Source organism: Pan paniscus, chromosome 5, assembly GCF_029289425.2.
Source record: "Pan paniscus chromosome 5, NHGRI_mPanPan1-v2.0_pri, whole genome shotgun sequence".
NCBI classification, from domain to species: domain Eukaryota; kingdom Metazoa; phylum Chordata; class Mammalia; order Primates; family Hominidae; genus Pan; species Pan paniscus.
The window spans coordinates 43,348,289-43,484,996 of record NC_073254.2 but is presented as its reverse complement, the minus strand read 5'-3'; the positions used below and the strand labels follow the sequence as shown (position 1 = coordinate 43,484,996).

Here is a 136,708-nt window from a genome sequence, read left to right as displayed (position 1 = left end):
CATAACAAAGCATGTGAGACAAAAGAAAAGAGGAGACAACCAGATGGATTCTAGTGAGTTTGAGCTGCCATCCTCTGACTTGCACGCAAGGGCAAAGATTTACTAATCCAACAAGTGCTTGCTAAAGATTTAGGGGAAATAACATTGCTTTTTTATTTCATTTTCCCCCAACAGTTCATTCCATTAATAGTGCTAGGAAGTTTTGACATGAGAATAGGAACACTTTTCTCGGGTTTTGAAGGGCCTTGTATAGTCATGCAAAGAAGAGCATCGTACAGTCATACAAAGTCTACAGTATGAGGGTGTAGCACAGATATAAGGTACTGGATTATATCTCTTTTTTTTTTTTTTTTTTTTTGAGATGGAGTTTCACTCTTGTCGCCCAGGCTGGAGTGCAAGGTCGCGATCTCGGCTCACTGCAACCTCCGCCTCCCAGGTTCAAGCAATACTCCTGCCTCAGCCTCCCAAGTACCTGGGATTACAGGCATGCGCCACCATGCATGGCTAATTTTGTATTTTTAGTAGAGACGGGGTTTCTCCATGTTGGTCAGGCTTGTCTCAAACTCCCGACCTCAGGTGATCTGCCTGCCTCAGCCTACCAAGTGCTGGGATTACAGGCCTGAGCCACCGTGCCCGGCCATCTCTATTTTTTAAAAATATATTTGTGTGTAAATGTCTCAGTTATTTTAAAAACCTTGGTGCTATTTAATACTGTGGTTAACACTTTGGAAGAAAATGGCTAGGTTTGAGCCTGACCTTGTTGGTATAGGCTCACTCACACCTTCAGAATATGGGCATTGATGAAAGAAAAAATTCAGCTGAATTAAATTTAAAGGAGTTTAATTGAGCAATGAACGGTTTGCGAATCGGGCAGCCCCCAGAATCACAACAGATTCACAGAGACTCAGCGCAGCCACATGGTGGAAGAAGATTTATAGACCAAAAAAAAAAAAAAAAGGGAGGGCTGAGCGCAGTGGCCCACGCCTGTAATCCCAGCACTTTGGGAGGCCGGGGCGTGTGGCTCACGAGGTCAGGAGTTCAAGACAAGCCTGACCAACATGGTGAAACCCCGTCTCTACTAAAAATACAAAAAAATTAGCCGGCTGTGGTGGCATGCTCCTGTAATCCCAGCTACTCAGGAGGCTGAGCCAGGAGAATTGCTTGAACCCAGGAGGCAGAGGTTTCAGTGAGCTGAGATCGAGCCACTGCACTCCAGCCTGGGCAACAGAGCAAAACAGCAAAACTCCTTCTTAAAAAAAAAAAAAGGAATGACATATGGAAATTGGAAGTGAGGTACAGAATGGCTGGATGGGTTACAGCTCAGTTTTTGCCTTATTTGAACACAATTTGAACACTCAGCAGTGTATGAATGGTTGAATTACAGCCACTGGGATTGGCCAAGACTCAGCTATTGTTATAGGCACATATTCCTAAGTTAGGTTTTCAATCTTGTCTACCCATTAAACTAGGTTGCAATTCCTCCACAAGGACCCAAATATAAAAGTATGGAATCTTTCTCAGGCCATATTTAGTTCGCTTTAACAGCATAATCCACAGATTATGGTGCAGTGGATTCCACTGATATTCAGGGGTGCTGACTCTAGTTTTCAATTAAGACAAGTGAAGAGAGACAGAACTCTGTTCCAGATAATGGATGTCTAGGTAATTCAGATAATCCCCCTGGTAAAGACAACAATAAAGCCGGGTGATATATAAAAATAATTCTTTCTTAAAGCATTAAAAATATAATAAACTAGTAATCAATTACCTGCTGAGTGTCAGTAAAAGAAACAAACCCAGAGAAGTGAATCCAGCAGTTGGGACCCCTTTTGCCCTGGCAGCATTTGTAATCTGGATGTAGAAGCCAAGGGACTTATCTATGTTTCTGATAGCCTCATAGGGTTAGAGGAACAAAAAGAGAAACCTAGGGCTGCCCAAAGTGGCGACATTGGTGATCATGCACTCCCCCTGAGGCTGCTTTCTAGGAGTAAAGGGGAACTGTAAGTAAACCTGCTCACCCATAAACTGCAGCTTGGCTTACCATCATCTGGTAGCCCATAAGACCCCAAACCTTGACACTGGTTTAAGGTGGGCTGTATTTCAGCACATCTAGGTTTCTGAAGATGCAAAAGAAAATCCTCTCTGAAGGAATAAAACTTTAACCTAGACTTCACATTATTTCTAGAAATATTTTTTTCAAATACAAAACCCAGCATACAAACGTGCATACACATGAACAAACAAGTCTCTGTGAAAATCAACAGAAACGACAGACTCAAAAAAAGAAAAGAAAGAAAAGAGAGAGAAAGAAAGAGAGAAAGAAAGAAAAAAGAAAAAGAGAAAAGAAAGGAAAGAAAGAAAAAGAAATGACAGATACCAGAAATAGAATCTACTAAACTTCAGATTTGGAAATTATCAGATAAGGGTGTAACAAAACTGCTTACTATATTCAAAGAAACAAAAGCTAATCTAAAAAATTTAAGGAGCAAATTGAAAAATATAAAAACTGACGAAGTAGATTTAAAAATAAAAACCAAAATTTATTTGTAATTGAAATATATAATAACCAAAATTAAGAACTTGAAGGATAAATTAACAACAAACTTGACACAACTGAAAAGAGTATTAGTAAAGTGGAAAATAATTTAGAAGAAATTATTCAGAACACGCTGGGCGTGGTGGCTCACATCTGTAAACCCAGCACTTTGGGAGGCTGAGGCAGGTGGTTCACGAGGTCAGGAGATCGAGACCATCATGATAACTCAGTGAAACCCCATCTCTACTAAAAATACAAAAAGTTAGCCAGGTGTGGTGGCAGGCACCTGTAGTCCCAGCTACTTGGGAGGCTGAGGCAGGAAAATGGCATGAACCCAGAAAGCAGAGCTTGCAGTGAGCCGAGATTGTGCCACTTTACTCCAGCCTGGGCAACAGAGCAATACTCTGTCGCAAAAAAAAAAAAAAAAAATTATTCAGAACAAAGTATGGAGATGCAAAATAATGGTATTAATAGAAGAGAGGATAAGGAGATCTAATATATATTTAATTAGAATTTTTAATGGATGAAAGACAATAGAGCAGAGGCAATATTTGAATAAATAATAACGGAGATATATAAGACATGGAGAAATGCCACCTACATTCCCTCTCAAAGAAAGATTCATTTCCCTTAGTTGTTTGGAGTGCTGCCAATGTTCTAGGGTTTATCTCAGGTGCAGAGAGTTGATTCTCCCAAAAGCACACCCTTCCTGGGATGATGCACCTTCAACAATTGATTGCAGTGGAGTAAAAAGATTTGTCATTTTGGCACCACAGGAGTATAGGCCATATGTAATCCAGTGCTCCCTATGGTGTTGGTTGAGACTTTGGCAGGTCTGCATCTCAGCTTAACTCACTTTTCCAGTTTGACAGCCTCATTCACAGTGCTCAGACCATGGAAGTATTTTGTGTTAGAAAAAGGACAATTGGCTGGGCATGGTGGCTCATGCCTGTAATCCCAGCACTTTGGGAGGCCGAGGTGGGAGGATCACTTGAGGTCAGGAGTTTGAGACCAGCCTGGCCAATATGGCAAAACCCCTTCTCTACTAAAAATACAAAAAAATTAGCCAGGCATAGTGACAGCCGCCTGTAATCCCAGCTACTTGAGAGTCTGAGACAGGATAATCACTGGAACCTGGGAGGTGGAGGTTGCAGTGAGCTGAGATTGCGCTGTTGCAATCCAGCCTGGGTGACAGAGCCAGCCTCAATCTCAAAAAAAAAAAAAAAAAAAAAAAAAGGACAATTGTCAAAAGTAAGAAGCTGTAGTAGGGGGTCAGAAATATAAATAAATACTATCAGGGCTCAGGTCTAAGGGGGGAAGTATTTTATTCTCTTATTTTTTGTACTTTAAGTTCTAGGGTACATGTGCACAACGTGCAGGTTTGTTACATATGTATACACGTGCCATGTTGGTATCCTGCACCCATTAACTTGTCATTTACATTAGGTATTTCTCCTAATGCTATCCCTCCCCGCTAACCCACTCCACGACAGGCCCTGGTGTGTGACATTCCCCTTCCTGTGTCCAAGTGTTCTTATTGTTCAATTCCCCCCATGAGTGAGAACATGCGGTGTTTTGTTTTCTGTCCTTGTTATGGTTTGCTGAGAATGATGGTTTCCAGCTTCATCCATGTCCCTACAAAGGACATGAACTCATCCTTTTTTATGGCTGCATAGTATTCCATGGTGTATATGTGCCACATTTTCCTAATCCAGTCTATCATTGATGAATATTTGGGTTGTTCCAAGTCTTTGCTATTGTGAATAGTGCCGCAATAAACATATGTGTGCATGTGTCTTTATAGTAGCATAATTTATAATCCTTTGGGTATATACCCAGTAATGGGATTGCTGAGTCAAATGGTATTTCTAGTTCTAGATCCTTGAGGAATTATCACACTGTCTTCCACGATGGCTGAACTAGTTTACAGTCCCACCAACAGTGTAAAAGCATTCCTATTTCTGCACATCCTCTCCAGCACCTGTTGTTTCCTGACTTTTTAATGATCGCCATTCTAACTGGTGTGAGATGGTATCTCACTGTGGTTTTGATTTGCATTTCTCTGATGACCAGTGATGATGAGCATTTTTTCATGTGTCTTTTGGCTGCATAAATGTCTTCTTTTGAGAAGTGCCTGTTCATATCCTTTGCCCACTTTTTGATGGGGTTGTTTGATTTTTTCTTGTAAATTTGTTTGAATTCTTTGTAGATTCTGGATATTAGCCCTTTGTCAGATGGGTAGATTGCAAAAATTTACTCCCATTCTGTAGGTTGCCTGTTCACTCTGATGGTAGTTTCTTTTGCTGTGCAGAAGCTCTTTAGTTTAATTAGATCCCATTTGTTTATTTTGGCTTTTGTTGTCATTGCTTTTGGTGTTTTAGTCATGAAGTCCTTGTCCATACCTATGTCCTGAATGGTATTGCCTAGGTTTTGTTCTAGGGTTTTTATGGTTTTAGGTCTAACATTTAAGTCTTTAATCTATCTTGAATTAATTTTTGTATAAGGTTTAAGGGAGGGATCCAGTTTCAGCTTTCTACATATGGCTAGCCAGTTTTCTCAGCACCATTTATTAAATAGGGAATCCTTTCCCCATTTCTTGTTTTTGTCAGGTTTGTCAAAGATCAAATGGTTGTAGACGTGTAGTATTATTTCTGAGGGCTCTATTCTGTTCCATTGGTCTATATATCTATTTTGGTACCAGTACCATCTGTTTTGGTTACTGTAGCCACGTAGTATAGTTTGAAGTCAGGTAGCGTGATGCCTCCAGCTTTGTTCTTTTGGCTTAGGATTGTCTTGGCAATGCAGGCTCTTTTTTGGTTCCATATGAACTTTAAAGTAGTCTTTTCCAATTCTGTGAAGAAAGTCATTGGTAGCTTGAGGGAGATGGCATTGAATCTATAAATTACCTTGGGCAGTAGGGCCATTTTCATGATATTGATTCTTCCTATCCATGAGCATGGAATGTTCTTCCATTTGTTTGTGTCCTCTTTTATTTTGTTGAGCAGTGGTTTGTAGTTCTTCTTGAGGAGGTCCTTCACATCCCTTGTCAGTTGGATTCGTAGGTATTTTATTCTCTTTGTAGCAATTGTGAATGGGAGTTCCCTCATGATTTGGCTCTCTGTTACTGGTGTATAGGAATGCTTGTGATTTTTGCACATTGATTTTGTATCCTGAGACTTTGCTGAAGTTGCTTATCAGCTTAAGGAGATTTTGGACTGAGACGATGGGGTTTTCTAGATATACAATCATGTCATCTGCAAACAGGGACAATTTGACTTCCTCTTTTCCTAATTGAATACCCTTTATTTGTTTCTCTTGCCTGATTGCCCTGGCCTGAACTTCCAACACTATGTTGAATAGAAGTGGTGAGAGAGGGCATCCCTGTCTTGTGCCGGTTTTAAAAGGGAATGCTTCCAGTTTTTGCCCATTCAATATGATATTGGCTGTGGGTTTGGCATAAACAGCTCTTATTATTTTGAGATACGTCCCATCAATACCTAGTTTATTGAGAGTTTTTAGCATGAAGGGCTGTTGAATTTTGTCGAAGGCCTTTTCTGCATCTATTGAGATAATCACATGGTTTTTGGCTTTGGTTCTGTTTATGTGATGGATTACATTTATTGATTTTCGTATGTTGAACAAGCCTTGTATCCCAGGGATGAAGCCAACTTGTTCTTGGTGGATAAGCTTTTTGATGTGCTGCTCGATTTGGTTTGCCTGTATTTTATTGAGGATTTTCGCATCGATGTTCATCAGGGATATTGGTCTAAAATTCTCTTTTTTTGTCATGTCTCTGCCAGGCTTTGGTATCAGGATAATGCTTGCCTCATAAAATGAGTTAGGGATGAGTCCCTCTTTTTCTATTGTTTGGAATAGTTTCAGAAGAAATCGGACTAGCTCCTCTTTGTACCTCTGGTAGAATTCTGCTGTGAATCCGTCTGGTCCTGGACTTTTTTGGTTGGTAGGCTATTAATTATTGCCTCAATTTCAGAGCCTGTTATTGGTCTATTCAGGGATTCAACTTCTTCCCAGTTTAATCTTAGGAGAGTGTATGTGTCCAGGAATTTATCCATTTCTTCTAGATTTTCTAGTTTATTTGCATAGAGGTGTTTATAGTATTCTCTGATGGTAGTTTGCATTTCTGTGGGATCGGTGGTGATATCCCCTTTATCATTTTTCATTGCATCTGTTTGATTAGTCTCTATTTTCTTCTTTATTAGTCTTGCTGGTGATGTATCAATTTTGTTGATCTTTTCAAAAAAGCCAGTGCCTGGATTCATTGATTTTTTTAATGGTTTTTTGTGTTTCTGTCTCCTTCAGTTCTGCTCTGATCTTAGTTATTTCTTGCCTTCTGCTAGCTTTTGAATGTGTTTGCTCTTGCTTCTCTAGTTCTTTTCATTGTGATGTTAGGATGTCGATTTTAGATCTTTCCTGCTTTCTCTTGTGGGCATTTAGTGCTATAAATTTCCCTCTACACACTGCTTTTAAATGCGTCCCAGAGATTCTGGTATGTTGTGTCTTTGTTCTCATTGGTTTCAAAGAACATCTTTATTTCTGCCTTCATTTTGTTATTTACCCAGTAGTCATTCAGGAGCAAGTTGTTCAGTTTCCATGTAGTTGTGCAGTTTTGAATGAGGTTCTTAATCCTGAGTTCTAATTTGATTGCACTGTGGTCTGAGAGACAGTTTGTTGTGATTTCTGTTCTTTTACATTTGCTGAGGAGTGCTTTACTTCCAACTTTGTGGTCAATTTTGGAATAAGTGTGATGTGGTGCTGAGAAGAATGTATATTCTGTTTATTTGGGGTGGAGAGTTCTGTAGATGTCTATTAGGTCTGCTTGGTCCAGAGCTGAGTTCAAGTCCTGGATATCCTTGTTAACCTTCTGTCTCATTGATCTGTCTAATATTGACAGTGGGGTGTTAAAGTCTCCCATTATTATTGTGTGGGAGTCTAAGTCTCTTTGTAGGTCTCTAAGGACTTGCTTTATGAATCTGGGTGCTCCTGTATTGGGTGCATATATATTTAGGATAGTTAGCTCTTCTTGTTGAATTGATCCCTTTACCATTATGTAATGGCCTTCTTTGTCTTTTTTGATCTTTGTTGGTTTAAAGTCTGTTTTATCAGAGACTAGGATTGCAACTGATGCTTTTTTTTTTGCTTTACATTTGCTTGGTAGATCTTCCTCCATCCCTTTATTTTGAGCCTGTGTGCGTCTCTGCATGTGAGATTGGTCTCCTGAATACAGCACACTTGATGGGTCTTGACTCTTTATCCAATTTGCCAGTCTGTGTCTAATTTAATTGGGGCATTTAGCCCATTTACATTTAAGGTTAATATTGTTATGTGTGAATTTGATCCTGTCATGATGTTAGCTGGTTATTTTGCCCATTAGTTGGTGCAGTTTCTTCCTAGCATCGATGGTCTTTACAATTTGGCATGATTTTGCAGTGGCTGGTACCAGTTGTTCCTTTCCATGTTTAGCACTTCCTTCAGGAGCTCTTGTAAGGCAGGCCTGGTGGTGACAAAATCTCTCAGCATTTGCTTGTCTGCAAAGGATTTTATTTCTCCTTCACTTATGAAGCTTAGTTTGGCTGGATATGAAATTCTAGGTTGAAAATTCTTTTCTTTAAGAATGATAAATATTGGCCCCCACTCTCTTCTGGCTTGTAGAGTTTCTGCCAAGAGATCTGCTGTTAGTCTGATGGGATTCCCTTTGCGGGTAACCCAACCTTTCTCTCTGGCTGCCCTTAACATTTTTTCCTTCATTTCAACCTTGGTGAATCTGACAATTATGTGTCTTGGGATTGTTCTTCTCGAGGAGTATCTTTGTGGTGTTCTCTGTATTTCCTGAATTTGAATGTTGGCCTGCCTTACTAGGTTGGGGAAGTTCTCCTGGATAATATCCTGAAGAGTGTTTTCCAACTTGGTTCCATTCTCCCCGTCAGTGTCAGGTACACCAATCAGACATAGATTTGGTCTTTTCACATAGTCCCATATTTCTTGGAGGCTTTGTTTGTTTCTTTTTAGCCTTTTTTCTTTTATTTATTTATTTATTTTTGAGACAGAGTCTCACTGTGTCACTGAGGCTGGAGGGCAGTGGTGCCATCTTGGCTCACTGCAAGCTCCTCCTCCCGGGTTCACGCCATTCTCCTGCCTCAGCCTCCCTAGTGGCTGGGACTACAGGCGCCCGCCACCATGCCCAGCTAATGTTTTGTATTTTTAGTAGAGACGGGGTTTCACCGTGTTAGCCAGGATGGTCTCGACCTCCTGACCTTGTGATCCGCCCGCCTCGGCCTCCCAAAGTGCTGGGATTACAGGCGTGAGCCACCGCGCCCGGCTTCTTTTTACCCTTTTTTCTCTAAATTCTCTTCTTGCTTCGTTTCATTAATTTGATCTTCAATCACTGATACCCTTTCTTCCACTTGATGGAATCGGCTACTGAAGCTTGTACATGTGTCACGTAGTTCTCGTGCCACGGTTTTCAGCTCCATCAGGTCCTTTGAGGTCTTCTCTGCACTGTTTATTCTAGTTAGCCATTTGTCTAATCTTTTTTCAAGGTTTTTAGCTTCCTTATGATGGGTTCAAACCGCCTCCTTTAGCTCGGAGAAGTTTGTTATTACTGACCTTCTGAAGCCTACTTCTGTCCATTCATCAAAGTCATTCTCCATCCAGCTTTGTTCCATTGCTGGTGAGGAGCTGCGATCCTTTGGAGGAGAAGAGGTGCTCTGGTGTTTAGAATTTTCAGCTTTTCTGCTCTGGTTTCTCTCCATCTTTGTGGTTTTATCTGCCTTTGGTCTTTGATGATGGTGACCTACAGATGGGCTTTTGGTGTGGATGTCCTTGTTGTTGATGTTGATGCTATTTCTTTCTGTTTGTTAGTTTTCCTCCTAACAGGTCTCTGAGCTGCAGGTCTGTTGGAGTTTGCTAGAGGTCCACTCCAGACCCTGTTTGCCTGGGTATCACTAGCAGAGGCTGCAGAACAGCAGATATTGCAGAACAGCAAATATTACTGCCTGATCCTTCTTCTGGAAGCTTCGTCTCAGAGGGGCACCTGGCTGTATGAGGTGTCAGTCGGCCCCTACTGGGAGGTGTCTCCCAGTTAGGCTACACAGGGGTCAGGGACCCACTTGAGGAGGCAGTCTGTCCCTTCTTAGGACTCAAACTCCGTGCTGGGAGAACCACTGCTCTCTTCAGAGCTGTCAGACAGGGACGTTTAAGTCTGCAGAAGTTTCTGCTGCCTTTTGTTCAGCTATGCCCTGCCCCCCAGAGGTGGAGTCTACAAAGGCAGGCAGGCCTCCTTGAGCTGTGGTGGGCTCCACCCGGTAAGAGCTTCTGGGCCACTTTGTTTGCCTACTCAAGCCTCAGCAATGGAGGACCCCCTCCCCCAGCCAGGCTGCCACCTCGCTGTTCGATCTCGGACTGCTGCTCTAGCAGTGAGCAAGGCTCCGTGGGCGTAGGACCCTCTGAGCCAGGCTCTGGGTATAATCTCCTGGTGTGCCATTTGCTAAGACCATTGGAAAAGTGCAGTATTAGGGCAGGAGTGTCCCGATTTTCCAGGTACACTCTGTCACAGTTTCCCTTGGCTGGGAAAGGGAAATCCCCTGACCCTTGCACTTCCCAGGTGAGGCGATGCTCCGCCCTGCTTCAGCTCACCCTCCATGGGCTGTACCCACTGTCCAACCAGTCCCAGTGAGACGAACCAGTTACCTCAGTTGGAAATGCAGAAATCACCTATCTTCTGTGGCAATCACGCTGGGAGCTGCAGACCAGAGCTGTTCCTATTCGGCCATCTTGTTTTCACTCTATTTTATTCTCTTCTAACAGGGGATTTCTTTTTTTTTTTTTTTTTTTTTTTTTGAGATGCAGTCTCACTCTGTCCCCCAGGCTGGAGTGCAGTGGAACAATCTCGGCTCCCAGGTTCAAGTGATTCTTCTGCCTCAGCTTCCTGAGTAGTTGGGACTACAGGTGGGTACCACCATGCCTACCTAATTTTTGTATTTTTAGTAGAGATGGGGTTTCACCATGTTGGCCAGGCTGGTCTCAAACTCCTGACCTCGTGATGCACACACCTCGGTCTCCGAAAGTGCTGGGATTTCAGGTGTGAGCCACTGCGCCCCACAGTAATGTTTCCATTTCAATTCTGATTTTAGTGACTTGAATCATCTCTCCCTTATGTTGGTCAATCTAGTTTAGGGTTTGACAATTTTGTTTACCTTTTTAAGAAATAAATATTTTATTTTATTTATTTATTTATTGTTTTTCTATTTCATTAGTTTCCACTCTAATCTTTATTTATTTCCTTCCTCTTGCGTTAGCTTTAGTTTGCTCGTCTTTTTTCAGTGTCTTACAATGTAAGGGCTATTGATTTAAGATCTTTTGTCTTTCCTAACATAAACATTCCCAGCTATAAATTTACTTCTTAGCACTGTTTTAGCTGTATCCAGTACATTTTGATATGTTGTGCTGTTGTGTACTTTTTTTTTTTTTTTTGAGACCTAGTCTCACCCTGTCACCCAGGCTGGAGTGCAGTGGCACATTCTCAGCTCACTGCAACCTCACCTTCCCAGGTTCAAACGATTCTCATGCCTCAGCCTCCCCAGTAGCTGGGATTACAGACATGTGCCACCACACCCAGCTAATTTTTAATATTTTCTTGTAGAGACATGGTTTTGTGACTAGGCTGGCCTCCAACTCCTAGCCTCAAGTGATTCGCCCGCCTTGGCCTCCCGAAGTGCTGGGATTACAGGCATGAGCCACCGCGCCTGACTGAACTCATTTTTATTTATCTGAACGTATTTAAATTGTTTTAAATCAAAGTAAAACACATAACATTAAATTTATCATCCTAACCATTTTTAAGTGTACAGTTTAGTAGTATTAAGTATATTCACATTGTTATGCAACAGATCTCTGGAACACTTTCATCTTTCAACACTGAAACTCTATGCCCAACAAACGCTAATTCTCCTCTCCCTTCCAGCCAGTCCTTGGCAACCACCTTTCTACCTTCTGTTTCTATAATTGTGTCTACTTTAGATACTTCTTACTAGTGGAATCATACAGTGTCTGTTCTTTTGTGACTGGCTTACTTCACTTGCCATAATGTCCTCAAGTTTTATCTATTATTGTAGTATGTGATAGGATTTCCTTCTTTTTTAAGGCTACATAATATTCTGTTGTATGTATATACCACATTTGGTATATCCATTCATCTGTCAATTGACATTTGTTTTGCTTTTACCTCTTGGCTAGTGTGAATAATGCTACAGTTATCTCTTTAGGATCCTACTTTGAATGCTTTTGAATTCTTTTGAAACCCCTGCAGAAGTAGGTTTGCTGGATTATATGGGAATCAAAATTTTAATTTTGTGAAGAAACCCTGTGTTGGGAAAACTCTCACCAACCATTTTCCTCTAGTCTTACACCACAATAATCATCAACATAGAAGACTACTGTGGCCAAATGTGTGAAGGTTTTTCCCCACACATCAAGCAGCAGACACCAGCTAGGTGTCCTCCAATTCAGTTCTGACACTGTCTACCTGAAGGTAATGTCAGTTCCTGCAGGTTGGGGGCTCAGTCCGCAAGACTTCCCCCTATAGCCTCAGATACCAGTTGCAAGTCTGGGTCTCTGGGACTTCTTGACTGACTGGTTTCAATTTGGGGTTCCTACAACCTCCTCTTTGGGTTAAGTTAATTTGCTGGAGTGGCTCACAGAACTCAGGGAAACATTTGCATTCACCAGTTTATTATAAAGGACACAGATGAATAGACTGGCAGGGCAAGGTATGGTGGAAGGGGTATGGAGCTTCCATGCCCTCCCTGGGCATGCCACCCTCCAGCAACCTCCACGGGTTCAGCTATCTGGAGGCGTTTGAACCCAGTCTTCTTGGGTTTGTATGGAAGCATTCCTTCCTCCAGGGTATGAGACTGGACCCTCCCAGGGGAGGGTCTTAAGACCCATAATGAAAAAGATGGGGTAATATTAGAGTTCTGCCTTGGGGCAGGTGAAAGGAAGGCAGGAGGTAGATTCTGTTCCTTGAGGCCTGCCCCTGAGGCCTAACACACACAACATTACAACAAAAGACTGTAACAAGGGAGATGGAAGTTATGAACCAGTAACTGTGGATGAAAACCTATAACTTGTATATATACATGTATATATATATGTATATAGACCACGAACTCCACACTGTTTTTCATAATGGCTGCACCATTTTACATTCCCGCCAACAGTGCACACATTTCCAATTTCTGCATATCCTCTCCAACACTTGTTATTTTCTATTCTTTTCATAGGGCCATCCTAACAGATGTGAGATTATATTTCATTATGATTTTGATTTGTATTTCTCTAATGATTAGTAATGTTGAACATTTTTTCATATGCTTATTGGCTATTTGTATATCTTTTTTCAAGAAATGTTTATTAAAGTCTGTTGCCCATTTTAAAATCAGGTTATTTGTTTTTTGTTGTTGTTGAGTTGTACAAGTTCCTTATATACGCTGGATATTAACCCTTTATCAGTTGCAAACATTTTCCTCCTGTTCCATAGGTTGTGTTTTCACTTTTTTGATTGTTTCCTTTGATGTGCGGAAATTTTTAAGTTTGGTGTGGTCCCATTTGTCTATTTTTGCTTTTGTTGTCTGTGTTCTTGGTGGCTTGTCCAAGAAATCACTGTCAAATCCAATGTCCTGAAGCTTTTCCTCCATGTTTTCTTCGAGGAGTTGTATAGTTTTTGGTCTTATGTTTAGGTCTTTAACCCATTTTGAATTTTTTTTGTATATGTATAAAGATAAGGTCCAATTCATTATTTTGCATGTAGATAACCACTTTTTCCAATACTGTTTACTGAAGGCTCTGTCCTTTCTCCATTGTGTAGTCTTGGCATCATTGTCAAAATTATTCATCCATATATGCAAGGATTTATTTCTGGGCTCTCTGTTCCATTAGTCTGTATACCTGTCTTTATGTCAGTAATACAACCATCTTTTTTGTTTGAGACAGAGTCTTGCTCTGTCACCTGTCACCCAGGCTAGAGTGCATTGGCATGATCTCAGCTCACTGCAACCTCTGCCTGCCGGGTTCAAGCAATTCTCCTGCCTCAGCCTCCCAAGTAGCTGGGACTACAGGCACGTGCCACCATGCCCAGCTAATCTTTTGTATTTTTAGTAGAGATGGGGTTTTACCATGCTGGCCAGGCTGGCCTTGAACTCCTGACCTCGTCATCCACCCACCTTGGTCTCCCAAAGTGCTGGGATTACAGGCATGAGCCACTGCGCCTGGCCCCTACAACCATCTTAATTAGCGTTGCTTTCTAGTATGGTTCAAAATCAGGAAGAATGAGTTCTACAACTTTGTTCTTTTTCAAGATTGTTTTGGCTGTTCACGTTCCCTGGAGATTCCATATGAGTCTTAGGATGATTTTTTTCTATATTTTCCTATTTCTGCAAAATTGCCATTGAGTTTTTGATAAGAATGCCATTGAATCTGTAGATCACGTTGGATAATATGTACTTATTCACAGTATTAAAGTCTTCCACTCCACAAGCACAGGATGCCTTTCCATTTATTTGTATCTTGTCTGATTTTTTTTAGCAATGTTTTGTAGTTTTTCCCGCACAAGTCTTTTACCTCCTTGGTTCAGTTTATGCCTAAATATTTTATTCTTTTTGGTGCTATAGTAAATGGGATTGTTTTCTTAATTTTCTTTTCAGGTTGGTCATTGCTAGTTTGTAGAAATGCAACTGATTTTTGTGTGTTCATTTTATACCCTGCTACTTTTCTAAAGTTGTTTATTAGTTGTAACAGGTTTTTTTTGTGTGTGTGGGAAGGTCTTCAGGGTTTCCACATATAAGATCATATCATCTGTAAACAGATAATTTTAGTTTTCTTTTCCAGTTTGGATGACTTTTGTTTCTTTCTTTCGTTCTTTCCTTCCTTTTCTTTTCTTTCAAGACGGGGTCTGGCTTTGTCCCCATGCTGGAGTACAATGGTGTGATCTCGGCTCATTGCAACCTCCACCTCCCGGGTTCAAGTGAACCCTGCCTCAGCCTCCCAAGTAGCTGGGATTACAGGTGCATGCCATCATGCCCGGCTAGTTTTTGTAGATTTTTATGGTTATGGGGTTTCACCATGTTGCCTAGGCTGGTCTTGAACACCTGGGCTCAAGCAGTGCACCCTCTCGGCCTCCCAAAGTGCTGGGATTACAGGCTGTAGCCAGCGCACTGGGGCTTTTTTTCTTGTCTAATTGCTCTGAGTAGGACTTCTAGTGCTATGTTGAACAGTAGTGGTGAGAGTAAGCATCCTTGCCTTGTTCTAGATCTTAGAGGAAAAGATAATTCCACTGAATATATTACCTGTGGGCTTTTCATGTATGGCTTTTATTAAGTTGAGATAGTTTCATTCTATTCCTAGTTTGCTGAGTACTTTTTTCTTTTTTCTTTTCTTTTTTCTTTTTTTGAGTCGGAGTTTTGCTCCCTTGCCCAGGCTGCAGTGCAGTGGCGCCGTCTCGGCTCACTGCAAAGTCTGCCTCCCGGGTTCACGCCATTCTCCTGCCTCAGTCTCCCGAGTAGCTGGGACTACAGGCGTCTGCCACCATGCCCGGCTAATTTTTTTCATTTTTTTTAGTAGAGACGGGGTTTCACCGTGTTAGCCACGATGGTCTCGATCTCCTGACCTCGTGATCCGCCCGCCTCGGCCTCCCAAAGTGCTGGGATTACAGGCGTGAGCCATCGCGCCTGGCCGCTGAGTGCTTTTTTCATAAAAGTGTGTTGAATTTTGTTGAATCCTTTCTGTATCTCAATTGAGATGATATTTGATTATTGCCATTCATTTTATTAATATGGAGTATTATATAACCCTGGATATTTCACTCCCAAGAGTGCTAATCCTCTGACATTAGTCTTCGTGGTGATGCAGTTTTTGGTATGCCCCCAGTCACCCTGGGATGACAGTGGTGCTGGCAATGTTCTTTTTCACTCTTTTTCTGACCACACCCTACTGTTGTGTTTCAGTTATTGCTGACCAGTTGTTGTATTGTTTTCAACAATGCCTTGAGGTATAAATTCCTCTATGAACAAATCCAATCAAAATGTAGCTCCTTAAATGGAATAGTTTCTGATGTAAGTATTTGATATTTGTCCTGACTCCAAAAGGGTTCCTCCTAACTGTCTTATTTCCTGATTCTCTCCTGCATACTAGCCAGACTACAGTTTAAGATCTATCTTTCTTAGATTCACAAATTTCCTCCCAATTACCTTTCATCAAAATCTCCACCATTCTTGAGAATGCCCTTAGCTTTCCACTTCTCTATTCTGTGTTACCAATTAAATCAGTTATTTTGGGAAAGGATTGGAAGCTATCTACTTTTTGGCTCATTTATTTCTTCTTCTTTTTTTTTTTTTGAGATGGAGTCTTGCTCTGTCGCCCAGGCTGGAGTGCAGTGGTACAATCTCAGCTCACTGCAACCTCCACCTCCTGGGTTCAAGCGATTCTCCTTCCTCAGCCTCCATAGTAGCTGGAATTACAGGCACACACCACCAGGCCCAGCTATTTTTTTTGTATTTTTAGTAGAGATGGGTTTTCGCCATGTTGGCCAGGCTGGTCTCAAACTCCTGACCTCAGGTGATCTGCCCGCCTTGGCCTCCCAAAGTGCTGGGATTACAGACATGAGCCACCATGCTCGGCTGGCTCACTTCTTTCTATAGGAAAAATCTCTGAGCTAGGACTCTGGAGCTAGAGGTGGTAACAATTGCATGTTTCTCTTTGTGGAAGAAAAGTTCTAGATGCTGAACACTCAGTGGATGGAGTGCAGTACTCTGAAATCCTCTTGGCTTGTATTTCCTGTTTTGAAGCCACTGCCTCACAAGCCGCAGTAAGAGCTATTAGCACCTTAGTATTCTCTGTGTGCCATGCTCAAGGTAGAGTATTAACTATGTAGGGGTGGCGGAAAAGCTTCCTCTCTGCCCACTGAAATTTGCTGAAAATGAAGTGACAAAGGCAGATTAATAAAAGAAAAAGACATACAAAATTTATTTAACATACATAAGCATGGGGTAATTGTAGGAGAGTGATTACGCAGTGTCCCAGTGAAGTTCAAATACATATATGCCCTTCTTCATAGGGGAAGGAGAGATTGAAGCTGATCATTTCGTATTCCTTTTTACAGTGACATTATATTGATGTACCATAGTTTTCTCAAATTGACCCTTTTGTCAGACATTTGGATTGTTTCCTTTTTTTTTTTTTTTTTTTGAGATGGAGTCTCGCTCTGTCTCCCAGGCTAGAGTGCAGTGGCATGATCTTGGCCCCAGCCTCCCTAGTAGCTGGGGCTACAGGCACGTGCCGCCACACCCAGCTAATTTTTTGTATTTTAATAGAGACGGGGTTTCATCATGTTAGCCAGGATGGTCTCGATCTCCTGACCTGGTGATCCACCTGCCTCAGCCTCCCAAAGTGCTGGGATTACAGGCATGAGCCACCGCACCCGGCCTGGATTGTTTCCTTCTTTTGCTTTACAAATAGAGTTGTGATGAATAGTCATGCATCTGTTTTCCTTTTTATTTATTTAGTATTTATTATTATTATTATTATTTGAGATGGAGTTTTGCTCTCTCACCCAGGCTGGAGTGCTGTGGTGACATCTTGGCTCACTGCAACCTCTGCCTCCTGGGATTCAAGCAATTCTCCTGCCTCAGCCTCTTGAGGAGCTGCAATTACAAGTGCCCGCCACTACACCTGACTACTTTTTGTATTTTTAGTAGAGGCAGGGTTTCACCGTGTTGACCAGGCTGGTCTCAAACTTTTGGCCTCAAGTGATTTGCCAGCCTTGGCCTTCCAAAGTGTTGAGATTACAGGCGTAAGCCACTGTGCCTGGCCCTTTTTATTTTGATAGTATATATTAGGGATAGCTTTTTAGAAGTGGAATTTGTGGGTTAAAGGGTAAATAATTATACATTTTTTCTAGATACTGCAAATTTTCTGCCCTTGGAATTATACCATTTTCCATTCCCACCAGTACTCTATGAAAAGACTAATTTCTCGGCAACCTTGACAACAAAGTATGCTATCCAATCTAATTTAGTATGTCTTTCACTTATTATGAGTAAAGTCAGGGTATTTGGGGTATCCATCACTTTGAGTATTTATCATTTCTATGTGTTGGTTTCAGGTTATCTCTTCTAGCTACTTTGAAATATACAATACATTGTTGCTAACTATAGTCCCCCTACTCTACTATCAACATTAGAGGCTGGCTGTGGTGGCAGGCACCTGTAATCCCAGCTGCTCAGGAGACTGAGGCAGGAGAATCACTTGAACCTGGGAGGTGGAGGTTGCAGTGAGCTGGGATGGTACCACTGCACTCCAGCCTGGGCAAGACAGCCAGACTCCAACTCAAAAAAAAAAAAAAAGAACCTATACCTTCTATCTAATTATATGTTTGTACACATTGACCAACCTGCCTTTGTACGCAGCTCCAATGCACACACCCTTCCCTGACCCTGGTATCTATGATTCTACTCTCTACCTCCATGAGATCAACTTTTTAAACTCCCACATATGACTGAAAAGATGTGAAATTTGTCTTTCTGTTTCTCGCTTACTTTATTTAACATAATGACCTCCAGTTCCAATTACAATGGATTATATTAATATCTTTCCTAATAATGAGTGATCTTTACACTCCTGGAATAAACCCTACTTGGACATCCTGTATTACTGTTTTAAATGTGCTATTGGATTCTGTTTGCTATAAATTTTATTTAAGATTTAGGCATTACATTTCATATATTTCGTATGTGAAATTGACCTGTAGTTTTCATTTTTAGTGCAAACTGAAATGTTTGTGATCAATGTTATACTAACTTTATAAAGTGCTAGTGTCTATGCTTCGAATAATTTAAGTAGCATCATGATTTTTTGATATTTGACAGTTTGGTAGGATTTCTTTATGAAAGTATTTGAGCTTGGTGCCCTTTTTATTGAGTATGCCTGTTAAACTATTTTTCTTAACTGGTCTGTTTAGACTTTCTGTCTCTACAAGGGTTAGTTTGAGTATGCTACATTTGTCTAAAAAATCCACTAAGTTTGCCAGTTATTTGCTAGTTGTGTTATGTTATCTCTGATGATTTCAAAAAAGGTCTTCTGTGTTGATGATTATTTCCTCCAGTTCTAATTTTGTGTATTTGCACTTATTTTCTCTTTGTTGGCTAGAGGTTTGTCTATTTTGTTGACTTTCAAATATCCAGCTTTTTTGTATCTTTATTAGTTATACTTTGTTTCTAACTCATTCTCTGAATTTGTCCTTACAACCCTTCCTTCCTCATTCTTTTGGTTTATTTTGTTGTTCATTTAGTAGCATCTTGAGCTGTGTTTGATTCATTTGTTATTTTTTGTTGTTATCGATATAGGTATGTGAGGAAATAAATTTCCTTCTGATAAATGCTTTAGCTCTATCTCACAGATTCTATGTCACATTTGCACTTTTGTCCTTTTCAAGAAATTATGTAATTAAAATTTGTATTTCCTTCTTGACTCGAGTTGTATTATAGCATGCTTTAAAATTTTCAGGTGGACGTGACTTTTATTTTTTATTTTATCAATTTCTAGTTTTATTGCATGATGGTCAGAGAATGATGTTTGTGTTATTTCTATACTTTGGAACTTACTGAGGTTTTCTTCTGTGGTCCGTTTTCATGAATGTTTCACAGGTACTACAAAAGAATGTGGTGCGGAGAGAGAGGTATACCGGACCCGAACTCTCTCACCACACTCTTCCTCGTTCCTTGATTATTTCCGGTAATGCTCCTGAATCCACATTTTTATGAAAAAAAAAAAAAACCACTTTATTCTTCTTGTATGCGACCCTCTGCAAACTGTTTTTTTTAAATGAAGTATTCAAGTATGATGGACGTCCCTTTAATCTCAGATTGGCTGATAATAGGATTGGATAATTCTGTTATTCACCACATCCCCTTATCTTGTCTTTCTGCCCATTTAAGCTACTCTCCCAGTGTTGGCTGAGACCCTGTGGGTTCCTTGGGCTGGGAGGCAGAAGCCCAGAGCTCAGAGGATGAGGTTGGTGAGCCAGACCCGGCACACGGAGGGCTTGATGAATCGTTCATGCGCGTGTTGAGTGTATACCGCCCTCGTATCGTTTTCTGCCAATCGGGACCGGACCGGGAGCGGATTCTGCCCGAAAGGGGGCGCGATCTGGCGCGTGCTCCTCTTCCTCGCTCCCCAGTCCGCGCCTCGCTGGGCTCAGCACCCCGGCCGCCGGCGGGACGGAGGCTCGGGTCCAAAGCAGTGGCTGCACCGACACGAACCCGTCTGCGTTTCTCCACCTGTCTTCCCTCGCCACCTGCATCTACTATGGTCTCTAAATGCCTCGCTTTGTACTTTGTGGCTTTCTGGCAGCCCTTTAAAGCAGCGGTGAAAGAAAGGAGAGAGTCAAGACACGGGAGAAAATGTTTCATCCCGGGTTCTTCTAGTGGTGCCCGGTAAGTGACTCCGGACTGACGAGCAGAAAAATCCCAGGGCCGTCAATAGAGGGCCTTCGGTGTAGAATGCGGTTTGCTCAGCTGTCAGCAAAGAGGGACGCAAAACCTAAATTTAAGATATCAGAAATAACTAAATAAAATAGACCTTGGCTGGTTACAACTAATGGTTCTGAAACCTAGCAAAAGGGTCAGGTTCTGATCTTGAATATACTCTCGAGACGACCGTTTCAGCACGGGGGTGTAGCTCAGTGGTAGAGCGCGTGCTTAGCATGCACGAGGCCCCGGGTTCAATCCCCGGCACCTCCATTTCTTTTGCTTTTAATTTTTTTCCCATTGCTTTACTTTATTTTCCTTGCTTAAACAGAAAGTAACCCTATTTCACAACGGTTTTGCCATTAATATTACTGCTGTTCCATTTCTACTCCTCAGCCTTGACACGACTCGGGGGGCTGCCTAAGCAAAAGGTGGAAAAGATGGAGCTGGAAGACAAAGACGGCTCCGGATTCCAAAACTTCAATGGCGTCGCCAAATTGACGAGCTCATTAACCTTTGGAGTATTGTTATTTAAAAAGTAGGAAATAAAAGATAAATGTGGAAATATTTAATAAAAGAAAAACGTAAGCTCTCAGACAATTTTCTTTATTACTTTTTTTTTTTTTTTGAGACGGAGTCTCTCGCTCTGTCGCCCAGTGGCACGATCTTGGCTCACTGCAAGCTCCGCCTCCCGGGTTTACGCCATTCTTCTGCCTCAGCCTCCCGAGTAGCTGGGACTACAGGCGCCCGTCACCACGCCCGGCTATTTTTTTCTATTATTTGGTAGAGACAGGGTTTCACCGTGTTAGCCAGGATGGTCGCGATCTCCTGACCTCGTGATCCTCCCGCCTCGGCCTCCCAAAGTGCTGGGATTACAGGAATGAGCCACCACCGCTCCCGGCCGATTTCCTTTATTTTTTTTCTGGTCCTTGTTTAGCCATGATCCATCGCAGGCTGAGCCCTGAGAAACGCAAAGCCTTCCAAACTGGGAAATTGAGAAAGTTATTTTCATCAATGAATGTAGAGGCGTCACACTTCTGCCGAAATAGCTCCATTGGGAAGCATGCTCTGCTGAAGATCTCAAAGTTCACGGACTGATTTCCAGTTTTATTCTGTCTTCACTCCTGCCGGATAATTTGACTTCCCTTAGATGACGTTACAGAAGTAATTTTACCTAAGACAGGTGCGCCCTCTATCGTAAGGATATTTTTCAGACTCTTGGTCCACACAAGAGTTGGTGGCACCGGAGAGCTTGTTAGAAGAGCGAAATCTCAGCTTCACCTCAGACGTACTGAACCAGAAGTAGCAATTTAACAAGATCCACAAGAGATTCTTTCGCACATTTAAGAAGCAATATGACGTGCTTTGACGTGGATGGAGTAAGGGTGTATAGTATAAATACGCGGCTGTGTTTTTTCCCCCAATTTTCTATTCTAACAGAAAACATAATTGCAAAAAATATATATTTATATTGCTGAATCATTTTTGTGTTCTAATCATTGACTCTGTTCCTTGCCTCTCTGGCAATATTGTACTTATTAATATTTTTTGAATTACTATTCATGATTGAATATGATGTGAAGTTTTCATTTTCTTTTTTTTTTTTTTCTTGAGATGGAGTGTCACTCTGTCGTCCAGGTTGGAGTGCAGTGGCGCGATCTCGGCTCACTGCAACCTCCGCCTCCCGGGTTCAAGCGATTCTCCTGCCTCAGCATCCCGAGTAACTGGGACAACAAGCGCGCGCCACCGCGCCCGGCTAATTTTTTATATTTTTTTTAGGGACGGGGGTTTCACCATATTGGCCAGGCTGGTCTCGAACTCCTGACCTCATGATCCGCCCGCCTCGCAAAGTGCTGGGATTACAGGCATGAGCCACCACTCCCGGCCTTTATTTTCTTTTTCGCAAGTTTTGCAATAAAGGCTGTGCTAACTTCTAATGTAAACTGGGAAGTTTGTATCCTTGCTCTGAAACATTTTAAATAGAATAAAACCTTGTAATCATTCCAGAATACACAGCCCTCTTCTCATCAGCTACCACCAAATCTTCAAGAACTTTTGTATTAACACCACTTTGTATTCTAAGCTCTGTGATAGATTTTAAAGATCCAAAACCCTTTGCTAACCCTAATGAAAGTGTGAGCTGAAGGACATCGCAAGAATTGGAAAATCCTTGGTTTCCGATATAATATCAGGCCACCTCTGTCCCTGTGAAGTGATTAGGAAATTTTCAATGGAGAAAATAAGTTCCAAAAGTCATTCTTTCTCAGATTAAGATGTCTTGGGTTTCAGTTTACTTCTTTAAAGAAAGATTCAGAGCTAGTACTGAGGACCCAGACTTTCTTGATGTGGGAAATAGATAATTTTCTGTTCTGTTGACATTTTTTCTCTCTCTTCTCTCATTTTCAAAGTACAGTTCCACAATGTCTCTTTGCCACTTATACTCACTGTGGCAGAAAAAAATTATTCACAGACTTCAATCATGGGAATCAATTTGCAAAGGAATATAGTAAAAGCATGAGGAAAAAATATCATGAATTATTACCATTGCTTTATGCTAGGGCTCAGGCCCAAATGGAAATATTTTTTTCTGCTCCCCACAATAGACTTCTTTAAGGAAGTCCACCTCTGTAATTTAAGGTAGAAATGGATAGGATGCAAAAACCAAGAGTTTAATATAAGAAAGCTATAGAAAATATAGGATGGAGATTTCAAAAACATCTTGGGACAATGAAAACAAATGACATATGACAGATAGAAGTACTTCTTTGAGAGCAAACAGTGCCTATCTTTGGCCTAGGACAATAGTGAATCATTTTAAGGTACATTGTAGATGAACTTTGGAAATTCAACTATATTTTATTTTGGGGTTGTATACTTCAATGAGATCATATTTTTAAAAAATTTTTCTCCACAGAGAAATTAAGGACCTCTTTCAAAAATCAGCTGGGCATGGTGGCGAGCACCTGTAATCACTGCTACTTGGGAGGCTGAGGCAGGAGAATTGCTTGAACCTCGGAGGCGGAGGTTGCAGTGAGCCAAGATCATGCCACTGCACTCCAGCCTGGGTGACACAATGAGACTCCATCTCAAAAAAAAAAAAAAAATTAAGGACTTCTGAGAGGAATGAGGACGTGGCCATGTGTGAGACCCTGGGTGAATGTGTGGGAAGCGGCAGGTGGGCAGGACCATTGGCTGCACAGTGATATGGAAGCAGACACAATCCATCAGGCCATGTAGTCAATCTGACTCAAAAGGTAGAGTTTTATTCTTTTCAAAGACATATTTAATCGAAGAAAAAAGATTATTTAACCCTTTACTGCCTAGTTCAGGAATTCTTTTTTAATATTCAATCAAGGTGGGAGACTTACAACAGTGTAATCAAACCTCCCTCTCCCTGTCAACAAATCAAGATGTAAATCCCAAAGAATATAGAGTGTGAATTCAATTTCTAGGTTATCATATAAGAGCTCCTTACATGAAAACTATTACTCCACCTTTTTGTCAACTTTAAGAAAACAGTACTCAACCAATTACAATCTTCTCTCTGGTTGTAGATTGTCTAGAGATGTCATTCGCATGTCTGCAGGCTCCCTGAGCAGAGTAATTGAGTATGAATGAGTTCTATCTCCTGAGATAAATGGTTGGTTCATCAGAAAAATCTCATATATTTGGAACTCATCCTATGTCTCCCCATGCATAGATATTTCTGAATGCTTACAGAAATTTAAACAATTCTCACAGTGTTCTCTGTACTTTGGGGCAAACAGAAAAAAAAAAAAAAAAGAAACACCTCCTTGTGGGGAACTTCTGGTAATCTAACTGGTATCTTGGTTTCTTCAGGTGCAAGTTAGAGAATAATTACATGATGACTCTGGAAACAACTTTCACACCATCAAACAGTCTAGATAATTTTCTTTCTTTCTTTCTTTCTTTCTTTCTTTTTTTTTGAGACAGAGTCTTGCTCTGTCGCCCAGGCTGGAGTGCAGTGGCGCGATCTCGGCTCACTGCAAGCACCGCCTCCTGGGTTCACGCCATTCTCCTGCCTCAGCCTCCCGAGTAGCTGGGACTACAGGCGCCCTCCACTACACCTGGCTAATTTTTTGTTTTTTGTTTTTTAAGTAGAGACGGGGTTTCACCGTGTTAGCCAGGATGGTCTCGATCTCCTGACCTCGTGATCCGCCCGCCTCGGCCTCCCAAAGTGTTGGGATTACAGCCATGAGCCACCGCGCCCGGCCAAAACAGCCTAGATAATTTTCCTCACATCCTCCCAGCACTTTCACGCGCGCGCGCGCGCGCACACACACACCAGAGCTTGTAGAGTTTTGCGGGTGACACTTAAATACCCAATTTCAGTGAAACCTGCCATTATGTTTCCTCTTACCTATTCCGCTATCCCTATGAGCCAACAGAGAGAAATTCTGCCAAACCATAAGGTGTTCCCAACCTCGAAAGGGGCTCAGCAATATGCTTACCAATATAGGTAAAGTCATACATAAGGAGAATGAGAATGAAGATGAACGAGAAAAGATAACACCTACTGGGAAACTAGCCAGGAAATGAGACTTTCTGGGTCTTTTGTGAAAGTTTCAAGGCCATGGTGACAACCAGTGTGAATTCCAGGGTTGAAGATCAGCTAGGAAGAAGTTCATTTTTTTGCTTTTCACAACTATCAGTAAGTAAGTTTCTGATCTTCATATCTCAAAGGACACTTTGAGTTCTCATTGTACTCACACTCTATTGGTGCCTTCTACTCACTCCCACCTCCACGTATTCAGATCAGAGCACTGGGCTAAGTTCACTGTGTTTCACCAATGGGCAGGATCCTACGGAAGAATATGGTAAGTTCAACACGTTCCCAAACAAACTCACCTCCTCCTCCTAATATCTTGTCCATTCCTTCAAAGAACAATAAGCCTCTCTATTCTGCTTTTTTTCCTCCTGTTTGTTGAGGCTCTCTTTTATGGATTCCTCACTTTCTGGCTTGCTCTATAAATCCAATAAGTCTTTGAATCCTGTGTCTAGCTACCTATGAATGTGCTTTCAAAATTTCAAAGTTTTTCTCCATCCTTGAATCTGCTATTTATTTCATGTCTTGAACATTATTCTGGACTACTCCATGAACCTCCTCAGTTGCCTTCATGCTGTAGTACAATCAAGAACCCCTTGGCAATGAATAACAGGTTGCATGTGGTTTTTATTCTCACCTGGGGTTTTCTCATCAAAGTTGTGCTCTTACCATTCCTGTGAAGCAAACAGCAATAGCAGAAGTGCTTTATTCAGGAAAAAGCTGGTCAGTTTTCTAACGCAAGTTTCCAGTATTCTGTGTTCCATTTCAAGCTTTATTTGCCAAAACTTCAATATCCCCCACAGCTGGGGGTCTTCCAACTTAAAATGGTCACAAATCCTGCTTCTAAACCCAACACTTAGTGCTAAAACAATGAACACAGGAATGGAGACCCACAGAATATAACGAGATATTCCTTTATTTTTCATTTTATTTAATTTTTTGCATCTTTAGATTGGAGAAATACCTTTTTAGGGTTTTTGGGTTTTTGTTTGTTTTTTGAGACAGAGTCTCACTCTGTCCCCAAGGCTGGAGTGCAGTGGCGCCATCTCCGCTCACTGCAGCCTCCACCTCCCAGGTTCAAGAGATTCTCCTGCCTCAACCTCTGAGCAGCTGGGGTTACAGGCACGTGCCATCACGCCCGGCTAATTTTTGTATTTTTAGTAGAGACAGGGTTTCACCTTGTTGGCTCGGCTGGCCTCGAACTTCTGACCTTAAATGATCTGACCGCCTCCAACTTCCAAACTGCTGCGATTACAAGCGTGAGCTACCGTGCCCGGCCACCTTTTTAATTTTTAAGTTATTTTTTATTTCCATATTTTTATTGTTTTCATATACTGCAATAGTACTTGGAGGACGACACAAATATCTCTTGGCATGAGGAGATGTAGTTCAGTGATAAAACGTGTGCCTTACATATAGGAGGCCTCAGGTTCAGCTCCCGAGCACCTCCAACGGTCAGTTTCCGAGTTCTTAATACCACTCCTTAGTACAAAGCACATTCAGGTGTCCTACTCTCTTTTCGTTGCCTGTCACATGAGAAGTAAACACGTGACCCCAAGACATTAATTTCTGTGTTGTTTTTTTTTTTTTTTTTTTTTTTTTTTAGAGATGGAGTCTCACTCAGTCGCCCAGGCTGGAGTGCAGTGGCGTGATCTCGGCTCACTGCAAGCTCCGCCTCCTGGGTTCACACCATTCTCCGGCCTCAGCCTCCTGAGTAGCTGGGACTACAGGCGCCTGCCACTATGCCTGGCTAATTTTTTTTTTTTTTTTTTTTTTTGTATTTTTAGTAGAGACCGGGTTTCACCGTATTAGCCAGGATGGCCTCGATCTCCTGACCTCGTGATCCGCCTGTCTTGACCTCCCAAAGTGCTGGGATTACAGGCGTGAGCCACCGCGCCCGGCCTCTTTTTTTTTTTAAGATTTTTTTTTAATCATTATACTTTAAGTTCTAGGGTACCTGTGCACAACGTGCAGGTTTGTTACATATGTATACATGTGCCATGTTGGTGTGCTGCACCCATTAACTCCTCATTTACATTAGGTATTTCTCCTAATGCTATCCCTCCCCTATCACCCCACCCCGCGACAGGCCCCGGTGTGTGATGTTCCCCACCCTGTGTTCAAGTGTTCTCATTGTTCAATTCCCACCTATGAGTGAGAACGTGCAGTGTTTGGTTTTCTGTCCTTGTGATAGTTTGTTCAGAATGATGGTTCCCAGCTTCATCTATGTCCCTACAAAGGACATGAACTCATCCTTTTTTATGGCTGCATAGTATTCCATGGTGTATATGTGCCACGTTTGCTAAATTCAGTCTATCATTGATGGACATGTGCCTTACATATAGAAGGCACATTTGGGTTGGTTCCAAGTCTTTGCTATTGTGAATAGTGCCACAATAAACATACATGTGCATGTGTCTTTATAGCAGCATGATTTATAATCCTTTGGGTTTATACCCAGTAATGGGATGGCTGGGTCAAATGGTATTTCTAGTTCTAGATCCTTGAGGAATCGCCACACTGTCTTCCACAATGGTTGAACTAGTTTACAGTCCCACCAACAGTGTAAAAGTGTTCCTATTTCTCCACATCCTCTCCAGCACCTGTTGTTTCCTGACTTTTTAATGATTGCCATCCTAACTGGTGTGAGATGGAATCTCATTGTGGTTTTGATTTGCATTTCTCTGATGGCCAGTGATGATGAGCATTTTTTCATGTGTCCGTTGGCTGCATAAATGTCTTCTTTTGAGAAGTGTCTGTTCATATCCTTTGCCCACTTTTTGATGGGGTTTGATGGGGTTGTTTGATTTTTTCTTGTAAATTTGTTTAAGTTCTTTGTAGATTCTAGATATTAGCCCTTCGTCAGATGGGTAGGTTGCAAAAATTTTCTCCCATTCTGTAGGTTGCCTGTTCGCTCTGATGGTGGTTTCTTTTGCTGTGCAGAAGCTCTTTGGTTTAATTAGATCCCATTTGTCTATTTTGGCTTTTGTTGCCCTTGCTTTTGGTGTTTTAGACATGAAGTCCTTGCCCATGCCTATGTCCTGAATGGTATTGCCTAGGTTTTGTTCTAGGGTTTTTATGGTTTTAGGTCTAACATTTAAGTCTTTAATCCATCTTGAATTAATTTTTGTATAAGGTGTAATGAAGGGATCCAGTTTCAGCTTTCTACATATGGCTAGCCAGTTTTCTCAGCACCATTTATTAAATAGGGAATCCTTTCCCCATTTCTTGTTTTTGTCAGGTTTGTCAAAGATCAAATGGTTGTAGACGTGTGGTATTATTTCTGAGGGCTCTATTCTGTTCCATTGGTCTATATCTCTGTTTTGGTACCAGTACCATGCTGTTTCGGTTACTGTAGCCATATAGTATAGTTTGAAGTCAGGTAGCATGATGTCTCCAGCTTTGTTCTTTTGGCTTAGGATTGTCTTGGCAATGCAGGCTCTTTTTTGGTTCCATATGAACTTTAAAATAGTTTTTCTCCAATTCTGTGAAGAAAGTCATTGGTAGCTTGATGGGGATCGCACTGAATCTATAAATTACCTTGGGCAGTATGGCCATTTTCATGATATTGATTCTTCCTATACATGAGCATGGAATGTTCTTCCATTTGTTTGTGTCCTCATTTATTTTGTTGAGCAGTGGTTTGTAATTCTCCTTGAGGAGGTCCTTCACATCCCTTGTAAGTTGGATTCCCAGGTATTTTATTCTCTTTGTAGCAATTGGGAATGTGAGTTCCCTCATGATTTGGCTCTCTGTCTGTTACTGGTGTATAGGAATGCTTGTGATTTTTGCACATTGATTTTGTATCCTGAGACTTTGCTGAAGTTGCTTATCAGCTTAAGGAGATTTTGGGCTGAGATGATGAGGTTTTCTAAATATACAATCATGTCATCTGCAAACAGGGACAATTTGACTTCCTCTTTTCCTAACTGAATACCCTTTATTTGTTTCTCTTGCCTGATTGCCCTGGCCAGAACTTCCAACACTATGTTGAATAGGAGTGATGAGAGAGGGCATCCCTGTCTTGTGCCAGTTTTCAAAGGGAATGCTTCCAGTTTTTGCCCATTCAATATGATATTGGCTGTGGGTTTTTCATAAATAGCTCTTTTTATTTTGAGATACATCACATCAATACCTAGTTTATTGAGAGTTTTTAGCATGAAGGGCTGTTGAATTTTGCCAAGATGTTAATTTAAATGTTACGTTATTTAGACTTCATGAGCCTCAAAACCACTCAAGGCAGTTGGCAGAGTAGAATAAGCTTGTCATTGATTAGTTTCCTATGGCTGCTGTAACAAATTATCTCAAATTAGATGGCTTATAACAACAGAAATTTATTCTTTCACACTTCTGGAGGCCAAAAATCTGATATGAGTGCAGTAATGTGCTACATGTTGACATTTTAGTAAACCACAGACCACATATCCTACGGTGGTCTTATAAGATTATAAAGGAGTTGGCTGCTCACAGTGGCTCATGCTTGTAATCCCAACACTTTGGGAGGCCGAGGCGGGCAGATCACCTCAGGTTGGGGGTTTGAGACCATCCTGACCAACATGGTGAACCCCCATCTCTACTAAAAATACAAAATTAGTCGGGCGTGGTGGCACACACCTGTAATCCCAGGTACTTGGGAGTCTGAGGCAGGAGAATTGCTTGAACCCAGGTGGCAGAGTTTGCAGTGAGCCAAGATCCTCCCATCGCACTCCAGCCTGGGCAACAAGAGCAAAACTCTGTCTCAAAACAAAACAAAATAAACTACCTGCTAAATTCTAATATAAATTGGGGAATTTGTATCTTTGTCTCAGCCTAGCAACATTTAAAATGGAATGGGAACCATTTGAGAAACACATATCGTCCAAATCTTGACATTATTTCAGAACATGGTCTTGCCTCTTCCTCACCTCAACAACCAATTAGCAACAGTGGAATATATATGTGTGTGTGTGTATGTGTGTGTGTATATATATTTATATGTACATATGACAAAAATTATTTCTCTAAACTATTTGATAATGATTTTCAGACATTATATCTTTTTATTCCTAAATACTTCAATGTGTATTTCCTAAGAACAAGGTCAATTTCTTACCACAGCACAATTATCAAATTTAGAGAACTTAACATTGATAAAATAGTATTCTCTAATATACAGTCTATAAAAATTTTAATTGTATCAATAAAATCTTTTATAGGAATTTCTCTCCCAAACTAGGTGCCATTTCAGAATCACATATGAATCTAGTTGTCTTGACTTTTCAGTCTCCTTCACTTTGGAACAGATTCTTAATCTTCTTGTCTTTCATGAATATGTTTTTGAAGAGCATATGCCAGTGGTTTTGTGGAATGTTTCTTGATTTGTGTAGTCATGGTTACATTCAGGTCATGGAAATGTCACAGAAATCATGTTACCCTCTATCACACCAAGAGGCATGTGATGTCAGTTTTTCTCATTATTTATTATTATTATTATTATTATTTTTTGAGATAGAATTTCGCTCTTCTTGCCCAGGCTGGAGTGCAATGGTGTGATCTCGGCTCACCACAGTTTTGTATTTTTAATAGAGACGGGGTTTCTCCATGTTGGTCAGGCTGGTCTCAAACTCCCAACCTCAGGTGATCCCCCTGCCTCGGCCTCCCAAAGTGCTGGAATTACAGACGTGAGCCACCACGCCCAGCCCAAATGAGGATTTTCTAATTTTATCCTTACTTCCACATTTATCACTTGACACACAACTGTAAGGAAAATCTTCCCATCTTCCATATTTATGTGTTTAAGTTCCCAAGATTGATAATCACTTATTGTCATCATTAATGCTCAAAATGTGTCAGATTTGGCCATTGAGATCCATTTCAAGCTGGCTTCTGTGTCCTTTTAAATCATACCCATCAATTCTGAGCACCTACATTCTGGCACAGCAAGATATCTTAGGTTCATCTTGTAGTTTCCCTGGCACAGTCCTGGAGTCAGTGTAGTTGACACCAGTAGCTACTTTCTATCAGTATCGCTGGTTCCTTTTAGTAGGGAGTGGTATTTGAAAATCAATATATAGAATTATCTTTGCTCATTGCATCTGAGGTATCATTTCTTCTAGGCCCAATTAGCAGAGAGATCTGTGGAGAAATTTTACAATTAAGTGTATAATTTCATACTGATGCCTCTAATTCCCATCATCACCAATAGGACTATTCTTTACCTTCCTCCTTTCCCACAGTGAGAGCCTGGTTCCAACAACATACAGGCGCACACACGCTCATTTTTCCAATCCTAAAATTCACACAAAATATCAGAATTGCTATTGCCTTAGCATTACAGAAAATATTCCTGATACATAGAGTTTAAGATATGCTTGCTGTTCTTTTTCTTTTTACAATGAGAACAATGTATAAACCATTTTCTTAGGTAAATTCTTTCCTGAATTTTCAATGTGGTTATGTTATACTTTTGAAATGCTCTATTTGGAAATAGATTTGCTGATCCCAAATCAGGAACAGTGTTTTTCTTTTTACTGTTAACGTACCTTTTCGTGATGTAACCGTGCCTAAGAGAGGGGGCACTTAGATATAGGGAAATCATAAACAGTGGAATTGGAAACACATGGTAATTGTCTTTATGACATAGAGCACATACTCAGATAATGGTGGTCACCAGTTTTCCAAATACACAGGAGGTATGAGGGGGTATAGCTCAGTGGTAGAGTGTGTACTTATCATGCACGAGGTCTTGGGCTGATTTCCCAGTACCTCCAGAGGTCCATTTTCTTCCCCGTGGCACTGTAAGAAGAGCTCCATGACCTTCCCCAGCTGTCCAGAATGTCCTGCCTTGTCAAGATATTTGGGTTGACCTCTACATCTCTCTCTCATACAGAGAGGTAATTCGTGTTCATTCACTTAAGGTTATTTGCTGCTTAAGATTATCCATCTTTCTAAGCAGTCCCAGCGGTCACTAAGGTGAACCACGCACTATGGAAGCAAGTACTACTCCTGGCCATCCAGCCTATTTCTAGTTGTAAATGAAATAATCAGAAACCATAGAACCACGTGGCGCAAGTCCTTTCCTGTGTGTGGTGTTTGTTTGTTTGTTTGAGACAGAGTTTCACTCTTGTTGCCCAGGCTGGAGTGCAATAGCACAATCTTGGCTCACCACAACCTCTGCCTCCCGGATTCAAGTGATTCTCCTGCCTCAGTCTCCTGAGTAGCTGGGATTACAAGCATGCACCACCATGCCTCGCTAATTTTGTATTTTTAGTAGAGATGGGGGTTTCTCCCTGTTGGTCAGGCTAGTCTAGAACTCCCGACCTCAGGTGATCTGCCCACCTCAGCCTTCCAAAGTGCTGGGATTACAGGCGTGTGCTACCATGCTTGGCCTTGTGTTTCTTCTTCTAACCCAGGTTGCAGAAGCCCTACAAGCTTTCACTAAAAGATTTCACTGCCGGTGGCTGAGGACCTGATGTGCTGGTGGTCACTTTTTCCATTAGAAACCCACAAACTCTAAAACTTAATGTAAACTATTTAACTACAAGAATACAATACATGGCAAATATAATGACAAATGAGAAAAAGATCACAGTCACTTCAGCTGACATTTGGTAGGGGGAACATACTTCTCTGGGTCCTCTAAGGAAGTTTCTGCCCTGAGATGCAAGCACTCGGAACTCCAGGAACCAAGATCAGTATAGGGTAAAGCTCATTTCTTTGTTTTCCATCAATAAAAATAATGAATGAACTTTTATTCTCCCAATCCCAATGGATCCTTTTCTACCTGCTGCACTTATTCTCCAGGAATAACCTCTTTCTAAGCTACTGAACAACCCACACCTCCAGATTAGAGCTCTTTGCACAGTTTCTGATGCTGGTATCACAGAGCTAAGCAGAATCCACGCGGGGATACTCTGCAAGCATCTCAATACTATCTCGTTAAAAGGAAATCGTCTTCTATTTTCAGCTCTATTTCATTTAAACAAAACATAAAAAATTAAGTTACTCAACACCCAGAAGGCAGAAAAGCGACCTCTCTCTGCATCTGCAGAAGCCAAGCAAGCGAGTGGGGCTTCCGTATGCATCCTTTCTTTTACTCATTTTCCAAACGCTGTAATGGTCCACCACCTACCAGGTGGTCACAAGCCATCGCTAAAGTCAATTTTGAGGTCAACCCACTCAACTTGTGAGGGATTCACCTATATTACCTCTGCACCTGTAATAAGACTAAGAAGACGGTGGCTGCACATGTAGTTAACACCGATTGTACCGCGACTTCGCCTTTCCGCAGCCTTTGTACCAACCTGCAGAGCCCTTTTGAGCCAAGAGCTGGACTTGAGGAGTAAAGAAGCTCATTGCAAACGCCAGGAGGAATTTCTTCAGGGTGAAGTTGACTTTCAATCGGCTTCATTCTAAAGGAAACATGTGGAGCAAACAAACGGAAACTTTCTTTCTCATCTTTTGCATTTCAAGCCTAATAAAATTAGACGTTTCCACTGTCCTGCTCAGTCTCGAAGCTGTCGGCAGATTCCGCTTTTAACTCTCAACACAGACACTCAGGAAATCGGGAAATCCCTGCAGCTCCCTCAGAAGCTATCAGTATCAGCGGTTCCCGAACCCGCAAACATAAAACGCAACATCACGTGCTCCTCCAAAGAGCCTAGCCTGTCTGTCGAGCGATGGAAAGAGCGGCGAGGCGCTCTCGCAGCCGTGGCAGTCTGGACGAAACGAACCAGGTCCCTTTCTTGGTCTAGCCTACCTCCCTACCTCTCTTCCCTCATATCCAGAAGAAGCGACGGAGAGGTGAGTGCTTAGACTCACTCTAACATCCCGTCCATCCAAATCCTAATAATCTTGAGGATGCTTTTCCTTGTCCTCTACCCCTCTCCCTTTTTATGTTTCTTTCTCCACTTCACCGCACCCCGCCTCTTCCCTCACTCCGCCAGCTGGCCCTCGGCTCCTCTCCACCTTCCCTCCCGTTTACTTCTGAATGAACTTTTCACAATAGTGCAGTGCACTCCTAGAACCATTTACACACATTTTAAGCACTGTGCTGAGATTTATATGTAGCCACTGTTTTAATTTCCACATCACTTTCCTTTTTTTTTTTTTTCCTTCTCTATATGCTCAACTTCAAACGTTTTCTGCAGCATAGGCTGAGGCTGCGTCCAGATGGGGAGAGACGTCAGGCGGCGGGGATAAACCTGGAGGAATGTTGTTTCCTGTCTGGGGAGGTTCGGGCCTTACAAGAGGGAGAGAAAAAAAGAAAAAAGCCTGTAACAGAATCTAAAATTTTTGAGGAAATTATTCAAAAAATATTTTAATTGACCCTCCCAACAAATTTTGGCTAAAAACAGAAAGCCTGGACTCTCTCGGAATAGGAGACTGAGTCTGAAAACTGTCCAGACATAGGGACGGTTTTATTAAAATTCAATTTGCAAGTCGTTGTTGGCTGTAGCTATTTCCTCATTCCAGAGAGGATTGTTTCTGAAATTTGGTAAACTCTGAAATTGTTTCTAAGTTATTTAACAAGAGGAGTCCAATGTTTTCACACTTTTGAAGTGATATAAGAATTTCTAGGCTGAGGTGGGAGAACGGATTGAGCCGGGAGGCGAAAGTTGCAATGAGAGGAGATTGCCACTGCACTCCAGGCTGGCAGAGTGGGACCCTGTCTCTCTCTCTCTCTCTCTCACTCGCTGGAATCTTCTCTCTCTCTCTCTCTCTATATATATATATAGAGAGAGATACATGTATATTTTATATTATATATAATATCTATATCAACATAATATATTTACATTTTTAATTTATATATATTTCATATTTATATGTGTGTGTATATATATATATATATATATATATATATATATATATATATATTGCGTGGTCACACTAAAATAAACATATGCTTGCCTTTTCCACCCCTGGCTCTCTGTACCACCTAAGGTGGATGTGTTAGCACTAGATCAGTAAAAGGAAGGAAACAGAGAAAAAAAATTGGCTCGCTCAGGATTTCTTCAGTCGGAAGCTATAAACCTACTACCAGGTTAACGTGTTCAATAATCTTCTGTTCCTTTTTGCCATGTCATTGAAGAGCAAGACAGAAAACAAAACAAAAAAGAGCCAAAAGGAGAGAAAAGGAAAAGTCTAGATAATTTCATTTTAGTTTTAGATAGTTTCCTTTAGTTTTCTGAGCGGTGTTTCCAAGGTGACCAAGCATGGGAGCATCTTCCTGATTTGACCTATTCCTCGCCTTTTTTTTTTTTTTTAGAGACAGAGTCTCGCTGTCGCCCAGGCTGGAGTGCAGTGGAGCGATCTCGGCTCACTGCAACCTCGAATTCCCTGGTTCAAGCGATTCTCCTGCCTCAGCCTCCGAAGTAGCTGGAACTACAGGCGTGCGCCACCTCTCCTGGCGAATTTTTATATTTCTTGTAAAGAAGGGGTTTCACCATGTTGGCCAGGCTGGTCTTGAACTCCTGACCTCAAGTGATCCACCCTCCACGGCCTCGCAAAATGCTGAGATTACAGGCGTGAGCCACCGTGCCCGGCCGTCTCGTCTTTTCTTTCCCGTCTTTTGCCGGGGAAAATTGGATCCTATTTTCACACATAAATTACAGCAGAATTTATATTTTTGGATTGGGGGGAGGTAAGTGAATGACGGGTGATATTGAAGACAACCGAATTAGGCGTTGGAAGATACACTGACCTTACAAATTGCAGTTTTTATATTTTGAAGAAATGACCAACAAGACAGCTCCAGAGTAGCCGAAATAGCTCAGTTGGGAGAGCGTTAGACTGAAGATCTAAAGGTCCCTGGTTCAATCCCGGGTTTCGGCAGATACCTTTTGGTTGTTGCATAATTGTCTTTCCTTTATACAACACTTGCACACCAATCCCAGAGGTCTATATATAACTCCCATTTTTTGCTTTTTGAAAATTGCATAAAGGTAATGTATATATATATGTATGTCTATTTGTATCACTCTCTCCACTAAAGTCTTCCATGAAGTGTTAACTGACGGTATATAAATTATTTAAAATCTTAAATCTAGAAAGTTACTAATTTTAAAACCTAAGAAATTCCAATATGCTATAGACTGTGGCAATTACAATTCATTTCTGATTTGATGTTATTTATGTGTGTTGGGCAGGGGTGTTTTAAATCACAAGAACTATGAAGAAACCTGTAGAAGAACTATTATGCTGTATGAGTGTATATATGTGGTAGTGGTATATTCAAGAAACATTTTGCAATTCCAAAAACCTCGTTTTGGCCGGGCGCAGTGGCTCAGGCCTGTAATCCCAGCACTTTGGGAGGCCGAAGCGGGTGGATCACGAGGTCAGGAGATCGAGACCACGGTGAAACCCCCGTCTCTACAAAAAATACAAAAAAATTAGTCGGGCGCGGTGGCGGGCGCCTGTAGTCTCAGCTACTCAGGAGGCTGAGGCAGGAGAATGGCGTGAACCCGGGAGGCGGAGCTTGCAGTGAGCTGAGATCGCACCACTGCAATCCAGCCTGGGTGACAGAGCGAGACTCCGTCTCAAAAAAAAAAAAAAAAAGAAAGAAATACCTCGGTTTGTATCTTGAGTCAACTCCATAGCTCTGCAGTTAAACTGCTGGGAAAATAACTTTCTTTTTTTTGAGACGGAGTCTCGTTCTGTCGCCCAGGCTGTAGTGCAGTGGCACGATCTCGGCTCACTGCAAGGGCCGCCTCCCGGGTCCACGCCATTCTCCTGCCTCAGGCTCCCGAGTAGCTGGGACTACAGGCGCCCGCCACCACGCCCAGCTAATTTTTTGTATTTTTAGTAGAGACGGGGTTTCACCATGTTAACCGGGATGGTCTCGATCCACCCACCTCGGCCTCCCAAAGTGCTGGGATTACAGTGTGAACCACCGCGCCCGGCCCTGTTTTGTTTTTTTGAGGCAGGGTCTCACTCTGTCACCCATGCTGGAGTGCAGTGGTATGATCACAGCTCACTGCAGCCTCAGCCTCCCTGGACTCAAGCGATCCTCCCATGTCAGCCTCCTGGGTAGCTGAGACTACAGAAATGCAACAACAAGCCTGGCTTTCTCTCTCTCTCTTTTGTATTTTTTTTGTAGAAACTGGGTTTCACCATGTTCCCCCAGCTGTTCTTGAAATCCTGGGCTCAAGCAACCTGCCCGCTTCTGCCTCCCAACGTGCTGGGATTTCAGGTGGGAACCACCGCACCAGGCCTAATTACAGGAATATTTTTAAGTTTCTTACTGACAGGACATTTCTTTAGCCTGGAAACCTTGTCTAGAATTTCCAAATCTTAAGTTATTTCCTCATTGGTATCCAGGAAAGAACAAAAACAAGTCTTTCTTTCTTTTTTCTTTTCTTTTCTTTTTCTTTTTTTTTTTTTTTGAGACAGAATCTTGCTATGTTACCCATGCTAGAGTGCAGTGGAACGATCTCAGCTCACTGCAACCTCCGCCTCCCCGGCACAAGCAATTCTCCTGCTGCAGCCTCCCAAGCAGCTGGGATTACAGGTGTCCACCACCATGCCTGACTAATTTTTGTATTTTTAGTAAAGACGGGATTTCACCATGTTGGCCAGCCTGGTCTCCAACTCCTGACCTCATGATCCACCTGCCTCGGCCTCCCAAAGTGCTGGGATTATAGATGTGAGCCACTGCGTCCGGTCAAAAATAAGTATTTCTAAATTAATTATTCTGTCAAGACTCAGGTGGATGTGCCCCATTTTCCTTTTTTTTACTTCAACTCCTCTCTTGAAATTTTGTGTTGGGATAATGGGCCTTTTTTGTCCTGTTTTTTTTTGTCTGATTTTTTTTGGTCATTTTTAATATCTTTTCTTCTTTCAAATTGGTGTTTCATTTTCAGTGTTATTTTCCCCTAACACCTGCATACTGTATGAGGAGACAATAAACTACAGTACTCCAACATCAGAACTGCATCAAATTGTGAAAGGAAAATTGATACCAAATGAGAGACCAACCTCAGGGTGGGGACATTGACTGTACAGGAACTAGGAATCAGATACTTTACCCTTTAAGTCACTGAGGCTTTCTCAACTCAGAAGCCTGTGTTTTATTTCATTAAGAAATATTTGATAGGCTGGGCGTGGTGGCTCACGTCTGTAATCTCAGCACTTTGGGAGGCCGAGGCGGGTAGATCACCTGAGATCAGAAGTTTAAGACCTGCCTGGCCAACATGGTGATACCCTGTCACTACTAAAAATACAAAATAATAATAATAATAATAATAATAATAAATTAGCTGGGTGTGGTGGTGGATGCCTGTAATCCCAGCTACTCGAGAGGCTGAGGCAGGAGAATCCCTTGAACCCGGGAAGCGGAGGTTGCAGTGAGCCGAGATCGCAACATTGCACTCCACCCTAGGCAACAAGAGCAAGACTCTGTCTTAAACAAAGAAAAAAAAAAATAAAAGGAAACATTTGATTAGACAAATGGCAGCATTGAATGTTTTCTTGCCTAGCACAGTAGTGATTCCTTTACATTTTGTTGAAATGAAACGCCTAGGGTAATTCTAAGCATGATTCGTCTCTCATTCAATACCTTAAAAATGAGGCTAATAATGATTATGTAAAATGGGATGTTGCAAACGTCTAAGGAGATCATGCATAGAAATGCATTTAGTCAAGTCCACTCGCGGCATGAAACCTAATTACTGGCAGACCATGCTCCATGTCCTTTGGCTCTGGGATTCTCCCAGAACAGCAACTAAATAGATAACATCGTCTCTAGACAATGCTGTCCAATCAAAAGATACTACAAGTCTTCTGCTTTAGCTTCTGGGATAAAAAGAATTTTTAAAAAAGTTAATACAAATCTTAAATGAGAGCCACTTCTGTAGTTTTAAATTTTCTAGTAGTCACATTTAAAAAATAAACAGGCAATACTTATTTTATATAATTTTTTAACAATTTCAACTTTTAGACAGGCAAGGTGGGTCATACCTGTAACCCCAGCCCTTTGGGAGGCCGAGGTGGGCGGATCACCTGAGGTCAGGGGTTCAAGACCAACCTGACCAATATGGTGAAACCCTGTCTCTAATAAAAATACAAAAATTAGCTGGGTGTGGTGGTGCATGCCTGTAATTTCAGCTACTTGGGAGTCTGAGATAGGAGAATCACTTGAAACCTGGAGGAGGAGTTTGCAGTGAGCCCAGATAGCGCCACTGCACTCTAGCCTGAGAGACAGAGCAAGACTCTGTCTCAAAATAATAATACTACTAATAATAATTTCAACTTTTATTTTAGATTCAGGGGGTACATGTCCAGGTTTGTTACATGGGTATAGTGCATGATGCTGGGGTTGGGGTGAGATTAATCCCATCACCTGGGTGGTGAACATAGTATCCAATAGTTAGCTTTTCAAGCCTTTCCCCTTCTCGCCTCCCCCTCTAGTAGTCCCCAGTGTCTATTGTTTCCATCTTTTATGTCCAGTTTTACTAATATATGTAAATCACCTTGCATGTCCAAAATATTATTTTAACAAGTAATCAATCTTAAAATTATCAGTGAGACATTTTATGTTTAAAAAATGATATTACATCTGGCCAGGTGCGGCGGCCCATGCCTGTAATCCCAGCACTTTGGGAGGCCGAGGAGGGCAGATGACAAGGTCAGGAGTTTGGGACCAGCCTGGCCAGCATGGTGAAACCCTGTCTCTACCAAAAAAAAAAAGAAAGAAAAATTGCCGGGCATGGTGGCGCGCGCCTGTAGTCCCAGTTACTCAGGAGGCTGAGGCAGGAGAATGGATTGAACCCGACAGGTGGAGGTTGCTGTGAGCCAAGATTGCACCACTGCACTCCAGGTTAGGTGACAGAGCGAGACTCCATGAAAAAAAAAATTACATCTTTGAAATCTGGTATATATTTCTCACTTTCAACACATCTTAACTTAGACTAGGCAATTTTCAGTACTCAATACCCAGTGTGGCTAATGGTAACCATATTGGACAGTGCAGATTTAAACATATACTTTACATATTTTTAGGTTTTCGAAATTGAGTGTGTATGACAGGGTGTTCTGTCTTCAAAATTAAATGTTTAATTTCTCAGAAGAATGCTATGTTAAATGAGCTCATCCTACAGATTTCACACAAAAAACATGTTTCAATCGTGTTGCTGGTAGATAGTCTGAAGATAGCTACAGATATTTAATTATTTAAAATTCTCCCATTTTTATGAGGCAACCTTCTTATTATGAATTCCCAAGAATCCAGTAGACAGCCAAATTTCTCTGGGTGTAACACAACATAAAGATGAAGGAGAGTTTCTGCAAACTGTCCTAATATTGCTTTTACAGCATCAAAGAGCCAAGATAATCCTTCCCATCATTTACATGCACACACGCAGACACAGTCAGGCAGGCAAACACACATGAATACACATCAATTTTGTCTATAACAATTCTCTAGTTTCTCCTTCAGTGAAATCTATCACTCAGTGTTTCCTATTTTTATTTAGAAATCCCATCAGCCAACTGAAAAGCCAAGTCTGACATACAACTTGCAATTTGGCAATTTTGAAAGGCATCAATGTTACTTTATTAACATTGGCAAAGGCTCTTATATAGGCAAACCAGAATGAGAAAGAGTTAATAGTCACTAGAAATTTGGTGCTGAGAAATAGGTTTTCTTCTCATCTTCTTATGTAATTCAAAGGACACACGATAAGTCCCAAGATTCAAGAACTTTTTAGGAACGAACTTGTTTGTTCACTACAAATATCACGAATAGGTTTGTAATTTCCATATCTCAAAGTACACTTTTTAGTCTTTATCCATCCTCCATGTAATGTGTCTACTACTATTAATGCTTACAAATCCCAGGCTAGAGACAGAGTTAATTGCCTGAATTCTCTGAGTAACATCCTCACAAGTGTGCCCCACAGATACTTTAAATTGAGTATGAGCCAAACTAACTCATCTTCTCCATCTTCCAATCTATCTCTCATTCCTAAAAGAGCTGTTAAAACCTCTCCCCTTTTCTGCACCTGCTTGTGTTTGTTTTTCTAAAGCATTCTTCAACCCTGTTTGTATTTATCTTCGGTCTTATTCTCATAATTCAACCCTTCTCTCCATCCCCATAGCTGTTTTTCATTCACGCCTTATGAATCCCTTCCCCTCACCTCCCCTCTTCTCCCCTCGTCTCCCCTCTTCTCCCCCTTTCCCTCCCCTCCCCTTCCCTTCTCTCTCTGTTGCCCAGGCTGGAGGACAGTGGCACAGTCATAGCTCCCTACAACAACTAACTCCCGAGCTCAAGCGATCCTCGTGCCTCAGCCTCTAGAGTAGCTGGGAGTACAGGCGTAAGACACCACGCCAGCTAAGGACCCTTATGAAAAAATGCTAAGTGCATCGCTGTCAGGTTTTCTTCTGATTGTGGCTTTCCTCCATCAAATCTTATTTTTAATATTCCGATTGAGCAAACAACAATTATGAAGCGTTTTAGGCAGGAAAAGGCTGAATTTCAATGGCTTTGTGTCGTATCTGGGAGAAATTAAAAGAAACGAAAACCAGAACTTGATTCTTGCCAAGCATAATAGAAGGAGACCCTAAGAACTCAACGTCTTGAGGCCACAATGGAAACTTCTTGTGGTTATTATCTGACACTTTTCTAATCTTTCGTTTTTCGTTTCAAGTCCTACACAGTATTCTAAAGAATCTGTAGCCCCCATTAGTACCAAGTATCTCCTGCTCAGAACAGCTCTCCGCACTCCATAATACTGACCACTACTACCAGCATGCTCACGGAGTCTCAGGAAATGAAAGTTACCTCCTGAAAATTATTACAAATGGGTCTTATAGTAAGGGGGTGTAGCTCAGTGGTAGAGCGCATGCTTTGCATGTATGAGGCCTCGGGTTCGATCCCCGACACCTCCAAGCGACGGTTTTGCTCTGGTAGTTTTCAAGCGACAGACTTCTGCCTCCTCACGTTTTTCTATCCTATTTCTGCACACATAGACAGTAAAAGTGTAGCCCAATGTTCAGCCTTGAACTATCTCCACTGGTTATGCTGTGAACCTCGACATCACCAAAGGCGATTGCCACAGCAGAAGGGAGACAAACAAGAAATGAGGGGGAAAGAAGAACGGGATCGCAACACGGTCTCTTGAACCCAAACAAAAGCGTGCACATTCACAGGCGGCTCGCGTTCACTCCCATTTTGTACTATGATTAATGAGACGCAAAGACAAAGGAGAAGGGAGAAAAGCGCCCTGAAGGCATCTATTTTTTTTTAAGTTATTTTTGTTTTCTGGGCCAAAGAACAGAGCGAAAGCCTCTGTTCACTGATTTCTCCACCAGTCTCTCCCTGTCTACCTGCGCGGAGAACACAGCTACCAGTGTGATCCAGTACTGAGACAAGGGCTGTGGCTCTCCAGTCGCTTGAGATGGGAGTGGCAGGGCGCTGGACAACCACACGAAGACTGTCGGGGAATTAGAGGCCTTCAACGTGCGAGAAGCAGAAACCAATACGGATCAACATTCCCTACTGATATTCCATAAGACTGATTTGTATTCCTGTATTTCCTCAGTCACTCCATTTTCCTCTTTACAATAAAATATTGCCTGGGAACTTCTGGTAAGAGCAAACAGAGGCCCCATATGAAAAACTAGGAAAAGGTTTTCTGTCACAATGCAAAATACATGCAGACTAAAAGATAAGTAGATCGCAGGTGTGTTGGGCACTTCCTGCCTTGGGAAAAAACAAACAAACATTTCATGTTCTTTCTCGATCCACCTGATTACATCGCTTTTTTTAGAGAGGGAACTCCCAAGAAATCCTATGCACTCATGAAACCTTTTATGGTTTCCAATGGTGTATGGTTTCAAAACTGCTGTTCTCTCTGTACATATTTCCTGTTGAATTAAAGTGTCTTTGAGAGGCAAGAGAGTATGATGTTTGTTCCTAGTCCACCAGCCTATCAGGCTGGCATGATAGATACACTCTATGAGGCTGACATGACCTTACTTGATTCTTTTGTCCGGTGAGAATATCTATAACCAGCATCCAGGAGGGATACTGTCTGATGAAACCTGCTTAGCTGAGGACTGGCTGTGTGTGTGCCTCCAGACCAATCATATGTTTGTTTTGAGACACATTTTTTGGAGGAAGGTAATACACACATGCCATGTATTTTCTTTTTGTTTCATACTTTTTCTTCTTTAATTTCCTGGTATCCATTGGTTCTCTCCAGGCAAACAGTGGCATGTTAGCCACAGTGGACACTACATAGGAGAGCAAGGGGTGGAGGATTAGGGTGCTGCAATCAGAATAATAAATTTCAGGCCCAACCTTAGGTCTATTGAATCAGAACTGCTGAGTATGGATGGGGCTCAGCCTCCTGTGTTTGAATAAGCCTTCAAGTGACTCTGATGCTAAAGTTTGTGAAGCACTGCTCTAGAAGTTTCAGGAAGTCCCAGGGTCAGGCACCTGCTGAGGAGGAAGAGTTGGTCCTGGGGTTCCCTGCCTATTCTCAATCAAAAACACAAACCTAGGAAAGCCAGTGAGGTTTGTATTCGTCTTATGTCAGGGATGGGGTTGAATTTACCATTTCTTTGACCCTTTGAATATTTATGCAACTTTTCAGGTCACACACAACAGACTGATTTTCCTGTGGAGGAACTCACAGGAATTCTCTTGAACCAGGAGACTCTTTTGAGCTGAAATACCTGGAGCTCTCTCAAGCTATTTGGGCCTTGCAATTTGAAACCCAGGCTTGGACGATTCTAAGCCCTGTGGCAGAGAGTAATCATTTTCTCTCCACCCTCAGGGTGAGGACTCATCCTCAGGGTTGGGAGTGACTGCTGTCTCTCCAGCCTCCACCAATTCTACCAATGTTCTGGTTGTTAAAATCCAGCATATGCATGAAATGTAGTAAAAATATCTTTGCAGCAGTAAGTAGAGAGTTCCTTGTTGTGAGCAGACCATTCCTCTTCCTCCTTGGAAAAAATTCTGTATCCACTTTCTACATTTTCACATTTGTCTCTTCCTCTACACACACCTCAGCTGCTGCTTTATTTACACTTGTCTCATGTAAGGATCTTCTTTTATGTGGTAACCTTGGCTTTTCCTACTGTTCTTGCTTCCACGAGTTGGATGCAGGCAATATAGGAGCCGACTGCAAAAGTGTAGGTGATATTGTCCAGAAAGAAACCCGAATTTCAGAGGCTTGCTGATGTGGAAGAAAGCCAAGATATTAGACTCATAGAGCTTCACTCTGCTAGGTAGGTTGAAATCTGGACACCCTGAATTCCATAAAAACAAGGTAGTACTCCTTCTGAAAACCCTCTTAAGTTTAAAATATACTGGGACTGCCTTACCTTTCTTGTTTTTCATGCCTTGTATTCCAAGCTTGACAAGCTATAACAAAAACAAAAGCAAAGAACACTCTTCCTATCTATAACAAAGGACCCTATGCTTCAGCGGGAGGGTCTCTCTTCCCGGTTAAACACTCTCCCCCTCGCTAACAGTAGGGATTGGAAATAGGCGGCTTCTCTGTCGTTTCCTTGGAAGCCACTAATACCACCCGCCTGTAACAGAACTCAAGGGTACCCGTGCTCTCCAGTGCCCCAGCCAGTAAAGGAGCTGCGAGGCGTTCTCAACGCCGCGACTGCCTTGAGCAAAACGAGGGAGATCTTGCGGGGAAAGTGTTTTCAGCTCACTTCTCCAACAGGGAATGAGCCCTCTCGCTTATCGCGGACAGCGAGGAAAAGCAGCGGAGATGGGCTTCCGGGCTGCACTCCGCCTTCCGGCCCACCCAGATCCTCTGGCAGCCTCGGGCGCTCGCCCACTTCGCTTCTCCTCCGCCTTTGCCGCCGCCGCCGCAGGTGCGCACCCCACCGCGTCCCTGCTTCCCTCTCGAACTCTTTTCGCAGGTGGTCCTCGTTCTCCTCTCCATCCATCTTTTCTTGAGTGTCAGAACTGGAGCCATAGCGTCCCCAAGACGAAATCCATGCTGGGTTTCGCGACCATGGTGCTGGCCCAGGCGCTGGCAGGGTAAGGACGGGCAGCGACCCACGCTCCTGGGTCTTCGTTTCTAAGAGCTGGGAATTCCACTTTCTCACCTCCTCACCTGCACCTAAATCCCCCGAGACGGTACTGACCCTTCTGTTTTAGTATCCATCTACGTTACTCTTGATAGAAGAGTACAGCCCTTGAAGGAAGAGGGAAAAGAAATTTGAGAAGGGAGAATTTAGAAAAACCTTTTTAGTTTGAAATTATTTCAAACCTACAGAAAAGTTGCAAAAATGATACAAAGAACTGCCACACACAAGTTACTCATATTTACCAATTCCCGATATTTTGCCACAATGATTCTCCTCTCTCTTTACGGCTAAACACACACACACACTATTATTTTTCTCATGTACTTTATTATTTATTTATTTATTGAGACAGGTCTTGCCCTGTCGTCCAGGCTGGAGTGCAGTGGTGCGATCTCGGCTCACTGCAACCTCCGCCTCCCGCGTTCAAGCGATTCTCCTACCTCTGCTTCCCAAGTAGTTGGGATTAGAGGCATGAGCCACCATGCCAGGCCAGTTTTTGTATTTTTAGTAGAGACGGGACTTCACTATGTTGGCCAGGCGGGTCTGGAACTCCTAACCTCTGGTGATCCGCCCGCCTCGGTCTCCCAAAGTGCTGGGTTTACAGGCGTGAGCCACCCCGGAGCTTCTGTGTTCTTTTAAATCATCCCCATCATTCTGGCACAGCAAGATATTTTAGGTTCATCTTGTAGTTTCCCTGGCACAGTCCTGGAGTCAGTGTAGTTGACACTAGTAGCTACTTTCTATTAGTATCTCTGGTTCCTTTTAGTAGAGAATGGTATTTGAAAATCAAAATATAGAGTCATCTTGCTCATTGTTTCTAAGGTATTTCTTCCAGGCTCAGTTAGCAGACAGATCTGTAGGGGAAATGTACTATTTTTATTTTTTGAGACAGAGTCTTAGTCGCCCAGGCTGGAGTGCGGTGGTGCGATCTTGGCTCGCTGCAACGTCCGCCTCCTGAATTCAAGCGATTATCCTGCCTCAGCCTCCCGAATAGCTGGGACTACAGGGGCGGCCACCACACCCGTCAAATTTTTGTATTTTTAGGAGAAACGGCGTTTTGCCATGTTGGCCAGGCTGTTCTCGATTTCTGACCTGAAGCGATCCATACGTCTCAACCTCCCAAAGTGCTGAGACTACAAGCGTGAGCCACCGCGCCCGGCCTATACAATTACATATGTATAATTTCATACTGATGCCTCCAATTCCCATCAACACCAACAGGACTATTCTTTACCTTCTTTCTCTTACAGTGACAGCCTGTTTCCAACAACACACGCGCTCACACACACTCATTTTCCCAATCCTAAAATTCACACAAAATCTCAGAATTCCTGCAGCCTTAGCTCTAAAAAAAAAAAAAAACCCTCATACATAGAGTTTAAGATTTATTTCCTCTTCTTTTTGTACTTACAATTAGAACAACGAACTTTGTCAAGCATTTTCTTAAATCAGTTATTTCAATGGGGTTATGTTATTCTTTCACAATGCAGTTTTAATTTGCCTCTATTTGTGTTGAATTTTAGGGTATTTTCACACACACTTGAGTCAGTTTTATTTTTTGACCATGTGAGACTAACACGCTTCCAAGAGTCAAAAGAATACAGAACATTATAATCAGAAAATTTGCAAGAGAATGTTGTATGCCAGGACACACTCAAATGATTGAATGCAAGTATGCTCCAGGAAATCTAACGCGATGGGAAGCCCACCTTGGGGTGAGTTGATCTTGGACTGACCACAAATCAGGAACAGTGCCTTTATTTGTACTATTAAGCTACCTTTCTTTTGGTGTAGCAGGGCCTAAGAGAGGAAACACTTCCTGTAGGAAATTGAGAGTGGAATTGAAAACATAAAGATTGTCATGACACAGAGCCCAGACTCAGACAATAATAGTCATCAAAATATTCTCTGAAAGACAAGTTTTCCAGAGGGGGTATAGCTCAGCGGTAGAGCTCGTGCTTAGCATGCACAAGGTCCTGGGTTCAATCCTCAGCACCTCCTGGTTTTGTTTTCTTCCCCGGGCACTAGTAAGAAGCGGTCCATGATATTCCCCAACTTTAAATTTTTCTGTCTGCCAAGGTGAATTGTGTTGGCCTCTGCATTTCTCTCTCATACACAGAGGTGACTCGTGTTTATTCCTTTGAATCTATTTGCTGCTTAGGATTATCCACTTATATTTTCTAAGCAGTCCACCAATCACTAACATGAACCACGCACGAGGGAAGCAAGCAGTATTCCTGGCCATGCAACCAATTTCTAGTTGTAAATGAAATCATCAGAAACCATAGAACTGTGTGGCCCAAGTCTGATTTCAGATCGGAAGCTAAAAAGGCTCACGTCCTTTGCTGTTTCTTCTTCTAACTCCCTCTAACCAGGTTGAGAAGCCCTACAAGCTTTCACTAAAAGATTACACTGCCGGTGGTTGACGATTTGATGTGCTGGTGGTCACTTTTTCCATTAGAGACCCACATAGTTTGAAACTTAAACTATTTAACTACAAACACACGGCAAATGATGAAAAGATAGCAGTCACCTCAGCTGAAATTTGGTGGAAGTATAAAGTACTTCTCTGGGTCCTCAAGGAAGTTTCTGGTCTGAGATGCAAATACTCTGAACTCCAGGAAACAAGATCAGTATAGGAGAAAGCTCATTTTGTTGTTTTTCATAAATAAAAGTAATGAACATTTATTCTCCCAAGCCCAACGGACCCTTTTCTACCTCATTGTACTTACTCTCCAGAAATAACCTCCTTGTAAGCTAGGGAACAACCCATACCTCCAGATTAGAGCTCTTTGTAGAGTTTCTGATTCTGGTATTACAGTACTAAGCAGAAATCCACAGGGAAATACTCTGCAAGCATGTTAATACTAACTTGTTAAAAGAAAATCTGCTTTTATTTTCATCTTTATTTCATGCCAACAAAGCAAAAAAAAAAAAAAAAAAAAATAAGTTACTAAACACCCAGAAGGCAGAAAAGTGACCTCTCTCCATCTGCAGGAGCCAAGCAAGCGTGTGGGCTTCCGTATGCATCCTTTCTTTTACTCACTTTCTAAATGCTGTAACGGTCCACCATCTACCAGGTGGTCGCAAGTCATCGCTAAACTCAATCTGAGGTCAGCCCACTCGACTTGTGAGTGGTTCACTTATATTGCCTCTGCACCTGTAACAGGACTAAGAAGACGGTGGCTGCACACGTAGTTAACACCGATTGTACCTCGACTTCGCCTTTCTGCAACAGCTGTGCCGCTCTGCAGGTCCTGAGCCAAGAGCTGGACGTTAGGAGTAAAGGAGCTCGTTGCAAACGCCAGGAAGAGTTTCTTTAGGGTGAAGTTGGCTTTCGATTGGCTTTATTCTAGGAGATATATATGGAGCAAAGAAACGGGAACTTTTTCTCATCTTTTGCATTTTAAGCAAAAACTAATAAAATTAGATGTTTCCACCGTCATGCTCAGTCTCTTAGCTGCCGGCAGATCCCGCTTCTAACTCTCAACACAGGCACTTAGGAAGCCAGGAAATCCCTGAAACTCCCTCAGAAGCTACGGTATCAGCGGTTCCTGAGGCGCAAACCAAAACCCAACATCACTCCAAAGAGCTCAGTCCGTCTGTCGAGCGACGGAAATAGCGGAGAGGCGCTCTTGAAGCCGTGACAGCCTGGGCGAAACGAACCAGGTCTCCTTCCTGGTCCAGCCTACCTCCCTAGGGACACCTCTCTTCCCTCACGGCCAGAGGAAGCGACGGAGAGATGTGGCGCTTAGATTCACTCTACGGTCCCGTCCATCCAAGTCCGAATCATCTTAAGGATGCTTTTCCTTGCCCTCTATCTCTCTCCCATTTGTGTTTTTCTTCCTCCACTTCACGGCACCCCTCCTTTTCCTTCTCTCCGCCAGCTGGCGCTCAGCTCCTCTCCACCTTCCCTCCCATTTAGTTCTGAATGAACTTTTCACAATAGTGCAGCGCAGTCCTAGAACCATTTACACACATTTTAAGCACTGTGTTGAGATTTATATGTAGCTGCTGTTTTAATTTCCGCATCACGTTCCATTTTTTTCCTCTCTGTATGTTTAACTTTTAACATTTCTGCAGCATAGGCTGAGGCTGCGCCCAGCTGGGGAGAGACGTGAGGCGGAGGGGATAAACCCAGAGGAATGTTGTTTCCTGTCTGAGAAGGCTCGGACCTTACAAGCGGGAGGACAAAACAAAGACTGCAAGCGAACATAATTTTATAAATTTTATTTATTTATTTTTTAGGAAATCATCTAATCATCCAGAAACAATTTTTTTGGGGGGGAACGAAGTTTCGCTCTTGTTGCCCAGGCTGGAGCGCAGTGGTGCGATCTCGGGTCACTGCAACCTCTGCCTCCCGGGTTCAAGCGATTCTCCTGCCTCAGCCTCCTGAGTAACTGGGATTATAGGCGCCCGCCACCATGCCTGGCTAATTTATGTGCATTTAGTAGAGACGGGGTTTCACCATGTTGACTAGGCTGGTCTTGAACTTCTGACCTCAGGTGATTCACCCGCCTCGGCCTCCCAAAGTGCTGGGATCACAGGCGTGAGCCACCACTCCTGGCTTCAAGAACAATTTCTTATCGACCCTTCCATCAAATTTTGGCTAAAACTGAAAGCCTTGACTCTTTCAGAATAGGAGACTCAGTTTGAAAACTGTCCAGACATACAGAGGGTTTTATTAAAATTCAGTTTGCAAGTAATTATTGGCCATAGCAATTCCCTCATTCCAGAGAGAACTGTTTCTGAAATTCTGTAAACTTCTTAAATTGTTTTTAAGTTATTTATCAAGAGGAGTACAATGTCTTGACACTTTTGAATTGATATAAAACTTCTAGGCTGAGGTGGAAGAACTGATTGAGCCAGGAGATGAAAGTTGCAGTGAGAGGAGATTGCCACTGCACTCCAGTCTGGCAGAGTGGGACACTGTCAAAATAAAAATAAATAAATACAATCTCATGATTACAGATGTGTATGTAAAAAGCAATTTTTTTTTTTTTTTTTTTGAGATGGAGTCTTGCTCTGTCACCCAGGCTGGAGTGTAGTGGTGTGATCTCGGCTCACTGCAACCTCTGCCTCCTGGGTTCAAGAGATTCTGTAGCTGGGACTACAGGGGCGCGCCTCGACGCGGGGCTAATTTTTGTGTTTTCAGTAGAGACAACATGGGGTTTCACTATGTTGGACAGGCTGGTCTCCAACTCCTGACCTCAGGCGATCTGCTCTCCTTGGCCTCCCAAAGTGCTGGGATTACAGGCGTGAGCCACTGCACCCAGCTGGAAAAAAAAAAAAAAACAATTCTTATGCATCAATGTGCAGACCACAATTCTCTGAACCCCAAGGAATAGGCCGGGAACGGTGGCTCAAGCCTGTAATCCTAGCACTTTGGGAGGCCGAGGCGAGACCAGACTGATCAACATGGTGAAACTTCGTCTCTACTAATAATACAAAAAAATTAGCTGGGCTTGGTGGCGCGCGCCTGTAATCCCACCTACTGGAAGAGACTGAGTCAGGAGAATCGCTTGAACCTGAAAGACGGAGGTTGCACTAAGTCCAGATCGTGCCACTGCACTCCAGCCTGGGAGACAGAGCGGGACTCCATCTCAAAACAAAGAAAGAAAGAAAGAAACAAACAAACAAACATATTATACTTTCCATTTTCACTCCCTGGGTCTCCGTACCACCCAAGGTGGATGTGTGAGCACAAGACTGGTAAAAGGAAGAAAATAGAAAAAAAGAACTACCTCGCTCAGGATGTCTTTTTTTCGGAAGCTATAAGCCCACTACCGTGTTAAAGTGTCCACTAATCTTCTGTTCCTTTATGACATGCCATTGAAGAGCAAGCCAGAAAAAGAAAATCCGAAAAAAGAGAAAAGGAAATGCCTAGATAATTTCATTTTGAATTTCTTAGTTTTCTGAGCAGTGTTTTATACGGTGACCAAGCATGGGAGTATCTTCCTGATTTGACCTATTCCTCGCCTTTTCTTTCCCATCTTTTGCTGGGGAAAATTGGATCCTATTTCACACATAAATTGCAGCAGAACTTATATTTCTTGGGTGGAGGGGAGGTGAGTGAATGACGGGTGATATTGAAGACGACAGAATTAGGCGTTGGAAGATACACTGATCCTGCAAATGGCAGTTTCTGTATTTTGAAGAAATGACAAAAGGAGTAGGATCACAGTGGCCGAAATAGCTCAGTTGGGAGAGCGTTAGACTGAAGATCTAAAGGTCCCTGGTTCAATCCTGGGTTTCGGCAGTTGCACTTTGGTTTTAGCATAATTGTCACTCCTTCAACACAGCGCTTGCGCACCAATCCCAGAGGTCTATATATAACTCCAGGTGTTTGTGTTTTTTTTGTTTCTTTTTTCTTTTTTTTTTTTTTGGCTGTTTTCTGAAAATTCCATAAAGGTAATGTATACACACACACACACACACACACACATATCTATATCTATATATATACACACAAACACATATATATATTTGTAACACTCTCTCCACTGAAGACTTCCATGAAGTGTTAACTGATAGGACGTAAATTATTTAAAGTCTTAAACCTAGCAAGTTATTACTTTTAAAACCTAAGAAATTCCAATATGCTATATGCTGCGGCACTTACAATTCATTTCTGATTTGATGTTATTTATGTGTGTTGGGCGGGGGTGTTTTTAAATCACAAGAAATGTGAAGAAACCTGTAGAAGAAGAACTATTATACTGTATGAGTGTATATATGTGGTGGTGGTATATTCAAGAAACATTTTGCAATTAGAAAAAACCGGGTTTGTACCTTGAGTCAACTCCATAGCTCTGCAGTTAAACTGCTGGAAAAATAACTTTTGCTTTGTTTTGTTTTTCTGAGGCAGGGTCTCGCTCTGTCACCCATGCTGGAATGCAGTGGTATGATCACAGCTCACTGCAGCCTCAGCCTCCCTGGACTCAAGTGATCCTCCTATGTCAGCCTCCTGAGTAGCTAAGACTACAGAAATGCAACAAGAAGCCTGGCTTTTTGTTTGTCTGTTTTTGGTTTTTATTATTATTATTATTATTTTGGTAGAGACTGGGTTTCACCATGTTGCCCTGGCTCTTCTGGAAATCCTGGCTCACCTCTGCCTCTCACCATGCTGGGATTACAGGCTTGAGCCACCACACCAGGCCTAATTACTGGAATATTCTAAGTTTTCTTACTGACAGGAAGCCTGGCACCCTTGTCCAGAATTTCCAAATCTTAACTAATTTCTGTGTTGGAATCCAGGAAAGAACAAAAATAAGTACTTGTATATGAATTATTCTGTCAGACATTCATGAGGGGCCCTAGAATACTGAAAATGAAAGCAAATGGGCAGCAAAGTCATCAAGATTCAGGTGCATGTGCCTCATTTTCCCTTTTCCACTTCAACTTCTCTGTTGAAATACTGTGTTGGGGGTAATGGGTCTTTTTTTTTCCTCCTTTTTTCTTTCAAATTGCTGTTTCATTTTGAGAGTTATTTTCCCCTAACTCCTGCATACTGTGTGAGGAGACTAAACAATCTACAGTACTTCAACATCAGAACTGCAGCAAGTTGAAAAAGGAAAATTAGTACCAAATGAGAAGAAACCTCAGGGTGAGGACACTGACTGTACAGAAACTGGGAATCAGATACTTTATCCTTTAGGTCACTGAGGCTTTCTCAACTCAGAAGCTTGTGTTTCATTTCATTAAGAAATATTTGATTAGACAAATGGTAGCACTGAATGTTTTCTTGCCTAACACGGTAATGATTTCTTTATATTCTGTTGAAAGGGAAGGTCTAGGGTAATTCCAAGCATGATTTGTCTTCTATTCAATAGCTTAAAAATGTAGCTAATAATAATTATGTTAAATGGGATGTTGTAAAGATCTAAGGAGATTATGCATAGAAATGCATTCTGTCAAGAACACTCAAGGCATGAAACTTAATTACTGGGAGACCATGCTCCATGTTCTCTGGCTCTGGGAATCTCCCAGAACAGCATTTAAAGAGATAACATCATCTCTAGACAATGCTGTCCAATTAAAAGATAATACAAGTCTTCTACTTTATCTTCCGGAATAAAAATAATTAAAAAAATACAAGTCATAAATGCGAGTCACTTTTGTAGTTCTAAATTTTCTAGTAGTCACATTAAAAAAACAGGCAATATTTATTCTATATCTTATTTTTTTATTTTTTATTTTTTTTTGTAGATGGAGTTTCGCTCTTGTTGCCCAGGCTGGAGTGCAATGGCGCGATCTCGGCTCACCGCAACCTCTGCCTCCAGTGTTCAAGCGATTCTCCTGCCGCCTCAGCTTCCCGAGTAGCTGGGATTACAGGCACTCGCCACCACCCCGGCTAATTTTTTTTTTTTTTTTTTTTTTTTTTTTTTTTTTGTGACGGAGTCTCGCTCTGTCGCCCAGGCTGGAGTGCAGTGGCGCGCGCTGCAAGCTCCGCCTCCCGGGTTCACGCCATTCTCCTGCCTCAGCCTCCCGAGTAGCTGGGACTACAGGCGCCTGCCACCACGCCCGGCTAATTTTTTGTATTTTTTAGTAGAATTGGGGTTTCACCGTGTTAACCAGGATGGTCTCGATCTCCTGACCCCGTGATACGCCCGCCTCGGCCTCCCAAAGTGCTGGGATTACAGGCGTGAGACCCCGCGCCCGGCCCCAATTTTGTATTTTTAGTAGATACGAGGTTTCTCCATGTTGGTCAGGCTGGTCTTGAACTCCCGATCTCAGGTGATCCGCCCACCTCGGTCTCCCAAAGTGCTGGTATTACAGGCGTGAGCCACCGAGCCCGGTCTCTATATTATTTTAAAAATAATTTCAACTTTTATGTTAGATTCAGGGGGTACATGTGCAGGATTCTTACATGGGTATATTGCATGATGCTGGGGTTGGGGTGGGATTAATCCTGTCACCCGGGTAGTGAGCATAGTATCCAATAGTTAGCTTTTCAAGCCTTTCCCCTTCCCAGCTACTCCCTAGTAGTCCCCGATGTTTACTGTTTCCGTCTTTTATGTCCAGTTTTAATAATATACGTAAATGGCCTTGTATAACAACATTATTTTAAGTAATCCATCTTAAAATTATAAGTGAGTTATTTTATATTAAAAATGATATTGCATCTTTGAAATCTGGTATATATTTTATACTTACAACACATCTTACCTTGGACTGGGCAATTTCAAGCATTCAATAGCCAATGTGGCTAATGGTAACCATATTGGAAAGTGCAGATTTAAACAGGTACTTTATATATTTTTAGGTTTTCAAAACTGAGTATGTATGACGTGAGGGTGTTCTGTCTTCAAAATTAAATGTTTAATTCCTCAGAAGAATGCTGTGATAAATAAACTCATCCTACACATTATACGCAAAAAAAAAGTGTTTCAATCATGTTGTTGGTAGATAGCCTGAAGACAGATATGGATATTTAATTATTTTAAATTCCCCCCTTTCATGTGGCAAACAAAAAAGCATATCTTCTTATTATGAATTCCCAAGAATCTGATAGACAGCCAGGTTTCTCTGGCTGTGACATGACATAAGGATGAAGGAGTGTTTCTGCAAACTGTCCTAATATTGCTTTTACAGCATCAAAGAGTGAAGATAATCCTCCCAAGCATTTACATGCACACACAAACAGACACAGACAGGCAGACACGCACACACATGAATACATATGAATTTTGTGTGTAACGCTTCTCTAGTCTCTCATTCAGTGAAACCTATTACTCAGTTTCCTATTTTGATTCTAGAAATCCCATCAGCCAACTGAAAAGCCAAGTCTGCCATACAACTTGCAATCTGCCAATTTTAAAATGGATCAATGTTATTTTATTAACACTGGCAAAGGCTCATATATGGGCAAACCAGAATGAGAAAGAGTTAATCGTCACCAGAAATTTGGTTCCGAGAAATGGGTTTTCTTCTCATCTTCTTATATAGTTCAAAGAATCCAGTCTCACCATGATAAGTCCCAAGATTCGAGAACTAGTTAGAAGAAAACTTGTTTGTTGCCTACAAATATCACGAATAGGTTTGTAATTTCCATATCTCAAAGTACACTTTTTAGTCTTTATCCACCTGCATGTAATGTGTCTACTACTACTAATGCTTACAAACCCCAGGCTGGAGACGGAGTTAATTGCCTGAGTTCTCTGTGTAATATCCTCACAGGCGTGCCCCACAGATATTTTAAATTTAGCATGAGCCAAACTAACTCATCTTCTCCATCTTTCAATCTTTCTCCCATTCCTGAAAGAGTTGTTAAAACCTCCCCTTTTCTGTGCCTGCTTGTCTTTGGCAATAGCATGTTTGTTTTTCTGAACTACTCTTCAATCCTGTTTCTATTTATCTTTCGTCTTACTCTCATAATTCAACCCTCATCTCCATCCCCAAAGCTGGTTTTCATTTATGCCTTATGAATTCCCTCCCCTCACCTCCCGTCTCCTTCTCTCTCTCTCTCCTTTCCTTCCTTCCCTTCCTCTCTCTTTCTCCTTCCTTCCTTTCTCCCTTCCTTCCCCCTTCCTTCCCTCTTTCCCTCCCTCCGTCCCTCACTCCCACTTTCTCTTGCTTGCTTGCTTGCTTGCTTGCTTTTGTCACTCCATTGTCCGGGCTCGAGGGTAGTGGTGCAATCATAGCTCCCTACAATCGCTAACTCCCGAGTTCAAGCGATCCTCGTGCCTCAGCCTCTGGAGTTGTGAGTACAGGAGTAAGACACCACGCCAGCTAAGGACCCCTGTGAAAAAATGTTGAGTGCACCGCTCTCAGGTTTTCTTCTGATTATAGCTTTCCTCTATCAAATCTTACCTTTGATATTCCGATTGAGCAAACAACAATTATGAAGCGTTTTAGGCAGGAAAAGGCTGAATTTCAATGGCTTTGTGTTATATCTGGAAGAAATCAAAAGAAACGAAAATCAGAACTTGATTCTTGCCAAGCATAATAGAAGCAGACCCTAAGAACTCAACGTCTTCAGGCCACAAAGGAAACTTCTTGTGGTTATTATCTGACACTTTTCTAATCTTTCGTTTTTCGTTTCAAGTCCTACACAGTATTCTAAAGAACCTGTATCCCCCATTAGTACCAAGTATCTCCTGCTCAGAGTAGCTCTCCACGCTCTATGGTACTGACCACTACTACCAGCATGCTCACGGAGTCTCAGGAAATGAAAGTTACCTCCTGAAAATTATTACAAATGGGTCTTATAGTAAGGGGGTGTAGCTCAGTGGTAGAGCGCATGCTTTGCATGTATGAGGCCTCGGGTTCGATCCCCGACACCTCCAAGTGATGGTTTCCCTCTGGCAGTTCTCAAGCGACAGACCTCTGCCTCCTCACATTTTTCTATTCTATTTCTGCACATATAGTAAGTAAAAATGTACTCCAATGCATTGCCTTGAACTATCTCCAACCTCTATGCTGTGAGCCTCATCATCACATAAGGCGATTGCGACAGCAGAAGGAAGACAAAAAAGTAACGAGGGGGAAAGAACAGGATCGCAACAGTGGTCTCTTGACCCAAACAAATGCATGAACATTCACAGGCGGCTTGCGTTCGCTCCCATTTTGTTTTGTTTTGTTTTGTTTTTGTTTGTTTGTTTTGTTTTTTGAGACGGAGTTTTGCTCTCGTTGCCCAGGCTAGAGTGCAGTCGCACCACCTCGGCTCACTGCAACCTCCGCCTTCCGGTTTCAAGAGATTCTCCTGCCTCAGCCTCCCAAGTAGCTGGGATTACAGGCACCCGCCACCACGCCCAGCTAATTTTTTTGTATTTTTAGTAGAGACGGGGTTTCACCATGTTAGTCAGGCTGGTCTTGAACTGCCGACCTCGCGAGCCACCCGCCTCGGCCTCCCAAAGTGCTGGGATTACAGGCGTGAGCCACCGCGCCCGGCCTTCCATTTTCTACTATGATTAAAGAGACGCAAAGACCAAGAAGAGAGAAAAATGCCAGTGGGCATCTTTTTTTTTTAAAGTTATTTTTGTTTTCTGGGCCAAAGAACAGAGCGAAAGCATCTGTCCACTCATTTCTACACCAGTCTCTCCCTGTCGACCTACATAGGGACATAAGTGCGATCCAATACTGAGACAAGGACTGCTGTGGCTCTCTAGCCACTTGAGATGGGAGTGGCAGGACGCTGGACGGCCAAACGAAGACTGTCCGGGAATTAGAGGCCTTCTACATGCAAGAAGCAGAAACTAATACGGATCAACATTCGCTACTGATATTCCATAAGACTGATTCATATTCGTATTCCTGCATTTCCTCAGTCACTGTAATATTGCCTGGGAACTTCTGGTAACAGCAAACAGAGGCCCATAAGAAAAAACCAGGGAAAGGTTTTCTGTCACAATGGAAAATACATGCAGAGTAAAAGGTAAGTAGATCGCAATTGTGTGGGCACTTTCTGCCTTGGAAAAAACCAAACAAACATTTCATGTTCTTTCTCGATCCATCTGATTACAACTGCTTTTTTTGAAAAGGGAACACCCAAGAAATTCTATGCACTCATGGTACCTGTTAAAGGTTTCCAATGGTATACAGTTTCAAAACTGCTGTTCTCTCTGTACATATTTATTTATTTATTGTTGAATTAAAGTGTCTTTGAGAGGCAAGAAACTACAATGTTTATTCCCAGTCCACCAGCCTAACACTCTATCAGGCTGGCATGTCTTTACTTCTTGATTCTTTTGTCCAGTGAAAGTATCTATAACTAGCATCCAGGAGGGATACGGTCTAGTGAAACCTGCTTAGCTGAAGACTGGCTGTGTGTGTGCCCCCAGGCCAATCACATGTTTGTTTTGAGATACATTTTTTGGAGGAAGGTAATACCCACGTGCCATGTATTTTCTTTTTGTTTCATACTTTTTCTTTTTTAATTTCCTGGCATCTATTGGTTCTCTCCAGGCAAACAGTGGCATGTCAGCCACAGCGGACACTGCACAGGAGAGCAAGGGGTGGGGAATTAGGATGCCGCAAGCAGAATGCTAAATTCCAGGCCTAACCTCAGATCTATTGAATCAGAACTGCTGAGCATGGGGCTCAGCCTCTTGTGTTTGAATAAGCCCTCAAGTGACTCTGATGCTAAAGTTTGAGAAGCACTGTTCTAGAAGTTTAAGAAGGAGGTCCCAGGATCAGGCGGCTGCTGAGGGGGAAGATTTTTTCCTGGGGTTCCTTGCCTATTCTCAATCAAAAACTTAAACCACGAAGGACAGCCAGTGGGGTTTGTAGTTGCATTATGTCAGGGGTGGGGTTGGATTTACCATTTCTTTTTTGTTTGTTTTTGTTTTGTTTTGTTCTGTTTTTGTGAGAGAGAGTCTTGCTCTGTCACCCAGGCTGAAGTGCAGTGGTGCAATCTTGGCTCACTGCAACCTCCGCCTATTGAGTTCAAGCGATTCTCCTGCCTCAGTCTCCTGAGTAGCTGGGATTACAGGCGCCTGCCACCATGCCCAGCTAATTTTTGTTTTTTAGTAGAGACAGGGTTTTGACATATTGGTCAGGCTGGTCTCAAACTCCTGACCTCAAGTGATCTACCCACCTCGGCCTCCCAAAATGCTGGGATTACAGGCGTGGGCCACCATTCCCAGCCTCCTTCATCCTTTTGATGTCAGCTGAGTCTACAGTGATGTCCTCTTTTTATTCCTGATGTTGGTAAACTGTGTCATCTCTCTGCTGAAAATTTCTATCTTGCTAGAGTTCTTCTTTTATTGATCCTTGAAAGGAACTAGCTTTTTGTTTGTTTTTCTATTTTTTTGTGTGTGTGTGCGTGTGTTCCATTTCACTGATTTCTGCTTTTATTTTTTATTATTTCCTTTCTTCTATTTGCTTTGGGTTATTTTGCTCTTTTTCCCACCTGATTTCTACAAGTAAGAGCTTAGAGGACTGATTTGGGACTTTTTTCTTTTCTAATGTATGAACTTAGTGCTGTATATTTCTCTCTCAGCACTCCTTTAGGATATCTTGGAATTTTTAATATATTGTATTTTCATTTTTATTCAAGCTACCTTATTTTTTGATATCTACTAAGGTTTTCTCTTTGTCCTATGAACTGTTTAGTAGTGTGTTGTTCATTTTCCAAGCGTTTGGACATTTTTCTGTCTTTTTTGTGACTGACTTTTACTTTAATTTCATTTTGGTCAGGGATTATACCATATTAGTTAATTCTTTTAAATTTGTTGAGGTTTGTTTTATGGCCCAGGATATGTTTTACCTTTACCTATATTCCGTGTGGATTTGACTAGTGTGTTCTGCTCTTCCTGTGTGGACTGTTTTATAAATGTTAACTGAATTCTGGTGGCTGAAGATGTTTTGAGTTCTTCAACATTCTTTTTTTTTTTTTGAAGCAGAGTCTTGCTCTGTTGCCCAGGCTGGAGTGCAGTGGCGCGATCTCGGCTCACTGCAAGCTCAGCCTCCCGGGTTCACGCCATTCTCCTGCCTCAGCCTCCAGAGTAGCTGGGACTACAGGCACCCGCCACCACACCCGGCTAATTTTTTTGTATTTTTTAGTAGAGATGGGGTTTCACCGTGTTAGCCAGGGTGGTCTTCATCTCCTGACCTCATGATTCGCCCACCTCGGCCTCCCAAAGTGCTGGGATTACAGGTGTGAGCCACCACGCCCAGCCTAGTTCTTCAACATTCTTGCTGATTTTCTGTTTAGTTGTTCTATCAATCATTATGAGAGAAGTTTTGAAGTCTCCAAAGTAATTGTGGATTTGTCTATTTTTTTTTTAAAGTTCTGTTTTTTTCTCTTTACATATGTTGCAGCTCTCCTGTTTGGTGGATACATATTTAGGATTGTTATGACTTCTATTTCTTTCCCTGCCTCCCTCTCTTCTTTCTTTTTCTTCTTTATTTAACCAAGAAAGAACAAATTTACTATTACTTTCCCTACCAAAGCAGTCTCTCATCACCTCCTGACTCTGAGAATTAAATTCTGTTTCCTTCAGATGTCCTTAGTTGATTGACTCCCAAACAGGGAGTGTGAGCAGGAAAATAGAATAAAACACCTGTTAGATTTGAATACAAATTGAGAAATTTGTATCTTTGTTTCTGCCTGGAAACATTTAAAATGGAATGGGAACCACATGAGAAGCACATATTGTCCACATCTTGGGATCATTTCAGACCATCTTGCCTCTTCAACCAAACAATCAGCAACAATGGAATATATATATATATATATATATATGGAGAGAGAGACAGAGAGAGATCTCAAAGATTATTTCTCTAAACTATTTGATAATGATTTTCAGACATTATATCTTTTTAATCCCTAAATTCATCAATGTGTATTTCTTAAAACAAGATCAGTTCCTTAACACAGCACAATTATCAAATTCAGTAAACTTAACATTGATAAAATAGCATTATCTAACATACAATCTATAAAAATGTAACTAATTGTATCAATACAATCTTTTATAGAAATTTCTCTCCCAAGCTAGGAGCCATTTCACAGACACATATGAATCTAATTGTCTTGACTCTTTAGTCTCCTTTAATTTAGAACAGTTGCTCAATTGTGTCTTTCACAACTTTGATAATGTTTTTGAAGAGTGTATGTCAGTGGTTTGTGGAATATTTCTTAATTTGTCCTACTCATGGTAAGATTAAGTTTATGGAAATTGGAAGAAATGTCACAAAAAATCATATTATCCTCTATCACACCAAGAAGCATGTGATGCCAATTTTCCCCATTATTAGTGAAGTTAGCTTTCATCATTTGGTTAAGTTTGTAATTACTATTTCTTCCCTGCAAAAGTATCATCTTCCTCATCGTAATCAATAAGTAAGCTCTAGAGAAATACTCTGAGACTATATAAATATCCTGATCCTCATCAAAATTTTACCTATACTTTTAGCATTGACTTATAATTTTGCCTGCACCTATCAGCATTCTGATGGTGTCCAGATTTTCTAATTTTCTAATGGGGATTTGCAAATTTTATCCTTCTTTCCACATTTATTAGCTGGCATACCACTGTAAAGAAAATCTTCCCATCTTCCATATTTATTTATTTATTTGAGACAGAGTCTCGCTTTGTCGCCCAGGCTGTAGTGCAGTGGCATGAGTCCTGGAGTCAGTGTAGTTGACACTAGTAGCTACTTTCTATTAGTATCTCTGGTGCCTTTTAGTAGGGAATGGTATTTGTGAATCAAAATACTGTTATCTTTGCTTGTTGTTTCTGAGGTATTTCTTCCAGGCCCAGTTAGCAGACAGATCTGCAGGGAAATTTTACCTTTTTTTTTTTTTGAGACAAAGTCTAAGTCACCCAGGCCAGAGTGCGGTGGCAGGATCTTGGCTCACTGCAACGTCTGCCTCCTGAGTTCAAGCGATTCTCCTGCCTCAGACTTCCGAGTAGCTGGGACTACAGGCACGCACAACCACATCCGGCTAATTTTTGTATTTTTAGTAGAGACGGGGGTTTCACCATGTTGGCCGGGCTGTTCTCGAACTCCTGACCTCAAGTGAGCTGCCCGTCTTGGCCTGCCAAAGTGTTGAGATTACAAACGTGAGCCACTGCGCCCAGCCTATAAAATTACATATGTATAATTTCATACTGATGCCTCCAATTCCATCAACACCAACAGGACTATTCTTTACCTTCTTTCTCTTACAGTGACAGCCTGGTTCCAACACACCCGCTCACACACACTCATTTTCCCAATCCTAAAATTCACACAAAATCTCAGAATTCTTACAGCCCTAGCTCTACAAAAATAACCCTGATACAGAGTTCAAGATTTGTTTGCAATTCTTTTTAATCTTACAATTAGAACAACAAACTGTATAAACCATTTTCATAGATCAGTTCTTTCCTTTTCAAGTAGGAGTATGTTATTGTTTCACAATGCAGTTTTACACTTGATCCTAGCCAAAAGGCCGAGAAGCGATAGACAACGCCATTTGAATTTGCCTCTACTCGTATTGAATTTTAAGGTATTTTCACATGCACTTGAGTCAGTTTTATTTTTTGACTATATGAAACACCAACATGCTTCCAAGAGTCAAAAGAATACAGAAAGTTATAATCAGAAAATTTGCAAGAGAATGTTGTATACCGGGACACACTTAAATGATAGAATGCAAGTATGCTCCAGGAAGTCTAACGTGATGGAGAGTCCACCTTGGGGTGAGTTGATCTTGGGTTGACCACAAATCAGGAACAGTGCCTTTATTTTTACCACTAAGCTACTTTCCTTTCTTTTCTCTTTCTTCTTTCTTTCTTTCTTTCTTTCTTTGTTTCTCTCTCTCTCTCTCTCTCTCTCTTTCTTCTTTCTTTCTTTTTTTGAGAGGGAGTCTCGCTCTGTCGCTCAAGCTGGAGTGCAGTGGCCCGATCTCGGCTCACTGCAACCTCTGCCTCCCGGGTTCAAGCAATTCTCTACTTCAGAGTAGCTGGGATTACAGGCGCCTGTCACCACGCCCGGCTGATTTTTGTATTTTTAGTAGAGACAGGGTTTCACTATCTTGCCCAGGCTGGTCTTGAACTCCTGACCTCGTGATCCACCCGCCTCAGCCTCCCAAAGTGCTGGGATTACAGGCATAAGCCACTGCACCCGGCTAAGCTACTCTTCTTTTGGCACAGCCGTGCCTAAAAGAGGAAGCGCTTCATGTAGGGAATTAACAATGGAATTGGAAACATATAGTGATTATCCTGACACAGAGGGCAGGCTCACATATTGGCCATCACCAAAGCGTTTTCCGAAGGCTTTGAGTCCGGAGGGGGTATAGCTCAGTGGTAGAGCGCGTGCTTAGCATGCACGAGGCCCTGGGTTCGATCCCCAGTACCTCCACGCCATGTTTTCTTCCCCGGGACACCAGTAAGAAGCTGTCCATGATATTCCCCAACCTTAAATTTTTCTGTCTGTCAAGGTGAATTGTGTTGGCCTCTGCATTTCTCTCTCATACAGAGGGTGATTCGTGTTCATTCACTTGAGGTTATTTGCTGCCTAGGATTACCCGCCTATCCTTTCTAAGCAGTCCCATCAATCATTAACATGGACGACGCACGGGGGAAGCAAGTAGTATTCCTGGCCATCCAGCCAATTTCTAGCTGTAAATGAAATCATCAGAAACCATAGACCTGTGTGGCCCAAGTCTGATTTCACATCAGAAGCTAAAAGGCTCAAGTCTTTTTCTGTTTCTTTTTCTAACTCCTCCTAACCAGGTTGCAGAAGCCCTACAAGCTTTCACTAAAAGATTACACTGCCAGGGGTTGATGGTTTGATGTGTGGTGGTAACTTTTTCCATTGGAGACCCACAAACTCTGAAACTTAAACTACTTAACTACAAACACACAACAAATGACGAAAAGACAGCATTCACCTCAGCTGAAATTTGGTGGAAGTAAAAAGCACTTCTCTGGGTCCTCTGAGGAAGCTTCTGGTCTGAGATGCAAACACTCTGAACTCCAGGGACCAAGATCAGTATAGGAGAAAGCTCATTTTGTTGTTTTACATAAATAAAAGTAATGAACGTTTATTTTTCCAATCCCAAAGGATCCTTTTGTACCTCACAGTACTTACTCTCCAGGATTGACCTCCTTCTAAGCTAGGGAACAACCCATACCTCCAGATTAGAGCTCTTTGTGGTATCACCGTGCCAAGCAGAAATCCACAGGGAAATACTCTGCAAGCATCTTAATACTATCTTGTTAAAAGAAAATCTGCTTTTATTTTCAGCTCTATTTCATGCCAACAAAGGAAATAAAAAATAAGTTACTAAACACCCAGAAGGCAGAAAAGCGACCTCTCTCCATCTGCAGAAGCCAAGCAAACTTGTGGGCTTCCCTATGCATCCTTTCTTTTACTCACTTTCTAAACGCTGTAACGGCCACTATCTATCAGGTGGTCACAAGCCATCGCTAAAGTCAATCTGAGGTCAACCCACTCGACTTGTGAGGGATTCAGCTATACTGCCTCTGCGCCTGTAATAGGACTAAGGAGGCGGTGGCTGCACAAGTAGTTAGCACCGATTGTACCGTGACTCCGCCTTTCCGCAGCCGCTCTCCAGCTCTTTAGAGTCCTTTTGAGTCAAGCTAGACGTGAGACATACAGGAGATCGTTGCAAATGCCAGGAGGAGTTTCTTCAGGGTGAAGTTAACTTTCAATCGGCTTCATTCTAAGAGAAATATGTGGAGCAAACAAACGGAAACTTTCTTTCTCATCTTTTGCATTTCAAGCAAAAACTAATAAAATTAGATGTTTCCACCGTCATGCTCAGTTTCGAAGCTGCCAGCAGATCCCGCTTCTAACTTGTAACACAGGCACGCAGGAAATCGGGAAATCCCTGCAGCTCCCTCAGAAGCTACAGTATCAGCGGTTCCTGAAGGGCAAACCAAAACCCAATATCACTCTCTACTCCAAAGAGTTCAGCCGGTCTGCTGAGCGACGGAAATAGCGGAGAGGCGCTCTTGAAGCCGAAACAAACCAGGTCCCCTTCCTAGTCGAGTCTTCCTCCCTAAGGACAAAAAAAGTACCTCTCTTCCCTCATATCCAGAGGAAGCGACGGAGGGATGTGGCGCTTAGACTCACTGTACCATCCCGTCCATCCAAGTCCTAATAATCATGAGGATGCGACAGAGCGAGACTCCGTCTCAACAAAACAAAACAACCCTAAGGAAGAGAGAGAATGTACTGGAGGATAGGAAGTACTTAGGAAAACCTTTTTTTTTTCTTGTATTTAAATTTAAGCCTTCATTTATATAAAATAAAACACATGAAACCTATTCAGCTTACGGCTTATTAAATAACCAAAATTCAGGCCAAGATACTGAATTTTTCAGCAACCAACAGCTGCCTTTTGCCTCATTTCAATTATCCTAACTCTCTGACCTCCACCTCCATAGATTATTTTTCTTATGTTTTAAATAATATAAATGGGATCATATAATATCATCGTAGTCTGTTTTGGGCTGCTACAAAATCACTCAAGACTGGTAATTTGTAACGAACAGAACCCTTTCCTTCCCTTCCCTTCCCTTCACTTCCTGACAGAGTTTCACTCTTGTTGCCCAGGTTGGAGTGCAGTGGCTCAGTCTTGGCTCACTGCAACCTCTGCCTCCCGGATTCAAGCAATTCTCCTGTCTCAGCTTCCTGGGTAGCTGGGATTACAAGCGAATGCTAGCACGCCCAGCTAATTTTTCTGTATTTTTAGTAGAGATGGGGTTTCACCATGTTTGCCAGGCTGGTCTTGAACTCCTGACCTCAGATGATCCATCCACCTTGGCCTCCCAAAACCCTGGGATTACAGGAGACAGCCACTGCACCAGGCCCAGAAACATTTTCTCACAGTTCTGGAGGCTGGGAAGTTCAAGATCAAGGCACTGGCTCTCATGTCTGGTGATGGCCTTTTTGTTGTGTTTTCACATGGCAGAAAACTGAGGGCAATAGAGAGATGAACTTCCTTTGTCAACTCTTATTATAAGGGTACCTAATATTATTCATGAGGAAGGAACCCTCATGGCTTAATCTTCTTAAAGGCCCTATGTCTTGATAATTATCACATGGTGACACCTAAGCTTTGGAGGGGACACTTTCAAACCACAGTAAATCTGTACTCATTTGAGTATGGATTCTTTCACTTAATTTTTGTTAAAAAAAAATTAGATTCATTTTCTTTTCTTTTTTCTTTCTTTTTTTTTTTTTTTCAAGGTGGAGACTTGCTCTGTCGCCCAGGCTGGAGTGCAGTGGCGCGATCTTGGCTTACTGCAAGCTCTGCCTACCAGGTTCACGCCATTCTCCTGCCTCAGCCTCCCAAGTAGCTGGGACTACAGGTGCCATCCACCACGCCCAGCTAATTTTTTGTATTTTTAGTAGAGACAGGGTTTCACTGTTTTAGCCAGGATGGTCTCGATCTCCTGACTTCATGATCTGCCTGCCTCAGCTTTCCAAAGTGCTGGGATTACAGGCGTGAGCCTCCGCGCCCAGCCTTCATTTTCTATATATTGTTGCTAGTAACAGTAGTTATTTTCTGTTGCTCTCGAGTATTCTATTGTCTGAATACTGTACATCATGATTTATTAATTCATTTTACTGTCCAAGTACATTTGCAGCACCCGTTTTTTGTTGAAATGTCTAATGCTGCTGTAAACATTCTGATACATGTCCTTCAAGGGAGATGCTCATGCACTTCTCTTGGGTATAAATGTAACTGTCTAGTTTTGGGGTCATAGCATATATATATATATTTAGTTAATATTTTCAGATAGTTTCCCAGTGTAGATATGGCAGTTTACAGTCTCATCAGCCATGTATGCACGTTCCAATTGCTTCACATACTCAGCAACACTTGATATTATCCACTTTTTGGGTTAAATGATTCCGATGAAGAGCAATATTATTTTGTGGTTTTTTTTTTTTTGACAGTGTCTTGCTGTGCTGCCCAGGCTGGAGTGCAGCGGCACAATCTTGGCTCACTGTAGCCTTTGCCTCCCAGGATCAAGAGATTCTCATGCCAAAGCCTCCTGAGTAGTTGGGACTACAGGGGCATGTGGCCGTCTAAATTTTTGTATTTGTAGTAGAGACCGGGTTTCGCCGTGTTGGCCAGCTGGTCTTGAACTCCTAATCTCAAGTGATCCACCCGCCTCGACCTTCCAAACTGCTGGGAGTATAGGCGTGAGCCACTGTGTCCAGCATTGTTGTGTTTTTAATTTGCATTTCCTTTATAGCAAAAGATGTCGAGCATATTTTATTTTACTCAATAGCGATTTTTTGTGAAGTGCATATTAATTTGCTCTTTCTTATTGAAGTTTTAGTCTTTTTCTTAGTGCTTTGTAGAAGTTCTTAATACATTCCAGATAAAGATCCTTAGTAAAATGTAAGTATTGGAATATCTTCTCCTAGACTGTGGCTCATCATCTTTTCTTAAGGAGGATGGGGCTTGAAAAACTTTGTAAGCAGATGAAAGAGAAGAAATGGAGACAGACAGGTTGAAGACCCCAGAGGAAGTTCCATCTGGACATCTTACCTGTTGGCTGTGGGAGAAAATGCCCCCAGGCAGTTTGCTGGAGAGGAAACCTCAGAATAAACTGATGGGATGAAATGTTCCAAAAGCAGAAACTGTGCTCTGGTCTGTGATTCTCTTACATTTCTCCTAGCAGCTTCAGGGGATATAGTTTAGAGGTAAGAAATAGTGAGATATGAGACAGTGGATTTTCTATCCGGCCAACTTACCATATTTTTGAAGACCTCTCAGAAATATGACTAATGCGTCAAAAAAGATCTTCACGATGTTTCTGTAGCGAGAGAGGTGTGGCTCAGTGGTAGTGTGTCCTTGCCTTGCACAGAGTTCAAAAGCATACATGTTCATCTGTTTTTCACAATTCTCGCCACTCTGTACTTTTCTCCTTTTAAAAACATGCCTTGCGTGGTCACACTAAAATAAACATATTATACTTTCCATTTCCACTCCCTGGGTCTCTGTACCACCCAAGGTGGATGTGTCAGCACAAGACGAGTGAAAGGAAGGGAATAGCGAAAATGAATTTTCTCGCTCAGGATTTCTTTAGTCAGAAGCTATAAACCTGCCACCACATTAACGTGCCCAATAATCCTCTGTTCCTTTTTGCCATATCGTTGAAGAGCAAGACAGAAAAACAAGAGCCCAGAGAAAAGGAAAAGCCTAGAAAATTTTCTTTTGAATTCCCTTGGTATTCTGAGTAGTGACCATGTAGGGGAGCATGTTCCTGCTTTGCTCTATTCTTCATCTTTGCCTTTTCTTTCCCTGGCTTTTGCTAACCCATTCATTGTCCTTAAAATTGGGTCCTGTTTTCAGACATAAATTGGGGAAGAATCTATATTTTGGGGGTGAAGGGGTGAGTGAATGACAGGTGATATTGAAGACAACAGAATTGGAAGATATACTGACCCTACAAATGAGTTTTTATATTTTGAAGAAACACCTAAAACAACAAGTTCGGGAAGCCGAAATAGCTCAGTTGGGAGAGCGTTAGACTGAAGATCTAAAGGTCCCTGGTTCGATCCCGGGTTTCGGCAGGGGTTTTTTTTTTTCTTTCTTTCTTTCTTTCTTTCAGTTTTGCCTAATAGGACCCTTATTTTGTTTATTTATTTATTTATTTGACGGAGTTTCACTCTTGTTGCCCAGGCTGAGTGCAATGGAGCGAACTCGGCTCACCGCAACCTCCGCCTCCTGAGTTCAAGCGATTCTCCTGCCTCAGCCTCCCGAGTAGCTGGGATTACAGGCATGCGCCACCACGCCTGGCTAATTTTGTATTTTTAGTAGAGACGGAGTTTCTCCATGTTGGTCAGGCTGGTCTCGAACTCCCGACCTCAGGTGATCGGCCCGCCTCGGCCTCCCAAAGTGCTGGGATTACAGGTGTAAAACACAGCGCCCGGCTAATACAACCCTTATACAACACTTGCATGCCAATCCCAGAAAGGTGTATAGAACTCCAATTTTTTGCTGTTGAAAATCCGATAAAGGTAATACACACACACACACACACACGCATATATATATATATATATATATATATATATATGCATCACTCTCTGCTTTGGTTGCATATTCCAGTGAAGTCTTCCATGAAGCGCTGACATTAAATAAATTATTTAAAGTCTGAAACCTAGGAAGTGATTTTTTTTTTTTTTTTGAGATTGAGTTTCGCTCCGATGCCCAGGCTGGAGTGCAGTGGCGCGATGTCGGCTCAGTGCAATCTCCGCCTCCCGGGTTCAAGGATTCTCCTGGCTCAGCCTCCCCAGTAGCTGGGATTACAGGCGCCTTCCATTTCAAGTCGTATACTGTATTCTAAATAATTTGTATCCCCCATTAGTACCTAGTATCTTCTACTCACAGCAGATGCAGACGCTCCACAATACTCAGAAAAAGAAAGTTACCTCCTGGAAATTATTACAAGAAGGATTTTTTTCAGGAAGGGGGTGTAGCTCAGTGGTAGAGCACATGCTTTGCATGTATGAGGCCCCGGGTTCGATCCCCGGCACCTCCAAACGGTGTTTTTTTTTTTTTTTTTTTTTGCTCTGGTAGTGCTCAAACCTAATTCTCAAGCAACATAGACTTACTTCTGCCTCCGCACCTTTTTCTGTCCTATTTCTGCACATATAGAGAGTAAAGACGTAACCCAATGGGTTGCCTCCATTTATAACCCATTTCTATGCCGTGAGCTTCGACATCACTGAAGGCGATTGTGACGGCAGAAGGAAGGTGAAAAAGAAATGAGGAAGAAAGAAGAATGGGATCCCAACAGGGTCTCTTGAACCCAAACAAAAGTGTGCACATCCACGGGAGGTTCACATTTGCTCTCATTTTGTGCTATGATTAAAGAGAAGGAAAGACAAAGAAGAAGGGAGAAAAGCGCCCCGCGGCCATTCTTTTTTTTTTTTTTTTTTTTTTTTTTTTTTTTTTTTTTTTTTTTTTTTGGAGACAGAGTCTCGCTCTGTAGCCCAGGCTGGAGTGCAGTGGCTTAATCTTGGCTCATTGCAACCGCTGCCTCCCGGGTTCAAGCGATTCTTCTGCCTCGGCAGGTGGGTTTACAGGTGCGTGCCATCAGGCTCGGGTAATTTTTGTATTTTTAGTAGAGACAGGGTTTCACCATGTTGGCCACACTGGTCTCGAACCCCAGACCTCAGGTGATCCACCCGCCACAGTTTCCCAAAGTGTTGGGATTACAGGCGTGAGCCACCGCTCCCAGCATCATCTTTTTTGTTTGTTTTTTGTTTTTTTTTACGTTAGTTTTGTTTTCTGGGCCAAAGAACAGAGCGAAAGCATCTGTCCACTGATTTCTCCTCCAGTCTCTCCCTGTCAACCTGCGCAGAAAGCACAGCCACAAGTGTAATCCAATACTGAGACAAGGACTGCTGTGGCTCTCCAGCCGCTTGAGATGGGAGTGGAAGGACGCTGGATGACCGAACAAAGACTGTCAGGGAATAAGAGACCTTCAACATGAGAGGAGCAGAAACCAATACGGATCAACATTCCCTTCTGATACAATTGATTCATTTTCCTGTATTTCCTCAGCCATTCCATTTTCCTTGTTAAAATAAAACATTGCCTGGAAACCTCTGTTAACAGCCAACGGAGGACTCATGTGAAAAAGTAGGAAAAGTTTTTCTGTCACAATGGAAAATAGACGCAAATTAAAAGGTGAGTGGATCGCAGGTGTGTTGAGCACTTCCTCAGGTAAAAACAAAAGAAAACAAATTTTTTTTGTTCTTTCTCTGTCAATCCCATCACAATTGCATTGCATGACCAGGGAACTCCCAGGAAATCCTATTCACTGATGATACCTTTTAGGGGTTTCCAATGTTGTATGTTTCAAAATTGCTGTCCTCTGTACATGTTTGCTGTTGAATCAAAGCATCTTTGAGAGGCAACAGAGTATGATGTTTGTCACCATCCACCAGTCTAACACTCTATCAGGCTGGGATGTCCTTATTTCTTGATTCTTTTATCCGGTGAAAATATCCATAACCAGTATCCAGGAGGGATACTGTCTGGTGAAACCTGCTTAGCTGAGGATTGGCTGTGTGCCCCCAGGCCAATCATATGTTTGTTTTAAGATGCATTTTTTGGAGACAGGTAACGAAGAGATGCCATATATTTTCTTTTCATTTCTTAATTTTTCCCCCCTACTATCTACTTGTTCTCTCCAGGCACTTTAAGGAAATAGTGTCATGTTTGCCACAAAGGATGCTGCACAGGAGAGCAAGGCATGAGGGATTAGGGTGCTACTAGTGGAATGTCAAATTCCAGGCCCAACCTCAGATCTACAGAATCAGAATTGATGAGAGTGGGATCCAGCCGCCTGTGTTGAATAAGCCCTCAAGTGACTCTGATGCTAAAGTTTGAGAAGCACTGCTCTAGAAGTTTCAGAAGGAGGTCCCAGGGCCAGATGCTTACTAAGGAGAAAGAGTTGCTCCCGGGGTTCCCTGCCTATTTTCAATAAAAAACTCAAACCACGTAGGAAAGCCAGTGACGTATTTGCATTACATCAGGATGAGAGTGGATTTATTACCTCTTTGAGACCTTCAATATTTTAGATGACTAGAGATCACACAAAAGAGCCTCTGATTTTCCTGTAGAAGAACTCACAGGGGTTCTTTAGAGCCAGGAGACTCTTTCCAGCCAAAATACCTGGAGCCTTCTCAAGCTATTTTGGCCTTTCAATTTGAAACCTAAGGCCTTTCCTTAGAGCTTGGAAGTTTCTAAGCTCTGAGGAAGACACTGTAATCATTCTTGCTCCACCCTCAGGGTTGGAATTCACCCTGCTCTCTGTCAAGCCCCCACCAATTCCGCCAATATTCTGGTCTAAGATCCAGTTGTTAAAAACCCAGTCTATGTGGCTGGGGGCGGTGGCTCATGCTTGTAATCCCAGCACTTTGGGAGGCCAAGTCGGGTGAATCACGAGGTCAAGAGATCGAGACCATCCTGGCCAACATGGTGAAACCCGTCTCTACCAAAAATACAAAAATTAGCTGGGCATGGTGGCCGGAGAGGCTGAGGCAGGAGAATAAAAAATTAGCTGGGCATGGTGGCCATGCCTGTAGTCCCAGCTACGGGGAGGCTGAGGCAGGAGAATCCCTTGAACCTGGGAAGCGGAGATTGCAGTGAGCCGAGATGGCACCACTGCACTCAAGCCTGGTGACACAGCAAGACTCCATCAAAAACAAAAAACAAAAACAAACAAAAAAAGCAATCTAATGCATAAAATGTGTTTAAAATATCTTCGCAGCATTAAGTAGAGAGTTCCTTGTTGTTAGGAGACTCTTCCTCCTTGGAAGATGTTCTCTGTCTATCTACCTTCTGCGTTTTCACATTTGTCTCTTCCTCTCCACACCTAAGCCAGTGCTTTATTTCCACTTATCTTGTGTAGGGATATACTTTTGTGTGGTGACATTGGTTTTGCCCACTCTTCTTGCTTCCAAGAGTTGGATGTAGGCAATGTAGGAGCCCACCGCCAAAGTGTGGGTGATATTCTCCAGAAAGAAACCTAAATTTCAGAGGCTTGCTGATATGGAAGAAAGCCTAGGATATTCGACTCATAGAGCTTCGCACTGCTAGGCAGGTTGAAATCTGGACACCCTGAATTCCTTAGGAACAAGGTATAAGTACTTCTGAAAACCAATTTAAGTTTAAAATATACTGAGACTCCCTGATCTTTCTTGTATTTCATGACATATTTCAAGCTCAAGAAGCTAAACACACACACACACACACACTCAAATACCAAAACAGAACACACTCTCCTACCTATAACAAAGGGGCTTAAGCAGGAGGGTCTAGAGAGACCTGGTTCAACACTCTCCCCCTCATGAACAGTAGAGATTGGAAATAGGCGGCTTCTCTGTCCTTTCCTCGGAAGCCACCAATACCACCCGCCTGTACCAAAACTCAAGGGTACCCCTGCTCCCCAGTACCCCAGCTAGTAAAGGAGCTGTGAGGCGTTCTCAACGCCGCGACTACCTTGAGTAAAACGAGGGAGATCTTGCGGGGAAAGTGTTTTCAGCTCTCTTCTCCTACAGGGAATGAGCCCTCTCGCCTATCGCGGACACCGAGGAAACGCAGCAGACATGGGCACCCGGGCTGCCCAGATCCTCTGGCAGCCTCGGGTTCTCGTCCACTTCGCTCCTCCTCCGCCTTTGCTGCCGCAGCCGCAGGTGCGCACCCCACCGCGTCCCTGCTTCCCTCCTCGAGCTCTTGTGGTCGAGCTCAGGTGGTCCTCGTTCTCCTCTCCATCCGTCGTTTCTTGAGTCTCAAAACTGGAGCCACAACGTCCCCAAGATGAAATCCATGCTGGGTTTCAGCCACGGTGCCGGCCCAGGGGCTGGCGAGGGTAAGGACGGGCAGCGACCCACTTCCTGGGTCTTCATTTCTAAGAGCTGGGAATTCCACCTTCTCACCTCCTCACCTGGACCTAAATCCCCCCAGGCGGTACTGACCATTCTGTTTTTTTATCCACCTACGCTACTCTTCGTGTGACAGCCCTTGAAGGCAGAAGGAAAAGAAGATGTAAGAAGGGAGAATTTAAAAAACACTTTAAAAATTAATTAATCTGAATACTCAAAGTATCCCCAGGTCATGTATCCTTTTAAGATATGCCTACATTGGCATAGGCGGTGGCCCATGCCTGCAATCCCAGCACTTTGAGAGGCCGAGGCAGGCGGATCACCTGAGGCCAGGAGTTTGAAACCAGCCTGGCCAACATGGTGAAACCCCATCTCTACTAAAAATACAAAAATTAGCCGGGCGTGGTGGCACTTGCCTGTAATCCTAGCTACTTGGGAGGCTGAGGCAGGAGAATCGCTTGAACCTGGGAGGTGGAGGTTGCAGTGAGCCGAGATTGCACTACTGCACTCCAGCCTGGGCAACAGAGCAAGACTCCTTCTGGGGGGAGGGGGTGGAGGGCGGGGGTGATGAATTATACAGTGAAACTTTCTTGAACCTGAAGAGTCTTTTTTTAAAAAGTTTTTATATCACAAATTTAATTTCCTTAGTAGTTACAAGGTTATAGAAAAAATATATTTCATATTGAGTGAGTTGTGGTAGTTTGTGATTTTCAAGGAATTAGTCCATCTCATCCAAGTTTTCAAATTTGTGTGTAAAGTGTTGTTCATAGTATTCATTTACCCTTTTGGTGTCAGCAGAGTCTACAGTGATATACTCTTCTTTTTATTCTTGATATTGGTAATTTGTGTCATCTCTCTTCTTAAAAAATTATCAGTCCTCCTAGAGGTCTTCTTTTATTGATCTTTTAAAGGAACTAGCTTTTTGTTTGTTTTTCTATTTTGTGCGTGTGTGTTCAGTTCCATTTATTTCTGCTCATTTCCTTTCTTCTATTTGCTTTGGGTTATTTTGCCCTTTTCCCCACCTGAGTTCTTCAAGTAAGAGCTTAAAGGACTGATTTGAGACTTTTTTCTTTTCTTTCTTTTTTTTTTGGCCGGGCTGGTCTCCAACTCCTGACCTCATAATCCACCCGCCTCGCCCTCCCAAAGTGCTGGGATTACAGGCGTGAGCCACGCGCCTGGCCGACTTTTTTCTTTTCTAATGTATGCACTTAGTGCTGTAAATTTCTCTCTCAGAGATTAAGTTGTCTTGGAAATTTTGATATATTGTGTTTTCATTTTTATTCAGGTTAATTTACTTTTTTGATCTCTACTAAGGCTTTCTCTTTGTGCTATGGAATATTTAGTAGTGTGTTGTTCATTTTCCAAGTGTTTGGATATTTTTGTTGTCTTTCTGTGACTGATTTTTAGTTTGATTTCATTGTGGTTAGGGATCATACCATGTCAGTCAATTCTTTTAAAGTTGTTGAGGCCCAAGGTATGAGGTATGTTCTATCTTGATCTACGTTACGTATGAATTTGAAATGAATGCGTGTTCTGCTTTTCTTGTGTGGACTGTTCTATACATGGTGACTGAATTCTGTTGGCTGAAGATGATTTGGGGTTCTTCAATATCCTTGCAGATTTTCTGTGTAGTTTTTCTGTTATTATGAGAGAAATGGGGCGGGCGTGGTGGCTCAGGTCTGTAATCCCAGCTCTTTGGGAGGCCGAGGCGGGTGGATCATGAGTTCAGGAGATGGACACCATCCTGCCTAACATGGTGAAACGCCGTCTCTACTAAAAATACAAAAATTTAGCCTGGCGTGGTGGCGGGCGCCTGTAGTCCCAGCTACGCAGAGGCTGAGGCAGGAGAATGGCGTGAACCCGGGAGGCGGAGCTTGCAGTGAGCCAAGATTGCCCCACTGCACTCCAGCCTGGGCGACAGAGCGTGTGAGGAGACGAGTGAAAAACCCAAAAAGAAGAAAAAGCAAAAGCCCCAGGAGGTTCATCAGGAGAATGGAATGGAAGACCCACCTATCTCTTTCTCCAAACCCAAGAAAAAGAAATGTTTTTCCACGGAGGAGTTGATGAGTAGCGATCTTGAAGAGACTGCTGGCAGCACCAGTCTTCCCAAGAGGAAGAAGTCTTCACCCAAGGAGGAAACAGTTAATGACACCGAAGAGTCAGGCCACAGAAGTGGCTCCAAGAAAAAGAGGAAATTCTCCAAAGAGGAGCTGGTCAGCAGTGGGCCTGAAGAGGCGGCTGGCAAGAGCACCTCCAAGAAGAAGAAAAAGTTCCATAAAGCATCCCAGGAAGATTAGAATGCAAATGGACATTCTCTGGGAGGTGGGGCATACCATAGCCCAAGGTGACATTTCCCACCCTGTGCCGTGTTCCCCAATAAAAACAAATTCACAAAAAAGAGAGAGAGAGAAGTGAAGTCTCCAATGTAACTGCATTTGTCGATTTTTTAAATTCTATCTCTTTTGTTTTTTAAAATATTTATTTATGTATTACATTTATTTATTTATGAGTCAGAGTCTCGCTCTGTCACCCAGGCTGGAGTGTAGTGTCACCATCTCGGCTCACTGCAACCTCCACCTCCCGGGTTCAAGCAATTCTCGAGCCTCAGCCTCCCTAGTAGCTGGGACTGCAGGTGCACGCCACTGCACCACCATGCCTGGCTAATGTACGTATTTTTAGTAGAGACGCGTTTCACCATGTTGGCCAGGCTAGTTTCCAACTCCTGGCCTCAGGTGATCCGCCCACCTCGGCCTCCCAAAGTGCTGGGATTGCAGGCGTGAGCCACTGCGCCCTGTCTGGGTTTTTTGTTTTGTTTTTTTTTGTTTTGAGACGGAGCCTTACTTTGTTGCCCAGGCTGGAGTGCAGTGGCACGATCTTGGCTCACTGCAACCTCCGCCTCCCAGGTTCAAGCAATTCTCCTGCCTCAGCATCCCGAGTAGCTGGGACTACAGGGCGCACCACCACGCCCTGGTTTTTTATTTTATTTAATTTATTTATTTATTTTTATTTTTAGTAGAGACGGGGTTTCACCATGTTGGTCAGGATGGTCTCAATCTCCTGACCTTGTGATCCGCCCACCTTGGCCTCCCAAAGTGCTGGGATTACAGCCGTGAGCCAGCGCGCCCGGTCCTGTTTTTTGTTTTTTGTTTTTTGTTTTTCTTTACATGTTGCAGCTCTGCTGTTTGGTGTATACATATTTAGGATTGTTATGCCTTCTTGGTGGATTATCTTTGTTCTTAAGTTTATGTTAATATAGTCACTTTTGCTTTCTCTTGATTAACTTTTCCATGTAATATATTTTATCCCCTTAATTTCAGCCTACTTATATAATTATATTTGAAATGAGTTTCTTTTAGACAGTGTATAGTTGGATTATGTTTTCTAATCTGTTCTGTCAATCTCTCCCTCCCTCCATTCCTTTCTTCCTTTTGCCCTCTCTCTTTCCTTCCTTTCTTTCTCTCTCGCTCCTTCCTTCTTTCTTCCTTCCTTTCTTTTCTTTCTTCCTTTATTTTCTTTCTATTTTTAGTAGACGGGATCTTGTTTTGTTGACCAGACTGGAGTGCAGTGGCTATTCACCAGGGCAATCGTAGAGCACTGGGGCTTCCAACTCCTGACCTCAAGCTGTTTTCCTGCCTCCTCTTCAGCCTCCTGAGTAGGTGTAGCTGGGACTATAGATGCAGGCCACCACACCTGGCTCATGGTTTGTTTTTGTTTTTTTGTTTTTTTTCTCATCCTTCTTTTAAAGTCGCTAAATAAAAATCATACCTGGATGTCTGGAAATGTCAGTTAACATCAAACATGTTGCTGCCATGAAGTGCCAGACAATTCTTTTTTAGTACCTAAAAAAGTGTCCCTCCTCTGAGAAGAGGACAAATAGTTCACAGATGTCTAAGACATTTTAACTGTAGTGAAACAGCAGCCATTTCCTCTGCTGTTTCCTGTCTGTCTAATCACTTCTGCTTTTATTTTCTTTCTTTCTTTTTTCTTTCTTTTTTTTTTTTTTTTAAGACGGAGTCTCGCTCTGTCTCCCAGGCTGGAGTGCAGTGGCGAGATCTCAGCTCACTGCAAGCTCCGCCTCTCGGGTTCACGCCATTCTCTGCCTCAGCCTCCTCGAGCAGCTGGGACCACAGGCGCCCGCCACCACGCCAGGCTAATTTTTTGCATTTCTAGCAGAGACGGGGTTTCACTGTGTTAGCCAGGATGGTCTCGATCTCCTGACCTCGTGATCCTTCCGCCACCACGCCAGGCTAATTTTTTGCATTTCTAGTAGAGACGGGGTTTCACTGTGTTAGCCAGGATGGTCTCGATCTCCTGACCTCGTGATCCTTCCGCCTCAGCCTCCCAAAGTGCTGGGACTACAGGCGTGAGCCACCGCGCCCGGCTATGCTTTTATTTTCAAGGCACTAATCAAAATTTCTGGCCTACTGATGGCCCTATTTAAAGGGTTTCCAGGGCTATGATAGTTTCAAACCCTATATTTCCTGAAGACTAATAAAGAGGGAAAGGAGTTCTGTTTGTCAACTTTACTGTTTCTTTTCCTCCTTCCCTTCTTTCCATTCTTTCTTTCTTTTTCTCCTGTCACTCTCTTTTTTTTGCTGCTTTTCTCCAAAAAAGAACAACTTCACTATTTCTTTCCCTACCAGAGCAGCCCCTCATTACCTCCTGACTCTGAGAAAGAAATTCTGTCTCTTTCAGATGTCCTTAGTTGATTGACTCACAAGCAAGGAGTGTGACAAGGAAAATAGAATAAAACACCTTCTAAATTCTAATACAAATTGAGAAATTTGTATCTTTGTCTCTGCCTTGCAACATTTAAAATGAAATGGGACCATCTGAGAAGCATATATTGTTCAAATCTTGGGATAATTTCAAAACATCTTTTCCTCAATGACGAATCAACAATACTGGAATACATATCATATATATGTATTATGTATTATATATATATATCAGACAAAGATTATTTCTCTAAACTATTTGATAATGATTTTCAGACATCATATCTTTTTATTCTTAAATACTTCAATGTGTATTTCTTAAGAATAAGGTCAATTCCTTAACACAGCACAATTATCAAGTTCAGTAAATTTAACATTGATAAATGTGAATATAGACTAATATAAAGTCTATTAAAATTGTCTAATTGTACCAATAAAAACTTTTATAGAAATCTCTCCCAAGCTAGGATCCATATCAGAATCACATATGAATCTAGTTGTCTTGACTCTTTAATGCCCTTTAATTTGGAACAGTTTCTTAATCTTCTTGTCTTTCACAACGCCGACATGTTTTTGAAGAGTTTTTCCAGTGGTTTTGTGCAACGTTTCTTAATCTGTATTAGCCATGATAAGATTATATCGGGTTATGGAATTTGAGAGAAATGTCACAGAAATCACGTTAGTACCCTCTCTCACACCAAGAAGCATGAGCTGACTGAAGTTAGCTTGATCACTTGATTTTAAGTTTGTAATTACTGTTTCTTCCCTGAAAAATGATCATTTTCCTCATTGTAATTAATAAATAATCTACAGGGAAATACTCTGAGACTACGTAAATATCCTGATCCTCATCAAATTTTTACCTATACTTTAACATTGACTTACAAATTTTGCCTGCATCTATCATCATTCTGATGGTATTGTTTAAATGGGGATTTTTAAATTTTATCCTCACTTTGTTTGTTTGTTTGTTTGTTTGAGACGGAGTCTCGCTCTGTCGCCCAGTCTGGAGTGCAGTGGCGCAATCTTGGCTCACTGCAAGCTCCGCCTCCCGGGTTCACGCCATTCTCCTGCCTCAGCCTCCCAAGTAGCTGGGACTACAGGCACCCGTCACCACACCCGGCTAATTTTTTGTATTTTTAGTAGAGACTGGGTTTCACCGTGTTAGCCAGGATGGTGTCTATCTCCTGACCTCGTGATCCCCCGCCTCAGCCTCCCAAAGTGCTGGGATTACAGGCGTGAGCCACTGCGCCCGGCCCTCCCTCAATCTTAAAGCTAGTTAACCGTCATGTGGCAAGTAGTGTGAGCTATTGTTGTCTTTCGGCTCCTTCTGGTTATGTTAATTCTGTTCTTGCGATACTCCAGCCCCCTAGGGAAAGAGTTTTTCTGTCCGTGCTGGGTTTGATATCCCTGCTCAAACCTTGTCAAACTGCCTCCGAAAATGGGAAACTCCTCTTCCCGGCCCTGTAAGGATTGGAGCCCCCTCCAATGTATGCTGCAGAATTTTTCTCTAGGCTTCTCAGAGAATTATGGGGTCCGCCTTTAAAAAGGCAAACTCCGGACACTCTGCGAAGTAGAATGGCCAAAGTTTGGAGTCGGCTGGCCCCCAGTAGGGTCACTGAACCTAGCAATTGTTCAGACTGTGTGGCAGGTTGTTGCTGGAACTCCCGGCCACCCCGATCAGTTTCCCCACATTGATCAATGGCTGAGTTTGGTCAGAAGCCCCCCACCATGGCTCCGCTCATGCGCCATTCATAATTCTGCCTCCAAGGTCGTTTTGAGCCAGACCGCACTTTCGCCTGGACCCTCAGTCGGTTCGGCTCCCCCTGTACTGCCTCCCTCTGAAGAAGAGGAGAGTCTCCCCCACCCAGTTCCGCCGCCTTATAACCGCCCTTCTCCCTTAGAATCTTCCCTTGTCTCCTCGACTACATCCCCTGTAGGCTCGCCGCCTATTGCCTCTCGATTGCGGCCGCAGCAGGAGGAAGTAGCCCCCCTTCTACCGCTGAAAGAAGCACAAGTCCCTCCGGGTGATGAGCGCTCAGCCCCATTCTTGGTTTATGTCCCTTTTTCTCCTTCTGACCTCTGTAACTGGAAGGCTCATAATCCTCCTTTCTCTGAAAAGCCCCAGGTCTTGATCTCACTGATGGAGTCTGTGCTCCGGACCCATCGGCCCACCTGGGATGACTGTCTGCAGCTCCTTTTGACCCTTTTTACCTCTGAAGAGAGGGAACATATCCGAAGAGAGGCCAGAAAGTATTTCCTCACATGAGCCAATAGGCCAGAGGGGGAAGCTAGAGATTTTCTTGAGGAGGTCTTTCCCTCTACCCGGCCTAACTGGCACCCGAATTCCTCGGGTAGGAAGAGAGCTTTGGACGACTTTCACCGGTATCTCCTTGCAGGTATCAAAGGAGCTGCTCAGAAACCCATAAACTTGTCTAAGATGACTGAAGTCGTACAGGGCCTGATGAGTCACCGGGAGCGTTTTTAGAACGCCTCCAGGAGGCCTATCGGACTTACATCTCTTTTGACCCGGCGGCTCCCGAAAATAGCCGTGCTCTTAATTTGGCATTTGTGGCTCAGGCAGCCCCTGATATTAAAAGAAAACTCCAAAAACTGGAGGGATTTGCTAGGATGAATATCACTCAGCTTTTAGAGATAGCCCAAAAAGTTTTTGACAATCGAGAGTTTGAAAAACGAAAACAAACAGCACAGGCAGCAGCTGATAAAGCATACAAAAGACAAGCAAAAATCTTAGCTGCGGCCATCCGAGAGGTCAAGAAGGGAAGGCCCCCATCACAGAGGAATAGCCAGGGAAACTCAGGTCCCCACCAGAAGGGCAAAAGAGGTGAACAGGCTCCCCTAGAAAAGGACAAATGTGCTTATTGCAAGCAGACTGGGCACTGGAAAAAGGAATGCCCTCTACGGCCAGAGGAGAAATCAGAAAAGAAAAAGGTCCTCACTCTCCCCGCAACGGAAGAGTCTGATGACTGATGGAGCCAGGACTCCCTCTCTCTTGGCCCCCAGGAGCCCATGGTGACCGCTACAGTGAGGGGCCAGCCTGTACGCTTCCTAGTAGCTACCGGGGCGGAGCACTCGGTACTGCAGACCCCCTTGGGCAGTGTCTCTAATAAAAGAGTGGCTGTACAAAGGTCTACTGGAGCTATTCAGGAATATCCTGTCACACACTCACGAGAAGTGAGCTTGGGACAGAAAAGAGTGAGACAGTCATTTCTTGTGGTTCCAGAGTGTCCTTTTCCTCTCCTGGGAGGAGACCTGCTCCATAAGTTACAGGCCTCTATCTCCTTCTCAGCCCAGCAGGCTAACGTCATGCTAGGAAATACAGCGCCCCCACTGCCCAACTCCTGCTAACTACCCCTCTGTCACAGGAAAATCTTTTAGTTTCACCATCACAACCACTGGAAAATAATACTAATCCTCTCCTGTTGGACTTACAGACATTCTTTCCCCGAGTTTGGGCCAGTCAAACCCCCCAGGACTGGCTAAACACCATCCACCAGTGTTTGTAGAACTCCTGGCCACTGCCTTGCCTGTCCAGGTAAAGCAATATCCTATGAGTCAGCAGTCTAGACAGGAGATTAATCCCCATATTCAACGACTGTTACAAGCTGGCAAACTCACACCGTGTCAGTCCGCCTGGAATACTCCATTTTTGCCGGTCCAGAAACCCGGAACGAATGATTACCAGCCGGTACAGGACTTAAGGGAAGTTAACAAACAGACCGTTACTGTCCATCCAACTGTCCCCAATCCTTATACTCTACTCAACCTGCTCCCGCCAGAACATACAGTATATAAACTGTCCTTGACCTAAAGGATGGCTTCCTTGCTATTCCTCTGGCCCCCAAGAGCCAACTGATCTTTGCTTTCGAATGGACAGATCCTAGCTCAGGAGACACTACCCAATTGACTTGGACTCAGTTACCTCAAGGTTTTAAAAATTCCCCCACCCTTTTTGGAGAGGCTCTCCAGCAGGATCCTATACCATTCCAAGCTAGTCACCTTAACTGTACTCTTCTTCAGTAGGTGGACAACATTTTATTAGCTACTGAAACTAAAGACAGTTGCCTACAACATACTAGGGACCTACTTTACCACCTTCAGGAGCTCGGGTATCGAGTCTCAGCCAAGAAGGTCCAGCTTTGTCTTCCCAGAGTGTCCTACCTAGGATACGACATAAGCCAAGGAAAAAGGGCACTCACCAGTGCCCGGAAAGAAGCCATCCTACGAATCCCCACTCCCACCACCAAGAGACAGGTACGTGAATTCCTGGGGGCCGTAGGATACTGTCGCCTATGGATGTCGGGGTTCGCGGAGATTGCCAAGCCCCTGTACACTGCTACAGGAGGGAATAGCCCGCTAGTTTAGATGGACACAGAAGAACAGGCTTTTCAAAATCTGAAAAAGGCATTAACTGAAGCCCCTGCTCCAGCCCTCCCAAATATCCCAAAGCCGTTTCACCTGTTTGTCCACGAAAGCCAGGGAGTTGCTAAGGGGGTGCTTACTCAGACTTTAGGACCCTGGAGATGCCCAGTGGCCTGTTTGTCTAAGAGGCTGGATCCTGTGGCCTCTGGATGGCCAACTTGTCTGCGAGTCATAGTGGCAACAGCAAGCCTAGTCCAAGAGGCTGATAAGTTAACTCTAGGCCAAAATTTAACCTTTACGGTTCCTCATGCCGTAGAGACTTTATTACGAAGTGCTTCTGGCAAATGGATGTCAAATGCTCGCATCCTGCAGTATCAGAGTTTACTGTTAGATCAGCCTCGTTTGACTTTCTCTCCCAGAAGGTGTTTAAATCCAGCTACTTTACTCCCTGATCCAGACTTCGCTACACCTGTCCATGACTGCCAGGAACTGTTAGAAACTACAGAAACTGGCCCACCTGATCTCCAAGATGTGCACCTAAAGAAGGTGGATGCCGCCATGTTTACAGGCGGTAGCAGCTTTCTCAAAACAGGGAGTACGAAAGGCTGGTGCAGCCATTGCTACAGAGACAGATGTGCTATGGGCCCAGGCTTTACCGGCAAATACCTCGGCACAAAAAGCTGAATTGATCGCCCTCACTCAGGCTCTCCGATGGGGTAAGGATAAACTTATTAACATTTACACTGACAGCAGGTATGCTTTTGCTACTGTACATGTACATGGAGCCATCTATCAGGAGCGTGGGCACCTCAGCAGGAAAGACTATCAAAAACAAAGAAGAAATTCTAGCCCTGCTTGAAGCCGTATGGCTCCCTCAGCAGGTGGCTGTAATCCACTGCAAAGGACATCCAGGAGAAAACACGGCCATTGCCCGTGGTAACCAGAAAGCTGACTCAGCGGCCCGGGATGCAGCCAGACTTCCAGTCATGCCTCTAAACTTATTACCCACAGTCTCCTTTCCACAGCCAGATCTGCCCGACAATCCCGCGTACTCAACGGAAGAAAAAAAACTAGCTTCAGATCTCAGGGCCAATAAAAATCAGGAAGGTTGGTGGATTCTTCCTGACTCCAGAATCTTCATACCCCGAGCTCTCGGGGAAACTTTAATCAGTCGCCTGCATTCTACCACCCATTTAGGAGGAGCAAAACTGGCCCAGCTCCTCTAGAGCCATTTTAAGATTCCCTATCTTCAAAGCTTAGCAGATCAAGCAGCTCTCCGGTGTACAACTTGTACCCAGGTAAACGCCAAGCAAGGTCCTAAACCCAGCCCAGGCCACCGTCTTTGAGGAAACTCGCCAGGAGAAAGGTGGGAAGTTGACTTTACAGAAATAAAACCACACCGGGCTAGGTACAAATACCTTCTAGTACTAGTAGACACCTTCTCCATATGGACTGAGGCATTTGCCACCAAGAATGAGACTGCCACCATGGTAGTTAGGTTTTTACTCAATGAAATCATCCCTCGACATGGGCTGCCTGCTGCCATAGGGTCTGATGACGGACCGGCCTTCACCTCGTCCATAGCTCAGTCAGTCAGTAAGGCATTACACATTCAGTGGAAGCTCCATTGTGCCTATCGACCCCAGAGCTCTGGGCAGGTAGAACGCATGAACCGCACCCTAAAAAGCATTCTTACAAAGTTAATCTTAGAGACCGGTGAGAACGGAGTAAGACTCCTTCCTTTAGCCTTTCTTAGAGTAAGGTGCACTCCTTACTGGGCTAGGTTTTCACATTTTGAAATCATGTATAGGAAGGCTCCACCTATCTTGCCTAAGCTAAGGGATACCAATTTGGCAGAAATATCACAAGCTAATTTATTATAGTACCTAAAGTCTCTCCAACAGGTACAAGATATCAACCAGCCACTTTTCCGAGGAGCCCATCCCAATCCAGTTCCTGACCAGACGGGGCCCTGCCACTTGTTCCAGCCAGGTGACCTGGTGTTTGTTAAAAAGTTCCAGAGAGAAGGACTCACTCCTGCTTGCATAGGACCTCATACTGTCATCCTCACCATGCCAACAGCTCTGAAAGTGGATGGCATTCCTGCTTGGATTCGTCACTCCCGCATCAAAAAGGCCAACAAAGCCCAGCAAGAAACATAGGTCCCCAAGCCTGGGTCAGGCCCCTTAAAACTGTGCCTAAGTCGGGTGAAGCCATTAGATTAATTCTTTTTATTTACTTCTCTTTTTGGTTTTTGCCTGTCATGTCCTCTGCACCTTCCTATTCACTTCTTCTCACCTATTTCATGGCAGGACGTATATTCGCAAACAGTACTTGGAGGGCAGGAACCTCCAAGGAAGTCTCCTTTGCAGTTGATTTATGTGCACTGTTCCCAGAACCAGCCCGTTCCCACAAAGAGCAACACAATCTGCCAGTCAAGGGGGCAGGAAGCATTGACCTTTTGGCAGGATTTGGACACTCCGGGAGCCAGACTGGATGTGGGAGTTCCAAAGGTGCGGAAAAAGGACTCCAGAATGTTGACTCTTACCTCTGTCCTGGAAATCACCCTGACTCTAGCTGTTGAGATATTTACCAGTTTTTCTGCCCTGATTGGACACATGTAACTTTAGACACTTACTCTGGGAGATCAACCCGATCTTCAACTCTTTCCATAAGTCGTGCTTCCCGTCCTAGATTGTGTATTAGAAAAAATTGTAATCCTCTTACTATAACTGTCCATGACCCTAATTCAGCTCAGTGGTATTATGGCATGTCATAAGGATTAAGGCTTTATATCCCAGGATTTGATGTTAGGACTATGTTCACCATCCAGAAGAAAATCCTGGTCTCATGGAGCCCACCAAGCCAATCAGGCCTTTAACTGATCTAGGCGACCCTATGTTCCAAAAACACCCTGACAAGGTCGATTTAAGTGTTCCGCCACCATTCCTAGTTCCTAAACTCCAGCTGCAGCGACAATATCTTCAACCCAGCCTGATGTCCATACTAGGCAGGGTACATCACCTTCTTAACCTCACCCAGCCTAAACTAGCCCAAGATTGTTGGCTATGTCTAAAAGCAAAACCCCCTTATTATGTAGGCTTAGGAGTAGAGGCCACACTTAAAAGTGGCCCTCTATCTTGTCGTGCACGACCCTGTGCCCTCACACTAAGGGATGTGACTGGAAACGCTTCTTGTCTAATTAGTACCGGGTATAACTTATCTGCTTCTCCCTTTCAGACTACTTGTAATCAGTCCCTGCTTACTTCCATAAGCACCTCAGTCTCTTACCAAGCGCCTAACAATACCTGGTTGGCCTGCACTTCAAGTCTCACTCGCTGCATTAATGGAACTGAACCAGGACCTCTCCTGTGCATGTAAGTTCATGTACTTCCCTGGGTATACGTGTACAGTGGACCAGAAGGACAACTTCTCATTTCTCCCCCTGAGTTAGATCCCAGGTTTCGCTGAGCTGCCCTGCTCCTAGTTCCCTTCTTGGCCAGCCTTAGCATAGCCGGATCAGCAGCCCTAGTTCAAGGAGAAACTGGACTAATGGCCCTATCTCAACAGGTTGATGCTGATTTAAGTAACCTCCAGTCTGTCATAGATATGTTACATTCCCAGGTAGAGTCTCTAGCTGAAGTAGTTCTTCAAAACCGCTGAGGCTTAGATCTACTATTCCTCTCTCAAGGAGGTTTATGCGCAGCTCTAGGAGAAAGTTGTTGCTTCTGTGCGAATCAGTCTGGAGTCATAAAAGATACTCTCCAAAAGGTTCGAGAAAATCTAGATAGACGCTAACAAGAACGAGAAAATAACATCCCCTGGTATCAAAGCATGTTTAACTGGAATCCATGGCTCACTACTCTAGTCACTAGGTTAGTTGGACCCCTCCTCATCCTACAATTAAGCTTAATTTTCAGGCCATGTATATTAAATTAGTTTCTTAACTTTGTAAAACAACGCATAGCTTCTGTCAAATTTATGTATCTTAGAACTCAATATTACCCCCTTATTATAACTGAGGAATCAACGATTTGATTCCCCAAAAACACAAGTGGGGAATGTAATACCTAACGTTGTTTTTAGACTCTCCGTTAATCACCTAGCCTTATTTCCACATGAATAGGCTCTCCCTTAGCTGAAAAAGCTGGACGAACTCCATTTGGCGCCTTCATTTACAAAACATCAAGGACTCCTTACCCACCCCCTTCCTCAAGCAGTTAACTTGTGTAAGCTGACTCTCAACATATCAGAGTCCAATTAACTGATAAGGTACTGAAGCAAAGAATGTACAAAGTTCCCAGGATTTCACTCAAGAGATAACACCATAAAGCCTTGAGTTTGTGTCTGGCAGAACCCCCATACCTAATGCCTTATGATAGATTTAGAGCCCCTGCACCTGGAACTGTTTGTTTCCCTGTAACCATTTGTCTTTTTAATTTTTTTGCATGCTTTTACTTCTGTAGAATTGCTGCAACTAAGCTCCCCCTCCCCTTTCTAAACCAAAGTATAAAGGAAAATCAAGCCCCTTCCTCGGGGCCGAGAGAATTTCGAGCGTTAGTCATCTCTCGGTCGCCGGCTAATAAAGGACTCAAATTCGTCTCAAAGTGTGGCATTTCTCTAACTCGCTCGGGTACAACAACTTCGCCTTTCCGCAGCCGCTGTCCAGCTCTGCAGTCCTTTTGAGAGAAGAGCTGGACAAGAAGAGTAAAGGAGCTCTTTGCAAATGCCAGGAGGAGTTTCTTCAGGGGGAAAGTTGGCTTTCCATAGGCTTCTAAGAGAAGTATGTGGAGCAAACAAACGGGAACTTTCTTTCTCATCTTTTGTATTTCAGACAAAAGCTAATAAAATCAGATGTTTCCACCGTCATGCTTAGTCTCAAAGCTGCCGGTAGATTCCGCTTCTAACTTTCCACACAGGCGCGCAGGAAATCGGGAAATCACTGCAGCTCCCTCAGAAGCTCCAGTATCAGCATTTCCTGAACTGAAAATAAAAATGCGACCTTACGTGCATACCCAAAAAGCTCAACTGGTCTGTCCAGCAACGTAAAGAGCGGTGAGGCGCTCTTGAAGCCGTGCCAGCCTGGGCGAAACGAACCAGGTCCCCTTCTTGGTCGAGCCTACCCCCTAGGGACAAAAAGGAACCTCTCTTCCCTCATATCCAGAGGAAGCGACGGAGAGATGTGGCGATTAGACTCACTCTACCATCCAGTCCATCCAAGTACTAATAATCTTGAGGATGCTTTTGCTTGCCCTCTACCCCTCTCCCTTTTGTCCTTTGCTTCCTCCACTTCACGGCACCCCTCCTCTTCCGTCTCCCCGCAAGCTGGCGCTCGGATCCTCCCGTTTACTTTTCGTTTTTGTTTTTTGTTTGTTTTTGTTTTTTGTTTCTGTTTTTGTTTTTTTGAGACGGAGTCTCGCTCTGTCGCCCAGGATGCAGTGCAGTGGAGCGATCTCGGTTCACTGCAATCTCCACCTCCTGGGATCAAGCGATTCTCCTGCCTCAGTCTCCCGATTAGCTGAGATTACAGGAGCCCCCCACCACGCCCGGCTAATTTTTGTATTTTTAGTAGGGACGGGGTTTCACCATTTTCACCAGGATAGTCTCCAACTTCTGATCTCAAGTGATCCGTCCGCCTCGGCCTCCCGAAGTTCTGAGATTATAAGCGTGAGCCGCTGCGCCCAGCTTTCAGAACGAACTTTTCACAATAGTGCAGCGCACTCCTAGACCCGTTTACGCACATTTTAAACACTGTGTTGTGATTCATATGTAGATCTTTCCACACCACTTTCTATTTTTTTTTCTTATTTTCCTTCTCTATATGCTCAGCTTTAAACGTTTTTGCACCATAGGCTGAGGCTGCGCTCAGCTGGGGAGAGACGCGTGGCGGGGATAAACCTAGAGTAGAGGAATGTTGTTTCCTGTGTGAGAAAGCTCAGAACTTACAAGGGGGGAAAAAAGTCTGTAAGAGAATCTAAAACTTTTTTTGAGGAAATAATTGAAAAAATATCCTAATTGACCCTCCCACCGTATTTTGGCAAAAAATAGAAAGCCTCGACTCTCAGAACAGGAGATTGAGTTTGAAAACTGTTAAGACATAGAAAAGGTTTTATTAAAATTCAGTTTGCAAGTCATCGTCGGCCTCAGCAATTTTCTCATTCCAGAGAGGGTTGTTTCCGAAATTCTGTAAACATCTGAATTTGTTCCTATGTCTAACCAGAGAAGTTCAATGTTTTTACACTTTTGACTTAACGTAAGAATTTATATTGAGATATATACACTTCTGGGATTGGCTTGCAAGTGTTGTATAAGGGAGTGATAATTAGGCAGAACTAAAAAAAACAAACAAACAAACCTGCTGAAACCCGGGATCGAACCAGGGACCTTTAGATCTTCAGTCTAATGCTCTCCCGACTGAGCTATTTCGGCTACTGTAAGCACGTGCCGTTAGCAATTTCTTCAAAATATAAAAATCTTCATTTGTAAAGTGGGCGTATTTCCTAATGCCTAATTCTTTTTTGTTCAGTATCAACACAAAAATTAGCCAGGGGTGGTGGCGCGCGCCTGTAATCCCAGCTACTCCGCGCCGCTGTACTCCAGCCTGGGCGACAGAGCGAGACTCCCTCTCCCTCCGTTGAAGTGGGAGGATCCACTGAGCCGGGGAGGCAGAAGTTGCCGCGAGCCGAGATTGCACCACTGCACTCCAGTCCACGCAACAGAGCGGGACCCTGTCTCGAAAACAACAACAAAAAAGAGTTGTTATGCACCAGTGTGGAGACCACAATTTTAAAAACTCTAAGGAAGAGATAGAATGTACTGGAGGACATAAGAGATCCTTCTTTTCTTTCTTTTCTTGTCATTTATTTATTTTATTTATTTTTTTTAGACAATCTCCCTCTATCGCCCAGTCTGGAGTGCAGTGGCGTGATCTCGGCTTACTGCAACCGCCACCTCCCGGGTTCAAGCAATTCTCCTGCCTCCGCCTCCCTAGTAGCTGGGATTACAGGCGCGCACCACCACCCCTGGCTAATTTTTGTATTGATATTGAACAAAACAGAATTAGGCATTAGAAAATACACTCACTCTACAAATGACGGTTTTTATATTTTGAAGAAATGACTAAGGGTGTGTGCTTAGAGTAGCTGAAATTGCTCAGTTGGGAGAGCGTTAGACTGAAGATCTTAAAGTTCCCTGGTTCAACCCCGGGTTTCAGCCAGCATCTTTTGAGTTCTGCCTAATTATCACTCCCTTATACAGCACTTGTACGCCAATCCCAGAAGCGTACATATCTCCAATTTTTGGGAGTTTTTGAAAGTCTGATAAAGGTAATGTACATGTTTGTATCACTCTCTCCTTTGTATATTCCACTGAAGTCTTCCATGAAGTGCTGTCATTACATAAATTATTTAAAGTTTTTGGACGGAGTCTCACTCCGTCGCCCAGGCTGGAGTGCACCGGCGCGATCTCGGCTCACTGCAACCTCCGCTTCCTGAGTTCAAGCTATTCTCATGTCTCAGCCTCCCAAGTAAGCTGAGATTACAGGCCCCCGCAACCATGCTTGGCTAATTTTTGTATTTTTAGTAGAGACAGGGTTTCGCCATGTTGATCAGGTTGGTCTCGACCTCCTGACCTCAGGTGATCCACCCGCCTCGGCCTCTCAAAGTGCTGGGATTTCAGGCGTGAGCCACTGAGCCCGTCCTTATTTAAAGTCTTAAACTTCTTAGGAAGCTATTAGTTTTAAAACTTAAGAAATTCCAACGAGCTATATGCTGTGGCATTTACAAGTCATTTTTGATTTGATATTATTTATATGTATTGGGCTAGGGATATTTTTAAATCACAAGAAATATGAAAAAAAGAAACATACAGTGAAGTAACTATCATACTGTATGAGCATATATATGGGGGTGTGGTGTATGCAAGAAACATTTTGAAATTAGAAAAACCCAGGTTTGTATCTTGAGTCAACTCCATTATTAAACTGCTGTAAGAACTTTTTTTTTTCTTTCTTTCTTTCTTTCTTTCTTTCTTTCTTTCTTTCTTTCTTTCTTTCTTTCTTCTCTTTCTTTTCTTTCTTTTAAGCAGGGTCTCACTCTGTCATCCAGGCTGGAGTGCAGTTATACAATCAGAGCTCACTACAGCCTCAACCTCCCTAGGCTGAAGAGACTCCACATGTCAGCACCCTGTGTAGATGGGACTTCAGGCGAGCACCACCATGCCTGGCTAAATTTTTTTTTTTTTTTTTTTTTTTTGGTATTTTTTTTGTAGACAGTGGGTTTCACCGTGTTGCCCAGGCTGGTCTTTAAATGCTAGGTTTAAGCAATCCACCTGCCTAGCTGGCCTCCCAGAGTGCTTGGATTACAGGCGGGAGCCATCGCACCAGGCCCAATTACAAGAACATTCTAAATTTTCTTGCTGAGAAGACATTTCTTTAGCCTGGCAACCTTGTCTAGAATTTCCAAATCTTAAGCTGTTTCCATGTTTGTATCCAGGAAAAAAGAAATATATGTATTTCTATATGAATTATTCTATCAAACATTCATGAGGGGCTCTAGAATACTGAAAATGAAAGCAAATGGGCAGCAAAGTCAAGACTCAGATGCATGTGCCCCATTTTCCCTTTTTCACTTCAACTCCTCTCTTGAAATTCTTTGTTGGGATAATAGGTCTTTTTTTGGTCATTTTGGTTTTTTTTCTTTCAAATTACTGCTTCAGTTTCAGTGTTGTTTTTCTCTAACTTCTGCATACCCTGTGAGGAGACAATAATCTACAATACTCCACTATCAGAACTGCAGCAAGTTGCAAAAGGAAAATTAGTACCAAATGAGAAGTAACCTTGGGGTAGGGACATTGACTGTACAGAAACTGGGAATCAGATACTTTATCCTTTCACTGAGGCTTTCTCAACTCAGAAGCTTGTGTTTTACTCCATTAAGAAATATTTGACTAGACAAACAGTAACTTTGAATGTTTTGTGCCTAACGCAGTAATTACATTCTGTTGAAATGGAAGGCCTGGGGCAATTCCAAGCATGATTTGTCTGCCATTCAATGGCTTAAAAATGATGTTAATAATGATTTTGTAAAATGGGATGTTGTAAAGATCAAAGGAGATCATGCATAGAAATGCATTCTTTCAAGTCCACTCACAGCATGCAACTTAATTACTGGCAGATCATGCTCCATGTTCTCTGCCTCTGGGATTCTCCCAGAACAGCACCTAAATGGATAACATTGTCTTTAGACAATTCTGTCCAATCAAGAGATAATACAAGTTTTAAATGACAGCCATTTTGTAGTGTTACCTTTTGCAGTAGTTGCATTAAAAAAGTCAATATTTATATTTTTATGTAATTTCAATTTTTATTTTAGATTTGGGGGTACATGTGCAGGTTTGTTACATGGTTATACTACATGATGCTGGGTAAATTGCATGAGGTTTTGAGTGCAATTGATCCCATCACCCAGGTAGTAGGCATAGTACCCAAGAGGTAGCTTTTCAAACCTTTCTGCCCTCTCTCCCACCCCTCCCCATAGTCTCCAGTGTTTGTTGTTGCTATCTTTTATGTCCAGTTTCAATAACATATTTAAATCACTTTGTATATCCAAAAACTTATTTTAAGAAGCTATCAATTATAAAATTATTAGTGAGATATTTTATATTTAAAAAATAGTATTACACATCTTTGAAATCTGGTGTGTGTATGTATATATATTTATATATATATTTTTTTTTTCTTTTTTTTTTGAGAAAGATTCTCGCTCTGTCACCCAGGCTGGAGTGCAGTGGCACGATGTCGGCTCACTGCAACCTCTGCCTCCCGGGTTCAAGCAATTCTCCTGCCTCAGCCTCCCAAGTAGCTGGGATTTCAGGTGTGTGTCACCATGCCAGGCTAATTTTTGTATTTTTACTAGAGACGGGGTTTCACCATGTTGGTCAGGCTGGTCTCGAACTCCTGACCTTGTGATCCACCCACCTCAGCCACCCAAAGTACTGGGATTACAGACGCGAGCTACTGTGCCTGGCCACATCTGATATATATTTTACACTTACAACACTCTTAACTTGGACTGGGCAATTTCAAGCATTCAATAGCCAGTGTGGCTAATGGTAACCATATTGGACAGTGCAGGTTTAGACAGATACTTTATATATTTTTAGGTTTTCTGAATTGAGTATATATCACATGAGGGTGTTCTGTCTTCAGAATTAAATGTTTAATTCCTCAGAGGAATTCTGTGTTAAATAAGCTCATCCCACAGTTTTTACAAAAAAAAATGTGTTTCAGTTGTGTTGTTGTTAGACAGTCAGAAGAGAGCTACAGATATTTAATTATTTAAAATTCTCTCCTTTTCAAGAGGCAAACAAAAAAGCAGACCTTCATATTATGATGAATTCCCAAGAATCCAGTAGACATCCAGGTTTCTCTGGGCGTAACATGACATAATGATGAAGGAGTGTTTCTGCAAATTGTCCTAATATTACTTCTACAGCATCAAAGAGCTAAGATAATCTCCCTAGCGTTTACATGCACACACAGACAGTCAAACACACACACACACACACACACACTAGTTTTGTGTGTAACACTTCTCTTGTCTCTTATTCAGTGAAACCTAGCATTCAGTGCTTCCTATTTTTATTCTAGAAATTCCATCAGCCAACCGAAAAGACAAGTCTGCCATATAACCTGCTGTTTTCTGCCAGTTCTAAAAGAGATCAATGTTATTTCATGAGTGTTGGCAAAGGCTCATATATAGGTAAATCAGAATGAGAAAGAGTTAACAGTCACTAGAAATTTGGTGTCAGGAAATGGATTTTCTTCTCATCTTCTTATGTATTTCAAAGAACACAGCCCTAATCATGATAAATAATGATAAATACCAGGGTTCAAGAACATAGAGGAGCAAACTTTAAAAAAAATTTTTTTTACTTTATTATTATTATTATTATTATTTTTGGAGAGAGAGTTTCACTCTTGTTGCCCAGGCTGGAGAGCAATGGCATGATCTCACTCACTGCAACCTCCACCTCCCAGGTTCAAGCAATTCTCCTGCCTCAGCCTCCCGAGTAGCTGGGATTACAGGTGTGCACCACCACACCCAGCTAATTTTTGTATTTTTAGTAGAGACAGGGTTTCACCATGTTGGCCAGCCTGGTCTCGAACTTGAGACCTCTGGTGATCCACCCGCCTTGGCCTCCCAAAGTGCTGGGATTACAGGCGTGAGCCACCACACCTGGCTTTTTTTTTCTTTTAAACAAATATCATGAATAGGTTTGTAATTCCCAAATCTAAAAGGACCCTTTTTAGTCTTTATCCACTCTCCATGCAATATGTCTACTACTACTAATGCTCACAAATCCCAGGCTGGAGAGAGAGTCAATTGCCTGAGTTCTCCATGTAACATCCTCACAGTGTGCCCCACAGATACACCGAATTTATCATGAGCCAGGCTAACTTATCTTCTCCATCTTCCAATCTTTCTCCCATTCCTTAAAGAGTTGTTAAAAACTCCCGTTTTCGACACCTCCTTCTGTTTGACAATAGCCTGTTTGTTTTTCTAAACCATTTCCCCCCGTACCTCTTAAATCCTGTTTCTACTTATTTTTTATCTCACCCTCATAATTCAATTCTTCTCGTCATCCCTAGAGGTGTTGTTTCACTCACACCTTATAAATTCTTCTTTTTTTCTTTTTGATTTTGATACAGGGTCTCACTCCATCACCCAGGCTGGAGTGCAGTGGGTGATCGTAGCTCCCCGCAGCCTCCAGCTCCCAAGGTCAAGTGATCCTCCTGCTTCAGCCTCTGGAATAGCTGTGAGTACAGGCGCAGGACAACACACCAGCTAAAGACCCTTAAGATGAAATGCTGAGCGCATCGCTCTCAGGTTTTCTTCTGACTGTGATTTTCCTCAATCAAATCTAACCTTTAATATTCCGGCTGAGTAAACAACAAATATGAAGCATTTTAGGTAAGAAAAAGCTGAATTTCAGTAACTTTGCGTCATCTCTGAAAGAAATCGAAAGAATGAAAAACCAGAATTTGATTCCTTGCCAAGCATAACAGAAGAAGGAGATCCTGACAACTCAACGTTTTAAAGCCACATTGGAAACTTCTTTTGGCGGTTATCTGACACTTTTCTAATACTTTGCTTTCCATTTCAAGTCCTGTACAGTATACTAAAGAATCTGTATCCCCTCATTAGTACCGAGTATCTTCTACTCAGAGCAGCTGAAGGCGCTCCATGATACTAACCACTACTACCAGCATGCTCACAGAGCCAGTCTCAGAAAATGAAAGTTACCTCCTGAAAATTATTACAAAACAGTCTTTCAGGAGGGTGGTGTAGCTCAGTGGTAGGGCACATGCTTTGCATGTGTGAGGCCCCGGGTTCGATCCCCGGCACCACCAAATGGTGGTTTTGCTCTGGCAGTGCTCAAATGTAATTCTCAAGCAACATAGCCTTCTGCCTCCTCACCTTTTTCTATCCTATTTCTGCACGTATAGAGAGTAAAAACGTAACCCAATGGATTGCCTTCACTTATCTGCCATCTCTATACTGTAAGCCTCAACATCACCTAAGGAGATTGCGACGGCAGAAGGAAGAGGAGAAAGAAGAATGAGGTCCCAACAGGGTCTCTTGAAAGCAAATAAAAGCGTGCACATCAACAGGCGGCTCACTTTGGCTTCGGTTTTGTACTACGATTAAAGAGAAGGAAAGGCTGAGAAGAAGAAAGGCAGAAAAGCGCCCCCCCCGCCCCGGGCATTTCGTTTTGGTCGTTGTTTTTGTTTTCTGAGCCAAATCCAGAGTCAAAGCATCTGTCCACCGATTTCTCTCCCTGTCGACCTGCGCAGAGAGCACAGCCACAAGTGCGATCCAAAGCTGAGAAAATGTGGCTCTCCAGCCGCTTGAGATGAGAGTGGCAGGACGCTGGACAACCGAACGAAGACTGTCGGGGAATTAGAGGTCTTCAACACGGAAGGAGCGAAATCAATAAGGATCAACACATTCCCTACTGATATTCCATACGATTGATTCATTTTCCTGTATTGCCTCAGTCACTACATTCTCCTCGTTAAAATAAAACACTGGGGTCCGGGCGCGGTGGCTCACGTCTGTAATCCCAGCACTTTGGAAGGCCGAGGCGGGGCGATCACCTGAGGTCGGGAGTTCGAGACCAGCCTGACTAACATGGAGAAACTCCGTCTCTATTAAAAATACAAAATTAGCCGGGCGTGGTGACGCACGCCTGTAATCCCAGCTACTCAAAAGGCTGAGTCAGGAGAATCGTTTGAACCCGGGAGGCGGAGGTTGCTGTTTGCTGAGATACCACCATTGCACTCCAACCTGGGCAGCAAGAGAGAACCTCCGTCTCAAAATAAAATAAAATATAACATAACATAAAACATTGCCTGGAAACCTCTGTTAACAGCAAACAGAGGCCCCATATGAAAAAGAAGAGAAAGCTTTTCTGCCACAATGGAAAATAGATGCAAAGTAAAGGTGAGTAAATTGCAGGTGTGTTGGCACTTCTAATTTAAAAAAAAAAATTCTTTTTTCTTTGTCAATCCTATCACATCTGCTTTGTATGACGAGGGAACTCCAGGAAATCCTATCTACTGATGACACCTTTTAGGGGTTTCCAATGCTGCATGTTTCAAAACTGCTGTCCTCTGTGTATATGTTTGCCGTTGAATCAAAAGTGTCTTTGAGAGGCAACAGAGTACGATGTTTGTCATCAGTCCACCAGTCTAACACTCTATCAGGGTAGGCTGTCCTTACTTCTTGATTCTTTTGTTCAGTGAAAATATCCATAATCAGCCTACAGGACAGATATTGTCTAGTGAAACCTGCTTAGCTGAAGACTGGTTGTGTGCCCCAGGGACAAACCATGTTCGTTATAAGATACATTTTTTTTGTTTGAAGGAAGGTAATGCAGACATTTTCTTTTCGTTTCATACTTGTTTTCCCTTCTATCCACTGGTTCTCTCCAGGCACTTTAAGCAAATAGTGGCATGTTAGTCACAGTGGACACTGCACAGGAGAGTAAGGGGTGAGGGATCAGGGTGCTACAAGAGGAATGCCAAATTCCAGGCCCAACCTCAGATCTATTGAATCAGAATTGCTGAGGGTGGCGTCCAGCCGCCTGTGTTTGAATAAGCCCTCAAGTGACTCTGATGCTAAAGTTGTTTTGTTTTGTTTTGTTTTGTTTTTTGAGACGGAGTCTCTCCCTCACGCCCAGGCTGGAATGCAGTGGTGCAACCTCGGCTCACTGCAATCTCTGCCTCCCGGGTTCAAGCGATTCTTCTGCCCCAGCCTCCCAAGTAGCTGGGATTACAGGCGCGCGCCGCTATGCCCAGCTAAGTTTTGTATTTTTAGTCGAGACGGGGTTTCACTATGTTGGTCAGGCTTGTCTCGAACTCTTGACCCCGTGATCCGCCCGCCTCGGCCTCCCAAAGTGCTGGGATTACTGGCGTGAGCCACCCGCCCAGCCGCTGATGCTAAAGTTTGAGAAGCACTGTTCTAGAGGTTTAAGAAGTGGGTCCAGGGCCAGGCGCCTGCTGAGGAGGAAGAGTTGTTCCCGGGGTTCCCTGCCTATTCTCAATCAAAAACTCAAACCACCTAGGAAAGCCAGTGAGGTTTGTATTTGCCTTACATCAGGGGTGGGGATGCATTTATTATCTCTTTGACAACGTCAACATTTTAGATGATTTTGGTGGTCACACACAAGAGACTGATTTTCCTGTAGAAGAACTCACCAGAGTTCTTGTCAGGCAGGAGACTCTTTTGAGCCAATTTTCTTTATTTCTTTCCTTTCTTATCATTCTACCCTCCCTTCTCTTTCTTTCTTTTTCCTTTCTTTCTTTTCTTTCTTTCTTTCTTTTTCTTTCTTTCTTTCTCTCTTTCTCCTTTTCTTTCCTTTTCTCTCATTTCTTTCTTTTCTTTTCTTTTCTTTTCTTTTTTTTTTGAGACAGGGTCTCACTCTATCACCCAGGCTGGAGCGCAGTGGCGTGATCTTGGCTCACTGCAACCTCTGCCTCCTGGATTCAGGTGATTCTCCTGACTCAGCCTCCCAAATAGCTGGGATTTCAGGCGCGCATCACCATGCCCAGCTAATTTTTAGTAGAGGTGGGGTTTCACCATGTTGACCAGGCTGGTCTTGAATTCCTGACCTCAGGTGATCTGCCCTCCTTGGCCTCCCAAAGTGCTGGGATTACAGGCATGAGCCACTGCACCTGGCCACCAATTCTGTCATTTCTTTGTCACATAAAAAGTAAAAACATGACCCAATTCATTGCCTTTACTGCTCTCTTATTTCTATTTCTATTTGGTCAGCCTCTGTACCAGCCAAAGCAACTGACATAGCAGGAGAGGAAAGGAGGAAAAAAGAACCAGCTTTTACAAGATCTCTGGATCATGTTTCACTGTCAACTGTAAAATTATTTGTCTAGCCCTAGATTGGAAATATTATCTTCCATATATTTTCCTCAAAGTTTTATAGTTTTACATTTTATATTCATATCTGCGATCCATTTTAAGTTCACTTTTGTGAAGGCATGAGACTTATTTTTCTTCCATGGAATTACTACTTAGGCAACTTTGTCAAAAACCAGTTGAGAATATTTGTGTAGGTTTATTTTTCCATTTTCTCTATTAACCACGTGCCTATCTCCTTGCCAATACTATACAGTCTTAATTACTGTAGTAATAATACAATAGTACAAGAATACAACAATGTAATGAAATAGTCTTGAAATCAGGTAGACTGTTTTTCCCTCCTAGATTTTAAATACTTATTTTAATTCCTTTGACTTTGTGGGAGAAACCTGGTGGGAGGTAGTTGGATCATGGGGATGGCCTCCCCCATGCTGTTCTGGTGATAGTGAGTGAGTTCTCATGAGATCTGATGGTTTCATAAGTGTTTGGCAAGTTCCTCTTTTGCTCATACTTCCTTCTTCTGCTGTCACGTAAAGAAGGTCCTTGCTTCCCATTTCCCTTCCGCCATGATTGTAAGTTTCCCGAAGCCTCTTCAGCTATGTGACTCAGTTAAACCTATTTCCTTTATCAATTACCCAGACACAGTGGCTAACGCCGGGAATCCCAGCACTTTGGGAGGCAGAGGCGGGCGGATCATGAGTTCAGGAGTTCCAGACCAGCCTGACCAATTCAGCGAAACCCTGTCTCTACTAAAAATACAAAAATTAGCCGGGCATGGTGGCCTGCGCCTGTAGTCCCAGCCACTCGGGAGACTGAGGCAGAAGAATTGCTTGAACCCAGGAGGCGGAGGTTGAAATGAGCCGAGAGGAGGCCACTGCCCTCCAGCCTGGGCGACAGAGCAAGACTCCATCTTAAAAAAAAAAAAAAATTACCCAGTCTCAGGTAGTGTCTTCATAGCAGTGTGAAAACGGACTAATACACATTCTGTCTTTTACCGTGATGTACAGTGTTAGCTGTTCTCTATTCCTATTTTTCTGAGACTTTTTGTCATGAGTAGCTATTGAAGTTTGACAAATGCTTTTTCTACTGTGATATGATCACGTGATTTTATTTTTTAGCCTGTTAATATGGTGGATTGCAGTGATTGTTTCTAAATTTACCTAGTCTTACGTCTCTGGAATAAACCCCACTTGATCATGGTGTATAATGCTTCTTATATATTCCTGAATTCTATTTGGTAATATTTTGGTAAGTATTTATGCACCAATACTCATTATTTTGTACTGTATTTACCTGGTTTTGGCATCAGGATACTATTACCTTCATAAATAAATGGAAAGTTTTTTGTCCTCTTCTGTTTTTTTCAGAATAGATTGTGTAGACCTTGTTTTAATTCTTTAACCATTTTTTTTTTTTTGAGACGGAGTCGCGCTCTGTCGCCCAGGCTGGAGTGTCACTGCAAGCTCCGCCTCCCGGGTTCACGCCATTCTCCAGCGAGTAGTTGGGACTACAGGCTCCCTGCCACCACGCCCGGCTAATTTTTTGTATTTTCAGTAGAGACGGGGTTTCACCGTATTAGCCAGGATGGTCTCGGTCTTCTGACCTCATGATTCGCCCACCTCGGCCTCCCAAAGTGCTGGGATTACAGGCATGAGCCACCGCCCCTGGCCTCCTTAAGAACTTCTTAGAATTCTTCAGTGAAATTTTCTTGGATTCAAAGATTCCTGATTTTTTTTTTTTTAAACGAAGTCTTGCTCTTGGCCTCCAGGCTGGAGTGCAATGGTGCGATCTTGGCTCATTGCAACCTCTGCCTCCCAGGTTCAAACGATTCTCCTGCCTCAGCCTCCCAAGTAGCTGGGATTACAGGTGCCTGCCACCACATCCGGCTAATTTTTGTATCTTTAGTAGAGACGGGGTTTCAGCATGTTAGCCAGGCTGGTCTCGAACTTCTGACCTCAGGTGATCAGCCCGCCTTGGCCTCCCAAAGTGCTGGGATTACAGCCATGAGCCACCGCGCCCGGCCAGATTCTTGATTTTTTTTTTAAATTATGTTACAAATTTAATTCCCTTAATAGTTACAGGGTTATAAAAAATGTATTGCATATTGAGTTAGTTGTGTTAATTTGTGTTTTTCAAGGAATTAGTCTATCTCATCTAAATTGTCAAGTTTGTGTGTAAAGAGTTATTCATAGTAAGGCAGAAATTTAAAAATAAATATGCATTCATTCACTCCAAGAAAAGTAACAGGAAAGGGTTAAAAAGAAAAGAAACAAGTTTTCGTTTGCCTAGCAGCTCACTTCAAGGACAGTTACAAGATAACACTTTCCGAAAAGCCAAGGCCAAAGGAATGGGTTCCAGACACGCCCTTCCCCCACCCCACCCAAGAACAAGGTTGAAGGGAAAAAAAGGAAAGGCAAATTCCTATACTGTTACTCCTTTCCCTGGCTTCTTAAGCATAACTGTTTTACAAATGTCTGTATTTAGTCAGTTTTTGTTTTTCTTTTGACGCAGCTGCAAGGCCACAAGTTAAGCACTGTATGATTAACTGCCTTTGTTTTGCTTATAAAAACTCCTGCTCTGTCTTTGTTCAATGCTCAGCATTTTTCGTTTGTTTGTTTTGTTTTGAGACAGAGTCTTGCTCTGTCGGCCAGGCTGGAGTGCAGTGGCACGATATTGGCTCAATGTCACCTCCGCCTCCTGGGCTCAAGCAATTCTGCCTCAGCCTCCCGAGTAGCTGGGATTACAAGCGTGTGCAAGCACGCCCGGCTAATTTTTGTATTTTTAGTAGAGACGGGGTTTCACCACGTTGGCCAGGCTGGTCTCGAACTCCTGACCTCAGGTAATCTGCCAGCCTTGGGCTCCCAAATTGCTGGGATTATGGGCGTGAGCCACCAGGCCCGGCCAGTGCTCAACTTTTTGGATGTTAATCCACTCAGTGGCTGCTTACCTTAAAATAAATATCCTCCTGTTCTCCCGTATCAGTCTGTCCGTTCCTCAATTTACCACAACAATAGTATTCCCTTATCCTAATATTATTTTTATATATTAGGATATATCATACTACATATGATATATAAAATATTATGTTGATAATATGTTATGTTAATATTATATAATAATATAATTATAAAATATATTTATTTATATTATTATTTAACAAGTTATATATCATTATTTACTTATATTATTAGGATATAATATATCCTTATATATTATTAGTATATACTATGTATATTATATATATATATATTCTGAATAATCTTGAGGATGCTTTTCCTCCTTCATTTTTTAACCCTAGCCTGCCTCTTCCCTTTCCCCACCAGCTGGTTCTCGGCTCCTCTCCACCTTCTTTCTCATTTATTTCTAAATGAAGTTTTCACAAAAGCGCAGGGCACTCCTAGTCTCGTTTATGCACATTTTAAGCACTATGTTGAGATTGCTATGCAGCTGCTATTTTAATTTCCACATCACTTTCCTTTTTTTTTTTTTTTTCCTTCTCTACATGCTTGACTTTAAACATTTCTGCAGCATAGGCTGAGGCTGGGCCCAGTTGGGGAGAGATGCGAGGCCGGATAAACCTAGAGTAGAGAAATGTTTTTTCCTGAGTGGGAACGCTCCGACCTTACAAGGGGGAGAAAAAGTCTGCGACGGAGTTTCGCTCTTGTTGCCCAGGCTGGAGTGAAATGGTGCTATCTCGGCCCATTGCACCCTCCACCTCCCGGTTCAAGCGATTCTCCTACCTCAGTCTCCCGAGTAGCTGGGATTACAGGCACCCGCCACCATGCATGGCTAGTTATTTTTTAAATGCTGGAATTACAGGTGTGAGCCACCGAGCCCGGCTAAATTTTTTAAAGGAAATCATCCAAAAACATATCCTTTTGATGTCAGCAGAGTCTACAGTGATATCCTCTTTTTATTCCTGATATTGGTAATTTGTGTCATCTCTCTTCCTAAAATTTCTCAGTCTTACTAGAGGTCTTCTTTTGTTGATCTAAAGGAACTAGCTTTTTGTTTGTTTTTCTTTTTTTGTTTGTGTTCCGTTTCATTGAATTTTGTTTATTTTTATTGTTATCTTTTGTCTATTTGCTTTGGGTTTATTTTGCTTTTTTCCCCACCTGGGTTCTTCAAATAAAAGTTTAGATGACTGACTTGAGACTTTTTTCTTTTTCTAATGTATGCAGTTAGTGGTATACATTTCTCTCTCAGTGTTTTTTTAGGTTGTCTTGAAAATTTTGGTATATTGTGCTTTCATTTTTATTCAGGTTAATTTATTTTTTGATATCTACTAAGTCTTTCTCTTTGTCCTGTGTACTATTTAGTAGTGTGTTGTTCATTTTCCAAGTGTTTGGATGTTCTTCTGTTGTCTTTCTGTGATTGACTTTTAGTTTGATTTCATTGTGGTCAGGGATCATACTGTGTGAGTTAATTCTTTTAAATTTGAGGTTTGTTTTATGGCCCAGGATATGTTCCATCTTGACCTGTGTTCTGTGTGTTCTGCTTTTCTTGTGTGGAGTCTTCTTTAAATGTTGACTGAATTCTGTTAGCTGAAGATGATTTTGAGTTCTTCAACATCCTTGCTGATTTTCTGTTTAGTTGTTCTATCGATTATTATGAGAGAAGTGTTGAAGTCTCTAATGTAATTGTGGATTTGTCTATTTTTTTAAAATTCTTTTTTTCTTTACATATTTTCAACTCTGTTTGGTTTATACATATTTAGGATTGTTATGCCTTCTTGGTGGATTTTTAAAATTTTTCTTTGTTCTAAAGCTTATATTAGGCCAGACGTGGTAGCTCACGCCTGTAATCCCAGCACCGTGGGATGCTGAGGTGGGTAGATCACCTGAGGTCAGGAGTTTGAGACAAGCCTGGCCAACATAGTGAAACCCCATCTCTACTAAAAATACAAAAATTAGCCGGTCATGGTGGTACGTGCCTGTAATTCCAGCTGCTTGGGAGGCTGAGGCAAGAGAATCACTGGAACCCTGGAGGCAGAGGTTGCAGTGAGCAGAGATCGCGCCATTGCACTCCAGTCTGAGTGACAAGAGTGAAACTCTATCTCAAAGAAAAAAGATAAATAAATAAAGTTCATATTATATTAATATACTCACTTTTGCTTTCTTTTAATTAACATTTGAATGTTATATATTTTTATATGCTTAATTTCAACCTGTATGTATAATTATATTTGAAATAAGTTTCTTGTAGACAGCATGTAGTTGGATTATATTTTCTAATCTACTCTGTTAATCTCTGTCTTTTAATTGGTACCTTTCCACCATTTACATTTAATGTAATTATTGATATGTTAGGGCTTAAATCTAGCAGTTTGTTTTCTATTTGTACCCTGTTACTGCCATTTTCTGGGGATATGTATGTATGTATGTATGTATTTATTAAAGCCTTCTTTGTGGACTACTAGTATACTTTTTTAGAATTTCATTGTCATTTATCTGTAGCGTTTGTGTGTGTGTGTGGTTTTGTTTTTTTGATTTTTTTTTTCTCCTGCCTCAGCCTCCCAAGTAGCTGGGATTACAGGCATGCGCCACCATGCCCAGCTAATTTTTGTAGTTTTAGTAGAGACAGGGTTTCACCATGTTGGCCAGGCTGGTCTCGAATTCCTGACCACAGGTGATCCCCCTCAGCCTCCCAAAGTGCTGGCATTACAGGTGTGAGCCACTGTGCCCAGCCTATCTGTAGTGTTTTTAAATGATCTCTTTATATAACTCTTTTAGTGATTTGTCTGAGTATTACATGATATTTATTTAATTTATCACTGTGTACTGGTATCATTATTTTATCAGTTAAAGTGACGTGTGTCATCTTTACCTTTTTGTCACTTTGCCTCTCCTACTTGTAATATAATTGTCTTAAATTATTTCTTCTACATACATTTCGAACCACATCGGACCATGTTATACTTTTTTCTTTCTTTCTTTCTTTCTTTTTTTTTTTGAGACATTGTCTCACTCTGTTGCCCAGGCCTGAGTGTAGTGGCGTGATCTTGGCTCGCTGCAACCTCCGTTTCCCTGGTTCAAGTGATTCTCCCTCCTCAGCCTCTCGAGTAGCTGGGACTACAGGTGTGTGCCACCATGCCCAGCTAATTTTTTGTATTTTTAGTAGAGACGGGGTTTCACCATGTTAGTCAGGCTGGTCTTGATCTCCTCATCTCATGATCTGCCCACCTTGGCCTCCCAAAGTGGTAGGATTACATGCCTGAGCCACCGTGCCCGGTCATGTTACACTTTTTGCTTCAACTGTTAAACATAATTTAGAAAGCTCAAGAGGAAAAGGAAAATGTATTGTTTTTACCTTTTTTTTTTTTTTTTTTTTTTGCTTACCATGTTCTTTCTTCTTTCCTGATGTCAATTATTTCTTCTTTTATCATTTCTTTCCATCTGGAGAAATTTAACTATTTTTTAAAGGATAATTCTGCTAGCAGCTAATTATCTTAGTTTTCTTTGCTCTGAAAATGTCTTGATTTCTTCTTCAGTTCTAAAGGATATTTTCTGTGGATATAGAATTCAGAATTAACAATTCTTTTCTTTCGGTCCTTGAAAACTGTTGTGCCACTCTTTCTGACTTCTGTGATTTCTGATAAGATACCCACTGTTATGCAAATTGGTTTTCTCTGTAGGTAAGGTGTTTTGTCTCTTTTGTTGCTTTCAATATCTCTTTCTCTGTTTTTAGAGTTTAGAAATTTTGATTGATTTTGTTTTCAGTTAACCGTTGAAGGAGATTCTCTAAAAAATACGTAAAAATGCAAATCTCCAGGTCAACAGTCTCTAAAATAGTTTAGATTTCTGTATTCTGGTGTTTGGAAAACAACTTCACTAAGGCAATCCCTTAGGGCTGGTAATTTCATGATGTAAATCATTCCACATTTGTAAAGCATAAAGTAGCAAAGTTTTAGTCACTGTACAAACAAGTATCTGAACTTCTTCCTGTGCTTAATTGGTATAAACTATCTTGGGCGGCAGTTCCCCACCTTTTTGGCACCAGAGACCGTTTCATGAAAGACAGTTTTTTCCATGGATGAGGGAGCAGGGGTTGGGGGGGATGATTTTGGGATGATTCAAACACATTAGATTTATTGTGCACTTTTTTTATATTGTTATTATATTGTAATATATAATGAAATAAGTATCCAACTCACCATAATGTAGAATCACTGGAAGCCTTGAGTTTGTTTTCTTGCAGCTGGACAGTCCCATCTGGCACTGATGGAAAACAGTGACGGATTATCAAGCATTAGATTCTCATAAGGAGCCCACAATCTAGATCCCTTTCATACGCAGTTCACAATAGGGTTTGGACTTCTGTGAGAATCTGACACCCCCGCTTATCTGGGAGGAAGAGTAGCTCAGGCGGTCGCAGGAGCGATGGGGAGTTGTTGTATAAGGACAGATGAAACTTCGCTGGCTCTCCTGCCGCGCTGCCTGATACCCGGTTACGTTTACTGGAGGTTGGGGACTCCGGAACTAGAGTAAAATAGACAACTATTCCGCCTGAACAGGGACTTGAACCCTGGACCCTCAGATTAAAAGTCTGATGCTCTACCGACTGAGCTATCCAGGCCCTCGGTAGACGCGACCCACGGAGTCTGTAATCTAGATTTCTCCATTTGTTCAGTTCGTTTTATGTTTCATGTTGCAATTTGTAAATCACATTACTTGAATTATCCTCTTTTCGAAGACTCTGCTTAAGAGAGGCATTATAATCCCTAGGAATATTTTCCTTTTCTCTTTTTAAACATCTCCTTTCTGTAGATTTTCGTAACCTGAGATGGAGCGTCTTCCACACAAAGCACTGCGGAGTTGCTAGATACAGAGGGTTTCATTCTCGCCAATTACCTGCAACCTAAACTTCTCGAGGCAACTGTGGAGCTACTTTTGTTCGTATCCCTCAGTATTGTCTTGTATCTCTTTCTTGAAGCCTTTGTAGGCAGAGGGTAAGAGAGACGAAGGAGGAAGAATTTGAAGATGCAAGAGAACATTCCATAATGGACCCCTTTCTGTTGGTGGATGAAACTGCCAGCCAGGCATCACTTTGGCAAGTGGACCTCAGACCGGCGGTCTGGCTGGCCAGAGAGGGAAAACCGCGTGTAACAGTGTCTTTTGGTTTAGTATTTAGTGCCGCTTTTGCTGGTCACAGTCTAAAGGTTTTAGAAATAGTGATGTTAAACACAGCAAGCATTTTTCTGCCAGATATTCGTTCTCCAAACACAGACAGAGAAAGGCAGTAATTAATAATGGATCTTTTCTTTGTTTTTTTCTTGTTTTATTTTTGAAGATATTTTTTCTTCGTCTATGGATCTTTTTTTACTTTTTAATTTTTATGGCTGCATAGTATATATATGTATATATATGATACATGGGATATTTTGATGCAGGCATACAATGTGTAATAATCATATTGGGATAAACGAAGCATCCATCACCTCATCCATCGCCTCAACACCTTATCATTTCTTTGTTACAGACATTCCAGTTATAATCTTTAAGTTATTTTTAAATGTACAATACATTTTTGTTGACTATAATCACCCTGTTGTGCTATCAAATGATAGATCTTATTCATGCTAACTATATTTTTGTATCCATTAACCATCTCACTGCCCCCTCCAATACCCTTCCCAGCATCTGGTAACCATCATTCTACTCTCTGTCTCCATGAGTTCAATTGTTTTATTTTTGGCTTCCACAAATGAGAGAGAATATGTGAAGTTTTACTTTCTGTGTATAGCTTAACTTAATGTCCTCTAGTTTGTGGAGGAAAAGTTACGTATTAAATTTGAACTCAATTGAACGTGGACACAAACAACGGTCACCAAATCCTGAACAGGTTGTATGAACCCCTTGAGGTGTTCATCCAGTGCTGTTTCCGAGAAATCTCTATTTCAATCTATTCCTATACGTTAGTTATTGAAAAACAACAGACAATCGCAAAAACAAGTTGACCTTTTCTTGTTCCTTGAGCTCAGTGGCGAAGGGCTCTCGTGAGCTTCATGAGACCTCTCCTTCTCTGTGCATGGACGAGTGGCCGACTCTGGAGCCCGGGCTGTTGCTTCCCGGTGTGGTGATGAATCTTTCATAGTCTGGTGAGTGTACATATATATAAATATATATATTTATGTATATATATTTGGTGAGTGTGTATATATATATATATATATATATATATCTTTTCCCTTCTCCCCTTCCCATTGCAATTTGCTTATTGTATCATTTGTTTATTATATCTGCATTGCCGTTTACGTGGGATAAAGGTTATTTACCCTTAAAGGTATTGTGTGTGTGTCTTTTCTTCTCCCCTCTCGCATTTCCCGCACAGAACATAGTTCCATCCACTTTGCAAATGACAAGACCTCATTCTTTTCATGGCCGAATAGTACCCCGTTGTGTATACGTACCACATTTACTTTATTCATTTATCTGTTGATGGGTACTTAGGATGCTTCCCAATCTTGGCTATTGTGAATAGTGCTGCAATAAAGATGACAGTGTAGATATCTTTTCGATATACTAATTTCCTTTCTTTTGGGTATAGGCCTAATAGCGGGATTGCTGGAATATATGGTAATATTTTTAGTTTTCTGAGGAACCTCCATACTATTCTCCAAAGCGGTTGTACTAATTTAAATTCCCACCAAGTGTGTACTAGGGTTCTCCTTTCTCCACGTCCTTGCCTGTCTTTTGGATGAAAGTCATTTTAACTTGGGTGAGATAACATTTCATTTTAGTTTTGATTTGCATTTATTTGATGATCAATGGTGTTGAGCACCTTTTCATATATTTGCCATTTGTATGTCTTCTTTTAAAAGACATATAGACAAAAGAATGGTAAATAGATATGTGAGTAGAAAATCTTTACTTGGCTGAGTTTTCTTTATCCTTTCCTTTCACAGTAGCCCCCATCGCCAACACACACACACACACACACACACACACACACACACACACACACACATCAGGTCAATAACCAGACCATAAGTGCTGCAAATCTTAGTTCTTTCTGTGTGTGTGAGTGAATGTTTGTGTTGTACACTGGATCACACCTCACAGGAAATGCTGAGTTTTCCAAATTCTAAAGTTAAGAAGATAATTAGGGTCATGCATTATGGGTTTTTGTAAAATGGCTAAAGTAGCTACATTGGGAGATTCTTTGTCTAAAGGTGTAATACATCCCCCAATTTGATTCAGGGCTTGGAAAGTTGTCTGGTTTCATCTAAACAAATAAATAAATTCTATTTTTTTTCAAATCTCAATTATAGAAACCTTTATCTACAGACACCCTCCTCCATTCATTTCTTCAGTGAAATTATCTAGACAGATTGTTATAGAGAGATTAAGAATGTCATGCTTTCAAATCTCTCTTGGATTCGTCACAAAATACTTTTGTTAGAAATATTTAAACATTTTAAAGGAATCTTGCCTGGAACCCATCAGATAAAAATCAAAAGGCATCAGAGAAAACACTGAAAGGCTTTGGAAAGGAAATGGTATCACTGGTATAAACAAACATTTCATACAATTTAATAGTTTCTTAGCATTATTCTTTCAAATCTCAGTGCCAATCCTTTTTAGCATCTTCCTGAAGAAAGAAATTTCAGGCTACTTTGGACACACTTTCTATAGGGTACCCCTGCTCCGCAAACAGCAGGAATAAATAAATAAATAAATATAACAATAAATAAATAGATTTCAATGGTTTGGCTCTGTCTACCAACCTTACTAACTGTGCCAACTTTACTATCTGCTGCCTTTGTCTGCCAGTTAACTTTTCCTCCTCCAGACTGAACAAAAAATGCCCTTTTATTTAAATTTGTTAGATTTTGAGATTTTGGATTGCTATTCTTTGGGCACAAAATCCACTAGTGAGAAGGTGAGGAACCAAAACTGAGAACAATTTCAAAACATGTGAATAAGTTTGAGTCTGTTGAAACATAAGTCATAGTAGTGCATCTTGCCCAAAATGGAGTTGGATTCTTCAGCACTGACTAGAGCAAGTAGCCTCCCCAAACTGGATCACACCAGAAACCCTTATTCAATCTAATGCTCCTCATAGGACGCTTTCTGAGAAAGAAAGGGACTTAACTAAATCAGTTTCATAGGGAACAGCAGAAGACCTTTCTTTGGTCTACCCAGACTCATCTAGTCCGGCCCCAGAACTAGAGTTCGGTGGTCTCAAACATGGGTCATTACTTAATAAATTAGTGTACATAGGATACACCATCCAAAATATGGCCTAAAACAATTCTTGAGTTTTGACTGGAGAAACCTGGAGAAAATGGTGTACAAGGGATCCAGGAAAAGTTTAGGGCTGAGAGATGCATCTCTCTGGGGAAAGGAGATAGGACTGGGCACTGGAAAAATGAAATAGTTTCTTCCCAGTAACTCGTCATTTCCATGAAGCCAAGACGATGCGAAAACTGAGGGAATCTGTGATTGGTTTACTTTACAAACTTGGTGTTTTTTTTTTTTTTTAATCTTTCCTACCCTATCAACATAGGGGACATAGCTGGGGAAAGGGTCACAGAAAATCGCCCCAGATTGTTTTCTGGATCAATCCAAAGGTGAGCTTAGAGCAATCAACCTTTAGGCAAAATACTTGGGGCTTTTCTGACAAGGGGGAGCTTTTTTTTTTTTTTTAATTTCAACTTTTATTTTAGATTCAGGGAGTACAGTGCAGGTTTGGGACAAGGGTGTATTGCGTGTTGCTGATGTCTGGAGTACGATTGAACCCGTCACCCATGTGGTGAGCATAATACCCAACAGGCAGTTTTTCAATCCTTTTCCCCCTCCCAACCTCCCACCTCTTACGGTCTCCAGTGTTTTCTGTTCCAGGGGAGCTCTTGTTTGAGCTTACAGGCTTTTCTTCCTGGAGGAAGCACCATCGTATCTTTGAGACGGAAAAGGTTAAAATAGATCAAACAATGATGCTCCCTCTTACGCTGTCATGTCCACTCCTTCATTGCAGACTTGAGTTCTTGGCTCATATTTCTGTACCCGAACGTGCATTATCATTATTAGTAACTTAGAGAAGAGAGCCTTCAAAGAAGGCAAAGATGTCACTTCTGATCATCTCGCAGTTTATAATTCTAAGGAATTGCTATTAGGAATTTTAGATGGAGTTTTATTCCTTCTGCCCACCTCCTCCCCCGCCTCTCCCCGCCCCCCTTCAAGTTGTTAAATCTCTAATTACGAAGTTAAAGGTTTGAAAACAGAAACTCAACGTTTCCTCACTACACTTCAGTCTTGATGTGTGCAAATCAGTACCCGCGTGCGGCCGCGTGGCCTAATGGATAAGGCGTCTGATTCCGGATCAGAAGATTGAGGGTTCGAGTCCCTTCGTGGTCGTGTTCTTACTATTGTCAGGAAATATCTTTACTTTCTGCATATCTCCTTGAGCTTTCTGCAAGCCAGTTAAAAAAAAAAAAAAAACAAAACCGGCTTGTTCCCAAGACTTTGGGAACTTGAAATGAAAGAAGACTATTGACAAAAAAAGCAAGAACCCGGTAAGCAACCTGTGTATTGACTATTAAAGTGCACTTTGTCCCTGGCATAGGTACTACCGGAGGCATTCGTAATTTGGAATGGGCTTGGTTTTTCAATTTATGGTCTTGTCCTACTTGTTTCATGAATTTAACAAACGCAACACAAAATCACCCTTTTCTTTCTTTCTTTTTTTTTTTTTGAGACGGAGTCTCGCTCTGTCACCCAGGCAGGAGTGCAGTGGCACGATCTCGGCTCACTGAAAACTCCGCCTCTCCGGGTCAAGCGATTCTCCTGCCTCAGCCTCCCGGGTAGCTGGGAATACAGGCGCCCGCCATCACACCCGGCTAATTTTTGTATTTTTTTAGTAGAGACGAGGTTTCATCATGTTGGCCAGGTTGGCCTCAAACTCCTGACCTCAGGTGATCCGCCCGCCTCGGCCTCCCAAAGTGCTGGGATTACAGGCGTGAACCACCGTGCCCGGCATTTTATTTATTTATTTATTTATTTTTGAGTCTCACTTTGTCGCCCTGGCTGGAGTGCAGTGGCACAATCTCTGCTCATTGCAATCTCCACCTCCAGGGTTCAAGCGATTCTCCTGCCTCAGCCTCCCGAGTAGCTAGGATTACAGGTGCCCGCCATCATGCCTGGCTGATTTTTGTATTGTTGGTAGAGAAGGGGTTTCACCATGTTGGCCAGGCTGGTCTCGAACTCCTGACCTCAAGTGATCCGCCCGCCTTGACGTCCCAAAGTGCTGGGATTACAGGCGTGAGTCATCGCGCCCGGCAGAAAAGTACCATCTTAATAGTAAGGACTATCATAATAGTAGGGGTATTGGGTGCAGGGTATATGGGAACTCTAATATCTTCTAAATTTTTCTGTAAAGCTAAGACTGTTCGACAATTATACTCTATGAAATAAAAATGATTTTTTTTTTAAAGATAGACAGCCATGTGTTTAAAAAAACTTAGAGCAAAGATCTTGCCCTAGAAAGCAAATGCAACTCTAACGGGGTTCTTGTACTGGTTAACATCCGCATTAAAGATGATGGTGACTTACAGGGCCTATGCCATTCTCTCTGATTTCTACGATTTCCTTATTACTCTCAACACAAGCTTAAATAAAACAGTAAACAGAAAAGTAAAATCTTTCCAGACCTTGGTTAACAAAAGCAGAAACAAGGAGGAGAACGAGGAGGAGAAGGTGCAGGAGAAAGAAAAGAACAAAAAGAGGAAGAAGAGGAAGAAGTCACAATCAAGGAGAGTATATCACCAAGAAAAGAAAGTTTCTATCAAAAACTTTCTTTGGGCTCTCAAAACTCGAGAGTCAAACATTGTTAATAAATTTCCACAAAAATCTGAAGGTCACAAACCCAAATCCTAATAGGAAAAGCTTTCATCAAAATGTACTGATAAAGGCTCAATTACAACAACCTGGAACTCATGTGGTTGGGACACTCACTCGAGCTCATAGTTTTGAAGGATGGCCAGAATTTAGAAACAAAGTGGTCAAAGAATGCACTATTATCACAGTAAGAGTTTGGCAACCCTATCAGCAAAATGAGCCAGGGCCCTCTAAGAAATCTCACAGGACCCACATATTGCTGAGGAAAAGAGGTATTTACTCACAACTGAAAAAACAAAACTGAATGTATGTCTTGCTTGAGCAGGGGTGAACTACAAGCAGATTGCAGTCTCTTAGTAAACAAACAAAACAAGAAACAAAACAAAAAGACAGGATATGCAGAGGAGTTTAATTAATTGTCAAGTGAAATTAAATTCACATAAATCAGCCTTTTGGGTGGTTCAAAGTAGAGACGGCTGTGAATTGTTCCTAGATTGACATACAAACAAATACTTTATTTATTTATTTATTTATTTATTTATTTAATTTTTTGAGACGGAGTGTCGCTCTATCGCTCAGGCTGGAGTGCAGTGGTGTGAACTGCGATCTCGGCTCACTGCAACCTCCGCCTCCCGGATGCAAGCGATTCTCCTGCCTCAGCCTCCTGAGTAGCTGGGACTACAGGGGCATGCCACCAAGCCCGGCTAATTTTTTTGTAATTTTAGTAGAGACGGGGTTTCACCATGTTAGCTAGGATGTTCTTGATCTCCTGCGTGATCCGCCCGCCTCGGCTTCCCAAAGTGCTGGGATTACAGGCGTGAGCCACCGCGCCTGGACTTACAAATCTCTTTTACTTAGGAACTACTGAGTTAAGATAAATGTGGGTGCTAAATTCCAATTTGGTCCGGGCATGGTGGCTCACGCCTGTAATCCCAGCATTTTGGGAGGCCGAGATGGGCGGATCATCTCAGGTCAGGAGGTCAAGACCAGCCTGCCCAACATGGCGAAATCCATCTCTACTAAAAACACAAGAATTAGCTGGGTTTGGTGGCGTGCGCCTGTAATCCCAGCTGCTCGGGAGGCTGAGACACGAGAATCACTTGAACCCGGGAGGTGGAGGTTGCAGTGAACTGAGATCACGCCACTGCACCCCAGCCTGGGTGGCAGAGTGAGACATCATCTCAAAAAATAATAATAATAAAAATGAAATAAATAAATTCTGATTTGTTGTGTGAATTCATGGTTAATTATGCAAAAGTGGAATATTCTATTCTTAATTGACTCAAATTAAAATTTCATTTAAATGTCAAGTTTCAAGATACCAAGATTGAGTGCTGATAGTATTTTTATTACTTGAGCACAAACTCCTGGACTCAGTTCTCTTGTCTTGGTCTCCGAAAATGCTAGGATTACAGGCGTGAGCCACTCTGTCTGTCTCCTCAGTAATTTTTTTTAAGTAAAGTTTATTTTATTTATTTTTTGAGTTGAGGTCTCGCCCTGTCACCCATGCTGGAGTGCAGTGGCACTGCAAGCATGGCTCACTGCTACCTCAAACTCCTAGGCCCAGGCAATCCTCCTGCCTCGGCCTCTGGTGTAGCTGGGACCACAGGTGTGCACCACCATACCTGGCTAATTTTTCTATTTTTTTGTAGAGACAGGCTCTCACTATGTTAGCCAGGCTGGTCTCCAACTCCTGAACTCAATTGATCCTCCTGCTTTGGTCTCGCAAAGTGCTGGGATTTGAGGTGTAAGCCACTGCTCCTGACCAATAATTTTTTATATTAATAAATTTATGGCCGGGTGCTGTGGCTCACGCCTGTAATCCCAGCACTTTGGGAGACCGAGGCGGGCGGATCACCTGGGGTCAGGAGTTCGAGACCAGCCCGAATAATATGGTGAAACCCTGTCTCTACTAAAAATACAAAAATTAAACGGGTGTGGTGGCGGGCGCCTGTACTCCCAGCTACTCAGGAGGCTGAGGCAGGACAATCGCTTGATCCCGGTAGGCGGAGGTTGCAGAGAGCCGCGATCGCGCCACTGCAGTCCAGCCTGGGCGACAGAGCGAGAGTCCGTCTCAAAAAATAAATAAATATAATAATAATAATAAAATTTATGTCTACCAAAATAATTTATCTACATTATGAGCAAAATATGTCTATGTTTTGACTTGACACTTTTTGCACTCTCAACACTGCAATCCTCCTCATATCTTAAGTCAGCGTTTTGTTCATCCACTTGACAGTAGGGCAGAAAAGAGCCTTGAATGAATACCTCTCTGCAAATCCGACTTTCCCCGTTCGAATCTTGTCTCTTCCGCTGAGACTAGAGAGAATATAAGTAGCAAAACGCACCGCAAATACCCTCCCGGTTGCTCCAGGAGAAAGCTGGGTTCAGTAGCCTGTTGAGTATGAATCAAAAAGAAGTATGGGAAAATGAAAAGTATCTGCATCAGAACAGGATCGTGATTCCTAAATTTCCGGACTAGTGGCCTGATGCATTTCCAGCTGAGCTAGCCAGAAGTACGATGGTTTTAGTGGGTATCCACTCTAACCCAAAACGTTCAGTCACTACTTAACCTTTCTTCCTCGTTGTTTCTCTTGTATTTTAAACCCAAACACGCGAAAATAAACAAACAAACAAAAAGAAACACAAACAAAATAGTTGCTGCCTGTATCAAAGCTGCAGGCTGCTTCCACATGAGAACTGACACAACGTCACTTTCCTCAAACCTCCAATACCAGGGGCTACTGCTCCACGAATACTCAACCACATGCCCTCGAAAATGCTCAGCCTGTTTCCTGCGATGGAGAGTGCAGTGCAGTGAGGCACTCTCAGAGCCACAAAATCTTGGGAAACACGAGCCGTACCCTTCTGTGGGATATACACTTTGAAACCACTCACCTAGAGCCTTCTCTCTTCCCCAGGGCGTAGAGAAAGCTTAGCAGAGACGCGGCGCTTGGCTGCTTTCTTCCTCCACGCTTGTCTCAATACTATCCGTCTTTAAAGACGCGTCCCCGATTTTTCTTCTGCCTTCTTCTCCGCTGCTTCTTCTCTCCTCCACTCAGTGTTATCCCTCCCGGCTCCAAGAGCCCTTCCTTCCTTTTCAAAGCCTTCCTTTGCGTCCACTCCTCAGCTCATTTCAGTTCCCAGCCACTTGCCTTTCTAGTGTAGTAAGAACATAACCTGTACATTAGGGACAAACTTCTCCCTACTCTCCCTTACGCCCCTGCTGGGTTTACAATGTTCTCCAAAATTCGTATCTGGATTAAACAGTCGCACCGCATTTTGGCTACAGATGGGAAAGGTCTACTTTCTGCACTTCAGGGACTGATGAAATTTTCTCACTTGTGGGGGTGTAGGGAGGGTTTTACAAAGGCTAAATTGGTTTTCTCAGGTTGAGACCAGCTTCCTTTGTGCTTTCCTCCTTGCTCAAAAAAATTTGCTCTGAAAGAGTCCTCTGTCTTCGGCTTCGTTTGTGTTGTCTTTAAAACCAGAGCTAGTCAGGCTTGGCGGCAAACACCAGTAATACGAGCACTTTGGGAGGCGGAGGCGGGAGTATTGCTTAAGCCCAGGAATTCAAGACCAGCCTGGGCAACACAGGGAGAAGACCGACCCCCCCACCCCCATCCCGTCTCTATAAAAAATCAAAAACAAAAAAACCCATAGCTGTAGAGTCGCCGATGAAGCCGCTTCCACATTTCCAAATCCAGATGTTGGACGCAACCTTGTGCAAAACTGCTACCTTTGTCACTCTTTGTTTTTGTCAAGTGTTGTGAATTAACCTCTTGTCTTTGCTTGTTTGGTTGTTTTTCAGGAGTTATTAACAACTTTATTGAAGTACAGTTGATATATGCAAAACCCCTACACATGTTGAAGGTAAGCATATGAGTGAGGACATATGCGTACATTTATAATGCTATTTCCACAATCAGGGTAATAAACAGACTTATCAACTCCAAAAGTTTCTTTGTGTTCTTTCATGTTCATGGGTGGTAAGAAAACTTAAACATCAGAGTTATCTTTTTTTTTTTTTTTTTTTTTTTTTTTTTTATTTTGAGACTGAGTCTCTCCTGTCGCCCAGGCTAGAGTGCAGTGGTGCGATCTCGGCTCACTGCAACCTCCGACTTCCGGGTTCACGCCATTCTCCTGCCTCAGCCTCTCGAGTAGCTGGGACTACAGGCGCCCGCCACCGCGCCCGGCTAATTTTTTAAAACATTTTTAGTAGAGACGGGGTTTCACCGCGTTAGCCAGGATGGTCTCGATCTCCTGACCTCGTGATCCGCCCGCCTCGGCCTCCCAAAGTGCTGGGATTACAGGCGTGAGCCACCGCGCCCGGCCGAGTTATCTTTTTAACAAAATTTTAAGTGTACGTTATGGTATTGTTAACTGAAGGCACTAGGTTGTGCAATAGATCTCTAGAACTTATTCATGTTTCATAACTAAAATTTTAACTCACTGAGCAAAAACTCCCCATTTCCCTCTGCCTCTGGTCCCTGACAATCACCATTCTGTTCTCTGCATTTATGAGTTTGACTATTTTAGATACCTCATATAAGTGGAATTATGAAATATTTGTCCTTCTGTGACTGGCTTATTTCACTTAGCATAATGTCCTCCAGGTTAATCATTGATGCTGGTGCAAATGGCAGAATTTCTTTTTTATAAAAGGCTGAATAATATTCCATTGTATGTATATACCACATTTTCTTTGTCCACTCATCTCTCAATGGACATTTGGATTGTTCCCTTAACTTGGTTATTGTGAATAATGCTGCAGTGAACATGGGAGTGCATATGTTTCTTTGAAATTCTAATTTCGATTTTTTGGGGACGTATACCCAGAAGTGGGATTGCTGGATCATATGGTAGTTCTATTTTTATCTTTTGAGGCGACCCCTTACTATTTTCCATAGTGGTGTCATCATTTTACACACCAACAGTGTAGAAGGGTTCCAATTTCTCTACATCTTTGCTAACACTTATCTTTTGAGTTTTTTCTTTTTAATAAGAGACATCCTAATAGGTGTGAGGTGGTATCTATTGTGATTTTGATTTGCATTTCCTTGATGATTAGTGATGTTAAGAGCACCTCTTCACATACCTAGTGGCTATTTGTATGTATTCTTTGGAGACATGTCTATTCAAGTCCTATGCTCGTTTTAAAAATCAGGTTATTTGGGATTTTAAGGTGTGTGTGTGTGTGTGTGTGTGGCTATTGACTTGTAGCGGTTTAAAAAATTTATTTTGTATATTAACCCCTTATCAGATAAATGATTTGCAAATATTTTCTCCCATTCCATAGCTTGCCTTTTTCCTTTGTTGATTGTTTTCTTTCCTGTGAAGAAGCTTTTTAGTTTGCTATAGTCTCGCTTATCCATTTTTGCTTTTGTTGCCTGTGCTTTTGGTGTCATACTCAAGAAACCATTGCCTAAACCAATGTCAAGAATATTCCCCCCTGTTTTCTTCAAGGAATTTTACAGTTTAGGGGCTTAAGTTTAAGATTTAAATTCGTTTTTAGTTGACTTTTGTGCATTAACATCTTGTCTTGTCTCCTCACCTGGATCTACGTTTCCTCTGCAGCACTCACAGAACTCATCTTTATATTCTCTGGCACTACCGCGCGCGCGCGCGCGTGTTTGTGTGTGTGTGTGTGTGTGTGTGTGTTGGCAGCTCCATAGAGGAGATTTTTTTTAAAAAAGGAGAGAATCTGAAGACATACCAGAAGATTCAATCTTGGAACTTCGCTCCAGGTGGACGGAAACTGACAAAGAAAGTTGGCTAAAAGCAGTCCTTAAAATAGATGACGGCTGTTAGAGGATCCAAGGGTCTTTCGGTCCAGAATGCCTTTCTCCTCTTGACACAGCGTCAAGACAAGATTCCATTCAGAAGTTTCAGAAACAGGAGTTAAAACATAGCGGACTTTAACCTATCATGCCTTAAGCCCTCACCTTTAGATAATAGCATATAATAAATCAGTAAGAAAACGGCATTGTAAGTGGGGGTGTAGCTCAGTGGTAGAGCGTATGCTTAGCATGCATGAGGCCCTGGGTTCGATCCCCAGCACCTCCACAAGTACATTTCCTTATATCTATCGTTGAACGTTTCGTTTCAGTCTTTGAATACTTCGTTTCAGTCTTTTCTTTTTTCTTTGTGCATACACTAGCTTGTGTTTTTCCTACTCACAGCGAAGGTAAGCCATTTGGTACTCATTCATTTGTACTATAGGTCCTAACACTCCTTCAGCCTCCCAACCTGACTGCTTCAGCACAGCTTTATAGTTATTTACTGAAATAGAGAAGCTGCTTATTCAAGATCCCCTGAGAGTGAAGCAACAGGCATGCCGGTCATAGAAGACTCGTTCTCCTAGACCATCCTGGCTAACATGGTGAAACCCCATCTCTACCAAAAATACAAAAAAAAAAAAAAATTAGCCGGGCGTGGTGGCGGGCACCTGTAGTCCCAGCTACTCCAGAGGCTGAGACAGGAGAATTGCATAAACCCGGGAGGCTGAGCTTGCAGTGAGCCTAGATCGCGCCACTGCACTCCAGCCTGGGCGACTGAGCAAGACTCCATCACAAAAAAAAAAAAAAAAGACTCGTTCTCCTTTGCTGCCGTTTCTCATTACTATTAAGAAATCAGGGGGGAAATAAAAAACAGAAAGAGAAGAAAAAAAAATCGCCCTTGGAAAACATCCAATAGATTTCTCTCCTCCCCCCCCCACCCCCACTCCACCCATATCTGACAGACTACAGACCTTTCCTCATTCTCCCCTACATTTCCATCACTCACAGAATCTTGGTTGGGCGGCAAAAGTGGGTCCAATCATTAGTCATGGGAGCGCTGTGATCCCAGCTTTCTCTAAAGAAGGAATGTTTAGAATTTTGTCCGAACGAAAGACGCTTCTGGCGAAACTCCGAGACTTTCAAAATCCACAGTTGAGAAAATTATTTTCAGAGATGGAAAAAGCCGCTGGTCGCTCTCAAAGCGGTGTCAGTTTTGGACAAAAAGGGTTATGTTTTCCTGTGGAACAGAAGCTTGTAGTTCACCTCCCTTGGGAGGGAAAGACCTGGTTTCCTACAGCCAAAGAGGAGCCGAGGGGCCGGGCTCGGTGGCTCACGCCTGTAATCCCAGCACATTGGGAGGCTGAGGTAGGCGGATCAGCTGAGTTCAGGAGCTCGAGATCATGGCGGAAACCCTGTCTCTACTACAAACAGGAAAATTAGCTGGGCGCGGTGGCGCTCGCCTGTAATCCCAGCTACTTGGGAGGCTGAGGCAAGAGAATCGCTTGAACCCGGGAGGCAGAGGTCGCAGTGATTCGAGATTGCGCCACTGCACTGCAGCCTGGGCGATAGAGCGATATTCCGTCTCAAAACAAAACATTATAGAGGAGCCTAGGAGACATTGGCAATGCGGGCAATTTCAGGGCCATCCAAATCTTAGGCCTCCGTAAAGATCCGGCTTGAAGCTCTCTCCTTCGTCCCTTCCTCTTCTGCAACCACCTGCCTCCACCTATCTCCCGACTCGTTTTCTTCACCACCTCTTGTCACCTTCACTTCTACTTTTTCCCATTCCCGTTGATTCAGTTCCACGGCTTCCTCCTACCTAAATAAATGTCCTCCAGCAGCTCAGCTCACTACAGTTTCTGCAGCTCCACTTCTTTCTAGGTTGGCGTTCTCAAGCCTGAATGATAATCGTCTGAGGGAGACCTTTCAATTGTGAAGATTCCCATCTTTCTCCCTATCCGGTGATTATCGGTCCACTATGGAGCTGTAAGTTACAAACGGGTATACCATTGAAGTTCTCAGGGCGGTTCCTCAGGCTCAGGAAACACTGCATTCCAGTCTAAAACCTTTTGACTCTTTATTGGAGGTTGTTTCTGGTTGGCTATGTTATAAATGGCGCCTTGCCTCTAAACGCCCATCTCAGTGACTTTCCAGCCACAACTGAGCCTCACTCCGTTAATTCTAGCGGGGGTTGGGACAGGAGACAAAAGTTGGGAAGGAACCACTAAGCTGATACATAATTTATTCACATATTCAGGAAGATAGAGATTTTGCACAAATAGGAAAAATATTAGAGAAAGGTAAAAGTAAGAGAAGACACAATGGTTTAGGATTACCTCCTAAAATTTATGTGGACATAGTTGGACACCCCAAAATTTAACAACAGGAGGAAAGTGTCTGTTATTTGTGCCATTGTGATGGTTGAGGTTTCAGAATCTCTCCAGGAGCACGGGGTAAGAGTAAAGAGGTTGTAACAGAAGTTTAAGTCCCTTAAACTTAAATGCCTCCTATGTGTTTCTTTGTAGGTCTCAGGAACGGAACTGCAGCGTCCCTGAGATGAAGCCACTGCTGAGTTTCCTGATCATGATGATCCACTGAAGAGTTTGCTAGAGCAGTGACTGTGACAGCATACACTTAGGTTTTTCTTTTTTCTTTCTTTTCTTTTCTTTCTTACTCTTTGTTTCTTTCTTTCGTTCGTTCTTTCTTTCTCTCTCTCTCTTTCTTTTTTTTTTGAAACTGATGTTTATTTCCCGTCAATGTTATTTCCATGTTGTCTAAGAGCCTGTGCAAGAATAGCTTAAGACCATTCAGTGGTTGCTTCTACCCATTCAGTGGCGTGAGCAGTTTGAGCTGCAGATCAGTCTTCTGTGTCAGGCTGAGCGCTCCAGTCTTCAGTAGGTAACTGCTGGATAGGCACAGACGGCACCTGCAGGCCTTCAGACCTGTCTGCAACCTCAGGCTGGGTAGCAGTGAACTGAGGAGCTGGTGCAGTCCATTCACCCTGAAATTCCTCGTTGGTCACAGCCTTTTCAGCAGCAGCTTGCTTTTCTTTTTCAATCTCTTCGGGATCTCTGTAGAAGCAGGGATCAGTCATGACCTCCCACGGGTGTTCACGGGAAATGGTGCCACTTATGCGCCGAACTTCTGGGACCAACATCCACCACATCACACCCACTGAGTGAGCTCCTTTGTTGTTGCATGGAATGGCAATATCCACATAGCACAGAGGAGAATCTGTGTTACACAGAGCAATGGTAGGTAGGTTAACATAAGATGCCTCCATTAAAGGCTGGTGGTCAACCCTGGGGTCAGTAACCACAGGAAGCCGTGGCTCTCGGAAGGCTGCCTGGATCTGGCTAGTGAAGGTTCCAGGAGTGAAGCAGCCAGCAATTGGAGTGGCTCCAGTGGCAGCAGCAAATTTCAGCACTGCCCTCTGGCCAGTATTCCTGGAGGATATAACACTGACATCAGCAAGGTTTTCAATGGCAGCAATGGCTCGAGCTGCCAGCAGAAGCTTCTCTCAGGTCCTTTTCAGATTTATGATGTAGATGCCATCGCTTTTACTTTTATAGATGTACTGTTCCATTTGGAAGTAAAGATTGGTGCCACCTGAGTGGGTTCTTGCCGCAAGGAACTTAAGGACATCCTCCTCATTCATCTGCAGTACATCAGGGGCTCCGAACATTGTGAAAGTTTCCCTTCAAGTTACAACGGGAATCCAGAACAACGCCCTATGGACCCCTCTGTGGGTAGCGCGGAAAAGCACACATAGGTTTTCATTTGGGACTTGTTTTCTTCTTCCATCTGAATCTAGATTTCCCCAGACAACTTTCTGAGTTCTGCTCTTTTGTACCCTCCTCCTAGTATTTCTAATTGTGCAGACAGCCAGAAGCAGTGAAAATTCAGTGGCTCTGGTGCAATGGTGTAGGAAATCTGTGATAGGGTGGAGACTACCTGGAGAAAGAGAAACACACTGGAGTTCCAACCTGAAGCCAAGTGTGTTAACGTTGGCCAGGCTTGTTTGTGTGTGAAGCTTTGAGGTCGTGGGTCTTAGCTATTCCCTTTTCCTGGAAAGGGGTCTCCAAAATATGGATTCCCTCATGGATTACGATGGCCAGAGTTCTACTGCTTCATGGGGATGTTTTGTCTTTCATCGTTCTTGATAGCTGCCTGAGAGATGTGTTGAGGGCTCCACACCAAATACTGTAGGGTTATAAACAGCAAGAGGTAAAAGATGCCCTGAGAATCCATGCTTGGCAAAATGGAAGGTGGTCCAAGCTGTTTTTCACTGATTTGGCAACTCTGCGGGCCAATCAGGAGTCAATGAAATGAGGGTCAAAGAGAAAGAAGGTCTATCATTTTTTCTTTGCCCAGAAATAATTGAGACAGCAGCATGACCATAACACACCTGATGGGGATAGCCCTGCCAGGGGACTCTGTGACTTAGCTGGTTAAAACCTCTGTCCTGGGTTTGGGTCTCAGAGATAACTGAGCTAGTGATTCATCCTTGCTCCCTCTCCTGCTCCTTAAGGAACTAGGAGGAGCACGCTCTTAGTTTTTTCAAACAAAGGAAATTTGACGCTATATTAGGAATTTCAACTTCACATTTAAAACATCCTTTTCTAATACAAAAGGTAGCATGCAAAGGCTTTGACAAAGAAAACTGGTATCAATTTTGATACATTCACCAATACACGATTTGTATGGAAAAGAAAGTGCAGAACAATGATATACCATAGTTTTTACTTACTCTTTAACAAGTGTTTCTTTCTAGAAATTCAAGCAACTTTATCTAGTCCTATTCCTCATCCACACACCTTTGGCCACACCTGCCTTTGGGGCCTTTGGTACAGTGATATGTGAAGTATTATTAATTCATTTAAAGATTCAAGAACAAACAACCCTGAAATTCATCGAGGAAATGTAGAAGGCAAATAATTTAAATACGCTATTTGGCAACGCTTCTGAGATTTTTACTTCAGCTAGATGTTTTGGTTTGAGGAATGGGGGGAGTTATTTGGTGTCTTCTATTACATATTTTGTGTACATTTCCTGTGAAAGTCGATTTAATATGCAATAAAAATAACTGCTGCCAAAACCAAAGACCTAACCTTTTTTTTCTTTTCTTTTCTTTTTCTTTTCTTTCTTTCTTTTTTTTTTTTTTTGAGACGGAGTCTCTCTCTGTCGCCCAGGCTGGAGAGGTGCGATCTCGGCTCACCGCAACCTCCGCCTCCCGGGTTCAAGCGATTCTCCCGCCTCAGCCTCCCGAGTAGCTGGGATTACAGGCGCCGGCCACCACGCCCGGCTAATAGTAGAGCAGAGGTTTACACCATGTTGGCCAGGCTGGTCTTGAACTTCTGACCTAAGGTGATCCACCCACCTAGGCCTCCCAAAGTGCTGGGATTACAGGCGTGAGCCAGCGTGCCCAGCCAAGACCTAACTTTTAAAACCTGTTGGTAGATCGCTTGCTGTAGGCTGTAAGCTATTGCAGCGAACGAGAGCTGGCTGTTTTCAGTCACCCAAATGATGTTTTAAGCGTTCGCGAGGCAAAGCGCTGAGTGCCACCTTACATTTAGACAACCTTTACCCACTAACTCACCCAGAAAAACTTGGGACCTAATGCCCAGCCTCTCTGCTGCTCACAATTCAATTATCAGCGGCAGAGGCGGCTGTTGGAGGAGCCCCGAGGAGAGAGGCGGAAGGCAACCAGTGGGAAGATTTTCTGCTCCTCATCCTTGGACGACCTAATGCCCACAAAGCAGAGATGCACGGAAAATTTTCTCTGAGCTGCCTATTTTTTCTTATTTCCATTCTTTTTTAGTCTCTCTCTTTAGCGATACCGCCAAACGGAAATCAAAGTGCATGGGTCCGTAATGTGACTGCAGGGTTCGTGCTTCCTGCCAAGGAGATCTTGATGGAAAATTTATCTATTTAGGATTTTTTATTTTTTTTTACGCTGGGCTACAAGTCGATATCTACATACAGTTAGAAATGATGCCATGACCCACACACAGCTTTGATGTAAGCCTAGAAAGTTTTAACATTAATGAACATAATTTAAAAGATATTTGCGTCTGGAAAAAATATAAAGAAGAACTCCTTGTGGAGTAATTTGTGTCCCCCTTTCAATGTCTGCTTGTTTCACTCACGTTAGCAAGACATTCTTCTCAAGCTAAGTTTTATAAAAAGCCACAGATGAGTGCCCGAATAAATAGCATAGTATTAGAAGCAACACATTTGACACTGTCCTCTTTTTATAGGAGTAGGAGAAAAGTAACAAACGCATGCAAAGAACGAGAAAGGAGAATGAAGAAAATGGACAACTGGAGGAGCCGGGGGTCGAACCCGGGGCCTCGTACATGCGAAGCACGCGCTCTACCACTGAGCTACACCCCCTGACCGAAGCAGGGTTCTGTTGGCTTATATATAAAATATCACTTGGTTTTCAGTTTGTTGGTTTTATTTTCTGTTGGTTGGAGAAAGGTCGCTGGATTAAATTCCACTACTTTCGTGAAATCACTGAACTGGACACTGTTTGGCAGCTAACAGTATCCTAATATACTTATAACAGTATACTAAGACACTAAGATTATAGACCAAATGACGCAGTTTCTTATCCTCGGACTTTCCAGTTCCTGTTAGCCTGCTTCAAGCTCCATTCACAAGCAAACTGCATGAAAGCTACTTTCCTCCACCAGCAAAAAGCACAAACTTCCAACATTGAGGACTGTCATGGAGAAGGATCCCTGATTTTAGTCTAGACCTTTAGTCCAGAGCTCTTCCAATTGAGCTATGTTTGCCACACTTCTACTTTCTCCCGCAATACTGACTCAAATGAAGTGCTCCTCAGTCCAGAGGCAGCCGTCGGCGAGCTGAATTCACACTGTATTTGTCGGACAGTGTGACAACTTCCATTTTCCAGCTGACTCTCAATCCTCGTTAATGCATCCTAATAGCTGTAGTCCCAGCTGCTCGGGAGGCTGAGGCAAGAGAATGGCATGAACCTGGGAGGCGGAGCTTGCAGTGAGCCGCGATCAAGCCACTGCACTCCAGCCTGGGCGACAGAGCGAGACTCCGTCTCACACACACACACACACAAACAAAACAAAACAAAACAAAACAAAGAAACCTAATAAATTTTTTCCCTTCTCACCATTCCTGTTCAACTAATAATTTTTACAGCAAAAAAAATTTTTTTACATTACACATCTAGTATCCTGATGTAATACAATTGTATTTGGCAGTTCTTTTTGATATTGTCTTTCCTAAATTTAAGTTCTACATTTTTAATAATAAAAAATGTATGATGTTTCTTACATTAAAACTAGCTCCTAGTTTCCCAATCAGCTTCCGATCCACAATAAAGACTTGTTCTAGCTCTTAATAAAAAGGGGAATATTGAAAATAATTAGCAGTAATGGGTTCCACACTTTAATTAGGTCAAAACAATTGTGACCATTGTCTGTGACAAATCTCACAATGTGAAAAGCAAAAGAAAACAAAGCTCTATCAGTTCAAAAGAAAGAAACGTATTCACCCTAGGTTAATTATGTACAAGTAAAACAATATTCATATAAACACGTTTCAGCAATTGTCTACCCTTTTCAGGTTGGACTGGGAATGTCCTAGAAGCAGATGCATTGTCATTTAGTCTGCAATTCAGTAACCTTTCTCGTGGTATAGCGATTAAACGAGATCCAGTTTAGTGATTTCAGAAATAGTGGGATTTATCTCAGTGGATTTTCTCCCGCCAACCTTTATGTTTTGAAAATTAGAAATACTGACACTGATATATCAAGATGTATCTCCAAGAGAGCTTGGCTATCACAAGAATGTTGCTCGGTGGTAGAATGCATACTTAAAATGTGTGCCGTCTTGGTTTCATTTCCTGAAAATGTTGCTGTTCTTTAGCTACTCACCAACAGCCACCCCTTCTTTTCTCATACGCTTTACTCGCATACATGATCCAAAGTACTCCCTTTAGTGCTACTCCATTTGTACGGCATAAACTTCTGCACCACCCAGGGCAAAAGACTATGACAAAGACTAGATGAAAGAGGATAAAACAAAGGATTAATAGCTCATTCAAAATCATCGCTAGGAGACAGAAACCTGACCCCACATTAACAGAAAATAACCTTGGGTTCCAATTCTCCGCATCTTCGAAGATTATTAAAGACAAAAAGAAAAGAAAAACAAAGAACGCCACCACATTTTATTTTTAAATTATCTTTGCTGTGTCTGGCTCAACCAACAGGATGTGGAAGAGCAGAACGTTTTTTGTTTGTTTTTTAATTCCTGTTACTTATCTTCTATCTCCCTCCTCCACCTATCCATTCCACACTGCCAGGGAATTGGATTCAGCCATCATATGTAGGAGTCAATAAGTTCCAAGTCTTTCTTAGTGGGTAAATACATTGTATAATAAAAGTACTTAAGAAACCTGAAAGCTAAAAAGTTGGAAACAATCGAAGTATTGAAAGAGAAATTGAATAAAATTTTCAGTCTACAGTAAGCTGAGATAGCTCGGTTGGGAGGGCATCAGCCTGAAGATCTAAAGGAGACTTGTTCAATTCTGGGTTTTGGCAACTTTTCCTTTTCAGAGACTCTACCAGCGATCTGCATTTGCAGTCTTAAAATTTCATATGAACTGCATCTCTTAATTTATATTTAGTAATTGATATTCGGGGGAGCAAAAGAGCATGGCACATAAGCAAAGGAATTTCGTGTCTGACTTCCTTTGCTTCTCCATATATAATAAAGCAATCGCGATGCCCCGTGAATTTTGATGTGTGAAATAAAGATGAACTGTAAAATTCATTTTGATACTCACAATTTTATTTTATTTTTTCTTAATTAGAGTGACATTAGACAGAAAATGAAAAATACCATGACAGGCCGAAAAAAAAGCGACTGAAAGGGAAAAGCTTTGTATTTTAGCACTTTCGATGGCAGTTGCCCCTGCTTTTTGAATAAGGGACCCTGTATTTTCATTTTATACTGGGCCTGTAAATTATGTAGCTGGCCTTCTTCAATATTAAATCGACATTCACAGTACATGTAATTGTAGTATCTATAATCGGCATTCATAATTACAGATTATTAATTCATAGTTGACATTTTACAAATTTGGAGAATTGAAGACATTCTAACTCTTCGCATGCCTATAGTTGAATTATAATCCCAAGAGCACTGGCCAGTACTGTATTAAAATCCACGCCTACAGTATATGTTCCCTCTCTAAACTTCAATTTGTTGTTCTTAACTCTTTATATAAATTGGAATACTTGAAACGACATTGCACAGAAAATCCCAATGGAAGATATGGCTTGTATTTTTTTTTAAAGCAAACAAAAAAAATGGGCAGTATATTATAATTATTGTCCTGATCTTTGCTATTTTTATGTAGTCTTATATTGGGAGGATGTACAGTTTCAGTTTGCTTCCAAAGCCTTTGGATGTCACCTGTTATGTCCAAAATCAGGGGTGGAGGATCTCCGAAGGTAGACAGGAACGATAGAAAAATCTCAAGTTTTAAGAGAGTTGGCAGAAGGGCACACTCACCTTGCCAACCAAGGCCCCGCTGGGAGTCGAACCCAGGATCTCCTGTTTACTAGACAGGCGCTTTAACCAACTAAGCCACGGAGCCCACGGAAACTGTTTTTGGTTTCCTTCTATCAGAGTATACCTTGGTATTTGTGGTAGAATTTAGATTTTCCTTTTTATTAAAAAAAAGTTGTTCATTTCTTGGATTTTTATTTGGCCTTTGATTCCACTCACAGCCACTCAAGACAGTGAATAACAGCTTTAATGGAAGCACTGATTTGCCAGTCTTTTTCTCTTGCTCTTCATAACCTCACTGTAGTTGTCTTGGAGCCTTGTTGCTTCATGGGAACTCAAGCCGAGGGAAAAATTCAAGCAAGATCAAAGAAGGAACTATGAGTAAATATTTTTATTTCAGGCTCATTTTAGGCTTTCTAAGGCATTTGACGTAATGTTTCGATTGTGCATCTGTGACAGAAGGGAAATGCCACAAGTTCTTTCACTTTGAAAGTCAACCCATGGAAATGAGCTCAAGCAATACCTATGATTTACCAAGTTTGAAAAGGAAGGAAAATGAGTGAACGAGTTAATAACCTCAGTGACTTTTTCTAGGGAACATTACAACTCTTTATCTAGACTCATAAAGAGATGGAAGACAAGGAAGACAGGAGGGAGGAAAACAGCCTTCTGGAGCTTTAGCGACTATACTGTCCCTTTAAAATGGAACTTTCTCTGCCAAGAGGAGAATTCAAAGGAGATTCACAGATTAGGACAACAGCTACCAAATGAGTTAGTGGAATATATATGTGTGTCCCAGCTAGATTGATAGATTCATGCAGTTCAGTTGATAAGCATTCAAACTATTAATGTAAGGAATGAAGACTCGAGTCTCTGTCACCAGAATTTTTTTTTTTTTTTTTTTTTTTTTGAGACGGAGTCTCACTCTGCTGCCCAGGCTGGAGAACAGTCGCACAATCCCGGCTCATTGCAACCTCCGCCTCCCGGGTTCAAGCAATTCTCCTGCCTCAGCCTACCGAGTAACTGGGATTACAGGCATACACCATGACACCCGGCTAATTTTTGTGTTTTTAGTAGAGACGGGGGTTTCACTATGTTGGCCAGGCTGGTCTCGAACTCCTGACCTCAGGTGATCCACCTGCCTCGGTCTCCCAAAGTACTGGGATTACAGGCATGAGCGACCACGCACGGCCTAGAAGTACAGTATTTTCTAAGAAGTTGAAAAACAATAATTCATTGCAACCTGCAGCTAAATCTGCTAAGATATGTTACAGCTAGTGATGGCAAAATTATGAGAAGGAGAGGAAGAGGCTTAGTTGAAAAAGTTTTAAAAACTTGTGATAAATGTAAACCTATTGTTATCTATCATATTATTGATTAACAGATAATTTGTGGAAAAAATTTCATGGTATCAGGTGTTATTGAACAGTAGACTTAATTTGCTCTGGTGGACCAGGCATCACTTTTACAAATTTTTGACAGAAATTAGAAGCTGAAGGTCCTGACAAGATGGATCACACAGCAGTTTAATGACTTAACGCTGACAAGTTGTGTGTGTGTGTGTGTGTGTGTGTGTGTGTGTGTGTGTGTGTGTGTGTTTAGGACTGAGATGGAAATTTTTTTTTGAAGGGGATGAACTGCCCTCAATTACTATGATCAAACACTGACTGGCTTTGGAAGTTAGCTTTTGTTTCAGATTGGATAATGCTTTTCAATAAATTCAGCCCAAAATTACAAGGTAAAACAATGTTTATGTATAAAACTTGTACTGCAGTAACGTCATTTTGATGACAGCTAACACTGCTAGAATCATAGTAATATCAAGCTGCCCTGTGCATTGCTTGTGCTGTCAAAAGTTAAAAGAAGCAATTCTCCAATCCCACAGAAATTTTCAGCAGATATATTCTCCTAACTCGAACTATAGTACCAACAGTGTGTTAAAAACTTAATGCAAGTGCAAAAGCAATTTTCATATTTCAAAATCTACTTAATTGTGCAGTTGAGGAGCTTCCCACTAAGCCTCACTTTGAAGTGACTAATTTGCAATGTAACGACATGCTAAAAGCAAACATAAAGAGATGAACCTACTAGAATCCATAAATGTCTTCCATGCAATGAATATGCCCCAAATTATATACTCACAGATTAATATTAGCCATTTGGCATCTCCTATCTTTATGAAAAGATATTTTCAAAGATGAAATAAATAAAATTGCACTACAGGTCATTAACAGATGAGCATTAGCAAATGACTCTGATGATAGGAAAGGCTAACTTTGAGCCCCCATCTGTAATAATAATAATAATTATTATTTAATTTTTCTCATTATCAATAATTATACTCAATTAGTATTGTGTTTTGAATTTCATCAATAAATATGAGTAGACTTTTTTCTCCCTTGTTATATAAGTACCTACATAATATCCTTGATTTGGCCATTTGACTTGCAAATCCTAAAATATTTACTACTTGGCCATTTACAGAAAAAGGTCTCTCTATGGCATATTTTATAAGAGCACTAATCCCATTCATGAAGATTCCACCTTTATCACCCAATCACCTTCCAAAGGCCCTAAAGCCTAACCTAATAATATTGGTGATTAGGTTTCAACATATGAATTTTCAGTGATGGGGCAGTCACAAATATTCAGATTACAGTAGGAGTATATTTAAAAGCCTGGAAAACACAATTAATTTTGCACAAGCTTACTTTGACAAAGATTCCCTAGGTTGATCTCCAATAATTTCTACCTCCTAGTGTTCAAGTATTTGTGTAATACCCTTCCCTTGAGTGTGAATGGGACTTGTGATTTACTTCTAACCAATAGAATATGGCAAAGGTAAAGGGATGCCACTCCCATAATTACATAAATATGTATATAAAACATACAATATATTGTTTATATTATTTATATACATACATTATTATAATCTATAATAATAGGTGTATATAAGCCATTTTTATATAGATATGTAAGCAATTTTAAATATATGTACACACACAAATATATATTCAAAATAGAGCACAAAAACCCTGCCTAAGTCATTTGATGATAATGACAGCCCTTCGGGTGGAGAAGATCCAGAGATTGAATCTGCAGTGAAAAAGAAGAAAATGACAATGGGAGATGTTAGGAACAGAAGAGAGAAAGTCTGGTTTATTTGGCAGGCTTGAGTCTCAGGGGAATGACAACAGCATTCACTCCAAAAGGACCTGTAAGCAGCGACTGACATCTCTACTAGAGAGGGGAGAAGTCTTTAATACAATTCATTTATGCTGTAGATTTCAGGAACATGCTCCTATAATATGTGCTTGGCTGAATTACCAGACATTAGGGTGGATGGTCTTTCTGGGAAAGTGGAAGGAGTGTTTTCTGTGGAAAATGTAATTTTGATGCTACATAAAGCTGGTGGCACGGAATGGCTTGGTGTGGCACTTTTTGCATGGAAAAGACAATTCCCACTTACTTTGGATGGAGCATGTGTTCTAGAGCTTGTGTAATTTAGTTCACAGAACAGCTGGTGACTTTTTGTGACTCAAAGTTGTCCAAATTTGTGAGGTAGGAGAGATGCAGGTTTCTTTTTTTTTTTTTTTTTTTTTTTTCAGATGCAGTTTCCCTCTTGTTGCCCAGGCTGGAGTGCAGTGGCACGATCTCAGCTCACCACAACCTCTGCCTCCCGGGCAATTCTTCTGTCTCAGCCTCCCGAGTAGCTAGGATTACAGGCATGCACCACCACACCTGGCTAATTTTGTATTTTTAGTAGAGACGGGGTTTCTCCATGTTGGTCAGGCTGGTCTCGAACTCCTGACCTCAAGTGATCCGCCTGTTTCAGCCTCCCAAAGTGCTGGGATTATAGGTGGGAGCCACCGCGCCTGGCCTGAGATGTAGGTTTCCTAAACTCCTTTATTGAAACATTTGCAGTGGCCTCTGACTTTATGTGACCACTTGGTTTCTTCTAAAAAGTGGCGAATTATTTGCAACAAGCACTAAATTAACACAAACCAGACCAATCATCTTTTCTGTGACCAATGTCCTTTTCTCATGTTTCATGGAAATATCCTTAGACAAGTTTAAATTTTAACTGGGCTTATTTGAGCAAAGAACAACAAAATGAAACATAGCAAAACAAAACATAAACGATTGAAGAATCAGGCAACCCTACAAACCAGAGCAGGTTCAGAGAATGCCAACCAATAACATGGCCTAACAGCATTTGTGGGAAACAGAAGTACAGTGGAGACAACCTCATTGGTTACAGCTTACTTTGTTAATTGGTTACAGAGCCTCCAGCAAGTAATTAAAGCTCAGCTACTGTATTTCAACTCCATATTAGTTTGATCTGTTAGGCTTAGTGGAGGAGCCCAGTCCAAATCAATGGCCTCCTAGACATTTTATTCAACAGATACAATAGCCTTTATCTTTCCTTCAAACCTCTTGCCTTATGCACTTAGGTCTCCCTCTATAATATTTTCTCCTGGTTTAAGTGAAACACAAAAACTATTTTCTGTCATAAACTGGATTGTGTGATCAAATTTATGTTGATTCATCAAAGTTATTATTAGGACTACAAATTTAGACTACTGGGAGGGAAAATGTAGAAATATCCCACAAACATAAGGCGATTGTCCTAACTCAGTGCAGAGGGTGTGTCTGTGCCCCCTGTTCATGTGATGGTGTGTCTGCGCCACCTGTTCATGTGGTGATGTGTCTGTGCCCTCCTCTGATGTCTCCATAAATGCTTAGGACTTCCACTCCCTTTCTTTTTTTGCAGCCTTTTCAAAAGGGGGTGCTCTCTCAACAATACCCAGAGTCTGAGCTCAGCACAGGTAGAAGACAAAGGAGTTTTTCTGCACTCTCACTTCTTTCACTTCAGGATTCAAACCGGGCAGGACAGGGTAGCAAGTCTTTGTGGTGAATAAGCATATCCTGCTTCCTCAGCTCAAAACTGGCATTGTTGAACACCTACTTTTCTATCTCTTAGGAGAAGGTAAAGAAACAAGAAAACGGCTTGTTTCTTTGTTGGGGATGATCTCTTCTACACCTGTCATCAGGGCCAGCTTCATGGGTCTATGACCAGTGCGGTTCACAGGACTTTGGGCTCCACACATTGTGTAACGAAGTCTTGCTTTTCATTACTGGGTTCTTCATCCCACAGGATGCTGCTTTTTCCAAAGTACTCGAGCAGGCTGACTTTTTAAAAATGTTCCAGCCTTGCCGGACGGGGCGGCTCACGCCTGTAATCCCAGCACTTTGGGAGGCCGAGGAGGGCGGATCACGAGGTCAGGAGATCGAGACCATCCTGGCTAACACAGTGAAACCCTGTCTCTACTAAAAATACAAAAATTTAGCGGGCCGTGGTGGCACGCCCCTGTGGTCCCAGCTACTCGGTAGGCTGAGGCAGGAGAATCGCATGAACCCGGGAGGCGGAGGTTGCCGGGAGGCGGAGGTTGCCGGGAGCCGAGATCGCTCCATTGCACTCCAGCCTGGGTAACAAGAGCGAAACTCCGTAAAACAAACAAACAAACAAACAAAAACAACAACAAAAAAAACTGCAGCATCCTAATATTAATATTAAACTTTCCCCCAAATCCAAGAACGAACCCTCTTGAACTAATTCCTGATGCTAGTCTGAGGTGCATGAAAGATGAGGTGGAAGTGTGGTTAAGTGTCTAAGGAGATCCTTTTCAAGTTAAGGTGATTTTTCTGCCCTCGGAACTTTAATTTTTCCCACTAAATTTTTGTGAAGTATAAGACTGTAGCCAACATAGCAGTGATTGCTCAGAGTGGCTAGAGAGAGTAAGTGAGTAACAAAAATGTCAACAAGTAACTTTGGTAGGGTCGGGGAAGCCTTGGGAAGATGTTGGTAAAAGAATACAAAATTACAGTTAGAAGAAGTGCAAGAAATCTATTGTAAAACATGATGACTATAGGTAAAAACAATACAATGTATTGAAACATGAAGAGATTTTAAAGTGTTGTCACTACAAAAATGATAACTATGTGAGGTAATGCATAAGGTAATTAGCTCGATTTAGCTACTCCACAACGCATGCGTGTAACATTTTATTTTTCATTTGTATTTTAAATTTTAAATTGACAAGTAAAATTGTTTTTATCATATGAGATATGTATCTCAAAATAGTATGTTGTAGATAATAAAAACGTAATTTTACTTGTCAATTTAAAATTTAAAATACAAATAAAAAATGTTACATAGCACATTTTTTTAGGATAGGATAGTAGCACAGATTATCTTCTGGTAAATCAAGATGGTTTTGAAAACCCCAGGAAAATCCGAGACTCGGGGGAATGAAACCCGCCATCTTCATTGGTGGTGATACACAACGTGGTATCAACTACTGGAGGTGCCGGGGATTGAACCCAGGGCCTCGTGCATGCTAAGCACGCGCTCTACCACTGAGCTACACCCCCATTGCGATAGTTTCTTTTTGTTCTAAACATTATAATTTAATCTTTCTCTTTGCTTGTGAGTTTTGAGAATCTGAAATTTAATACAAAGATCCCTTATGTATGACTCTATTTCTGAAACCTCTAGGTTTTTCATTCTATTTTACAGGTACATCAGAAGAGTAATTTGATGCTACACAAAAATATTACCATTCCAGTCTTGTCAGCCCACCCCAAATTTGGCTCCCAAGAAGAGGCCTGAAGGGCACTTCCATTCCTCCACCTGAGAGGGTCCCAAGAAGTAACAATCTCCAGCAGCTTGAAAATTTCTCTTGAGTGATACTTCTCTGTATAGTTTTGTTTCTTAGAATCATGTTAATGGTTTACACAGTCAAATTTAAAAACAAAACTAGCAACTATAGAGAAAAAGTACTTTAAATTTGAAAACAAACAGAAAAAAATAAAATCATTTCAAATGAATAATATCGGAATTTAAAAAGAGAACCAATCCAGGTAAATGTTTTACACGGTAGTTTGACCTTATAACTACATTCTAGATACAAAAGAACTGCAAATAGATGATCTCCCTTACAGTAGAACAGAATAGACAGCCTCAAGTCATACAGTTACACTGGCTTTTCTTACTTCTGCTGAGCCAAAATAACACATGCAAGGAGAATGAAACATACACAAGTTTATCCAGGAGAAAGCTGGGTTTTACTAGGATTCTATTAGAACTGAGTAAGGGAAACAAAAAACATTATCAGGATCTGAAAAGGAGCTCAAACACTGGACCATCAAATTGAAAGTTTAATTTTCTAACAAATTATTCAGGGTTAAAGACATTTTGATTTTCAAAATCTCTTCAATTAAAAAATATTTGGTTAACGTCCTAACATATATTTTTTTAATATGTGTATATATAACATACATACACATATATATATTTAAAAATTATTCTATTTATTTATTTTTGAGACAGAGCCTCGCTCTGTCACCCAGGCTGGAGTGCAGTGGCATGACCTCGGCTCACTGCAACCTCCCCCTCCCGGATTCAAGCAATTCTCCCTGCTTCAGCCTCCAGAGTAGCTTGGATTACAGGTGCCCACCACCACTCCTGGGTAATTTTTGTATTTTTAGTAGAGATGGGGTTTCACCATGTTGGCCATGAAGGTCTCAAACTCCTGACAGGTGAGCCACCCGCCTCGGCCTCCCAAAGTGCTGGGATTATGGGTGTGAGCCCTAACCTATATTTTTTAATGCTTTCCTTTGCCTTATGAGCCAGTGTGCTAGTAGTCACTCCTAGCCAAAACTTAGGTACCCAAGCTCAAAACTGCCAACAGATCCTCCTTCTCATTCCAATAGGTTCCACCACAACCACAATGGAGTCAGGGAGTGGCTTTCCTTCTGTTTTCTTTGAAGCCACCAATATCAGTGGCTACTTTGTCAAAAACAAAAATTAAACTCTATGCATGCTTTCCAATGTGCAGTTTGTCTATCTCATTTATTGATCTAAAAGAAGTTTTAGCAACTTGATCCTCGACCAAAAAATTAACTGAATTACTAAAGAGGTGAGTGAGTGAAGAGGTGGCCAAGGTGAGAGTACCCCTAACTTTTTCTCTGAGGGTGAAAAGAATGGTTGTGTTATCTGTTGTGGAACTTGGGGCTTCCAAACTTAAGTTTAAACTGAGAGCCCAGTGGCCAAAACAAGTCAATCAGACACTTGGATTAAATATCTAAAACTCCATGTATTTTGGCTAGAGTGGGACCCCAATAAGTTTATTGTGAGTTCATTTACAGAAAAGTCTAAGGTCATTTTGTGTGACTTTCAATGTTGCCTAAAAGATTGGTGGGCTATAAGATGTAAGAAACCAGCCGGGCGCGGTGGCTCACGCTTGTAATCCCAGCACTTTGGGAGGCTGAGGCGAGCGGATCACCTGAGGTCGGGAGTTCAAGACCAGCCTGACCAACATGGGGAAACCCCATCTCTACTAAAAACACAAAATTAGCCTGCACATGCCTGTAATCCCAGCTACTTGGGAGGCTGAGGCAGGAGAATCGCTTGAACCCCGGGAGACGGAGGTTGCGGTGAGCCAAGATCATGCCATTGCACTCCAGTCTGGGCAACAAAAGCGAAACTCCGTTTCAAAAAAAAAAGAAAAAGAAAAAAAGATGTAAGAAACCACAAACTCTTGAAATAGGGCAAATGTAGTACGCTCTCTCTCTTTCCCCTTTCTTTCTTGCTTTCTTCCCTGGCTTCGTTACTTGAATTAGCAGGGAGACTTGGGGACAGCTCCTTCTTCTGTAGCACACATCAAGCACTGATCATCCACTTCTAAGGCTTCCAGAGTATGGCAGACAAAAGCTGAGGAAACAAAAATGTGTCTCATGTTTTTAGTACAGATGAGCTTTCATTTAATTGACATTACCTGAACATCTTCTTTTCTTCATTATAGGGGCTGTATATTGCTTTCCTCCCTAAACTAGAGAAATTGGAAATGGGCATTTCCATTTTTTGTTTTGTTTTGTTTTATAGGCTTTTATTGGTTTTAAAGTTTTTCCCAAATCCAAGATTTAGTGCTCTTAAACTGAATCATAATGTCTTTTCCAGGTGAGTGATAGTTGAGGTACATTTACTACCAGGTGCAGGGAAGTTTGAATTTTGAAGGCACTGAATTTTGAAGGCACTGAATTTTGAAGGCACTGAATTTTGAAGGTAGTAAATGAGGTACATTTACTACCAGGTGTAGGGAAGTTTGAATTTTGAAGGCACTGAATTTTGAAGGCTTCTCAAGGGCAACTTTGAATCCTGCTTATAGAATCCAAGGTCGAGTTCTGACTGTGGTCAATATGACCCTGAATGCTTGAGGTAGCTGGAGATAACACGTGGATAATGTCATAACAACGGGTTGCATTAAATGAGCACATCACTCCTTTGATAAACCAACTTTTTCAGAGGTGAAATAATTGGCCACATAGTTCACAGCCAACATGTAGCAGGACAGGTTTCAAAGCCAGACAGATTTCCTCCAAAGCACTTGCTCCAGATATTTTCTTTAGAGACAAAAATCCTGAATTCAAAAGACAGTTTGAAAAAGAGTGACTTTTGGATTCATTTTCTCTTTGACAATGTCAGTATCACTCATAGGAAGACATGTTGTCTTCAATGTTGAACAGTTCTCAATTCTCATCCAATCCTTCAATCAATAATTCTAGATGTCCACTAGGAAACTTGAAATCCCATCATCTGATCCATTCAGTAAGTTTTTATTTGTTTGTTTTGAGACAGAGTCTTGCTCTGTTACCCAGGCTGGAGTGCAATGGCGTGGTCTCGGCTCACTGCAACTTCCGCCTCCTGGGTTCAAGCTGTTCTCCTGCCTCAGCCTTCTGAGTGGCTGGGATTACAGGCACCCACTACCATGCCCAGCCAATTTTTGCATTTTTTAGTAGAAATGCGATTTCGCCATGTTGGCCAGGCTGATCTCCAACTCCTGATCTCAAGTGATCCACCCGTCCCGGCCTCCCAAAGTTCTGGGATCACAGGCGTGAGCCACTGTGCCCTAGTGAAGTCTTTTTTTCTTTTCTTTTCTTTTTTTTTTTTTGAGACGGAGTCTTGCTCTGTCGCCTAGGCTGGAGTGCAGTGGCACCATCTCGGCTCACTGCAAGCTCCGCCTCCCGGGTTCACGCCATTCTCCTGCCTCAGCCTCCCCAGTAGCTGGGACAACAGGCGCCCGCCACCACGCCCGGCTAATTTTTTGTATTTTTAGTGGAGACAGGGTTTCACCGTGTTAGCCAGATGGTCTCGATCTCCTGACCTCGTGATCCGCCCTCCTCGGCCTCCCAAAGCGCTGGGATTATAGGCGTGAGCCACCGCGCCCGGCAGTGCGGTCTTATATAATGTTTGCTGAAGATTTGCCAAGAGGTTGGTGAGGAAAGGGCAGATCTTGCCCTCCACAAATCTTGTTTTCAGGATTTGTAGTATGAATGTGTCTCAGGTTGATTTTATTTTATTAAAGCTCTTAAAAATCAGAGACAAAGAAACAAACTTCCGAACTCATATAAGTTAGTGGAGGTTTTGCACCAG

General features: G+C 42.3%; 1 protein-coding gene, 18 non-coding genes and 1 pseudogene across 19 annotated transcripts; 14 read left to right on the top strand and 6 right to left on the bottom strand.

The window, feature by feature from the left end:
- Positions 1-20,271: 20,271 nt before the first annotated feature.
- Positions 20,272-20,343, top strand: TRNAA-AGC (transfer RNA alanine (anticodon AGC)). Its single transcript has one exon. It is a non-coding gene; the product is annotated as a tRNA-Ala (tRNA).
- Positions 20,344-35,379: 15,036 nt separating this feature from the next.
- Positions 35,380-35,452, top strand: TRNAF-GAA (transfer RNA phenylalanine (anticodon GAA)). The gene has a single exon. It is a non-coding gene; the product is annotated as a tRNA-Phe (tRNA).
- Positions 35,453-41,431: 5,979 nt separating this feature from the next.
- On the top strand, positions 41,432-41,503 carry TRNAA-UGC (transfer RNA alanine (anticodon UGC)). Its single transcript has one exon. It is a non-coding gene; the product is annotated as a tRNA-Ala (tRNA).
- A 5,097-nt stretch (positions 41,504-46,600) lies between these two features.
- Positions 46,601-46,672, top strand: TRNAA-AGC (transfer RNA alanine (anticodon AGC)). Its single transcript has one exon. It is a non-coding gene; the product is annotated as a tRNA-Ala (tRNA).
- A 4,185-nt stretch (positions 46,673-50,857) lies between these two features.
- TRNAF-GAA (transfer RNA phenylalanine (anticodon GAA)) lies at positions 50,858-50,930 on the top strand. The gene has a single exon. It is a non-coding gene; the product is annotated as a tRNA-Phe (tRNA).
- Positions 50,931-55,887: 4,957 nt separating this feature from the next.
- TRNAA-UGC (transfer RNA alanine (anticodon UGC)) lies at positions 55,888-55,959 on the top strand. The gene has a single exon. It is a non-coding gene; the product is annotated as a tRNA-Ala (tRNA).
- Positions 55,960-62,392: 6,433 nt separating this feature from the next.
- On the top strand, positions 62,393-62,464 carry TRNAA-AGC (transfer RNA alanine (anticodon AGC)). Its single transcript has one exon. It is a non-coding gene; the product is annotated as a tRNA-Ala (tRNA).
- Positions 62,465-67,593: 5,129 nt separating this feature from the next.
- Positions 67,594-67,666, top strand: TRNAF-GAA (transfer RNA phenylalanine (anticodon GAA)). The gene has a single exon. It is a non-coding gene; the product is annotated as a tRNA-Phe (tRNA).
- Positions 67,667-68,565: 899 nt separating this feature from the next.
- Positions 68,566-68,637, top strand: TRNAA-UGC (transfer RNA alanine (anticodon UGC)). Its single transcript has one exon. It is a non-coding gene; the product is annotated as a tRNA-Ala (tRNA).
- Positions 68,638-74,376: 5,739 nt separating this feature from the next.
- On the top strand, positions 74,377-75,070 carry LOC100987643 (nucleolar protein 56-like; the record flags this gene model as incomplete). Its single annotated transcript, XM_063605228.1, has 1 exon — positions 74,377-75,070. A coding segment is annotated over one exon (414 nt), but the record flags the coding sequence as incomplete, so codon positions are not given.
- Positions 75,071-87,950: 12,880 nt separating this feature from the next.
- On the bottom strand, positions 87,951-88,023 carry TRNAF-GAA (transfer RNA phenylalanine (anticodon GAA)). The gene has a single exon. It is a non-coding gene; the product is annotated as a tRNA-Phe (tRNA).
- A 712-nt stretch (positions 88,024-88,735) lies between these two features.
- Positions 88,736-88,809, top strand: TRNAF-GAA (transfer RNA phenylalanine (anticodon GAA)). Its single transcript has one exon. It is a non-coding gene; the product is annotated as a tRNA-Phe (tRNA).
- A 5,125-nt stretch (positions 88,810-93,934) lies between these two features.
- TRNAA-UGC (transfer RNA alanine (anticodon UGC)) lies at positions 93,935-94,006 on the top strand. Its single transcript has one exon. It is a non-coding gene; the product is annotated as a tRNA-Ala (tRNA).
- Positions 94,007-104,536: 10,530 nt separating this feature from the next.
- On the bottom strand, positions 104,537-104,609 carry TRNAK-UUU (transfer RNA lysine (anticodon UUU)). The gene has a single exon. It is a non-coding gene; the product is annotated as a tRNA-Lys (tRNA).
- A 4,708-nt stretch (positions 104,610-109,317) lies between these two features.
- Positions 109,318-109,390, top strand: TRNAR-CCG (transfer RNA arginine (anticodon CCG)). Its single transcript has one exon. It is a non-coding gene; the product is annotated as a tRNA-Arg (tRNA).
- Positions 109,391-116,866: 7,476 nt separating this feature from the next.
- Positions 116,867-116,938, top strand: TRNAA-AGC (transfer RNA alanine (anticodon AGC)). Its single transcript has one exon. It is a non-coding gene; the product is annotated as a tRNA-Ala (tRNA).
- Positions 116,939-118,941: 2,003 nt separating this feature from the next.
- Positions 118,942-120,337, bottom strand: LOC106634863 (small ribosomal subunit protein uS2-like; annotated as a pseudogene).
- A 2,639-nt stretch (positions 120,338-122,976) lies between these two features.
- On the bottom strand, positions 122,977-123,048 carry TRNAA-CGC (transfer RNA alanine (anticodon CGC)). Its single transcript has one exon. It is a non-coding gene; the product is annotated as a tRNA-Ala (tRNA).
- Positions 123,049-126,227: 3,179 nt separating this feature from the next.
- On the bottom strand, positions 126,228-126,301 carry TRNAT-AGU (transfer RNA threonine (anticodon AGU)). The gene has a single exon. It is a non-coding gene; the product is annotated as a tRNA-Thr (tRNA).
- Positions 126,302-132,576: 6,275 nt separating this feature from the next.
- On the bottom strand, positions 132,577-132,648 carry TRNAA-AGC (transfer RNA alanine (anticodon AGC)). Its single transcript has one exon. It is a non-coding gene; the product is annotated as a tRNA-Ala (tRNA).
- Positions 132,649-136,708: the final 4,060 nt, after the last annotated feature.